General features: G+C 43.3%; 1 protein-coding gene across 1 annotated transcript; it reads left to right on the plus strand.

Moving 5' to 3' along the window:
* The first annotated feature begins 301 nt into the window (after window positions 1–301).
* CLIC5 (chloride intracellular channel 5) lies at window positions 302–80864 on the plus strand. The gene is made up of 6 exons (XM_053284089.1): window positions 302–672; window positions 28805–28914; window positions 30153–30278; window positions 33564–33670; window positions 65269–65450; window positions 68533–80864. Exons 1-6 carry the CDS (start codon window positions 610–612, stop codon window positions 68698–68700), a joined length of 756 nt encoding a protein of 251 aa, XP_053140064.1. The 5' UTR covers window positions 302–609; the 3' UTR covers window positions 68701–80864.
* The last annotated feature ends 63315 nt before the right edge of the window (window positions 80865–144179 follow it).

Genomic DNA, 144179 nt, shown 5'->3' on the forward strand with positions numbered 1-144179 from the left:
AAAATATCCATTTGCTTTTGTCTAACTCTGTGTAGGTCACCCTTATATATTTTTAACAGGATCAATAAGCTTTGGGAATAAAATGAAGATTTAAGTGGAAACTATTTTGAAAAGCCCTGAACAGAAGAAGAGGAAAGTGCAAGCAGGAGAGCTTTCTGTATGATGCTGAAAAGAAACCATTTGTTTTGAGGCTAATACAATGGTCTAGGTACCAATAGCTCTCCCCCCCCCCGCTTGAGTTAACCCCTCCTACTTCTCTTGCACAGGGCTATTTTGGGCTGGCAGTGTGAGCCAGAGCTCTGACAGGCAAAGCACTCTGTAACACAACACAGCACCGTAGCACTTGTTGCTTCTTCAGCAAACTGTATAAACCGTAACAGTTTATCCTCCCTCGTCCTTTTCTGCTTTTTGTTTTCTCAGTTCCGTAACTAGGAATTTCTCTCTCTCTCTGCTAAGTGGGAGTTTCAAAAACAGCCAAGAGATGGTTTAGAGGAGGAAAGAAAGCATTGCAAGCACCCTTTATGGAAGGAAGCATAGCTCTTGTTGAACTGGAACCTTTTCTTCCTTCACCGTGTAAGGAGAACAGCTCCTAGCTTGTGGGGCTCAAAAATGACAGACCCGTCTCCTGCTAATGGAGAAGGAAAGGATCCTGAAATTGAGCTCTTTGTCAAGGTAGGTGAGACACTAAAGTATCTCAGCTTTCTGGTCAGATGGGTTTTTATTTAATATCTCCAACTCTCTGGCTGCCTGGCAATGGCAAGTCTCACTTTGACAGCTTTCTGTTCTCTTGTTTTAAGTGTTTTGAGTCTGCACTTCTGTCCCTCCACTCCTATTAGGAACACTATCGGAACATGATGTGATAGGAAAGTGTTCTTTTTCATGCTCTTGTTTGCTTTTCCTCCTGCTGTTTGTCCTAGCCTTTGTTGCCTACAATGCCATGTCTTTGTTCTTGAGTATCAGGTATTAAACACCTTGCTTTCCTCTCTAAGTTGTGCATTGGGGAAAAGAAGCAGAGCTCTGAAGAAGAAGAAGAAGCAGAAAGCCCTAAAGTGTGTGTTTGTGCAATGAGGTCACATGCTGAAGTCTTTAGCATCACAGCTGTATGCTTGGGGAAATCATGAAGTATGAAAAGGGAAACCTCTGCTCTCTCACATGCATTCTTAGTTTAGCAAGAGGACCTACCCCATCAGTACAGAATAAAAAAACAATCTGATCAGATGTTATTGTCATGTAGGGCTAGCTAATATATGCGTGCACATCATGTGATGGAACATGCATGTGTGGAACAGCCCTCCAACAAGGGTAGATCTGGAGAATCTGAAGTGGTGTCACTCAATATTTATTATAGTGCAGAATTCTCAAGGCACCTGCTTTTTAACTGTAAATTCATTTCCTGATTAGGTTTACAACACAAAGAGGTCATTTTCACAACAGGGCAGGCAGTGGGGAAGGCTGCAGAAGCCCACCTTTCCCACAAACCATCTCCGAGGACCATCTGGGCATGTCTATCACATGCCCAGATGGTCCATTGCTGCCCCAGGGAGAGTAGAGGTGTGGGGGCCAGGACATAACAATCTGATCAGATGTTATTGTCATGTAGGGCTAGCTAATAAATGCATGCACATCACGTGATGGAACATGCATGTGTGGACCAGCCCTCCAACAAGGGTAGATCCAGAGAATCTGAAGTGGTGTCACTCAATATTTATTCTAGTGCAGCTGAGAAACGAAATGTTCTCCTTTAGAATATAAGGAAATGTCATTCTAAAGAATGTATATTTGTGTAAGGTCTGAACACACTCTGGTGAATATCAGAAGAAAATGTGTTGCTCCACTGAGTCCAGGACTGAACATGCCACTTGGTAAGCAGCAGTCATAATACGAAACATCTCCCAGGGGATGTTGAGATGACTGTTTTACCTTGTTGCCACTGCACAAATCATTGTAGGAAGTTGAGGTTCAGATGTTTCCCTCTTCCATGACAGTTGTGTTACCGCATTAGTTAAATGTGATTAAAATCCCAACATTAGTTACAAGCCTCTGAGGCATCCCACAATTGTTTGTAATGTGAATGGTTTTGTGATCAAACATCTCCAGGCTCATATGTCTTCTGGGTAATAGCACCTTCCTCTTGGTCTGTCTGGGAAAGAGAATAGTCCTCAGTGCTTTCAAGAGGTGCACAGCCCTATAAGGTCAGGATGCATCTCTCCTTCCTTAGCTGCTTCCATCTCCCTCCTTCAGCTACAATAACATATTTCATTGCCAGGGCTCAATCTTGCAACCACTGCAAACTGGGCAAAGAGGACCTTTTTTAAAAGTAGTGATTTGCATATCTTTAGCAAGGGTAGAGCAACTGACTCTGTTTGGTCCCAGCACAGCATCCCTCCAGTGGCTGGTGCTGATGTTCCCTTGTGTTTCTTTTTAGATTGTGAGTGCTTTGGGGACAGGCAACCATCTTCTCCTTATTATTCTTTTTCTATGTAAACCATCTTGAGAACCTTTTTTGGTTGAAAAAGCTGTATATAAATAAAAACAATCAAAGGGCAGTTCTTCTGCTCATGTAGAGTGTACATCCCTCACTACTGAGGGACAGGGCTACTTTTTCATCTTGGGTACCAAAATCTGTCAACAAAACACACATGCCTCATATCAGGTTAGAGATGGTACAGAACATTTTGATTATTGAGGCTGAAGATTCAGATAGTGTCTCCATGGTGGACAAAATATCACCATGAGCTGGATGCTTGACAATCTGCTGATTTTTAAGCATACCCTAAAGTCTGTCACCTGAAGGGTGATAGGGTTGTTCCTGTGTCAGGTGTGAAACACCAGATACCTTTTAGATCACTGCATTTGTTGTCAAATACCTGGAAGCATGAAACAGGAAAGGATTGAAAGACCAAACTTCTTTGTAGATTACCAAGCAAAGCAGAGGTCTATATGTATAAATGTGCCACTCAGAACAAAGGCCTAGTTCTCACTGAGGTGGCAATTCTGTGTTTTGGTTGTGCCACTTCAAGGTATAGGTGAGAGCGCACATGACTGAATGTTCCTCCATATAGCAAAACATTCACTGAATGCAGAAAGATGGCATATCAGGGAGAAAGGTTCTAGTCTAGTTTTCTCTGTGTTGTCTTAAGTTTTCTATGGGCAGGGTTTTGTCAGGAGGAGCATTCAGCCATGTGATCCTCCCACCTGCAGTCCGAAGTGCTATTGCCTAGACGCAGGTTTACCACATCAGTGAGAAGTAGGCCTGATGTGTGTATTTTGTCAAGTATTGTTCCTGAGCACAAAAAGTATTGTTAAAAGGTGGCCCTAAGATGTATACACAGGAGTGAGTCTGTGGCATAGAGACAAATTTGAGCTTTGCACCTCTCTGATTAGAAATTAATCCCAGATTTGAAAAAATATAGTACATGTGATACATATGTACTATATGTACATATGATACATCTTATCTTACTTATTTATTATTTTTCTGTGTAAACCACCCTGAGCCATTTTTGGGAGGGCAGTATAGAAATCGAACAAACAAACAAAGAAATATGAATAATCCTGAAGTAACCATCACACAGAGAATCATAGTAGGTTCTCCAGAAGGAAAAGGTTCAGACCAATGCTATAGGCTTGTTCACATAAGTGCCAGCAGGGTAGGAGAAGCACCCAGCTTGGGCTGGAGAGCTGGATGTGCTCCTGATTTTCAGTCTTGTGTGCAAACATTAAGGCAAGAGGAGGGGAGGGTGATTGTGTGTGAGGCAGCAGCAGCTGGGTAGGATGGCTTTCCCTCCTAAATTGGTACAAAGCTGGGGAGAGGATCTGGATAGAGTGCATGTACCCAGCTGCTGCCTTGCACACCATCAATCTCCTTGCCTCCCACCTTAAGTCTTGCAAGCACACAACCAACAATCAGAAGTGTGCCTGGCTCCTCTACCCAGGCTGGGTACTTCTTTGATCCTACCAGTGGCTGTGTAAACAAGCCTTAAATATCTCAGATTATCTGACCATTATTGCAAGTCATAAAGTCAATCTCCTTCTTCCATTACATTATTTCTAGGATCTAGGGAAACTTTAAGTTGATTAGTTACTTAATATATTAAATCAAATTACATTTCCCTGTCCCACAGAGACCCCCAAGGCAGCTAACAGAATTTAAAGCAACAATAAAATGTTGGCATTAACTGTGATGTATTATTGATGTTAGATGTTTAATTTTCAAGAGAAAATTAAAACAATATCGACAGCAAATCAATAAAGCAGGATAACGGAATCAACTAAAAAGTAAGGAGAGGACAATGTTACTTGTCCTTTATGCCAAAGTTGGGTCGCAGCCGACCACTTCTTTGATCGTTGGCCTTCATAGGTTATAACATATAACATCTAACAAGGTTGATGACCAGCTGGGCTTAGGATAGAGGTTCTCTACTTTGAATCCCCAGATGTTATTGGATTACAGTTCCCATCAGCCTCAGCCACAATGGCTATTGGGAGTTGTAAAGGTTGAACACACAACCATGAGAAGGGCGGGGAGGGAGGGTGGTGGGGAAGGGCAGGAATGAACCTACTTTCCTCCCAGATGACCAATGATCTCCTCTTCAGTGCACTAGTGTGTGACCACACAATCCACACTGCTCTGAGTAGTGCGGATCACTGGAGGCTGGGAAAATGAGTCGTGGCCTCTAGGAATCCCAAAATGCATTGCATGAGCACCATGGTGCATTGGGGGATTCCCCCTCTGTGACTACTTGGGCTCTGTGCAGCCCGAGATTCACACGACCCTGGAGCTGGGGTAAAGGCCCAGGGTTGATTTGATTTAAATCATTATTTAAGTTGATTTATGGAAGGACTGGATTTTAATGATTTAAATCACAATTTAAATTACTAATCAGGAAGATACTATTTAATCATCATTTTATATATAAAAGTACATTCTTCTTGTCTAATATAACCTTAATACACAGATAGATCTAGGTTTCATTTTTAGAAGGTAGGTACACACTATAATAGGTACACACTTCTCATAATGCTGTTTCATTCAGGCAACCAGGCCTTGCATTCCATTGTTGCATTGTTTGCATTTTGCAGGCATGCCAGTCTTATCCACAGGTATAGGAACTTCATTAAAATATTCCCAAATCGGGTCTCTTTTATGGCCTGCTGCCATGATACAGTAGGTGTTTCCCTTCTACAATGGAGGATACACTTGGAAAACAGTTCCTCAGGACTGCATGAAGAAAGTCTGTTCACTTTTGGTTTCTCTTTCTATTCCCCTCCCCATCCCGTGCCCCCATCACTTTTGATTCACCTCCCTCCATCCGATGCAAGGAGACTTCTCCTCCTTGCTCAGGTCGACTCCATCCCTGCAAATCCTCTATTCATTCATTGGCCTTCTTTGTCTTTGCACTTTGGGGGTAGGGTGGGGGGATGCTAGGGCTTGACTGTGTGTGTGTGTGTGTGTGTGTGTGTGTGTGTGTGTGTTGCATGTACACCACTTGCAGAATCGGACTGACTGGGTTTGTTATGTCTCATCCCCATATACCGTGGTTAACATGTTCATAGAATATAATTATGATTAATATTCATGATGATATCTTTGACTAGGTTCTTTATGAATTGTTTTTTTAAAAAATCAATTTAAATTTTAAAAATCTGATTTAAAAAAAAAAACCCAACCCATTGATTTTTTGCAACCCTGTAAAGGGCACCCTTGCACCCTTTAACCCAGGTAAAAGCCTGGGTTAAAACCTCAAGCTACTGGGGAACACAGCACCGGGTTTGGCCTCAATCCCGGTGCTTCATATTAGCAGTCCTACCCAGGTAGGGCTGCCCAAACCTGGGTAGGGCTGCTTGTATGAACAGCCTCATAGTCTAATGACATCTGGGGATTCAAGGCAGAGAACCCCTGGCCTAGGACATAATTAATACTTGCGAAAGGGGGTGATCCTGAAGTGGTTGTGAGACTGCTGCTACAGAAGCTCTCCTTGGACTCCAAGGACTGCATCAACTGATAAATGACCACAAATATCCTTTCCTTGAGCAAGATGCTTCAGGGGGTGGTTTCTATGCAACTCTCGATACATTTGGATGAAACTGGTTAAATGGATCCATTTCAGTCTTGATTAGGATTGCAGTGACATGGGAGTAGCAGCTTTAAGTCTTGATCCAGATTGCCCTTCTGCTTATGCTATTTGCTGGTGGGGGTGGGTTTCCATTGACTTCAATGGGAGTTACTTTTCCCAAGGGAAATGGCACAGGGGAGGATCTGAACCAGGAGCATGGGCGGTGGGGATAGAGTTAAAGCCCACTGTTCCTTGCTGCAGCTTCAGTCTGGACTGGGCCCCTGTGCATGCTATTGACATTAATAAAGCACTTAGATGAGGGCCAATTATATGATTAAAATTGGATCTAGTTTGGTCCTGAGTTCCAAAAATACAAAGCTGTTGGTTTGAGGGGATTTTCAAATATTGACCCTCATGATATTTAATAGGCATAGTCTAGAATATGAGTACAAAAAAAAGGCATATGCATGGCAAAGTATAGTAAATCATGAAAACAACTTCCAGGAATGTGCTGTTTTAATTAAACAAAGATATGGAGAAGACAAAGAAGAATTAGTTCTTTCCATATTGGAGTTAAAGAAATACTCTCTTAATTCCGCTTTGAGAGAGAGAGATGGTTTAAACCTTGGTTGTTTGGATTTTGAAGTTGAATATTAAATGAAATTAATGAAGTGCCAGTGACAGAATTGCAAATAAGATCATTTTCACTCATAAGGTTTTCTGCCTTCTCTGAGTTTTCTGCCTCTGAAATTTGATTGTAAATCTATATATAAAATATTCTCTCTCTCTCTCTCTCTCTCTCTCACTCACACTCTCTCTCTCTCTCTCTCTCTCTCTCTCTCACACACACACACACACACACACACACACACACACACACACACACAGAGCCCAAATGTACTTTAAAAGATTACACATTAAAACACTCGGGCAATACACTTTTTCTTTGTGTTTTGTGAGAGTGAATGATCTTTCTTCAAAAGTAATTTTTAAAAACTCTTATCTAGTTTGGGAGAAAGATCTTTGCTGCATTTTTGTTTGCATTTTTTTTCTACTGAAATTGGTATTAGACTGTCCTTATACCTTAATAGGTGTATGTTCCAAATAATGGAAGCAATGGAAGAACAAATGGATAAGAGCAAGGAAGGAGAGAGCTGGAAATAGACATTGTAGCTATGAGTTCAAAGCAAATGTAGAAACAGGCCTTTCTACATTTTGAAGTCTGGGGAGATTGCCTCATGTACTTAAAAGAGTGGTTCTTGACTGGTACACTGAAGAAAAACAGATGCTATGAATGTGTTGGATATTTATTGTGTTTTGTGTGTTTGAATATAGCCACAATGATCCTTCTGTTGGAGAAGCAAAGCTATTTGCATAAGTGGTCCCCTGATGTGGAGCTATGTTAGCTTTTCTGATGAGAGATTGACATTTACTTCTGGTGCAAAAGCAGAATTTCTGCTATTATAGCAGTACAAAATGCTGGTCTACAGGTAGCTGGCACTGAATGAAAAGTCAAGAAGAATGTTTGCAATATTTGGCTTTAAATTAGACTAAAACAGTCCTGCACAACTTGCAACCCATCAAGCTAAATGCAGATATTTATGACATCCCACCAGGCAAGTGATGAACCTGCTGTGGAGGGTAGGGTGCCCGGGTGGGTGTTGCCAAGTACCTGACAGGCCACAATACATGCCTGTTAAGCAGCATTTGGCTTTGTGTGTCATGGTTTGTACAGGCTTGGAGCAAAAAGAGCATCTTTACAGATAACACACCACAGGTTCCTTTTGTTGATAAACCTATCTCCATATGGAGCAGTCTGTCCTCACAAAATGGCAGGAGTACTGTACTGCTGAGACCTACACACATGTATGAAAGGCTCAATCCTATTGAACCATGGCTTACAGTTGCTGTTGCTTCTTACCCCCATTCTGGGTTGTATCCAGAATCTGAAGGCAGGCTCACAGTCTCTGCAGTGTAAGGTAAAGGTAAAGTTGTGCTGTTGAGTCGGTGTTGACTTCTGGCAACCACAGAGCCCTGTGATTGTCTTTGGTAGAATACAGGAGGGGTTTACCATTGCCATCTCCGGCGCAGTATGAGATGATGCCTTTCAGCATCTTCCTATATCGCTGCTGCCCCATATAGGTGTTTCCCATAGTGTAGTTGCTTACATATATTTCTGCAGTGCTACAGATCCCAATTGTCTTCGCACTCAATTCTGGATCTTTCCTAGAAGTCAGTAACACAAGGAATGGCACCAGAAACTGCACAAATTTTAGAAAGTATTTGTGGATGAGGCCAGAAACCATCTTTTGCTTGCGTCGTGGTGGTGGTGGTGGTGGTGGTGGTGGTGGTGGTGGTGGTGGTGATTATCATGATAGTAATGTATAATTATGATTAAAAGTTAGCACTCTTCATCCCTTGCCCTCACTATATATAGGCATGTGCTTGAAGCATTTCAGCACCTCTATTTTGAGGCGTCAAAACGCTTCGAGCTGCCCCAGCCAAAATGTTTCAGCAGGAGGCGACCAGGCACTTTAAAAGGAGGAAGGCAAATCTTACCTGCCCCTTCCTTGCTCCTCCTCCACGCCCCCAGCAGCACTGTTTGTATTCAGCAGCTGCTCTCCGCCTCACCAAATGTACATGAAACGCTTTGTGCACATCCCTAACTGTACGTTGGTCACCATCATAATGCCTTGATGTCCTCTGCCTAAATTGCATGAAGATGAAAAGGCTAGATTTACTTGATCCCAAGTCAGCATGTTCTGGACCACTGTAGAATAAAAATGGCTGACTTTTGAGGAATGAAGTTTGACAGCTTCATTCATGGCATCCTCTCAAAAACAGTTGAGATACATCAGTTTCTGAAACGTTTGTATTGGATTAGTGACTTGCTTGGGAAAGGGACGCTTTCTTTCTCTGTCACCAAGGAAACATTTTGTATGCTGTGGAAGGAGGAAGCCCTCAGGCCTTCGGTTATAACTAAATTGAATACTTACTGGCACTGAAAGGAACACATGTAGAAAAGAGGAAGGGCTAGGATGCTGGAGATGAAAGTAAAACAACTCGGCCCTCACTCTTCCATCAGGAAATAAGCTGGACAAGTTAGCCTCAGCCTAGGCAACCTACCCTCAGCCATGGCCCAAGGCTTCAGCTGCCCTTTCCCACATTGACCTCCGATTCTGCACATGGTGAGGGGAGTTCCACTTTCGCAGTAAGTCCAGTTTTTTAGGATGCTGAAAGCTTTCTTGCTTCTTTAGATTTTTGCTGCCTAGCCATGCGTTGTGCCATTACTCAATATATTTTCCTGTTTCCAAAAGCCATACAGGCTATGATAGATTGCTATTTACCTGTTTAGGTCTTTGTACTGTAAGGCCTGGTGCTAACCAAAGAAAGGCCAGGGACAGGAATTGCTCCTCTGCCCTCTTTGGTTCTAGTCTCCTAGAAGCCCCAGTAAAAGAAAGAGGCTGCTTTTTGTAGATTGGTCATCAGCTTCTTGCTGGTACCTCGCTTTGAACCAGGTACCACCAGGTTTCTTGGTGGTTCCTCACTTTGAAGGTTAATATAATCAGACCATTCATCCATCTAGCCCAGTATTGTCCACAGGCTGTGGATATCCAGGGTCTTGGGAAGGTCTCTCTCAGCTTTGCTACCTGGTATCATGGTGGAAAGGCCGGGGATTGAATCTGGGATCTTCTGTATACAGGGCATGTATCTACTATTGTGCTATGACCCTTTCCTTTGCCTTGTGCCCAAGTGTCATTTTTATGGGTCTGGCACAGACCTTAAACACTGCCCACCCTCTCCCTCCTGTCATTTCAGAAAAGGCCTGTTTCGAAAAACTGGAGGATTGGTTTGTGTCCTTTAGCTTCTTTTTCATTGCTTTTGTTTAAGCTTCTAATGCTTTTGGCTGTCTGATATGTTTTTATAGCTAGACATGGCATGTAAGTACGTATATTAATTATACACAAATGCACTGACAATTGCCTTTTAGACCCTATTCTCTACTCCTGGGAAATAGTATCGGTTCTTCTATGTACTCGGGAGATCAGAGGACTAAGTCATTTATTTCACTGATGTTCTGGGGCCTGTAAATCATCACATCAGCAGCACTGGAGCCACTGTCCCTGCAATTTCCATGTCCCTGATCAGTCTTGTCCCTCCCTCCTGCTGCCAGTCATCTGGCACACCCTGTTGTCTCCTCTTGCCTGGACATAGGAAATGCCAAGGGGAACTAAGGAACTCTGGGACTTTTAGCTCTTGAGAGAACATGTCCACAGAGTAGCACTGCTTCTGATTGGGTCTAGCAAATCTCACAAGATCTTACAAGATCTGGATTATTTATTTATTTATTTATTTATTTATCAAATTTGTACACCACCCCAAACTTTCATCTCTGGGCAATTAACAATTGGATGTCCTATAAATATAGGGAAATAAATTTGCATAAATGTTGACACGTATGATCTACAGTATGGCTTCAGATTTCTTCTTGTGATAATGAGAAGTCCACACTGTGGGTCCCGGGACTTCTCGTCCTAAAAAAAGTGTCCTCCCCTACTATAGCTCTGCTTGTTCTGCCCTGACCTTTCTTGGATCTATATCTGCACAGAATTCTGCCTGGTCTGTTTGTTTTCTTCCTGTTTGTGTTCTACTTTTCTGATCCTGCCTGAATATACATTTTTAGCCCCTGATCAAATTGTCCTTCCCACACCTTACTCTTCCCCTCATCACTCAGAGACTCTGCTTATCCCTTTGCATGCATCAAAAGAGGAAGCAGCTGCTGCTCCTATACCCGCATTGGTATCTTGCTCACTCACTCTGCATCTGCTGTGGGAAATTAATATTCCTGCTGGCCACAGCAGGTAAGAAATCAGGGTGTGCAAGGGGACTGGTGGAAGAATGATGCAGAAGATCCAAGTGGAGTGTTTTCTCAAGCCTCAGGCTATTTAAATATATAGGCACCCTCTCTGGGTGAGGAACTGGCAGCTTAAGTAGGAGATCTTGTAGGGTTAGCTTGGCTGCTTTAGCAAATCTCATTTGGGGACCAGTCAGGAACTCTCTAACCTGTCCTTCCATTGGTGGTTTCTATCTTATGAAAAGTAGAGGGACAGGTATCTGAGTTTGGGTCTGAAGGTTTCAAGAAGTGGGGGAGGCAGTGCCTGCTCCTGCACCCCTCTTCCACCCTACTGTCACAAGTGCTCTTAGCTACCAACAGTTGTATTTTCATACATGTTCATGTGGTTACATGCTGTCTGTACCACCAAATACCTGCCCTCTAATCTTCTGTCCTGTAGATTCTTGTGTCATGGTGTTGTTATGAAAGCAAAACTCCAGTATCTGTCCTAGGCTAAGCAGATTGTAGAAGCTATTCCAGAACAGTAAATGTCACTGGGATCATTTGACATTGCATCCCAAAAATATACTGGAGGGCCTTTCCAGAAGGTCAGCAGAAAGCACTGCAGCTCGTGGTAGGAACTGCAATATCATTATCAGCTTAGTTGGAAAAGCCAGGGTTAAAACATGAACAAAAGGTGGGGGCGGGGAGGAAATCTTTAACCAACAACTATGAATGAAATTATGGAGAGCTGAAATATCTCAATATTAAATATATACAAAAAATGATTCAGGATAAACAGTAAATATATTAAAAATCAGGCAAATAGATAAAAACCAAAAGCATACCAACTATGGTCTTCTTCAGTGCAATCATATAGTTCATCCCAGTCTGACAGATTTGTTTCACTTGGAAGTGTAAGAGGTATTCATTGCCAATGGAAATCAAATGAATATTTCAGAATCTTGCAAAAAATTAGATTTAATCAGATTTATAACACCAGCCTACAAGCAGTCTAATAAGAATGACTGCACAGTGCTCTGTATTTGTCTTTGTTTTTACAAAATCTTCCAGACTGGGAAGACCTATGTGACTGCATGCAAACTTGAATTTGAATTAAAGTTTGGAGGTCAGATTTGCATGCCAGCCATTGAAAAAGGCCATCTGTTGAAATGCATATATCCTTCACCACCTGATGGGAAGGAGTTGATGTGAACATGCAAAGTGACTCATCACCCACCCACCCCCCAAGTAAGTGTGTGTGTGTGTGTGTATTAAAGAATATTTTTTAAAAAAAACTTGGGGAAAATGATAGGCAGCTTCCAAGGAAGAGAGACTGGGTTTTGGAGAGGCTGGAATGAAACTGGAAAGAGAGCTGAAGTACCTTTTTGCTTTTGGGAAGTAATATAACCTTTCCCTGACTTTCAGGAATGCTGTGTTATTTCAAATCCATCTAATGCTCAGCTTGCATATTTATCAATAAACCAAACGTTAGACACACCAAGTGCCTTCATAGTTTTTCCTCTAGGGGAAACCAGAATCCATATGGTTCTACACCTTTGGAACTAAGTGGGGACCACATAACAGTAATTATATATAGATTTGTTATGTTATCCATAGTTATTTTAATGCAGGTTTATAGGGTTTACATTTCTCACTGGCCCTTTACAGCTTTGAAAGGCTGGTATAATTCAAGGCCTGATATTCTGCAGGATTTATACTTTGACACTATGGGGAAATTTGTAATGATCTTTGTAATGATTAGTGGGGCTGGGAGAGAGTCTGTATTTCGCAGCTACGGCAGATGGTTCCATGCATTTCTCTGTGCTGTGCACTGTAAGGAGGCATATTGCACCTTCCATAGGGTTCCGCTCAGTCCAGGCCACCATTGGAATGGGGCAGATTTTAGTCTCCAAATGCAATGCTTTTCTACTCCCCCCCCCTTTAGGCAGCCATATGAGAGAAAATAAAGGAGTATATTTAAGGTACATTGTTGGGTTGAAGAAATCCTGGTGACACTGGTTTCTTTGGCGAGATAAAACATATTTCCGAGCAGGTTTGCTGAATACAGCCTATTTATTTAGCTCTATAGAAATTAGTGGTAGCTATTAAGCCCATTCCTATCTGCAGGAAAAGGAACAAATGTCCCTTTTCATCTGATAGATAGATAGGTTTGTTTTGGTCATTGACCAACAATAATAATCAAACAACAACTCCCAACAATAACCTCTTCATCTGCATTTCCCTTTGTCATGCTGGAAGAGGGCTCTTAAATCCAGTGTGGATTTAAATCCAGCATGGAGAGCCAGCGTGGTATAGTGGTTAGAGTGCTAGACTAGGACCAGGGAGACCCGAGTTCAAATCCCCATTCAGCCATGAAACTAGCTGGGTGACTCTGGGCCAGTCACTTCTCTCTCAGCCTATCCTACTTCACAGGGTTGTTGTGAGGAGAAACTCAAGTATGTAGTACACCGCTCTGGGCTCCTTGGAGGAAGAGCGGGATATAAAATGTAATAATAAAAATAATAAATCATGTCCTCCTGAAGATGTTGGCCTGAAACTGCCATCATCCCTGGCTACTGTCCATATGACTAAGGATTATGGGAACTGTAGTCCAAAAACAGCTGGAGGGCCACAGTGTGACAAAGAATCTAAGAATAATTTGTACTTTTTGTGAACAACAGAAGTGTGTAGCCACACTTCCACATAACAACACTAGCAAAAGAGAACCACATCTAGGGGCATAGCAAGGTCAGAGCAGGCCCTGGGACAAAATGTGAAGGTGGGCCCCTGTCCCCTAACCCCCCATCATCTTCTTTGGAGAAATGGGAGGAGAAGAGTGAAAAGCAAGCTGTTGCTCAGCTGGCAGGCCTCCTTTCCCTCAGTGGCCCAGGGACATTTGTTCCTCACCCCCACTCAATTATAGCTATGCTCCTGACCACATTTGAAGTTGACATACAAAACCAACCATATATATTTTTTAGGCATCTTCTCTTTTTAGTGAATTGTGGAACTGTTGTTGAATTGGTGAAGAACCTAGAAGCTTAAAATTAGACATAATTTCTAAACAGAGCAAACATTGACCAAAACAGAGAGTAGACTTACTAGAGAGGAAGAAACCAGGGAGGCATCCAAAGATGAAAGTATTATAATAACAGGTTGTAGTGATCAGTCTCCCCTCCTGCTAAAGAGTCAACAGGGAGTGAACCCTTGCCTTGACTGACACGCTGGTGAACTCCAGGGCAGCCAATCAGTACACCAGGTGGGTGGGACATAGAGAGCAGCTGCTGGGAATTCTGGGAATAAGAAGGACAGTCTTTGTTGGAGAGAAGTGTGTGTGGAAAGGCTTAATGAAGGGCAATGGAGTTTGCTCCCTCATGATCGAAGCAAGCATGGAGGTTTTGCTCATGGAATTGCATGCTAGAAACTTATATTTCTTTGTGTCTTTTGCATATTCCTGATACTGTTCTATTATTGTTTACCTGTAACATAACTGAAATAAGAAACAATAGCCTATGCCCATCCTAGGGTGTGTTGCAAGATACTCTGTAAACATTTAAACATGCCTAAGACAACCTATTTTTGTAATCTGCTAAGTATTCTTAACTGTATCTAAGAAAGCTAGAAAGCCTCAGACGGAAGCAGTCTGAAGTACTTGAGTAAAACTGTTTTTTAAACTATTTTCTTTTTATAAGCCTCTCCAAGTTGGTTTATATCTCAGGGAAGAGGGGAGGGGGAGTGAAGGGGGATTTTCTCTGTTGCAAACCTGTCCTCAGACATCCAGCAGCTATCAGTTTTCTCATCCCATGTAAACTTACATGTGGAAGGGTTTTTTTTGTATTTGCCCAACACCCAGTTACAGAGGGACCTTGGATTATAGCACCCAATCCACTGGTCCAGTTCTCTGAAAGTTTTAGGGTGCTTGGTGGCAGCATTTTGAACCTATTACAGAATAGTTTTAGGAGAAGCCTGGTCAGGCAGCTCGGCAGGGATGATTCAGAATTTATTTCCCTCACATGAGCTTGCTCTGAGACAAAGGCTTCAATCCGCCACACAGGTGGCTTCAGCTAGCCCTACATAGCCCTACATATGGGTATGTGCATGCTTGGCTTGAGACAAGGAAACAACATTTCTAACTGTTCTAAATTACTGTGCTGTTGAAGGAACTGATCAGAGGGGAGGTGACCTTTGATGTGGTGCAAGAATGTGAGTGTCAAACCATTTGGTAACAGTGCTATGACATTCAACAAATAGGCTAGTGGGAAGTGGCCAAGAAAGTCCTGCACAACCATTTTTAGTTTCAAAAGAGCAAATTTCTAAAAATGAGAGAAATGTTTAAATGGAAGTCAAAAGGGAGAGTCAAGCGGATCAGATCTCTCCAAGGTGTTTGGAGGTTATTTAAAAGTGACAGCTAGAATGGCTATCACAGATTAGGAAAGGTACCACACAAGTTTTTAGGAGGACCCTGAAGACGTACCTGTTTTCCCAGGCTTTCAACTGAAATTGAAATTTTAATGTGTTTTTATGTATTGAGATTTTTATCTGTTCTATGAATTTTAACAGTCTTGATTTGTTTTTATATTACTTCTTAACTTGCACACTGCCTGGAGAGTTCTATATCAGGCGGTATAGAAATGCAATAAGTAAGTAAGTCTAAGGGGATGCCAGGGTCAAGGCATTTGTGAAAAACTGAGGACCACTATGCTAGAAACTCTAGGACCAGGAATAAAAATGTATTTAATTTATGTCAGAAGCAGGTAACTAAGAAGGAAGGCACTTGGACCATTAGACAACAAAGGAGTGCTAAAGAAGGATAGGAAAATTGACAAGAAACTAAATGAATTACTTGCTTCTGTGGAATTGGCAATGGAATTGACACTGCAATGTAGTGACAGCCACTGGCTGATATGATTAAAGGAAATTAGGCAAATCCATGGAGGATAGATCAATGGCTGTTAGGCATGATAGCTAAATGAAACCTTTGTATTAGTATGCCACTGAATAACAGTTTCTGGAAAGTTAGTAACAATGAGAGAGACTTACATGTTGACATCCTGGAGGAATTTGATTGGCTACCATGGCAAGCAGAATGCTGGGACAGAAATTTTTGGCTTACTCTTCTTCTTATGTTCTTAAGCAGATGAGTATCTGCCCCCTACATGTGTTTGTTTTGAATAATTATATGACAAATTGGTGCTTTAAATTGGCATTATGTCACTCTAGCCAGAGCTCTCTCTCTCTCTCTCTCTCTCTCTCACACACACACACACACACCCCAATTCTCATTATAATCTACAAGATGCAGAAGGTTGCATCTACTCTGAGATTTTTCAGCTGATCTCAGGAGAATTCTATTACCAATGCATTTGGCCCAAAACTGTGCCCCATACCAAATGACTAGCTTTTGAACCTAACAGCAGTATGAGCTTTATCTTCTTGTACCTGATGTCTAGTTCAATCGCCTTGACATTGATTAGTGTACTGTTCTCCTGTAAAACATGGGAGAATAAATATTCACATTTAATCATTGTTCTCTTTCCCCCACTCTTAAGCATCCATTGAAGGATCAAGGCCTGACCTTGTAAGTAATTCCTCTTTGTAGACAATTGCAAGGGTACGTGAGAGGAACAGCAGATCATTTCTATTTTGCTTATGTGAGCTCAACTAATCTTTAATTTCAAATCTATTTTGGGTTATTTATTTTGGGCTTGTTGGGTTTTTGACTGCTGGTGAGAATACTGATAGACATCATAATCACCACCACTTTCTCTCTCTGAGTAGCCACCCACTTGTCCTTTAGCTGGATCATATAACTGTTTACTGTGCAAAAAGGTTTGCTGTGTTGATGACCTGCTTCTTTCCACCTGTGGAAAGGTTGGCTGATTGGAATATTGTCTTTGTGCTGCTGTGATGTTCCTTTCTTCTTTCTTGTTTTGTTAGTCATGGTGATTAGCAGAACCATTGTGAGTATGCTATTAATAAGGACTGTGTGGCTCTAACTTCAAAGATGTTTGAATGGATTGCTTTCAATAGGTGCTTTCAGTTCAGGGGGAAAAAAGATGAGCCTAGAGCAGAAGCCCCCAAGCTTTTAAGATTCTGCTGTTACCTTGATCCTATTTTCCATCTGCAGCAAGTACATAAGGTTTCATTGAAATGCAGTGTGACCATTTCTTGTAATTAAATTGTTAGATTGTTAGATACTCATCAGCCAAGAAAATCACATGGAATCTATGTTGCTTTCCCCTGGAGGGGATCACACTGTGCAATTTTTGTAGGAAAATGATTAATTGATATGGTACTTCCTTAGAACAGTGATACCTTCCTGTGCTCTGTACATCTCACACATTTGAGCCTGAGGAATTTCTAGGTGTAGATCCAGTGCCAATATCGTCGTTTTATTTTAAGGTATCCTTGGATGGAGGGCAGTATAGAAATTAAACAAGCATGTTTGTTAGCTAGCTGAGGGTCTGTCATGATGGTGGGCCATATCCACATCTCCTTTGCCTGTGCCTCTGGTTTGTCTGACCTGCTTACCCCCAGTGGTTCTTATAACTGCTGAAATCTAGAGACTGGAGGCAAATGAACTTTGGTTGTAACAAAGGGATTGTTCATCATTAATCACGTGACATCAGCATAATTGCTCAGCTGGGTCAAGGAGGTGCCTGGGTCCTGAGCAGGGGCAATCCTCCCTCCACCCCGCACCCACCCATTGCTATCACCTGTACTCTTTCATCTCTGTGACTGCTAACACGCATTCCCTCCATGCTGCTCTCATAACCTCAAGGGTAAGTGCTTTAGGATTCGGAATCATGCCACCTGTCAGCTGGGAGGGGATGCGAGTGATGTGCCCTAGGAGAGGCAGGGTCTGCTGCATTGTGTACTGTACATAGAGAGGGTCCCTCCCCTCTCCTGGAGTACATTGCTTAGTTACCCAGGGACTGTTCTTCAGACCTCAGCCTTTGACCTTTATTGCTGCTGGGATCAGCACGGAGAGTTGGATAATAGCACCAGCAGAGTGGGGAACAGGGAGTGGGAGAGAGGATCTACTCTAGCAGCGGGTGGCAGGCAGCTATCTGAGACATCCAGGCAAAGGGCTCCATCCTCAGTAAGAGCCCATTGCTGGGAGAGAGCAGTTTACATGGATGGGAAGTTCAGCAAGGGGGTGCACTAGGACCTAAAACAACTACAACCAGATCTTATTGTGTCTAATCATTTGTTTACATAGAACACTTCACCAATGATCAGTGCTGCCAAACACACACACTCTCTCTCTCTCTCTCTCTTTGCTGTCCCAATTCAGTTTACATATCCGTTGAACGTATCCTGCTGACCATGCTCAGAAGTGTCATTTCAAGCTAAGGTGCTGGGCTGGCAGTCCTATCAAGTGAGACCACCCCACTCCAAGTTCGGAATCTGGTGGTGAATTGCCTCTGAAGGAACTGCATTCTTCTCCTCATGGCTATTATTCTTTCCAAGTACTAAATCCTAAAGCAAATCTAATCAGCTTCAACTCTCTTGTCTAGGGGTTGAAGCATGCCCTCTAAGTCACAGGGCCAACGTGATATGGGAGTTCTGTGACTGGAGCTCCCCATGTCTTGTTCTTTTTCAAAGAGCAGTTCCCGAATGCATGGGTGTGGGGTAATTTGGACTGGGGAGGTTTAGATAGATAGATAGATAGATAGATAGGATCTTCTCTTTGCCCCAACATTGATTCCACAACATAAAATGGTCCCCACAAAGCTACTACTAGCCATGAGGGGGGAAATGTATGGCCACAGTGGTTTTGCCTGTAAGTTCTTCACTCGTTGCTTCATGTGGGCAATCTGCATTGAGGCCATGGTGGATGGGCAGACCTGCCCTCCACCATGCTGAGGCTCCGATTCAAGTCCCCCACCCCATGGCTGCTTTTGAAAAAGAAAAAGATGTTGAGCATTTCAGTCCCTGAACTCTCGCATGACATCTAGTTTGGGCTATGGTCTGTCATTTTTATGCCCTCTGGCTGCCATTGGTTCAGCTGATGCCATGGCCTGTGATATCACAGAGAGTCTTACAATCTTTGGGCCATGCAGCTGGTGGTCTTATGGACAACGGGGAGACGTCTGGTTCAGAGGCCCATGGGCAGCTAGCTTGTGGATAAGCTCAAGAGCCGCCCTGGAGTGTGTTTATATGAAGGCCTTTGGGATAGCACCTTGCTGTTACAATCAAGCTGTCTCTGAGTCTTAACAGAAAAGGAAATCTTCCCCAGCTGCTTATAAGGTAGAATAACATAAAACAAAACAAAACCCTGCAATAAAAGTTGAATATGCTGATGAAAGGAAAAGGTCAGATGTTTGATGTGTTCTACTGATATAAAATAACTGTGCCAAAAGCACTAAAGGGGCTAATTATCATTACTTTAAAGTAAGAGTGTGTGTGTATGTATGCACGAGGGGTAGGGAGCAGTTTCTTTGCCATAAAGTGACTCATAATCACTATGGTTTTTATGGTCCACATTCCAGTTTCTAAATATTTTATTTTGTGCAGACTCTATTGGGGGGTCTTCCTCTTTCTGACCCTACCTGTGTATTTTAAGTACAGCTCCAATCTGTAGAAGCCAGCCATGGACAGATGATTGCTATTGTTCTTGCCAGTGTTTTTCTAGAGCCCCGTTCCCTTTGTGACGGTCAACAGGCATGTGGTGCTACTGTTTTCCTTTTTGCTGCTGAATGGGCAGCTTCCGTCAAACAGATGTGGATGAATATCAGGAGAGGAAATGTATTTTCTGTGACTGTTGTGATGAACCATTGTTATGGATTATTATGCAAGCCGAGTCTGTTGGGTGTTTCAGTTGAGAGTGGCTGATCATTTGACATCTGACTAGGGAAGGGTTGCTCTGTAGAAAATTCTCACAGGTTACAGGGGCACTAGAAATGGGAGTTTCACTATTATATATTAATCTCTATGGCATTTTTCTAGCATCACCCCATGGCCAGGGCAAGATCAGGCTTTCATCTCACTCTGCATTTCTGCCCTTTCTCTTTTTTGCAATGCCCTGACTCCTGGGGATGAGGCCATAGCTCAGCCTTAGGTCCCCAATTCAATCCCTGGCATCTCCAGGTAGAATTGGAGAGCTGGTCTTGTGGTAGCAAGCATGAATGGTCCCCTTAGCTAAGCAGGGTCCACCCTGCTTGCATATGAATGGGACTAGAAGTGTGAGCACTGTAAGATATTCCCCTCAGGGGGTGGAGCTGCTCTGGGAAGAGCAGAAGGTTCCAAGTTCCCTCGCTGGCATCTCCAAGATAGGGCTGAGAGAGATTCCTGCCTGCAACCTTGGAGAAGCCGCTGCCAGTCTGTGTAGAGTAGACAATACTGAGCAAGATGGACGTGTGGTCTGACTCAGTATATGGCAACTTCCTATGTTCCTAATTGGAAAGGTCCTCACCTCTGTTTGAAAACCTCTAGCGAACGAGAGCCTGCCACCGCACAAACTTTTACAGTTATGGAATTCCTCCTTCTGTCTAGTTGCATCTTGGCTCTGAAACAAGATTCCTTATGTCTGTGCACTTGATTTCTTCTTTTGAGTTTTAGGCACCAAGTAAAAGGATTCAGGAGAACAGTTGGTCTTGGGGTAGCATGCATGCACTGTCTCCTTTGCTAAGCAGGGTCTGCCTTGGTTTGCATTTGGATGGGTTACTACATGTAAGCGCTGTAAGATATTCCCTTAGGGGATGGGGCCATAGTTCAGTGGAAGAGCATCTGTATGCTTGCATGTAGAAGGTCCCTGGTTCAATTCCTGGCATCTCTAGGTAGGGCTTGGAAAGACTCCTGCCTGAAACTGAGAGCTGCTGCCAGTCAATGTAGACAACACTGAGCTAGATGGACCAAGGGTCTGACTTGGGATAACACAGCTTCCTCTGTTCCATCCAGGCTTTTTAAAAACAGAATTGTTAGATTGTTTTTATTTGTTGACTGCTTTTAGCGCTCTAATTGGTATCTGTGTGCTATCAGATTTAAACCAAATGTCTACATTACAGTGCATAATTATGTGCATTTAAGCCTCACAAAAACCAGAAACATTAGGTGTGCTTAACTCTGTGTTGAATTGTAACTAATGAATTCATCCTGAGTTGATCTGCTTAGTGATTCTAATATATTGCTATGGGCAATGATACAAGTTGCAAATAAAATACTGGGCAATGTCCCAGGGCTGGAAACACACACACCTCTAAAAAGATTGTGTGTATGCTTAACATCACTAAGAAATACTGCCCTCCTCTGACATAACTTGGATGAGGCTAATTGGAATATAAGGGCTGTTTCTTTACAGCTACAGCAGTGAAAAGTCCACTCTGTTTCTGCATAAATCAGTGAGAGTTGTGGCGGGTCTCAGAAGCTATGTACTGGTGTGGATTCCCTTCTTGTCCTGGTCGAACGCTGCGCAGGGAATTGATGGTCTGTGCTGAACTGAGCTTCAATCCTAAATTTCATTACTTGAAAGTTCATCCCACTGGAATCAGTGGGACAAATCTGAGGAAATGTTTTAGGACTGGGATGTCAGATGATGTGCTTGCTTGATCGTAAAGAAAGTACTCTTACTCTGTATTTGCAATAGCTGCAAATTCACCGGGCTGCTAATAGTGCAAGTCATGTCATGGAATTTCAATAAATAATTCAAGTTCATCTCCAGTTACATTTTCAGTGTTAACTTTCAGCACCTGGCTGCCATTAATTTTTGTTGGCCCAATATTTTGCTTAAAGGCATGGAAATTTGGCTGAGATTCATCAACATTTGTGAGGAAACACATGTAGCCTGATCACTGTCTCTCTCCAAAGATTTTAAGCACTCATTTGAATGCCAAATGTGCATTGATTTTTTCTTTTTCTTTTTTTAAACAAGTCAACTGCATGCTGGATTCCAAAGGTGCTGTAGAGGGAGAAAAGGTTTTTGCATGATCACTGTGAAACATCCTTTCCCCAGAAACCTCGTCTATATTAGTGTTTGCATGTCTATAGGAAACACTAATAATGTTATTAAGGTTTTCATTACCTATGCTCTTTTTCATCTGACAATGATATGTTTTCTGTTTTTTCATCCAAAACTGGGAACTCAAATTTTAAGTAAGCTCCTTTGTTTCCTGGATTACAAACTTGCCTGCTGCAAATAACTAAAAATGGTGTGTAATGAGTGCAAAGGTTTACTGATTTTTCTCTTTTGTTCAAGCGAAGACACAGAAACACTTGGCACAGGGTTGCCACTGAAAATTGATCCATCCCTGGGTCAAGTTCTCCTCCTTTATCCTATAAAGTATCTGTTCAGCTCAATTACCCCATCCTGTGATATTAGCACATGGTACATAATCTCTGAGCCACCTAATGGCACAGTGGGGAAATGACTTGATTAGCAAGCCAGAGGTTGCCAGTTTCGAATCCCCGCTGGTATGTTTCCCAGACTATGGGAAACACCTTTATCGGGCAGCAGTGATATAGGAAGATGCTGAAAGGCATCATCTCACACTGTGTGGGAGGAGGCAATGGTAACCCCCTCCTGTATTCTACCAAAGACAACCACAGAGCTCTGTGGTCCCCAGGAGTCGACACCGACTTAACGGCACACGTTACCTTTTTCATCATCTCCAACCTGTTTCCAGAATGTTGGCTGCCTTTTGTAGGGGGTTCTTCCGAAACTGTGAGAGGTAGTGTTTGACTAAATGTTGGTCCAGTTGAACTATTACTTCTCATAACTTGGAAATGATTGTTCTGGTAACACAGTCTAGAATTGCATTAGCCTTTTTTTGCAGCCGCATCGCATTGCTGACTCATGTTCAGCATGTGATTGATTGAAATCCCAAAATCTTTTTACATGCATTACTTCCTAGTTTTGTAACGGCATCCTGTGAGGATGCTGCCCTTCCCACACTGCTCAGTTGGTCTCCACACATGCAGAGGTGCTCTTTACCCTTCTCTGAACTTATTAAAATCAGCTTTCCTGAAATCCAAGACACATGTTTGAGTATGTTCATTTTAAGCTTTTTATAACATCAAGAATTCCAACATTATATGTGTTATGAACGGTCTATAACATATCAGAACCAGAGGTACCAACTCAGAAGTATGGTGAAATATAGGCCTGTGTCTGATTTCATTTTATATTAAGAAGTGATACCTGAACTCAAGATGAACTAGGATGTTGCTCCCCCTGCTCTGGAGCAGGAGGTGATCCAGCATTGTGTTGTTAAAATGGATATGCAAGGAAACACAATGAAGCCAGGTCTGAATGCTGAATGCTGTAATCCATATGCTAATACCACTGACTACCAAGTGTCTGTGGAAGGAGCCAGGGGGCTGATTCCCCCCATCTTCCTGTTAGTGTTAAATCCTTGTCAGTGATTAACTGTATTGTTCTCCATGGAAGTTCAACATAGCCAAATGCATACAGAGATCCGTCTGTAGATTTTAATCACACCTCACTGATGCTACAAATGTATTGAATGTCTCACGCACATATATGTTACTTTAAATATAATTACACACTAGATGAGAGATATACAAGAAATAATGGAATGACTGTCTCACACCATAATAGGATCAATTCCCTTACTAACTCTGAATTTTAACACCTATTGGGGGAAGATGCAATTTGCAGCATCTTAGATGCAGATTTCCCTGCCCCTCCCTTCTCAGCACAGAGTTTACAGAAGATGAGATTCAGAGATCTCTCTGGACTGGCCAGTATCCTGAATAATTAAGATTTTGTTCAGAAGGTAGCAGCTACTTGTCACCTTTTTGGACACCCAGGAAAAGAGGAGATTTTGAATAGATTCTATTCAAGGATCAAAGAGAAAAACACTATAAAGAATGAGGCTTTAGACAGAGAGTTCAGCAATCTTTTGCCTACAGCAAAAAGCTGCTCACCGGATCCTAGGGTTTGCTGCTAAGCCGCGGGGCAAAGCAGGAATTCTGTTCATGAACAGAAACTACAGCAATGCCTGAGTTTTGCTGCCCAAGCTGCCTGATCTGAGCAACTGCACAGCTCCTGTCTCAGCCAAGCGCCTCACTCCTTCAATTGAAGTGATCCTCTGCTTTCAAGCCTCTGATCCTGGGTAAATATGCTGCTCCTTTACAAGCCTTGGAATTCCTTCCATCCTTTCCCTGCTCCCTTCTCCTTCCCCCCTTCTTTTCCTCTACTAATCTCCTCAAAAACCATGCCAGTCCTCAGCTTCTCTCAACCCCCCCCCTTTCTGCCTGTATCTGAATTGTATTAGCCTCTAGAAAGATTTAAAAGCACACACATATGTTAGTTAGGCACACGGGTTGAATATTGGTACGGGCTAGGATGTTCTGTTTAAATACTGTTAGCAATATTGATAGAGTGCTCTGCTTTCTGCTTTGCTAGATTATGTTGTTATTCTTTTATACTCAATAAAGCCCATTGAATCTTTGAGTGGTTTGATCTCCTTTTCTTCCTTGCGTCCAGATCAAACGTGGTCACCAATATAAAAGAACTTGGTCCAGACCTATTTTATATACTAGCTAATGAGCATTAGTATATAGATCTGAAATCCAAGACACATGTTTGAGTATGTTCATTTTAAGCTTTTTATAACATCAAGAATTCCAACATTATATGGTCACTTTCTCCCAAAGTGCCCACTGGTTCAGCCTCCTCCACCTTCTGAAGAGGAAGTTGTCTGCAAGGTATGTCAAGAATTTGTGGGAGATTCTATGCTCAGTGGGATTTGTCTCCCAATGTATAGCAGAGTGGTTGAAGTCCCCCATCACTACTAATTCTTTCTTACACAAAGCATCAATTTGTTTCAGGAAAGAATCATCCACATCTTCCCCTTGGTATGGCAGTCTATAGTAGTCTCCAACCATGATTTTTTTTTGGTTGTTGTTAAAAAAACAACAATCAAAACCCTTTTAAAAAATTTTATTCAGATAACTCTCTCCATTAAGCTCACGGATTGGGCTAAGCGGCATCAAGGCATGTGGAGCATTATTGGGTACTGTGATTGTCAGGTGTTGATGGTGTTGCTAGGCCCTCTGTGGGAAGGATTGCAGTGGTTACTATGCTAGACCCATTTTCTGCTAGTGTTATTGTGCTTTTAAGGTTTCCACTGGAAGAACATAGGATAGGATTCCAATTAATTATGCTGATTTAAACTCTGGCCATAGCAGCAGCCAATTTAGGTTTTGACTATGACCAGTGCAACACCTAAGGGAAATCAGTTTTCTGCTTTCCTCTCTGTTGGTGGCACTCCAAAATATATTGCTTACTTTCACAGTTGAACAAATAACTATGAAAGAAGAGAGACTTGAAACAAGGGTGAAAAAAAAATCATCATTGAAGCATCTTTATCTGAGCACTGGCCATGTTTCACTCAAAGTCTTTTCTCTGTGATGCTGATGTCAGCTATTGTGTGTGGTATAATTATGTGTGTGAGCGTGTGTGCAGAGGTAGACCTAGGTAATTTTGGAGCCTGGACCTAAAGGCCTTTGAAGGCCCCCCCTCTGCTGCAAATTAAGCATCATCATGCTCCGCCGGGTGACCACGCCACCCGGGACAGACTAAAGAGGATTTGGGGGGACCCAGGGGCTGTGCCTAGATGAAAGACCAACGGGAACCCCATTTAAGCTGCTTTTCCATTTAAAGAAAGGGTATTTAATAATCTTAGGAGTCAAGACTCCCAATAAGGGAACATTGTAGCTTAGACCTGTGCATTTTGTGGCCAAAAAGCCAAACACAGTTCATTAGCTAAGTGTGACGTTCTGCCAGTAGCTAGATGCATGTCCTGATTTTGCTACTGTGCTGGGATTGCAAGCATATCCTATTCCAGGCTGAGCCAGGGTCTCCACAAGCACACCAGACCTCAGACAGCTCCGAGGGCTAGAGCCAGAACCTCAGTCAGAGACAAGCAGGGCAATTAGCTTCTGCCTAGCTTGTTTGAATTAGCCCCGTCCTTTCCTTGGAAAGGATCTGTTCCTTGAAGGGGCTTTGCCTGATTCCTCAAACACTGACTTTGGCAACTCTGGGGGGCTCTGCTCCAATCAGGAGGCCCTCGGAGATCCTAGATTGTTCCCAGCCTGTCTCATCCCCAGAACTCTCTGCCTCATCCCCCCAGGTCCTGGATCTGGGGTCATGACAATGCAGGGGTTGCAAAACATCTGGCAAGCCACATATTCGGCTGGTGGGCTGCATTTGACCTGGCGCTGTTTTCTTCATTGTCAGGCCTGGGGGGTCAGTGGCAGCCCCCATCAACCCTAAGTGCGGCCTCCTGACAAATTAACCATTGGGCCTGTGTGAAACTTGGGTTGAAGCAGTGCATAGTCCCCATGGCACCATGTGGAGACAACCATTCCCACCATGCAGTGCTGTACTTTACCCAGTGCCAGGAGGGGCTCCTTTAAGGGAAACGGAGCCCTCTTGATCTCCTGCACCATCATGGAAGGCATGCATGGAGTAGTGGGAAGTGTGGCTCTTCCCAGTGCTTTCCTCCGAGCACTCTTAAGAGAGGGCTCCATCTTTCTTAAAGGGCCTCTCCAGTATGGTATGGAGATAAACACAGTGGGAAATGGCTCTCATGCTGAAGGTTTTTTGCCAAAGTGGCCCCCCCTTGGAAAAATTGTGAGGTTCGCTGACCTGGAGCATCACAAGTTGTCACTCCAGGTATGTGATGTGACCAGCTGGATCATGAAGCAACTGCTGAAAGGGATTACTCCCCCGAATTCTCCTGAAATGTTTGATGTCAAATATTTTCCAGCTGTAGTCAAAAATTTACAGAACATTTGATGGGTAATGATATGTGATTTCCATATTTTAGATTTTATGGTTGACATAACTGGCCCTGATCCAATGGTGCTTCATAGCAGTGGGGCAGGGAGAGGGGGTGTTAACTCTTCATTCTTGTGCATCTAGTGACTGAAAATTATTTGCCTCCCACAATTGTTGCTATCTGCCACTGAAGTAGTTATCTGTAGCAAATACCAAATATTGAAGATGTATTCAGAGGTGCTTTCCCCCCATGTATAGCAAATGCATGAGGGTGAGATGAGAGTGCACCAGCTAGCTGTGCATCCCCACTGCTGATGTGTCCTCTGGCCATGCCCCTAGGCTGAAAGGGGCAATACTGCATGCTGGGAGGATTCCTTCACCCGATTTTGAATTTTGGCAGTTGCAGGGTTCCAAATTATGTTCAGTGTTGGAGTCCTCCTGGAGCTCAACTGTGATTTACATCACAGAAAAACCTCAAATGCCATTTGTATCTGCAGCCTAGCGTTACAGCTACTTCATAGCTCCTAGCAGAATCTGTTTAGAGCTTCAGATCCAGTCCTTTCAAATCTTAAGAATCCTCAGATCCAGATGTTGCTCTGAAAGATTGTGGGCCGGTTCAGATGAACCTCAGCCCACTGCCACGCTTACATGCAATAAGGCTGGAATCCCCGCCCCTATGTCACTCAAGGACGTGCTGATGTGTTCTTAGCATGTCTGTTACTTGCATGTAGAGAGTGATAATCCGAATCACTCTTCTACACACAATGCAAAACCCTGTTTAAACAGTGGCAGCAGGCCATCTGACCCGGCCCTCAGCCTATGAACTGGCCCTGAGCCTATGACAAACTGCTGGAAGTTAATTGCACTACTTTGTTTTATAAATCTATATCCCTCTCTTTGTGTTTGTATGTGTATTTTACTCTCTCTCTCTCTCTCTGGTGTGCACAGAACAGTTTCCGGTGGTTCAATTTGAATTCAAATTGAATTCGAACCAAATCACTGGTCTATGAACTGGTTCGGTCTGTTCAATCAAACTGGGTTGAACTTGTCCAACGGTCTGAGGGACTATGCTTCGAAAGAGGAATCTGGAGAGGATTCCCCGGCCAACCTTAGAAGACTTTTAAAGGATTCCACCACTCCTTTCATTGTAAAGGGGAATCATCACTAGATTCCCCTTTACAAGCATATCCCCTTGAATTGTCAAACTGGTCCATAACAGGCTGGCCCTGGTTCGGTTCAAACTCAGAATGGCCGCCTATTTTTGAGGCTGGTTCGGTTTGAGTTTGAACCGGTCAAACCGGGCCGGATCAAATAGAACCCAGTCCAATTCGAATGACAATCAAACATCATTAAAACCATTGTAATCAGAATGGTAAAGCCTGGCAAAATAAAAGGTATTCCACTGGGTGCTAGAAAGAAATCAAAGTAGGTTCCAGGCAATCCTTCCTTAGAATATCATGCCATATTATGGAGAACCAGCGTGGTGTAGTGGTTAGAGTGCTGGACTAGGACCGGGGAGACCCAAGTTCAAATCCCCATTCAGCCATGAAACTAGATGGGTGACTCTGGGCCAGTCACTTCTCTCTCAGCCTAACCTACGTCACAGGGTTGTAGTGAAAGAGAAACTCAAGTATGTAGTACACTGCTCTGGGCTCCTTGGAGGAAGAGCGGGATATAAAATTTAAAATAATAATAATAATAATTTTAAAATGAGGCATCAAAAAGCACACTCCCCCAGTCACCAACCACCTCACTTCAGCATCTGGAGGAGGGCCTCCAAAGATGATCTAAGTGTAAGAGCCCTGTCATAATGGGGGTTTTGCTCAGAAGGAGGGATGTTGTTTTGTTTGCAGAATGGAGCTACCCACAGGGGGAAATCCATTTTCTTTACCATGGAGATTTAAATCCACTGGCTGACATCCTGACTAATGTAGCATTGGTGCAATAGGAAAAGTACCGATGCTTCTGAAAAGTTCAACTAAGCTCCACTGCTGACTCTGCAGAGGGGACAAATTTTGACAACTCCTCTTCACCAGGAAGCATTCTGTGCCACCAAAAACATAGGTCATGAGGGTCATGCAGCCTTGTTGCACTGGTACTTTGTTAGCATGCAGTTCATAGCATCTTTGGCTAATTCTCTTGTCATTTTTTTGTTTCTTGTAGGCTGGTGTGGATGGAGAAAGTATTGGGAACTGCCCTTTCTCACAGCGTCTCTTCATGATACTTTGGCTCAAAGGGGTTGTATTCAATGTTACAACAGTTGACCTAAAAAGGTAATGGCTCTTGATTAAACTATTTGGCATTATTAAACTATTAAACATTATTATGGCCATAATGATGGTCATAATTTTGGTCTCTGTTGACACCTGAATTCTTGTAATCACGGCCATCCTTAGGGCATAGCGAGCAGGGCTGCTGCCTCAGGCCCCACTCTTTTAACCCCGGGTCCCGCTCTTTTAATCATTAGGAAGGGGATTGAAAATAAAACTGCTAATATTATAATGCCCTTATACAAAATTATAGTGCGGCCACATCTGGAGTACTGTGTACAATTCTGGTCACCACATCAAAAAAAGACATTGTAGAGCTGGAAAAGGTGCAGAAGAGGGCAACCAAGATGATCAGGGGCCTAGAGCACCTTTCGTACGAGGCAAGGCTACAACACCTGGGGCTATTTAGTTTAGAAAAAAGATGACTGTGGGGAGACATGATAGAGGTCTATAAAATCATTCATGGTGTGGAGAAAGTGGATAGAGAGAAAGTCTTCTCCCTCTCCCATAACACTAGAACCAGGGGTCACTCCTTGAAATTGATTGCCAGGAAATCTAGGACCAACAAACAGAAGTACTTTTTCACACAACGCATAATCCACTTGTGGAATTCTCTGCCACAAGGTGTGTTGACAGCCAACAACCTGGATGGCTTTAAGAGGGGTTTGGATAATTTCATGGAGGAGAGGTCTATCAGCGGTTACTAGTCGGAGGGCTAAAGGCCACCTCCAGCCTCGAAGGCAGAATGCCTCTGAGTACCAGTTGCAGGGGAGTAACAGCAGGAGGGAGGGCATGCCCTCAACTCCTGCCTGTAGGCTCCCAGTAGCATCTGGTGGGCCCCTGTGTGAAACAGGATGCCAGACTAGATGGGTCATGGGCCTGATCCAGCAGGGCTGTTCTTATGTTCTTAACCCCCATTAGAATTAATCGGAAGGGTCCCCCGCACTGGCTGATTTGCCCCAGGTTCCACACCCCACCAGGGCTCTCTAAGGACAGCGTTGCCAAAAATAAATTACTGTCTACGCTATGTGATATGTTTCTTTTGAAACTTGATTTTCTCATATTGTTAGGAAAATCCTACCTTGCCTATTATGCAGGGCTACTTCAAATGTATGCAGTAAATTAGGGCAAAGAAATTCATAAAATCATTCTTTCTAAGTATTACTCAACGTAAAGGGGCTATTGTGACCACTAAACATATATGATCAGTGATATTTTGAACTTTCTCTTTGTTTCTGCAGAAAGCCAGCTGATTTACATAATTTGGCCCCGGGGGCCCACCCACCATTCCTGACTTTTAATGGGGAAGTCAAGACAGATATCAACAAAATTGAAGAATTTTTGGAAGAAACACTTTCACCTCCAAAGTAACAAATTGAGATTTTGGAAGATTTTCTTAGCATTATGTGATATGGTGCCAAGGAAAATGTATGAAAGTAAAGACAAATTGATTCTCCAATACTTCCTCGGGATGATATGTAATGTGCTTTCCTACATATCCACCTTGCTAGGCAATCATGATAAAATGTTGATGCTTAGAAACCTCCATACACTGCTCCCCTTCCCAACCCATCTTTTAGGCTTGATTTGAACTTGAACTGACTAGCCAGGGCTCAGACTCTCAGTCATTGCACCTGTTTTCACACATCTCCAGCTCCCACCATCTGAAGCCTGCAGCACTGGGCCTCAGTCATGACGCATTGCTGGACTATATCATCTAATTGACTGCATAGTTAGACCCTGGCTCTCAGAAGTGGAGCTTGTCCAAACCAGTTCACGTAAGACCTTCAGGTTGCCAAGGGGCGGGGGGCGGGGGGGGGTTGGCCCAGCTTCCCTGACTGCCTAGCTAGGAGGCAACTCAAATGATAGTTCAGCTCATTCCTACCTTGCACTTTTGCCAGAGAGATGACCTGGGTAGGAATCCCTACTCAGCCAGGTGGTTCTCTGAGTGGCCTCGAGCAGCTCTTCATCTCTCAGCCAAACTGTCTAAATAAACCAAGGTCAGGCCAGGCAGCCTGGAGGTAGAAGAGATCTGACTGATCCTCAGCCTACAGAAAACAGCAGGAATCTGCCACAGAACCAGAACGCACTTTTCAGCAATAGGCACTGATCTGTTATTACATTCCAGGTCTATAGAATATTTTTGATCACGTGTCTCTTTAAATGTACTCTTTTGAATCCCACTCTGCTCTTTCTATTGTGATCCTGAACAGTGCTATTGTATCTTGGAGAGGGTTTCCTGATGGGGAGTGAAACACATGGCTGCCACTCATAATAGAGAGCAGCAGCTTGGTGCCAAACGCCTCCGCACCTTTTGAAAATATATGGTTTGTTCTGATTTAAGGCTGCTGTTCCTTGGTTCCTGTCACATTAAGCACCAGTGCAATTAACCTTGTCATAAACCCATTACTGTGGAACTTTGAAAATTCTTGGCTGCCCGTGGCAGCAGCAATAATACTCAGCAGGGTTTTGCCAGGCCGACCTGCTGAGCTAAGAAACAGTTTCTAGAACAGTAGCACATGGTTGGCAAGACTTTTGCTGCATGCTACAATGGCAACAGGGGTGTAACTACCATTAGGCAAGGGGAGGTGGCTGCCTGGGTGGCCCCACACCTCGAGGGGCCCCCCAGAGGCAAGTCACATGTGAAGTGAGTGTATGTGTATCAGCGAGGGGCCCATTTTAAAATTTTGTCTCTGGGCCCACTCCAGCCTCGTTACGCCCCTGAATGGCAACATGTAACATGCCGCAAACAGGAATGTGACAGGAACATGTCTTCTGCACACGTTCCTGCTTTAAGAAAGGCCCATCCAGAGCTCCTGGAACACTGTCTGTGTTAGACTTGCCATGTCCCCCAAAATTCCGGGTCTCACCCAGATGTTAAGCATCTCACCCAGATTGCTCAGCCCACCCAGATTTGCTCAGATTTCAGCTGTCATTTAAAAACAAAACCTAACCTCTAGCTTTGGAGAAGCGGAGTTATAGAGCAAAACGTGCAGTCACTATTCTGCTCAAAAATTATTTTCAAGCCGAGTTACATAATATGCAAAGTAGGCAACCAGATTTGGAAAGCCAGAATATGGCAAACCTAGTCTATGTGGGACTGTCCTTAAAAGCATCCAAAAACTTCACTTAGTACAAAATGCCTCTGCCCATGGTCATCTGGAGCACTTTACTCTCCTGCTAACTGGGCAAAGAGGCACCTTTCAAAATGGTGATTCTCTTCTGTTTAGCAGGCAGAGAGCAACTGGCCCTATTTCAGGGACTGTTGCTGGTTTGTGCTTCTTCTTACGTTGTGAGCCCTTTGGGGACAGGGAACCTCCTCCTTCTCCCCCTCCTTTTTCGTAAACTGTTGAGAGAACTTTTAGTTGCAAAGCGATATATAAAAAGCTGTAGTAGTACTGTAATGCTATGCAACTGCATAGGTTACTTGTTCATTTCCAGGCTCAGTTTCCGGTGCTGGTCCTTCGGTTTAAAGTCCTTAATGGCTGCCATGTCCCTCTTGGGGCTGGAGCTCCCTCCTTGGGAGAGTGCCGGGGCAGTCAGGCAATAAAGCCTCAGCTGGAGAAGGAGTGTCGAGGGAGTAGGGTGGTTGCTGCCACTAATTTCCCCCTGCTTCCCTCCATCGTAGCTGGGTGGGGCTTCGTTGGCCCCCCTTTGGTTCCCCCTTTCTCTTGCTCTCATGGACCAGCAAGGACTCTCTAGTCCTCCACCAACTCCATGGCTGTCTCATCATCGGCCTCTGCTTTATATGCCTCCCTGCACTTGCGGCAAGTTTCGCAAGAGTCCAAGATCCAGTCTTGTGAGATCTCGGGCTCTCGACGTGCCCTTCATGGAGTCTGCCTTCCCCCACAGTCTCCACCCGGGCCCTCTGCCAGCCCTCCTCTTGTGCTGGGACTGGGTAAGTCAGGCCGCTGCGCTTCTGCACTTGGGCTCAGCCTGCAGAGACCACGGGTGGAGCAGAGGCATGACAATGGCTTGGCATCTGAGTACCGTAAGGACCACTTTCTCACATACATACATACATACCCCTGACCCCTCCCATCCTCCATTCAGCATGTGAGGTCCTGCTCCATTAACCTGAGTATGTATGGCGGGTAGCTAGGAAGAGCAGGGCCTTTCCAACTGTGGTACCAACTTTCTGTAAGGCCTTTCTCAGGGAAGCCCCACTTCACCCCATCATTCTAGTACGTTGTGAAGGCTTGGCTTTTTCAAGAGGCCTTTGGGGTTGGCTGAGTGTTGGTTCTGTTGGTTTCTTGTGGCTGTTGATGGGATTGTGCCCTTTTTATTGCTTCCTGTTATAGCTGTTATAGCTTCCTGTTGTGGTTTTGAGGAGGCTTTGCTTTTCTGTTTGTTTTGTGATCTATTGCGTTTCCATTTTATGTCTTTTGATTTTGATAGTTTAATTGTTTTTATTATTGATATCTTCTTTGATTTCTCTTTTTTAAGATAAAGCAAGACAGAAATTTTACAAATCAATCTGTATAATAATAATAATAATAATAATAATAATAATAATAATAATAATAAATAAACAACTTTATTTGTTAGCCACCCCATAACAAATTGTTTTCTGGGCGGCTATCCACATGATTTCTTTGTTTTGCATTTTCTATGGGATATTCTTTTAAAGACCACCCTTCCTTTTTTTGTAGATATCCCAAGCTTGCTGCCAAGCATCGTGAATCAAACGCAGCAGGAATAGACATCTTCTCCAAATTCTCGGCATTTATCAAAAACACAAAGCAGCAGAACAATGCCAGTGAGTTGAAGGGCGGGGGTCAATGCTACTGTATTCTCATGCTTAAAAAATAGAAAATATGCAGTCCACTAGGCTTTGGATCTGTGTTAACCTAAGTACATTGCATCATGTACATAGATTTCATACCAGAGATCTCCATAGGGTGGATCACTTTTCCTCCCCACTCAAAGCTGTCATGCAAGGGTTAGGGGCCATGGCCAGTTCAGGCCTGCATAGGTGAGAAGCAAAAGGCCTGAGGCAGGAAGAACAGTTAGGGCAGAAGGGGCTCGTAATTTCAACTGGGAAAGAGGGTGCATTGCCCTTCTCTTTGTTAGCCCCACATCCTTGCCAGCCCCATTTTCTCTCACCAAACATATTATCTCTTCCTTCTGTCTCTCCCTCTGTGTGTCTGTCTCTCTTGCTTGAAAGTTGGTTTTACATTTTCATTACTTGCCGATAGATGGCTCAGGCTGTGGGTATTTTTTCTAAATTCTTTTGTAAAGCCATTTCCTCCCTCTTACGGAATTCAGTGGGATCCACTGCCCCCAAATGAAGTAATTACCATACTTAGTCACTACCCAAATTGCATATTTAGTGCTTACGCACCAATCAAGATGTACCTTTCTTCCCCCCCCCAAGGGTGGGCAGGGGCTGGCCCAGCCCCTAACCAATCAGAAGTCAGAATAGCTTACAGGCACCCATTCTGACTAATAGCCAGCAAACATGGCCAGCCCAGTCATCTGATTTCCCAAGCTCCTTCTAGGCAGGCTGAGCAGACTCTCTGGGGGTCTGTATGCAAAATGGGAGCACTCAGTCTGCAAGCAAATGGAGTTCAGAACAGGTAGGAGTCCTGGCTACCTTTCTCCAGCCTCTCCTTCTCCATGGGGAAGCTAGCTCTTTTTTCCTCACTCAGGATCCCAACCAAGTCCCCAGGAGGCATTGGATTACTCCAGCATTTGCTGGGAGCTATTTCCTTTTAAAAAATGCCACTAGGACATCTTGACAGAATTCAGAGATCTAGAGAATGAGGAAGAAAGTGGGGGATATGGTGGACTGGCACTACCTCTGGGTAATTATTTTACTAAAACAGGAGCAGACAAGCAAGCAGCTGCCTGCCTTCCCTCTTGTTCTGAGACTGTAAGCAAAGCATTGTGCTAGCTCCTTTATCTTTCTTTTACTCTCCCACCTCTCTTGAGGGTGAAAGGGGTGGGTGGGTTACAGCTTCCAAATAAAACAAGGAATTTCAACTGAAATTACTAATTGGATAAATTCAAATTTATCCTGTTTGAAATGTGTGTGTCTTTAATGCAGAAATATGTTTTTATTCCTTCAGAATTCTCTTCATGGGCAACCTAACAGGCACAGCTTGGAAACCAGGCTAGTCTAAAGTAGTCAGGTAGCTCCACCCCTTGGGAGACTACAGCAGTAGAGGGAAAAGTTTATGGGCACAAAATTTATGCCTGCAAGCTTGCCCCTCAGCAACAAAAAACACCTTTGAGGGTAGAGCAATTTACCAAATTTACCTGAATAGAAGGTGACTCTGAATGTAAAACTATGCCTTAAAAGAGAAGCTAAATACAAGTTATATATTTACTCTGAAGAAAGAGGACCCCCAATTTAAGATGCCCCCAACCCCATTTAACAGGAAAGCCTGGAGGAAATGTCATCTTGGAGTCGGTAAATACGGTAAAGCATTGAGGCTCTTCTTATGATTAGTGAGAAGGTTAGTGGGGAGGGTTAGCCCACTCTCCCTGCACACGAGCAGCAGTCTGCTCCGGGTGGCTGAAGTGGCCGCCCACACAACTGCCGGCTCCGTTACGGAGCTGGCAGGAGATGGGGAGTTCGGGGGCCATGTGGCCCCCTGGTAGTTCCAGCATGCCCTGCACGAGTGTGCAGGGCATGCTGGAGAGAACCCCGAGCCGGGAGGCTGCTTTTCATCCTCCTGGTTGGGGGTCTCCTTGTGAGTTGCTGCGACTCAGAGCCACACTGTGGCAACTCATGATTCTTTAACCCCGGTTAGCAGAGTGCTTGCTCCACTAACCTGGGCTAAAGGGCAGGCTACTCAAGTGGGCTAGCCACTTGAGTAGCCTCTACACAAGCGGGCGAGCCCGGTGGTTTACATGAGCAGCAAAAATCAGGCTAGGCTCTCCTAGCCCGATTTTTGCTGCTTGTGGGAATAGCCTCATTGACTTGCTGGGTGTTCTATCCCTAATTAACAAAGTTTGCTGGAGAAAAATTCCAGACTACTGATAGCTGAGCAAACTTCTCTTCGCTTTGTAATTCTATTGCGTTTTTTCTTCTTCTAAGCTTTCTTGAAGAATTCTCAGAAAAAAAGTGGGGGAAATGATTTTGTTTCTTTCTGCTGCTCATTAAGAGAATATATAAAGGGAAGAACTCCATGCAGAACAAGATTCTTAACTGCAATAGCAGGAAGCATGCTTTACACAATCTCTCTTCATGCCTCTGCTGTGCAGGTGATAACCTTATGGGGTAGCTCTGCCTATGGCAAAATGTCTCTTTCTCACTTGAGATCTCTGGGAATTTATGAAATAGTTCTTTGGGGTTTCAGTCCCTCTCTCCTTTTATTTGACTAGCTTTGGTGTCTTAGGATATATAATTTAAAAATGTTAAAGTTGAAAAGTTTGGAGCAAGCGGGCTAGGGCTGTAAGCCCAGAAGCAAACACATTTGTGCTATATCAGAGTTCCAGAACTTTTAAGCATCTTGAAAGGGAAGGAATTAGTTCCAGATTTTCAGGATGTGGCAAGCTGTGTTTAAAGAAAGTGTGCATATTTATTATTTCAAGCCACTTCAGTTACAACCAACTTGATTTCTTCCACCCCCCAACATAACCCAAATCATTTAATAGCAGTCTTTCCAAAAGCAGTGGCCTTCATCTTGTACCATCCAAGTGTGCAGCTGGTGGGATTCAGTTATTCTCTATGTTCTGACCTTTTCTACAAGACCCTAGTGCTGTGGCTGACATAATTAGAAACTCATCCCCTCACACTGGAAACAGTATTCTGAGAACCCGTTCTTAACTCCTTGATCTCCCTATCAAATGGAAGAGCTAAGGCAATGGTCTCCACACTATTTCTTGAACAAGGGCCACTGTTACCAGAACTGCCCTGAGGTGCTGGCTAGACACTTCAACAAAGTTTTTGATTTAAAGTGGGGAAATTAGCTTGGCGTGGGGAGCAGTTCAGCTCCAGTATCAATTTAAGCAAGTTTGGTGTATTTCAAAAGGATGAGAAAATGTAGGTGTAGTTTAAAAGTTTTATTAAAGGTGAAAATGGGGATACAGAAGGCAAAAGGAGAGTGCTGATTAGGCAAGGCAATTCAGTAACTTAGTGAAGGCTTGTTGCAATTTGGCTAGAGTTCCAAATCAGAGCCTTCTAAGAGGCTTACAATGCAAAGTCCCTAAAAAGCGGAGGAGAGAAGCAGAAAGAGAAGCGAAGGGAGAGCTTTGAGGGAGGCAAGAAGTTAGTATTACCAGTCCTTCCTGGGTGCATTTGGTGCGTAAGGATCAAACAAACATTCCTCTTTCTGGGGTGAAGTGTGGGGTAAAAGTGGGGAGAAAGAGCGAGAGGGGCAGCAGCAACCACAACTTGCTTGTGAGAATCTGTAGAGCCCGGGCAGGGTCCAAAGCATCCAGAATCCAAAGCCATTGTGTCTTGGCTGCGGTATTTGTATCCAAAAATGTTTCCTGAGGCAAAGATTATTTATCAAGCAATTCACCCTCCCTGCAGGATGGCTGAATCCCTGCAAGACAAAAGTGTCTATAGCGGGCTGGACTCAATCACTCTAGATGTGTCTTGCCAAACAAAGGCAAGAGCAGCTATGCAAATGTGAACATGAGCTTATAAGGTAGGCTAGTATTATTTATTTATTTATTTATTTATTTATTTATTATTATTAATAACAACATTTATTCCCACTCTTCTTCCAAGGAGCCCAGAGCGGTGTACTACATTCTTAAGTTTCTCCTCACAAGAACCCTGTAAAGTAGGTTAGGCTGAGAGAGAAGTGACTGGCCCAGAGTCACGCAGCAAGTATCATGGCTGAATGGGGATTTGAACTTGGGTCTCACCAGTCCTAGTCCAGCACTGTAACCACTACACTGGCTCTCGTTATTAAGTGGCGCAGCGGGGAAATGCTTGACTAACAAGCAGAAGGTTGCAGATTCGAATCCCCGCTGCTACTATATCGGGCAGCAGTGATCTAGGAAGGTGCTGCAAGCAAGGCATCATTTTATTAATTATATATATATATATATAACATTTTATATCCCGCTCTTCCTCCGAGCCCAGAGCGGTGTACTACATACTTAGGTTTCTCCTCACAACAACCCTGAAAAGTAGGTTAGGCTGAGAGAGAAGTGACTGGCCCAGAGTCACTCAGCAAGTATCATGGCTGAATGGGGATTTGAACTCGGGTCTCCCTGGTCCTAGTCCAGCACTCTAACCACTACACCAAGCTGGAGCGTGGTCTAGACCACACTGCCTACACCATACTGTGCTGGAGGAGGCAATAATAAACCCCTCCTGTATTCTACCAAAGAAAACCACTGGGCTCTGTGGGCGCCAGGAGTCGAAATCAACTTGACGGCACTCTTTACTTTAGTATTTGCTTACTTATTATCTCGAGCCTTCAGTGTCTCCCAGGGCAAAGATACACCCCTATGGTTGGTTAACAAGCGATTCCTTCCTGGTCTTTATCAGTCAATTCATTAATATGGATGGGTTGAGAAACTATTCCCTTTATCTGTGCTCCTTCTTGAGAGCTTTTCATGTTATCTCTTAGGTGGGAGGATTCCTCCCCTGATTGATTTACCTTCAGTGGGTCTATATAGTTTTGGCCATACCTCATTAGCGAGGAGTGTGTGTGTCCTATTTTGGTCTGTTTGGGCATGCACACTGGCCCCTTCTGGTCTGACACTGACCAGGGCGGCAAGAGGGTACGCTGCCACCCCATGATAGCAATTTTGCAGAGAACGACCTTCAAACCAGTCCATGCACATCCCTAAGAACAACAGTTCCCAGGGCTCTATGCACACCTTCCAAGATGGCACCGGGCCTTAAGAGGGCTTTGCTTCCCATAAATGATCTCCACTGGAGCTGGGCAAAGTAGTGGGAACAGGCCTAAGCTTTGCATTAATAAGGAATTGGTCAGGGAGCTGCACTTAAGGTTGATGGGAGCCACTGCTGGCTTACGGACCTTGCAATGAATAACATTGAACTAGACATATCTACACCACAGATGTAAATAGGCATCATAGTTATTCCCTTTCCAGGGAATCCTGGGGCTTGTAGCTCAGTAAATGAGGAAGGGATCTCCAACAGAATTCTCAGCACACACACTAAAACTAAATTAAATTTAAGTAAAAATGGCCCTAATAGCAGTGTAAACCTGATGTAAATAGTTAGTGTAGAAAACCTTCAACCTATGTCACAGTACTAGGTTCTCTGGGCTCAAAGCCATCATCCTTTAAGGTAGATCCACATTATGGTATGATTCAGCAAACACTACCTTGCCAAGTCCATCTCTTTGAGGGGCGATGCCTGGCTTACCAGTTGCCAGTCATGATGAAAGATGGCTGTGGAGAGAGAGAGGCAGCAACAGGATCCTGCTGGCAATTTGCTTTAGGAGTACGGATTAGGGCCTCCCTTGGCCCACAAATCCTCCACTCATTTGCTGACCAGGACTCCAGTATCACTTGGTATGCTCATGATGCCTAATCTGCAACCCAGATTAGTAAAGGAAAACAACCCCAATGAATGAATGAATGAATGAATGAATGGCACAGTAGATGCAAATAACAGCAGCTATTTATCTACCCTTGGAAGAGCAATGGCTGGATTGATCGTATTAAACACTTTGTACTCATTAGGCTTATTTATTTATTTGTTTTTTGCATGACAGTTTGCTGCTAAAGCGGATGGTGTGTAGTAACTAGCTGTTTGCAGCTGACTAATGCTTCCTAAAGTTGTACTTACCTTGGCTTGGAGAATGAGCCCTTTGATTTTGAGTACTTTAAAAAAAACAAAAAACCTGTTACTGAAATGAATATTTAATGGTACTCTGAATGCCCGGTGTGGGTGGCCGCATTCATTAAGGTGTTTCACTGTGCTGCTCTTCACTTGAAGTTGAGCTGGGAGACCACCAGCATGATTTCATTCCGTGGAATTTCCAGCTGTCTGACCAGAGGAATCCATTGGTCTGGCTTGGATTCAAATCAAGGGCCCAAAAATAAAAGAGCATTAAATCATTAATTTACATCTGATTAAATCCTTTCCCCCTCCTCATGTTGTTACATCAAATCTTGCGGTTGGGCAAATGAGGTGAAAAATGCCTGTCTGCTATATATAGCGAAGTAAGATGCTGGCAGATGTATCTCTTGGACATGATTCCTGGCACACTTACATTACTTTTACCCTAGGTTAGCTCTGCTGACTTCAGTGCATTTAAAGGAAGGTGGAAGATGGCGATCCACAATATTTGTGTGTTTTGTGTGTGTGTGTGTGGACTCATTAATTAAACAGCATATCAAAACTGATAACTTCTAAACCCATCTGTATTGCCTAGGAAGTAGTTAAGAACTCTAGAGACCTGTAGGGAGAAACTGTACTTGTAAGAGTTGTGTTAAAGGGAGAATTCTTTCAGCTGCAGTTTCTTCTGCCACCACAGCTTGTGATAGGAAGAGCTGTTCTGGGAGAATTACAGTATAGGAATCCTTCCAAGGTTTAGATTTGGCAACCTTTCTTCACTCTCCCTAGTTGAAAGGAAAGGGTTATATGGATTTGATTTCAGACTCTGTAAAATGGGAACATTTTCATTTTTCAAGACTGGGAATGTACAAACATTCTGACCACCCCCCCAAATACTTTTCAGAGGTTTTATTGTGTTGTATGGCACTGGAATGTTTCTGAATACAGCTTTAGAGGGGAAAAATATGGTTCAACCAGATGAAGAGCTGTGTCAGGCATGCTGATTCAGTGTGTAGTACCTGAAAGCCACACAAGGAATATGCATGGCCCTATGCTAATACTACTAAGCTCCAAGTGGTGGGAGCAGAAAGGACAGTACAGGCAGGGTAATCCAAAAGAGGGGACACTGTGTAAAATAAATAAAATAAACTTGGACCCTGTTTGGCTGTATACTTCACCCTCCTCCTGAAAATGTAAAGGAACAGTACATCACAAAAAAACAAATGTCAGCTGCTGAAAACAAAATATGAAGCAAAGCTACTGTTGAGAATGGTGGCAGCAGTTTCTGGTAGGGTGGCCAGCTTTTTACTAGCCCTGTTCCTGTGCCTGCTTTAACAGTAGCCTGATGTGCATACCCAGGAAAGTAAGCGTTTCCTACTACAGCTCTTGTGATGGGGCAAGACTTTGAATTGGGAGAGTTCAAAATGAGAGCTCTTTCCATTCAAAACGTGCCCCACTGCAAGTCCTTTGAGGCTGGGTCCAGCCTGGAATGGAAGTCACCCCAACACATGCTGCTGCGGCTACCAGCCATCCATCCTCTGCCAGATGATTCCCCCATTCCAAGCAAAAAACAAAACCTCCATACCTTTGTAGAGGGGAAGAGGGCAATCAAGCAGGCTACGAGTAAGGCCTTGAGGCCTCTCCCATATCTAGTGAACCTTCCCCACTGCTGGTTTCAACCCCCCCCCCCCGGGATTGGTAAAAGAAGGGACACCACACTTCACGTATCTGAGGTTTTCATCTGTTTCTGTCAAATGCTTGAAAACCCACTCAAGGTTTTTCAAGTGTTCACCAGGAACACTAAACAAACCAACAACAAGTGGTTTCCAACTGGGCAAGCTGGGGGCAGGGTATGTGTGTAAACATCTTCTTATCTGTTTGCCAGGTAAAGCCTAATATATGTGTTTCATCATGTTGTTAAAGGCACAGGAACATAACCAGCAGAAAAAGGGGGCAATCCCAGTCTCCAGAAATACGATGCGGTGATAAATCATTTTAAAAGCAAATGCTGCATTTAATTTAAACAACTATGCTGATTCTGACAAGGTGGTAGAGTGGTTTCCTTGGAGGGTAAAATAGCCATGAGGAAGGGGAAAGTTATAGTTTTCCCGTCTATAATGTTGCCATGGGGGGATAACTGGCAGCTTTGAATCATACTCTGGATGCATACACTTTCTTCCATAGCACATCAGGATAGGGCATGTGAAGAAAGTGCATAAGGTGGCTACCTGTATGCCATCTGAAACCTGATTTTATTACTATTATTTATATATTGCCTTTAAAGAAAAAGGTTCTCGAAACAGTTTACAGAGAAAGAGAATAGTAGTCTCTTGTTCCTAAAGGGCGCACAATCATAAGAGAGAATAAGGTAGTGGTTAGAGTGCCAGACTAGGACTGGGGAGACCCGAGTTCAAATCCCCATTCAGCCATGAAACTAGCTGGATGACTCTGGGCCAGTCACTTCTCTCTCAGCCTAACCTACTTCACAGGGTTGTTGTGAAAGAGAAACTCAAGTATGTAGTACACTGCTCTGGGCTCCTTGGAGGAAGAGCGGGATATAAAATGTAATAATAAAAATAAATAAATAGACACCAGCAATAGTCATTGGAGGGATGACCAGCTGCCCTCCCCTTTCTAAATATAAATGTAAATGTAAATAGAGAGAGAGAGAGAGGGAGAGAGAATGAATCACTACTTTGGAAGACTGTGTCTTTGTCCAGTTAGTAGTAGAGGCAAATTGGCCATTCACTTTCGGTGTGCATTTATTTCAGATATAAAAGACATTGTTTATAATTGCACCAATGTCCCTGTTTTAAATTCTGTTCTCTTCTGTTCAGGCCCTCATTGTCTGAGTAAGTTCCTGAGCTGCTTGTCAGTTTGCAATCCACACCACAAAGTGCAGCATATTAGTTACTTTTGAGTAAGTACTCCCAACTTGCTAAGCCAAAGTAACAGGCCACACTGCTTACAGGGAGATCTTGTGGTTAGGAATGATCCAACCTGCTGCTTCATAGAGGGCACTTTCCAGATTACATGCTACAACAGTGTCACTACATGTCTGTTAAGTGTGCTTCTGCACTGTCTGTGTTTTAACATCACAATCCCTGCACTGTTAACAAGGTGCCATTCGCATTTCCAGTCCCTTCTTTCGGGTTTTATCTTTACAATAAATATAAAGGTTTGCGCAATCAAGAAAAGACTGCTCCCCCTGCTGGTGGCTTTGCCAGCATCCTTTATTTATGCTTGCAATTCAATCCTTCCAAGCTGAAGCATTTTACTGTTGTTGTAATCTGTAATCTGAAAAGAGCCCAGGAAATTCAAACTTTTCTTAGCAACCAGAGATTATAAAACCCCAAACAGCTTAGGCCCTGAGTATTTATGAGAACTTCTTCTTCCCCATGAGCCCCAGGCCTGTAAAGATCATCTGGAGAGGTTCGTCTGCAGTTATTTTTATTTATTTTATTTATTTACATTTATATCCCTTTCTTCCTCCAAGGAGCCCAGAGCGGTGTACTACATAATTAGGTTTCTCCTCACAACAACTCTGTGAAGTAGGTTAGGCTGAGAGAGAAGTGATGGCCCAGAGTCACCCAGCAAGTATCAAGGCTGAATGGGGATTTGAACTTGGGTCTCCCCGGTCCTAGTCCAGCACTCTAACCACTACACCACGCTGGTTGCCGCAAACTTGTTTGGTGGCTAAACAGGAACGGGCCTTCTCAGTTGCTGCCCCTGGACTTTGGAATGTACTCCTTGTTGAAATATGAGCCTCCCCATCTCTGGCAACTTTTAAAAAGGCACTAAAGAGACACATTTATTCACCCAAGCTTTTAATTAGATTTATGGTTTTAAATTTTTAATACTGGGTTTTAAATGTTTTAAATGTTTTTTTAAACTATTTTAATTGATAATTGATTTGATGTTTTAAATTATTTTAATTGTAAACTGCCCAGAGACGCAACTTTTGGGTGGTATAGAAATATTATAAATATATAAAATAATAAACAAATAGATAGATAGAAAAGATGGTTCCCTGTCCCAAAAGGGCTCACAATCTAAAGGGAAATAAGGTAGACACCAGCAACATCCAATGGAAATATGCTGTACTGGGTCATTACTATCTATATATTTAATTATCTAAGGCTAATCCGTGGCTAATCCCATGTGTGGCAGCTCTCGCAAGAGTTTGGAGAGCTGCCAGATAGGCTAGCCATGGGATGGATGGGAGAAGGAAAAATGGCGGCAGCACTGGCGGCCAAAGAAAACTGCGGCAGCTGGCCAGCAGGAGGACAAAATGGTGGCGAGCTATGCACTGCGTGGGCGGGCAAAACGGCAGGGGACAAGCAGGAGGATGGGCAGGCAAAATGGTGACAGAAGCTGGGGAAGAAGGCGGTGATGGTGGCCTCGGGCGGGCCAGCGGGCAGGGAAGAAGAAGCCAGGTGGGGTGGGAGGGAGAGAAAACAATGGTGATGTTACTAGCTGACCAGGCACATAGCGTCTGTGCCCCTAGTTCAACTCTCCCCCCCCCTTCAGCCCCTTCTCCTTGTCTTCTGGCACGTGTCTCTGACGCCCGCCTGGCCTGCTTCTCTCACCTCCCGCTCACGGTTTCTCCTGCCTCCTGCCGCCTCCTCCTCTTCCTGGCGACCCAGCTGCCTCCTGACCCCGGTGGCCACCTCCTCGCTGCGGCCGCCGCCATTTCCCCCAGCAGCAGCTCAATGGGCTCCTGCTGCGCGTGAGCTCCTTCTGCCTCAGCCTATCAGGCGCCTCCGCCACCCCAGCCAAACAGCTGGGCGCTGGGACTCACATTCTAAAGGTGCACCCAGGAGGATTATATAGATAGATAGTAATGCAGGAGTCGAAATCGACTTGATGGCACACTTTACCACTTTAATAGGGACATTGTGCCACCTAATGGCACAGCAGGGAAATGACTTGATTAGTAAGCCAGAGGTTGACTGTTCGAATCCCCTCTGGCATGTTGCCAGGACAATGGGGAAGACCTATATCAGGCAGCAGCGATATAGGAAGCTGCTGAAAGGCATCACTTCGTACTTTGCGGGAGGAGGCAATGGCAAACTCCTCCTGTATCCTGTATAGGAAGATGCTGAAAGGCATCATTTCATACTGCACCCGAGATGGCAATGGGAAAACCCTCCTGTATTCTACCAAAGACAACCACAGGGCTCTGTGGTCGCCAGGAGTCAACACCGACTCGACAGCACACTTTACCTTTTCCTAGGGACATTAATATGGTTGTTAACATGGTTCCCTTCTTCCTCAGGTCTTCTTTGCCCTGCTAATTAGATTTTGAGCCCTTTGGGGACAGAAACAGAACTCTGAGGAGATTACTGCATGTCTTCCGTAACTCTGGGATAGGGATGGGTATAAATTAAATGAACAGAATAGCTTCAGTTCTAGGAAATTTCATAGCCAAATATGGGGAGAGTCCCCATAAATGATGATGATGATGTTTCTTGCAGTATTATTATTATTATTATTATTTATGGGGAGAGTCTGGGGAAACTGCAAGAAACCTAGAAACACCAAATAAAGAAGAAACAGTGCAATTCTGGGGGAAATTATGGGACAATCCAATAGATTGTAATAAAAAAGCAGGCTGGATGAAAGAGGTCCAAAAATGTAACCAACAAATGCAAGATCTAATAATAACACCAGAATTAATAAGTGAAAGAGCAAAGAAAATTAAAAATTGGACTGCTCCAGGCGACGATGAACTGCATGACTTTTGGCTTAAACACCTAACAAGCCTTCATAAGCAACTATTAAAACAGTTCAATCACATTTTGCAAGGAGGTGATATTGAACAATGGCTAACAACTGGGAAAACTCATCTCATCATGAAAGACCCAGCAAAAGGTGCAGTTCCAAGGAATTATTGACCGATAACCTCTCTGCCAACGATGTTCAAAGTATTAACTGGAATAATAGCAGATGAAGTGATGCAACACTTATTAACTAACAAACAGCTCCCAGTTGAACAAAAAGGAAATTGCCCAAACACCAGAGGCACAAAAGACCAGCTGCTGATTGACAAAATGATTTTAGAAAATTACAAGAGAAGAAAAACAAATCTGAGTGTTGCATGGATTGACTACAAGAAAGCCTTCGATTCATTGCCTCACACATGGATACTAAAATGTTTAGAAACAACGGGTGTCAGCAAAAACATTCAGATATTTATAAAAAAGAGCAATGAGCATGTGGAGTACACAGTTAACAATCAATGGCGAGACACTAGGACAGGTTAGCATTAGAAGAGGCATTTTCCAAGGGGACTCACTATCTCGTCTGTTGTTTGTAATCGCCATGACCCCACTTTCACAAATACTAAACAAAACAGGCCTCGGATACCAAACATCTAAAACATCAAGTCAAATCAACCATCTGCTGTACATGGATGATCTGAAGTTGTATGGAAAGTCCCAGTCAGAAATCGAATCACTGCTAAACACTGTCCGTATATTCAGTAGTGATATAGCAATGGAGTTTGGACTAGACAAGTGTGCTGCATTAATAATGAACAGAGGGAAAATAAGAAAAATAGAAGGAATAGAATTGCCCAATGGAAGCAAGATCAAGAACCTGGAAGAGAAAGAAATTACAAATACCTGGGCATTCTCCAGGCTGATAACATTGCACACACGGAAGTGAAAAGAAAAATGGGAAGTGAATACATCAGGAGAGTTAGAAAAATCCTCAAGTCCAAACTCAATGGCGGGAATGCCATACAAGCCATAAACACCTGGGCTATACCTGTTATCAGATACACTGCAGGAATAATAGACTGGACCCAGGCAGAGCTAGAGACGCTAGATCGTAAGACCAGGAAAATCATGACCATCAATCATGCTCTGCACCCCCGCAGTGATGTAGATAGGCTGTACCTCCCTCGCAGCTCAGGTGGAAGAGGAATGCTGCAAGTCCATCAAACAGTAGAGGAGTAGAAAAGAGGCCTTGAAGAATATATCAAGGACAGTGAAGAAGATGCACTTCAAATGGTCAATAAGGAGATACTATTCAACACCAATGAAACAAAGCAGGCCTACAAGAAAGAACAAGTCAAGAACTGAGCAGAAAAATGGAAAAAGAAGCCCCTGCATGGTCAATATTTGCACAATATAAGTGGAAAATCAGACATCACCAAGATCTGGCAATGGCTTAAGAATGACAACTTGAAGAAAGAAACAGAGGGTTTAATACTGGCTGTGCAAGAACAGGCACTAAGAACAAATGCAATAAGAGCAAAAGTCGAAAAATCAACCACAAACAGCAAGTGCCGCCTTTGTAAAGAAGCAGATGAAAAACTGGACCACCTAATCAGTTGTTGTAAAAAGATCGCACAGACTGACTACAAACAAAGGCATGACAAAGTAGCAGGGATGATACACTGGAACATCTGCAAAAAATACAAGCTACCTGTAGCCAAACATTGGTGGGACCATCAAATTGAAAAAGTGGTAGAAAATGAAGATGTAAAAATATTATGGGACTTCCCACTACAAACAGACAAACATCTGCCACACAATACACCAGATATAACTGTAGTCGAGAAGAAAGAAAAACAAGTCAAAATAATCGACATAGCAATACCAGGGGATAGCAGAATAGAAGAAAAAGAAATAGAAAAAATCACCAAATACAAAGATCTACAAATTGAAATTGAAAGGCTGTGGCAGAAAAAGACCCAAATAATCCCATTGGTAATTGGCGCCCTGGGTGCATTTCCAAAAGACCTTGAAGAGCACCTCAACACCAAAGGGGCCACAGAAATCACCATCAGCCAATTACAAAAAGCAGCTTTACTGGGAACAGCCTATATTCTGCAACGATATCTATAACCATTGACAATAAAATTCTGGCATCCCAGGTCCTTGGGAAGGACTCGATGTCTGGATAAAACAAACCAGTCAATAACACCTGTCTGACTGTGTAAACAAGGGAAAAAATAATAAATAATAATAAATTTTATTTTAAAGGTATTGACTTGTCTCATGAATAGACAGGTTGGAGTGTTTACTGTGAGCACATTTATGTCAACCATTATGAGGAACATTGCAAAGGAAGTGAATTAAGGCACTTACATCCCTGGTAAGGATGAAGGACTTTCCTGGGATATGCATAGAATTCCCCAGTAATATCCTTGAGGAAAATAGCTTAGTGAAGATGCACCACAAATTATGCATAAAAGCTTCACCTAAATCGCCATTAATCATAACCATGTTTAGAACTGGGCTGTCGTTCTCCCCTGGCACCTTTGGAAGTATCTGCTAAATGATCTACCACTGTGGACTAGTTTGAATTTAATGGTCCTGTGTTGCGCAGTGCTTAAATTACCTTGTACCAATGTCCATTGTATGTGAGGTAGACTGTGGAAGATCGCCTTTGACTTTACAGTCTTCACAGCCACCGAGTTTTATTTGCATATTTTAATACAAATCAGCAGCAGCATTGTTTAAATAGTGGCGGAGTGACCCTCACAATATTAAGGAAGAGCAATATGTTTCTTTAAATCGGCGGTGTCTTTGCTCATGCATTTGATACCCTGAAGTTTGCAGTCTTTATGCATGGTGGAGAGGACTGAGTATGCATATTAACTGTGTGTGTGTGCATATAAATTCTTAACATCCAGGAATGGGCCATCAGAAATGTTTCAATGGCATGTTAATGCATGACTTGGAATAAATTATTAAAAGCACCCCACTTGCCAAACAGTGGTTTTTCAGCATGATCAAAGCCTAAGACAGGGAGTCACTCTTAGTAGAAACTGATGCTTTATCATCTTCTGCATACAATAATCTTTTTTGTATATAAAACAGAAGAGTAGAAGATAAAGTCTAAGCACCATTCGGAACTAGCAAATCACATTTTTAAATTATCTGCTGTCAGAACACAAGGGGGCACCATCGTCTAGGCCAAGCACACCAGGAGATATTCCATTCCCCTGACTAGCCTCTAACATAGTAAAATCTGAAGTTACTTTTGGTCGCTTGGTTTCCGAGGTATCTCCTGTTGCTCTTTGATCATTTAAATTACACTGCACAGTCTGTGTAAACACACAGCAGCTTAATTTGGAATGTTGTAATGATCATCTTTCATTTATGAAATGCTGTGGCTTTACATTTAGGGCTTGATTTTTCTCTCATTGCATTAGTGCTTGAGATGTTGTATATAGACCTTAGAGAGGAGGCAGATAAAGGGCACAATCTGCTAAGCATAGTTTCTCTAAAGGGGGGGAAAAAGAGCTTTTGAGCAGAGATGGGTGATGTCCCCCCAGCTCATGTATGTCAGTATGGGACTTGAAATAAGCTGAGCTGTTTTCCCCAGACTGAGAGCACCAGTAATTCTTAGGAAAACTACATTTCCCAAGGGTCACTGTGGCCTTTCCTCCTGGAATGCTATGAGCATGCTGGAAAAGGGAGGGAGAAACTCCCTTTCTTCCCCCTCTCTGTGGCTGGAGTGCTGCTGCTCTGGCCAATTCAGTGTTCCTTAAAGAGAAGGGAGAAGGTTGGAGGATCAGGGGCTGGGTGAATTGCAGGGAGCAGTTTGGAGGCTGGCTGGTGAGGGGACTTGAAATTCTTCTCTAGTTTGGATTTCAGGCTGAGCTAGAGAATAATTTAGGGGCCCCAAATGTGCCTTCAGGGTGTGCACCTCAAGCACCCAGAGCTCAAATGTGCTCTCTGATCCTCCAGGCTTTGCTGGCATCTCTGCTTCTGAAGGTGACTACAGTAACTCCCAAAGGCTGCATAAGATGCTTTACTCACCATGTTCCTTTCTGTCTGGCCCATTTCTGCTTGGTGGCAATCTCTACACAAATGCTTTAGGCATAAACTGCTGGTTTGCCTCTGGACTGGCTCAAGTGAGGAGGCATTGTGTGATTGAAGTGTTTGAACCCAACTGGGGCTGGCCTTGTGCTTGCTACAATTTGTGCCACTGGAGCAGCTTGATGGAAGAGCAGCTACAGTGGTGGGCATCACCCTGTCCAGCAACAAGATCAGTGATGGACCCATGCACTCTCAAGGTGCTCTCTTGGGAGCTACTGAGCTGGCATGGTAGCCCTAGACCCATTGGTTTTAGTTACCTGGGTTTGTCTAATCAAGTCAGGTATAAAGTGTTGAGAGAGTATCTGAGCCTAAGGGGTGCATGAGTGAAGGATGTTAAATCCTCCTCTACCCATAGCTTACCTCTCCACAGTCTGCCCCCTACGTATCCCCCCCCCTTAGCTGCTCTGCTTATTTTCCTTAGTATTCCGGGTCTGGAAGTGAGCTTGACAGCAGGGAAAGCACAGGGGAGAGAGAGAGGCTATGAGGAGGCAAAGAATGGGTAAAGGGAGGATCCAGCTCCTCTCACCTGTATACTTTTTGTTACCACATTTGCTTAGGCACATCTTTGTTATCACGCCCAGCGACTATGATAAGTGGGGGAATTAGGGGAGAAACAGCAGCAGCACCGGTGACAACTGCTGCCACCAGGGAAGAGGAGAATCAGGGTGATGGTGGGTGGGGAGGGAGATTGGGGAGGAGGCAGGTGAAGCAATTCTGCACGAAGCACTCTGTGAAATGCAGGTGAGCAGAGGGATTGAGGAGGGTGTGAGTGGAGAGTTGGGTGCAGAGTAGGGAGTTTGTAACGCATTTACCACTGCTGAAATGTGGGCAGCTAAAGCAAATGAAAGTGAGCAGGTTGGAGAGGGAGAACAGAGAGAGGTCAGTATTTCTGCTTCCGCTCTCACACAAACACATTACCAAGATTTGCAAACTTCACAAAACATGACATGGTTGTACTTTGGTTACAGGGCTGGGAGCATTAGGATTGTTCTGGATCCTGCTGCTCCATGTCAGAAGGTTTATGAATAAGGCTGCTGGAGGCCATTTGGAAACAGACCCAGTTAGGCTACACAAAGCTTCAGTGAGGGTGATCACTGGAGCCTGTCATGGCTGCTGTTTTTAGTCCAACCATGCTGGTTTCCACCCAGGCTGCCAAGGGCTGAACTGGTGATGTGACTGCTGACTGTTGGCACCTGCTCACTCTGAGCTGAGCCCAGATCAGCTTTTTGTACTCTACAGAAACCAGTAGGAAAAACTGCGGTTGCAGCTGAATGCCATGGGATGATGAAAGAAGCTGCCAGAGTCTCAGAGGGACATGAAATGAGTCCTTACTCTTTTCACTAGTAGTAAGATCCATTAGAGCTCTTTAGGCAAGTAGCAAATGCTATTCCCTCCACTGAGCAGTGCAGTGGAAGATGGATCCAGGCAACATGAAGGTGATGGCGTGGAAGAGAATGAAGCCCCCATAACAAGCAAGGCAATTTGTATCTTCCCTATCTTCCCACGTATGGTTAGAGCCACCTAATGGTGCAGCGGGGAAATGACTTGACTAGCAAGCCAAAGGTTGCTGGTTCAAATCCCCGCTGGTATGTTTCCCAGAAACACCTATATTGGGCAGCAGCGATATAGGAAGATGCTGAAAGGAATCACTTTATACTTTGCGGGAGGAGGCAATGGTAAACCCCTCCTGTACCCTACCAAAGTAAACCAAATGGCTCTGTGGTTGCCAGGAGTCAACACTGACTCAATGGCACACTTTACTTTATGTAAGGTTAATGATAGGTTTTTAAGTAATAAGCAAAATAGATTACTTTAGATAGGCACCTAATAGAGACCGACCCTGGGATATATTATTGCAGGGCAGAGCTATAATAAGGCACATGTGTCCCAATAACCTGTGCGGCTCTGCCTCTAGGGTGCTTCACTCATCTCTGGGGCTGCTTCACTCACCCACTGACACAGTTCTTCTCCCTGTGGTACCATGCGCCATGCTGCTCATCTCACGGCATGCTCCTGCAGCTCACCACCACTTCTTGACCACCCCCAGTGGTCCTGTTCCTTCTAAGGCATGTGCACGTGCTCACAAGTTTTTGGATGTCCTCTCAGTTCATTTTTGATCCTGCCCAGGAAGGCCCCATTCTGAATGCATGTGCGCACACACTGCCTTGATACTGCTGCCCAGAACAAAATTCATTCTGCACAGAGATGAAAAAAATTAGAGGGACCACTGCCCAGTGGTGCCACATGGCTGGTAGGAGCATGCCATCACTTGGGGGGCGTGGCGGGGCAGCTGCCTACTGTCACTGGAACCATGACTGGGAGAGGGAGTGTGTCACCACCACGGTAGGGAGCGCACTGCCACCACGGGGGGAGGCTGCTAATGAAAACATGGGCCACCTAGCCTCTCCCTGCTATGCCACTGAATTATTCCAAGTGTAGGTATTAAAATAAGCAACTTTGAAAGAGCAGATAAAACTGAATATGTGATCCTTTCCTCCCCAGTTTTTATGAATCTGGCAATAAAAAATCCAAAACATTTAGTGTACCAAAATACCCAGTGCTGTAATAGCCATAGGTAAATGTTGTAACATGTTTGAGCTATTTTGTGTGTGGACAGTGGGAACACATGGTTTGCGTTGACATGGTTTCCAACAGAAGCTGTGCTGCACTGCTGCCTGCCTGGAAGCATTGTTGGCCTACAACTCCCACAATCCTGAGCTATCAGCTGCTGTGGCTGGGGATTATGGGAGTTGTAGTCCAAAAACAGCTGGGGCCCCCAAAGTTAAGCATGTCTGGTTTAAGCACTCCACAGCAACCCCATTGCTGGATCATTGGGGCTGCCTTTGAAGATGTGCAGCAGCCCCAATGCATCCTTCCCATCAACAGAGGGCTGCCCATTATGGGCACCCCCACCATTCTTCCTGAGGACATGTGAGATGAAACATAAGTTCTGTCTGCAATGGATGGGCCGTATGCAGTGGCAGTCTTGCTCATATCATGAGCTGTTCTACCTGTTGCAACAACCATATAGGGAGCAGTCACCACACAGAGGCATTTTCAAACAGCTTTTGCATGGGGACTGGGCTATGTAAATCCACCCTTGTCTCAATGACTTTTTGGTATGTTAACTTGTGTCATATTATGGAGGATACCTGAAAGATCATATACAGAATTACTGAGACCCAGTCAAGAACTTTTATCAGAATCCTCATGGCGAGTTTCCCGCCACAAGGCCATAATGTTTAGTATTCCTTGGCCAAGATCCACATCTACAGCGTTCACTAACAAGGAAATAATGACAGCCAAATTCAACAGCGGTTCTAAGCCAGGGATGGACAACTCATAGCAAAAGGCCATGTCCTACATTACTGAAGCCAGCTTTATTATGATTCAACCACTCCTTGTCCACAGACCACCACCTGGAAAATAGGGTGGTTTCTGAGACCACATAAATTGGCTATCCTAAATAATAAGGCCCAAGATTGCCTCAGAGATACCATTTGTAGTGATTAGACTCCCCTCCCCCTAAAGAGTTAACTGGAAGTGAACCCTGACTTGACTGACAACTTGGTGAACTCCAGGGCTCAGCCAATCAGCACACCAGGTGGCTAGGACCTAGAGAGCTGTTGCCAGGAAGAGGGGAGTTCTTTGTTAGAGGTGAACATGTGGACATGGAGTTTGGCTGCAGGAAAAAAACTCTACAGATCTTTGAAAGACAGGAGGTTAGGAAGCTTGAATTCTCATCTGGAGTTTGGTGAGTTCAAGGGAAAAGGGAAGTTTAGGGGAAAGTTTGTTTAGTCAGACTTTGCATTAGAATTTATATTTCCTTGGCGGGGAGTTGCATATTCCTGATACAGTTGTATTATAGTTATCTGCAACATAATTGAAATAAGAAACACAGGTCTATGCCCTTCCTACCTAGGACATTGCAAAAGACTCTACAAACATTTAAATGTGCCTAAGACAACCTATTTTTGTAATCTACTAAGTATTCTTAACTGTATCTTAGAAAGCCTCAGATGGAAGCAGTTTGCAGTACTTGAATAAAACTGTTTTAAAAAGTATTTTCTTTGTATAAGCCTCTTTGAGTTGGTTCTTAACTTAGGAAAAGGGGGCCCAAAGGGGGACAAATCTGGTGCAATCACATTCTCAAATGGCCAGAAGCTATCAGTTTTCTCACCACGTGTAGGCTTGCATGTGGAAGGGCTTTGTACTCATCTGATTGCAAAATAATAAGAGTTTTCCCTGGGATTCCTCTCCAAGCCCAGGGAGGATCAAGCTCAGTTGATAAAATGGGTGGTGGCGGTGGCAGCCTTTTAAACCTACTGATAATACAGGATAGTTTTAGGAGAAGTCTAGCAAAGCAGCTCAGCAGGGATGATTCAGCATTTCTTTCCCTCATGTGAGCTTGCTCTGAGACAAAGGCTTTAATCTGCTACACCAGTCCTTGTGGTGAGTGCTGCAACTAGGCCAGCACTTGCAGAATTTGAATGTATAAATTAAGTGGGTAGAAATTTTGATTTGTGTATTATTTGGCCAGCTTATCTCAGCTTTAACAAGAGGTGGTCTTTAAATCAGGCTAACTAGCTAAACAGAATTGTTTTCTTTTTTAATCTTAAATTTCTGTTCCCAAGTCGTCATTCCTTGCCTACCAGAAAACTGTAATTGGTCTCATGTAAGCAATATCAAATGCTATGAATCTGGAAGTGATCAAGGAAGGTGTGTGTGTTAAAGGAAAAATAAATCTCAGGTTGTTTGTGTGAGACTGTGAATATTTATGTGCAGTTTCCCCTTTTCCCTCATTGCATATTTCATCCAGTTCATTTGTGTGTGTTATGGGATAAATCTTCTGTGGGTGGAAAGGAGCAGTAAAAAAGAAAAGAAAAAACCCAGCTCTAGTCGGTGGGTGAAGGTAGCAGCAGTCATGATTCATTTAGTACACAAGTCATAGTTTGTTAAACGTGCCTGTGCATGACAATTAGCTTGCAGCTTTGCAGAGGTTGCTTTAGGGTGGCTTCACATTGCAGACCGCAAAGAAGTCCAGTTGCCTGTTTTAGACAACTTTGAAGCCTTGTTGTCATTAGGCTTTCTACTATTTTCTTATGTGGGTATGACCCATTTTCCCCACACATAGCTATAATACGGAGTAATCTACCCTCATTTGAGTTTGTTTTCATCATTGCAACCAATTGGCCTTTATCAGGTTTTGTGTAGCTGTCAACTCTGTCCATTTCTCAGAGGCTCCTGGGAGGATTCCAAAGCATGAGAACGGGACCTCCCCCTGGATGGCCAAGTTCAGACTTCTAGAGCTGGCTTCTCCAGGGGCAGGGGCCTACTTCCCCTCCCAGATCATCAGCTCTGCCTAGTGAGCTTTGGGAGGGCCTTGTTTGAATTCTACAGGCTCAGCAGTTAAGTTCTCATATTTCTTCTCCCCCTTCTTCCCCCACTACCCAACACGTCCTAGACAGATACCATGGGCTTCATGGTGGGGGGGGGGGAGGGGAAAGAGAATCCAGACTTGCATGCCTTCAGGGCATGCCAGTGTGGCTTACCAATAGTCACTGGGCAACACCTAGGTCCCTCTGCAAGACCCAGGAACAAGGGCAAGACTGATGCAGTGGTGCCAAGCTAAAACCAAGACATTCTGCTTGTTGCCTTTGTCATGCGCCACCACAGCCGTAGCAGCATGGTGCATCATGTTGCCTCAGTCATCCAGGAGGCCTAAGAACAGCATCTTGCTCACCCCAGCATAGACAAGGCACACATACGCACACACACATGCACACACTCCATCCTCTTCCTACAGGCAGGTGGGGGACAGAGTTGCAGAGATACCATGATCTTGGCCAGCCCAGCAGATACAGAGATGGCTTTACAGGCACTGCAAATGGAGGAGGAGACTAGCACCAGGAAGGCATGCTTATGCCATGTTTATGACAGGAGGACATTGTGGTACAGGGAAGCTTATCAAGAGAATGAATAGCAACTCATACATATGTTCTCCCATCCCCCTCCTAGATCTCAGTGGGGATGAAGCTCACTACATTTTATGCAATGGCTGAAAGCACTGATTACCCAAGAAAAAGGGGTCATTCTCTTGGGAGAGAGGGAGAAACTTCAGTCACTTGGGTCTAGACCTCTCAAAAAAATCCCACAAGGGAAAGAGAAAATGCAGACATCAATCCAGGAACAGATCAAGGCAAAAGCACATTGTTACAGGTTCTAATCCAGGGAATACCTCCTCTGCCTCACAGCTCCCAGGTTTCAATCTCCTCTCCCCCACCCCTCCATAAGCAACCCAAGAACAGTCCTGCTATACAGTCTCCCCGGGATTAATATTAAGGAGTGAGGTGTCCAGGTTTTCAGGTGATAGCAAGCTATTCAAGGTGGTGAAAACCAAAACAGATTGTGGAGAGCTCCAAAAGGATCTCTACATGGGTAATAAAATGGCAAATGCAGTTCCATGTAGATAAGTGTGAAGTGATGCACATTGAGGCAAAAAGTCTCAACTTCACACATATACACTGACGGGATCTGAGCCATCCGTGATTAATCGGGAAATAAATTTTGGGATTGTGGTGGACAGCTTAGTCAAAATATCAAGCCAGTATGTGACTCAAGGCATATACCCAACAATATTCTTGTTTGATCACCATTTCTGGAGAAAGGACTGAGGGATGTAGAGGTTACCTTATTTTGTTTGGTGGACCATGGATTTGCTGTGAACTGGTACAAGAGTTTCCTGCCACTGATTACACTTTGGGATGATGCTAGACATGATCCAACACAAGATATTTCTAACACAGGAGAAGCAGTATAAGTTCCTCTGTGAATGAGGTGAAGTCAATGTACCTCATGCTCTTGGTGCAAATTCTAAGCATGATGGTTCCTTGTCAAAACCCAGTAGACCGGTCACACTTCTACATGGATCAATTCCACAGTGTCATATTCTAGGAGCAGATTGCATTGCAGAACATCTTTGAGAGTCTCTACACTGGGATTGGCTCCTCTTTGGCTATCCAGGAGTTGAGCCTGTCAGATAGGATTGTTCTCACAACAGATGCCAGTCTGTTTGGATGAGAAACCCAACCCACCAGAGGCAGCAGATTGTTTAAAAGACCTGGTCATGAGTGTCATCCACAGGATATATCAAGTGATTAGAACTCTGGCAATCACACTGGCTCCTTTCAGGACTTTGTAAGTAACAAACACTTCCTCATTAGGATGAGTAATGTGTCTGTGAAAGCCTACATCAGCAGATAGGGCAACATAAACAAACAAACATGAAATCGCAGTTCCTCCACAAGGAAACCTGCAAGGTGGTGAATTGGAAGTCCATCAGAGTGGAACATCTAGAAGCCTACCACCAGTGCTCTAAACCAGCATGTAAGTGTTTGGAAAACTGCTGAGTATAAGAACCACTCCAACTTCTGGACCAAAGTGCTACTGCACATATCTGCTACATGACTGGTTGATCCTTCCAGATATTCCACTCCGATGGGAGGGCACATGATATAAGCAGAAAGTGAAAAACCAAGTGCATTATGGGAATTACTTGTAACCAGTGTTCCCTCTAAGGTGTGCGCACGTGCCTGCACTCACAAGTTTTCAACCACTCAGGTTGAATCAGGAATGCCCCGTTCTGAATGCATGTGTGCACACACTGCCTTGATACTCCCACCCAGAACAAAACTCATTCCACACACAGATGAAAAAAATTAGAGAGAACACTGCTTGCAGGGTGGATTTGATTTAAATCACTAGTCAGTAAGACTAGATTTTAAATCATGTTTTTTAATATAAAGACTCATTCTTGCTGGTATCTTAATACTTACAACCAGATGAAGGCTTCATTTTTGGTCCTCTTCTAGATAGAAAAAATTGCCCAAAATAATCTTACAGAAACCTCTGAAAGAGCATAACATTGTGAATGGATTAATGGAATTCATTCATTATTATTATTACCAAAAAATTTAAACATTGCATATATACAGTCTTGTGCTACATAATTAAAAACTAATCCTTATTTCATGATGAATAAGCTTTGGACTATAATGTATCTTAAATAAAAAAACTATCTTTAGATAGATTTTTCCCTCAAACATTTTATTTAAAAAATTTGATTTAAATTAAAAAATCTGATTTAAATCAAAACAATCCAATTTTATTTATTTATTTTTAAAAAATCATTGATTTTTATCCACCCTCACTGCTTGTAACAATTCAAAAAGAGTACAATTAATATGCATTATGACTCAGTGCATCATATTGCCCTTCTAAAAACACCTCTGGTTCGTGACTTAAAATATCAGAATGGCCAACTGGTGTCCCAGTAGGGTTGCTGGCTTTCCAGAATTGCTCTGGAATATCCAGAAATCCACCTCAGTTTCCAGATAACTATTGAAAGCAATCCTGGAGATTTTATGGCTAGATATTGTAAAAACTGTTGGAAAATATATTGGCGGGGGTGGGGGGAATTATTCAGGTATAGCTTCAGTCTCAGTTGGCAACTCTGGTTCCTGGTGAGCTATCAAATTGTAAGTAAGGTGTGGTAAATGGTTGCCCACCATTTCACTTCTAAGTAAAAAATTGCTTTTAATTAATTAACAAGATTAGCATTCTACTCATGCATACAAATACCAAACCTATAAGAGGAAGTGATAGTACATACTATACCTGTGATACTAAGAAACTAACAAAGATAAAACTTCATATTAACTACTGTCTTACTCAGCCAATATATAAGAAAATATATAGAGAGAGAGAGATGGAGGATGAATTCAGGCAGTGAGTATTATCATTAGGTCTGTGCAGTCATGTCAGAATGACAGGCACGTTGGACATTGTTGGAAGGAACCCTGCCATGACAGGAGCGACCTCTAACCATTAGAACTCCAACTAAAATTCTTCCTGTCTGGTGGCATTCCAGCATTCCTGTCAGGCCATGTTCAATGGCCAGCAAGCTGCATCTCAGCTGAGAGATGCGTGCATGAGCCATGTAAAAAATAAATGGCTTGCCTAGCACTTCTCAGCTGAGAGGCACTGTGTGGGCCATTTGAAAGCTAAACGGCCATCACGCTGCCTCTAAGCGGAGAGGTGCCAGGCTGGCCTTTCAGCTTGGTCCAACCGGAATGTTGTGAAATGTTGAATTTCTGATCCAGCACGATCCCAACCTGACAATTCGGGGGTGGGGGGCATGTTGTCCCCTGCAACAATTTTTCTATCAGATCTGACATTTTTAAGGCTGTGCAGGCCTAATTATTACTACTTTTATATTTATTAATAGCTGCAGTAACTGTAGTACTGCAATGGTTCTTGACTAATGTTAAAGGAATGAGATAACATTTCCTCTATTTAATGTCATTGTTTCTCATTTGGAGTTTGTGTGTCATGCCTGAGGGAGCGTGCTCCATTACTCGGTTGGCTTGTGCCATTTTTATGATGGAGTCAGATCACTTGCAACTGCAAAAGGGCCAGTCAGTGTGGCACAATATGCTTCCAGCCTCTGGACTGCTGTCAGGAGACTGAAGAGAGACTTCTAGGAATACAGAAGCCAGCCATTCCTGCTCTAGACCTGGAATAAAAAGTCCTGTTCTATTTCCTTCCCCCGCCCCAAGCCATTTCAAATTGGAAATATAAAGCAGATGGGCAAGCACAGACAAAGGCCTTATCAGAAGAAGGCCACCACTGGAAAATACAGAGTGTTGAGCCAGGATTTCAAAAATCCAATTGAGTTAAATTAAGTTAGATAAATAATTTGATTCTGAAAGTGAGTTCATATTATAAGAATATTATTGGTTGCTGACCACGAAAGGAAAAATGTTTTATTCAACAGGTGTTATAGGTCAAAGATTTCCCAATGTTTCCAGTGTTGCCCCATGAATGGCATTTTATGTTTCTGCTATTATTACCGTTTCAAAGTGGCTTGATAGAAAAATGCAGCTGAAGGATATTAATCTGACAGTAGAAAGTGTCAACATTAAATTTAGGAGCTGATTAAATAAGGGATGGTAACACTTCTATTTGAGAAATGGCAGCATTTCAATCGCTTAATATTCCTTGCTTTCAGAAATGAAACTTTATACCTTTCTGCCCTATTTGCCAGGGCATTTTTAGGTAAGAGTTAACAGTCATTGTTTTGTAATCCTGGTAATGGCATCCTGAGTTTCCACTGTATCCAAGGCACTGACAATTCTGCAGTCAGATGCATGCGGCAGAGGTTAAACTTTAAGTGGGGTATTGTAGCTTTTGTGGGATTCACAGGGGACTGTTTTGCACAAAACATTAGAGCTGGCCCTCTGTCAGTATGATGAGTACACACATCTTGCTCCCCCTTCCAATGCACAGTCCCATAATCATGTGTGTGTGGGTCTTTAATACGGACTGCCACTCAAAGGTTATTTAAACACAACTTAAGTAGCATTTAAATGGTTCATCCCCCATACAATTATGAGGCTGTGGGATGGTGCATCAGGAGGACTAGCAGGATGTGTGTGCTCACGCCCCATATTGTGTATGGTGTGGCCGGTTCAGATGTATTGTTCAAACTGCCCCAGGACATTATTCAAGAATGTCCTGTAGACCAAGGCATTATTTTGCAGCAAACAGGAGTGCTAATTGCATTGATGCCTCTGATGAATTCCCTTCTCTTTGGGCTGAAACACACCAGCCAAAGCATCCTGTGACATATCAGTTGCTATATGAACCGCATCAGAGTGAAAGTGAAGGACCAACTAAATGAATGCTCTCCCAAATACAACACAACACAGTACATAGAGAAAATAGCATGTCTGGGAAAAGGCTCACCTAGAACCTTCTCCCTGACATCACAGTTTTGCCTGTGTATGGAATAGTTTGTGTCAGGGAGCATTCAAACATTTGATCCCCTGACCACAGCCTAAAACGTTCATCTTCTCCTTTTGAGTCTGCCTGAATGTTAGGATCATCAAAAGAGGCCCCTCCCACCACACACCCTGTCCTACCTTCTGAAGGTAGGTTGCTGGTGATGGGAGACAGAGCCTTCTCCATTGTGGTACCCCAAATATGGAGTGGTCTCCCCAGGTGATTAATCTGAACCTAGAGTCTATTCAGCACCTTTTTGTTTCTCCCAGGCCCTCCAGTATGTTCCTGAGACTATTTTTTAATGTATGTTTTTATTGGCTGCCCTGGGTTTTAGTATTTTGCTGTGACTTTGCTGCTGCCTGCAATTCTAAGGTTTGAGTTTGTATTGTTTGTTTTATTCTTTTAATGTTGTTAACTGCTCTGGATGTGTTTTAAACTGAAAGGTGACATTCACATTAAAATAAAACAGATGGAACTCCCAGCAAAAATGTTACATTGGATCTGAACTTCCATTTGCTATATTGGTAAGGAAGGGAGAGAATACGGCATGGATGGGGACCAGGAAGGTGAAATGTAGGGTTGGGAATAGGGGTGTGCATGGACCAATTTTAATGGTTTGGTTTGAATTTGGACCAAATTTCATCTGAACTGCTGGTCCACAAACCGGTTCGATTGAACCGACCAGCCAGGCTGGTCCATTCTATCAAACTGCGGCTCTGTGGAGGCCAGGTCAGTTCAGGAACTGCGTCTCTGCTGTGTGGGCAGGCTGCTGGGGGGAGCACTGGGCCGGTAAGCACCTTACAACTACTTTTAAAGATGCCCTCCTGCTGCCCTTTAGAAGCCTTTTGAAGCCAGGATTCCCCTTTGCTTGTAAAGGGGAAACCTTACCAGATCCCCCTTTACAAGCATAGCCACTCAAACTGCAGAACCGGTTGGTCCACCGTGGACTAGGCTTGGTTCAGTTCAATTGCAGAACAGCCCTCCTCTCCTGGAGGCCGGTTCAGTTCACAACTGAATGGTTTAATTGGCCTGGTTTGCGTAGGACTGGTTCACGATCGCATGGTTCGTGCATATCGCTAGTTGGGAGGCTCTTGGGAGAATGATTTTCTGTCTTTTGGGGTTTAGTATAGTTTATTTTGTTGCTTTTGTGATTCTCGCCCCACTTTTATTTCTGTTAAGGCTTGTTGCTTTTTTTTTTTTAAGGAAGAAAATAGGAACGGTGCACTGGCATTTCATTAAAAGGTATGTCCCAATGTGCTTTGAGTGGAAATCTTCTTCAAGTGATTCATAAAGCATGATGCACAACTTTTCAGCAGCTACTAACCCCTGAAGAAGAGCTACTCAAAACACGTCGGAACCTACCTTTTAATAAACTGCCAGCGCACCGTTCCTAGTTCCTTCTTTTTGTTTTTAGGACATCCTCTCTTTGCTTTCGTATTTGGCATTTACCCCTCTTTCTTTCTGTAAATAGATTATGTCTTGTGTTACTGTTAATACCAACTATCAGTGGTTTTCCTTGCTCCCTTCTTCACCCCTACTCCCAATTCTTTCTTTCACCCCCCCACCCCAAACTCCCAGTGTTATTTGCTGTGACCTATTGATTGACTGGAGGAAAATAACCTCCTTTTGAAACCTTTGTTTGAGCATTCTGTGTCTGCAAAGTATATTGTTTTTGGTTCGGGGGCTGGGTGGGGAGTGGCGGGAGCAGATCCAAGCTTCTCTCCCCAAACTAACATTTTTGGGCATGTCTTGTGGTCCCAACACTCTCAACTGTCCTCCTTTAAAGGGAGCTTGAGGAGGGTCTGTACCTATCCACTCACTCCACTAGCAGTCAACAAAATGTTAATAGACAAAATAAAATAGTTTATCCTAGCACTGGATATCAGGTGGAGCTTCCAGCCATTTGTTAAGCTGTCAAATTTGGATGACAAGCAGGTGGGTTGTCTTCCAAATTATTGAGCTATTTGTCTTTTTTTTTTTTTTTAAGTATTTTGAGTTCCTCTCCACAATGAGAAACCTCCAGATATTTATTTAGTCAATTAAAGTGAATTTGTACATAAGTACAACTAGCTGAAGTGTTAAAGTGTACAGAGAAACTTTACCATTTCTAGTGGCTATAGGTCTGGAAAGGTATGGATACTTCAACACAGGACATTTCCCCCCCAGCTCAATGGACAACAGGTCTATTGGTATCCCTAGTACAAACTGTTCTCCTGGTTCTTCTGCATCATCACCTGCATCAAACATAGGAGCTTAAACTCTAAGGAACATGACTTTTTTTTTCCAAACCATCCTTTCCTTTAGGAAGTGTCAAAGTAAGAGAGGTGTTTTATTTCTGTACAGGGGCAGGAATATGAGCACGACTGTTTTGTAGGTTCTGCTACATGCAAGAACATCCTGTAGTTAGTCATTTTAAGCCTGAATCCCCAATGAACTAACAGTGGTTCTTCATGTGTGGTAGATCTGCCTGTAGATTTTGGCTTGTAGACAGTGTCTGAGTTAGAGGTCCAGTTGTTTCACATTCAAAATCTACTGAGTGCAGAATTTTACCCTAGTTTGTCTGTTATTGGAATGGAGATCACACAGCTGGCCATCATGACTCTTTCATGGCATGCCATAGTTGTGAAACTCTTAACAGATAAGTTGTAGGATATGGTGGTGGAATATTGCCATGGCAATGCATTGATTGCTATTTTGGCATCTAGCACCCCCCTCCAAACTGTTTTGAATGTAATGAAGTAAAAAAGAAATGCAGAACTGGGTTTCAGGGATATTATTTTTTTAAGCGAAGCAGAGCTTTTTAGAACTGCAATATTTTAAGGAGAGTGAACTGTTGGAAAAGGGAGCTGACATTCATTCTGCATTTTGGGAGATGGCCAAAAATAACACCATGATGAAGTGCAGAGGCAAAGTCCCACTCATGTGATTGCTCTGTACAAGACAAGAAGCCTAATACGATGGTCTCGGGTGTCAAAAGCGCAGGAAGGCTGTAGCCCAGGGCACTGTGTCATGGACAGAACATTGGACTGGAGCCAGGGAGACCTGGGTTTGAATTCCCACTCAGGCTGGGAACAAAAGCTGCCTGTGCTGTGGCATCAATGCACTGAAAGTTTCCTCACTGCCCTGCAAGTGAGAGCTAGGGGAATGGAGCACAGTGAGGAAATTTGCAGGGTGATGACCCCATGAGGCTATTCACACGAGCACCCCTAGCTAGTAGGGCTGCCTGTGTTGAACTGCCAGGATTGAGGCTGATCTGGATAGCCCGGGAATATTCGCTGGACTTTTACTACTGCTACTACTATGGATGTTTATATACTGCACTTCAACCAAAGTTCACAAAGCGGTTTACGAAGAAAAATACATAAATAAAATGGTCCTCTGTCCCCAAAGGGCTCACAATATAAAAAGAAACATAAGGCAGACACCAACAACCACCACTGGAAGGATGCTGTGCTGGGGCTGGAAAGGGCCAGTTGCTCTCCCCTTACGAAATATGAGAGAATCACCACTTTCAAAGGTGTCTCTTCGCTCAGTTAGCATGACCTTTTACCCAGGTACAGGGCCATGTGTATTCTCTGGCTGCATGCAGCCCAAGCAGATACAGAGCTGGGCACCTAAAGCACCTGACCCATGGGGGAATCCCTCAATGCACCATACTCATCGAGCAGTGCATTGTGGGATATCTGGAGGCCGGGACGCATCTTCCCAGCCTCCAGAATCCTGCGTGGCTTGTGGCCGTGGCAGTTTTGTGGGTGTGTGAGCTGCACCACTGGGGTTAACTCTGCTCAGCTGTAAAGCAGCCTAGATAACCTTGAGCCAGTTTCAGCATAACCCACCCCCAAAGAGCAGTTGTGAGGTTAAGAGGGGATAATTCCATTTACTGGCATTGAGCTCCCTGGAGGAAGAGCAGGGTACAAATTATATAAATACATAATAGCTGGTCAACAACAAAGAAAAGTATCAGTAGCAACCTGGGATATTTTGGTCCTAGAAGCAGGTTACCAAAAGGTGTCTTCCACCCCTAGCGCCCAGACCCATTTGCCTGGCTGTTCCTGACACATTGTCTCTGCTCTTTGCTGTTCTGTTGGCAGTGAGTGAGAGCACTGCTGTACTGTGCAGCGGGAGCAGCCACAGAGGAGGCAGAAGAAGCAGAAGAGGAAGCCTGGAGGCTTTACAGTCAGGGCTTCTACCCCGAATCTCCTTCAGAAGAGAGTGTGTGCGTTCACACACCAGCCAAACTTACCCCGAAGTCCCTTTGAGATCCTTGGACCCACTCCACACACAAGTCAGGCTTTGTCTTGCGAATTCTAGCTTGAGTTATTTCCGGGTTTTAAAAATGCTGGTTTTAAGCTACTTTTTCTGAAAACGCCGGAGCAGATGGGGAGGGGCACAGATGTCGAATCATTAGCATGATAAGAAGGATACTGTCTTTAGAAATGCAGATGTAGCTCTTTACTAATCCCCCCCCCCACTGGTTAGAAGGAAAACACGGAGGCATGCCATGTGAACATGCAAAAACAAAACCTAAGAGCAGAGGGGAGGGGCTGCTTCCCTCAATGCCGCCAGTGTGATTCGAAGTGGCTTCGCTCAACATTTACTCTGCAGCATGAAGCCATGTGTGAATAACTCCCTGGGGAAGAGAAAAAACTGTATCCTCCTGGTGCCCTCCCGTACAGTTGTGTTGGCTAGGGCTCTGTGGTGCTATTGCCACAGCAGAGGCAAATGGTGGGGTGGGGGGTGAGTCTGAATATATAAATCCCCACTACTGAAATAACTTCTAGCTTTTACATTACATGCTACCTAGGTGTGCATGTAAAGCACAGGGATGTACATTGGCTAGTGCGGTAGGCACCGTCAGTGTATTGGGTTCAGGGTTTTCTCCATGTAGCCAGCCTTAATTGGGAATGTCTGTTTTCCTTATTTCTCTTGTCTTTTTATCCACTTCTTTAAAAGGTCTAGAGAGAGGTTTAACAAAGGCTTTGAAGAAGCTAGATGACTATCTGAGACATCCTTTGCCTGAAGAGATAGATGCAGGTAGCCCAGATGAGGAAAAGACGTCAAAGCGCAAGTTCCTGGATGGGGATGAGCTGACCCTTGCTGACTGCAATCTTCTACCCAAGCTTCACGTTGTCAAGGTGAGAAGATTCCTCAGGATAGGAGTCTGATATGAAAACACAATGCTATTGTTTTGTAATGTGTTGGTATGTTGCTGCCAGTCCCATCATTTATATGATGTGCTCCTAACTTCCATGAGTAGTAAGAAGTCCAAGGGCAGCACTACAGTGCATAGTTAAGTTTCCTTTGGATGTGAGGGAGAGCACTGGAGGCAAACAGTTTCTTTGTAGTACCTGTTTAAACAAAGATATAGAGGCAGAAAATAAAGGATGGCCAAGGCCTCCTCTTCCTTTGATGCATAGGATAGCACTCAGCAGTTGGCCTAATTTGTATGAATGAACTGATATGGTTTGGGATACTCGGGGCCAGACCAAAATTGTGGTGCGTGGGACAGAAATATATGAATGGCACTGCTTTCTCACTAATTAACATGGCACACAACCCACTGGGAAATTCTCCTGAACCACCACATTGAAATGAATGGGGACTGTACAGAAACGAAGCATATATAATTTATTGAGACTCACACAGAAGAACTGTTTGGTGGATTGTGCCCATAGGTCAGCTCTGTTTGCCACCCAATCTGCTGCCATTTAAGTTGCCTATGTCACTTTGCCTCATGGTAAGGCTGCTTCTTTTTGCTTGCTGCTGTGACTGCCACATCAGCCCAGTTTAAGGGAGTTGACAACTTCTTTCTGAAACTGGGTTATCTTGGAAATAAGATGAGCTCTTTTCGGATTTACGAGAAAATAGCCTGGCGAATTTTTCAAGCCAATCAGACACGAGCACAGAGGGATTTGTCTATCTCTGTTTCCATCTCTAATTGGAATAAAATCTGTCATATGTATTCAAAGACAACATTCTGTGTTTCAAGTTGGAATACCAGCTTGATCCCCATACCTATTTTCAAAGTGGGGAAGGAAAGAAAATGAAAAATGCAACATAAGTTCTCTTTTGAACACTGAGAGATCAGACTGTACAGTTCCAGACGTTTGTGAGCAGTGAGGAGAATGTGCTGTGTTTCAAGTCCCTTGATTGACTCCTGACGTGTTGTTGTTTTTTAAAAAACCCTTGTGGGTGTGGTGTTGTTTTTTGCACCACTGGTGTGAGTGCAAAATAGACTGTAATGCAACTTCTAAAGCAAGACCTCCATAAACTGGGTTTTACTAGTATATATAGATAAGGCTTTCCCACCTCAGCATGTCAGGCCCAAAAAAGTTAGGAAATGGATGTTAGTACTGGGATTCAGAATGCTCACTAGTGCAAGAATGTAGATCATTCTGTCCTTTAAGTGCTATATTTATTTAATTTATCCAATTATATATTTCTCCAGAATAAAAACAAGTGTCTGGTAGATCTTGGCAAGTCAGAAAGTTAGAAAACTGAGCCAAGTCATGCATCTTGCTTGGCTCCTTGAGGCATAAGCTGAACCAACTGACTGTATATGTATATGAGAAAGCAAACACAGAATCTGGTGCATTAAGCAGCACTGCACAAGTCATGTAATGATATGCTTACTAGCTTTGCTCATCTGGAGAGCTCATTTTCACTGACATTGGCCAATCCAGTAACCCTTGCAAGTTAATGCCCAGTATTTTTCTCTTTATAAGATTTTCTCAGTATAGAAATTCTGCAGTATCTCCTTCGGTGGTGGTGGTTGTTGTTTGTCACTTATATGTTCATTATGCAAAATGTTTCTCATTAATTCTCAGATTGCAAGAGCAGTAGGGGTGTGCACAAAACTGGATTTGTCCGTTTGGCTCGAATCCAAATTGGATTCAAGCTGGCCTGTATCGGTTTTGGCCCGGTCAAGTCAGACCTGGTTTGAGTTCAAACCAAGCTGGCTTGACTGCCTCGAAGCTATACTATCCTCGCTGGATTCCCCTTTACCGGTATAGCTTTGAGCTGGCTCGGTTTGAACTGGGCCCAGTTTGGTTCAAACTCAGACCAGCCAAGGCCAGTCCAGTTTGACCCTGAACCCATCAAGCTGAGCTGGCTCGATGTCGAGCCCGGCTTGAACTGAGCCAGTTCACACACCCCTAAATAATGATATGATGTAGGGAACCCTTGTAATATAAGCCACTGTCCTCATTTTAAAGGTCAAATGTGTCAGAGATGCAACTAGGGATTCCATGCCTACATGTGATTTTTTTGTTGTTGCTCCTAATACAAAAAGCAGGTGCATATTCACTATTGCAGATATTGCTTAAAAAGAGGCAGTATCTGAGCAGTTTCCTACAAGATCAGAGGGGGGAAACAGCTGTTCTCAAAGCTGCATAATTACTTCTGCATGCTAGGAAGTAGAGGCACATGGGAAGCAAGGGAGAGCTGATGTTAAGGGGCATATTGCTGTTCATTGGGGAAAAGAAAATGGAGGATGCACAAACATTGCCGAAAGCTGCATGATCTTTAACCTTGTGTGGGTCTGCAGAGGGACTGTGTTTACTGTATACATGTGAAGGACCTTACCACATAACTATGGCAGAACCCACTTCAGAATATGTAAAAGTTACCCACTAATTCTAATTAGTTATACTTTAGCAACTGTAGCCCCTCCCCCAATCTCCAAATTGTGCACACAGATAAAGTATGCAAAAACAAATTTGTACACATTGATTGCATGTGTTTTCTGTTTGAAGACTTCAGATATTTTGGCAAGGAGAAGTGAAAGCATGAAGAGAGCAGACTATATTAGAGACAGTTACTACTATTAGTTAGCATGGGAAAGGTCCCGCCACCTTGAAGTCTCTTTGATTTCCATGGAAAGTTAATGACATGCTTCACTCTTTCATTGCTTAATTTTATCCCATTGAAATGAATGGGACTTTGGCTGGTTCATCCCCTTTGTTAGTCCCAGTGGTTTCAACAGAGCTAATTCTGTACAGATATTTATACATTCTAAAGTGGGGGTTTAAATGCTTTCTTGTATATAGCAGCCAATCAGCTTGGGGATAATCTAAAGGTTAACAGTACTAAGATTTTTACAGCTTCTGCTATAGAGCTTGTTGTGTATCTTTATTTCCCTTTTGCATGTAAGAAAACCTATTGATCATAAATGTGTTTTCAGAGTATTAAAAATGTATGTTTGGGTCTTCATTCTAGATTGTAACCAAAACATATCGAAACTATGAGTTCCCAGCAGAGATGACTGGACTTTGGCGATACCTGAAAAATGCTTATGCTCGGGATGAATTTATCAACACTTGTGCTGCTGACAAAGAAATTGAAATCGCTTATGCAGACGTAGCCAAACGGCTCAGCAAATCCTAATCCAGATCTGCAAGATCCACTTTCTCCAGATAATTCCTCCTTCATGCCTTCAGAAGTATACATAAAATAATTACAATGGGCAGCGCCCAGGCTGAATTAGTCATGACAAAGCCCATTGAAATTAATGGGAGGTTAGCCACTGTTTCATTGATTTCAGTGATGCTTAGTCACTATCTGAGTGGCACCTTTATCACTTCACCTTTTGACAGCGAGAAATACACCTCTCTTTGTGGAGAAAATGTAATGCCGTGGCAATGCAGAGAAGAAAATATTTCTTAAATATGTACCAGTAAGCTGGTAAAATTCATGATCAATGTTTTGAAACCGTATATCATTTTCTTTGATTAACAGCTATCTTCTAAGAGTATTCTTTAGCTGGAAATGTCAACATTAAGTTGAATATAAATATAAAGTACTATTTGGAAACACACTGTGAGTGGGACTAGGAACTTTAAATTAGTGGAAGATGTGACTGACTGAGAAATGGGGCTGGATCATAATGGGAGTATAACTTTAGGAAATAGATTTAAAAGCTTCTTTGGAAACACATCCTGTTCTCAGTTATAATAAGAGGCTTGTGCTACCGGTAAAGCCTGAATGAATGCTAGAATTGCAGGTGCGGATTAACATAGTGTTGCTCTCAGGACATAGTGCTGAAGTGTGGAAATGGTGAGTGAAATAATTTCGTATACATTCATGACTCAAGGATGTTTGGAGGAGTCATGTCGATACAAAAAACCAGACAAAAGACAAAAACAAACCACTCTTGTTTTGAGACAAGAAGGCACTGCATTAATGGAATTCAGGTATGTACCGAAAGAATCCTCACATTTAGCGGTCGTCATTCTCAGTATACTTGCCAACATATTTCTTAGCATATCAATAAACAAGAAAGGCATGAAACAGAAATTGGTGCCTCATGAATTTGGGGACAAGAACATGAGCTTGATTTCTTTCCCTAAGTTGGTCTAAAAGTCCTAACTACAGCAGTGGTGTTCTAAAATTGCAAGGTTTTCTTCCTAAAGTGGAAGCTTGGCTGGTGTTCAAGAACCATCCAAGAGACAGTGGCTTGTCTAAGTCTTTCCTGCTTTGTACCATTAGGGTTTCTTTGTGCTCACAGATTGATTTTGTGGAGCTGATTATTTTGTGTTACATCCAGCCTTTGCATAAAAAAGATGTGCTTGAAGCCAGTGGGTATTTTCCCCTGTAAATTGCTTCAAAGCCTATTTTCGTGTGTGTGTGTGAGTGAAATATAGAGATTGTAGCTTCTATGCCATGGCACTCTAAGAAACAAAAGTTTAAGTCAGAGTCGTATTTAATGGGATGCAAGTAAGTTGATTCTTTTGTTATGCTTGACTGATGACTTCGGTGAGAGTCACATTCAACATTTTTATTACTTTTTTTCAAGACACATATTAAAAAGGGAAAAAAATTAAGGCCCATGTTTGTAAAGTACAAACAAATGTCATATTTGTGAGCTATGTATCCTTTTTCACAGCAGACTTGCTTCCCACCCCCCCTCCCCCACCCCACGGCAGCAATAAACTGTGGGACATTGAAAGCTTTTGTGCAAGTTCCAAACGTAATCTTATTCTCCATGTACATGCTGCAGCAAGCTTCTGCGCTACTTCCTAGCATGATTTGCCCGTTGTACACGTGCTGAGCAGGGACCTCATGTAGTTTTCATAGCGCCACCTGCTGGCCAGCTCTTGTGTTCTGAGAAGAATTCACCCTCCCCTGCCATTGCCTCAAAAGTAGGAGTTTTGAGTTCTTTTCAGAACACAAAAGCTGGCCAGCAGGTGGTGTGGCAAAAATCGCATGAGATCCCTGCTTGATGTGTGTACAGAGGACAAGGTTGCACTAGAAAGTAGCATGGAAGCTTCCTGCAGGAGATGTATGGGAAGTATCGTGCTTAGAACTCGCACAAAAGGTTTGCGTGTGATTGCCATCTGGAAACACCCCTGGAGTCATGTAGTGGACAAAGTGTCAGACCTGGATTCAGTGTCCCCAGTCAGCTGTGGAGCTTCCTGGGTGGCATTAGACAAGTTACTTTCTCTCCACCTAACCTATCTCGCAGGATTATTGGGACAACAAAGTGGAGGTAAACCCATGTGTTGCCCTGAAATCCTTGTGAAATACAAATGTGTTAATATGTATAAATCCAGAGGGTGTCCAGGGAGCACATGCATCTTTAGGACATGGAGGTATCTCTTCTTAAGTGAAGTGTATGTGTGTTCTAGGAGTTGGGACTTATGATGTATGTCTTTAAAAACTGATTGCAGACATAGCCTCCAACTCTAGAGCTATGAAGGATGGACAAGGCAGTAGAAGTCATCTCCTCTTGCACTGATGCAATTCTGACATATTTCCATTGACTGCAGCAAAGTTTCTTTGTAATTAATGCAAACCTAAAATGAGCCAGGAAAAAAAAATCTTGGCCACAGAAAGTAAACCCTGTTTAACCCTTGTTTTATAGCCAATATTTTGTTTGCACCAGACTTTCTAATGCCTTGCAAGAAAGTCCATGAACTTCCCTGTTTTCCCTCTGAATGGACAATTTAAATATAGGCTAGACTTGAGAGCAAAGGCACACACTTTAAAATACTGCTGAGAAATCAATTGGCTCAGAAAGCACAAGTAACAGCCAGAAAAATCCAATGAGATCACAAAAGTCTGACCAGGCACACGAGGTTTGTAAAAAAAAAAAGAAGAGAAACAACTTTGCTTCATAATAAAATAACCAGATTGGAATTATTTCTATTTTAAAAGTATGAAGGTGTTTGGTTTTATTTATTTTTAATTCATGCTTTCCCCCATGTTCAGCATGCAGCACCAGCTGACTCTATAAAACTGTTATGAACAAGGCCTCTATGTTATTGCATAAAAAGCAAAGATGTCTGGTGGGGGTTATTTTTTGGCCACTTTGACTTTTTTACAGAACTAGATTCTGCTTTTGTCATTACATAAGAACAGCCCTGCTGGATCAGGCCCAAGGCCTATCTAGTCCAGCATCCTGTTTCACAAAGTGACTCACCAGATGCTTCTGAAAAGCCCACAGGCAAGAGGTGAGGGCCCATCTTCTCTCCTGCTGTTGCTCCCCTGAAACTGGTATTTAGAGGTATCTTGCCTCTGAAGCTGGAGGTGGCCTATTGCCACCAGATTATATTCATCATCAGCCAAGTTTAGTGTAACTAGATTTTGGTCCAGTTCACATAATCATTAACCACTTATTGATGGGAACAACAAATGATGACTTGCATGTGTGTTTGAGCACTCACAGACTAATCAGCATAGATTAGAAGTTCCATATCATTTGATATCAACTAAAGCGCAATACTGCTAAATTGAGATATTTCACATATTTGGCTATGAGATATCAAGTATTCAGTGATCATGGTGAGAGATCATTTACATGCATATGTGAACCAGCCCTTTGATTTGGACTAAAGAATCAAGACACAGAGAAATGTGTTATACTGTACGTAAACTTTTTTGTCTCCTGTTTTACAAAGTGATCAAAGAAGCAAGTGAAGCAGCTAAGAACATGTGGTTATTGACTTCTTTTAGCATTGCTTGGAACCAGAACTTTCTGTTCTGCTGATACAGTAAAGTAAAGTGCCCTTGAGTCAATCAATCAATTTATTATTGCGGCCGTAGGCCATACAGAAAACATACAAAAATTAAAGAGAATTAAAAACAGAATATACTAGCAGTAGTATGGTACATAATAATGAACAATAGCTCCTAAAATTTGGGTCTTAAACTGGATCTTAATCTAATAGCAACATAGAAGAATTTTGCCACCACCTTGGTAATCTCATTGTCTTGATCTTCCAGACAGAAATTCAAATAAAAGGGGTCAGCTCTTCCTGGGAAATGCTCCAATAGAGGAAATATAAGTTCTTTTCTGGTATCAGAATACAGGGAGCAATAAAGCAGCACATGCAAAACAGTTTCAGGTAGGCCTACACCACAAGGGCACAGGCCATAATCTGAAGATCCCTTATGAAATCTTTTTTCTAGAAGGGCTGAAGGCAACACATTCATACGGGCCTTAGTAAAAGCTATCCTAAACTTGGGAAAGTGTAGGGAAGCTAAATACTTGGCACCTCTATTCCCCAAAGGGGGCATGATGCCGAAAAATAGGGGAGAACAGGTCCTGTTTCCCCTGGAGACAAGATTTTGGTGGTCAATATCATGAAGGTGTTGTATAAGTGTGTGCCCTTGAGTCAGTGTCGACTCCTGGCGCCCCCAGAGCCCTGTGGTGTTCTTTGGGAGAATACAGGAGTGCTTTACCATTGCCTCCTCCCATGCAGTGTGAGATGATGCCTTTCAGCATCTTCCTATATTGCAGCTGCCCAATATAGGTGTTTCCCATATTCTGGGAAACATACCGGTGGGGACTCAAACCAGCAACCTCTTGCTTGCTAGGCAAGTCATTTCCCTGCTGCATCATTAGGTGGCTTGCTGAAACAGTAGGTTCATCAAAACTTTTTTTCATGCAATCAGCTGATGCTATTCATTTGCAGATGTGCCATCTGCACCACTTCCTGTGATTTGTCACCATGTGCTCTCTCCACTTCCTTGTTTTCTTGCACAAACCTGAATCATTTAGGTGATTCAGTGGGTTTGAATCAAAATGTCTCATTCAGCCATTGTCTGTTCCTCCTACTCTGCCATTGGCACTTTCTTTCTTGTCTGTGCATCCATTTACTTGGTCAACTTGCCAACTTTGTTCATTAGCCAAAGCTAGAATTCTGGGTACCTAATGTCCCCGGAATCCTGCTATATCCTTCTCCCACCTCAAAGTTCCCCTACACTTTCCCTTTTTTCCTTTGTATTGCATCAAATTGGGGCAGAGTAACTGTTGTATAACGGAATGAAGCACATGAATATGACCATTTTCGGAGGATGTGGTGGGAAGGCAAGATCCAGCATGCCTTCCCCTGCAGATGATCCTGTTTGTTGTGTGGAATGCACTGCTTGCATGCCCACATGATCCACACTGCTCCCAGCAGCATGGATCTCTCGAGGCCAGGAAAATGAGTCCTGGCCTTCAGGGTTCTCTAAATGTACCACAGGAGCAGTGCGGTGCATTTAGGGAATCCCCCATGAGTTGGATGTTCTAGGCGCCTGACTCTGTGTTTGTTCGGACTGCGGGCAGCTCAAGCATGCACATGACCCCAAACCTGAGAGGGCATGCTCGCATCCTCTAACCCAGGTTAAAGCCTGGGGTAAATTCCTGGGTGCTGGTATTGGCCTTGACCCAGGTTGGGCTAGCCCGGGTTCGGCTGCGCGTGTGCACAGTCTCACTGGGTTGTCTCCAAAGGAGTCAAAGGAGTGCCAGTGGAATTCCATTCCCGCAGTGGGGCTTTCCTGACCCTCCTCCCTGCTAAAACCTCCTGGGCTCCCTGAAAATCCACTCTCAAGGGTTGAGGGGCCCTTTGGAACAGGGTAGGATGGGATGCTGGGAACTGCAGCAGGAGTGGGAAAAGGGCAGGAATGGGCTGAGAGGGCTGCCTGGCATCAGTGGAAGTGTCACTCTGCTCATGCAAGGCTCCTTGGGATTTAGCTCAGCATAACAACACATAAGGAAGAAGAACCCCCAGGTGTACCATTCTTGTAGGAAGGGGATAAAACATGTGTGTAGAGGAAAGGTGTGAAGATGAGTTCTTGGGTAGCAAGGATTAAGACTGAGATTTAAATTAAATGAACAGCGACAAGAAGTTGGTATGGGTGCAACTGTATTGCTGTTAGTAGACCAGAGTGTAAAGTGCTTTATAGCCTTCATGCCAAAACCACCATCCCCACCAGTGTTCCCTGTAACAGGGATTTCCTGAGGTTGTTGACTACAACTCCCATAATCCCCAGCCAAAGGCCACTGCAGCTGTAGTCAACAACATCTGAGAATCCCTGTTACAGGGAACACTGATCCACCCTGTTTTATAGATTGGAAACTGGGAATTAATATGGTAATTTTTAAAAGGCTATGATAAGACTGACGCTAAGTAAACCATCACTGTCTGTTAGTCCACACAAGATTGTGGCATGTACTTCAGTGCTTGAATTATGATGGGGCAGATATTGCGGGGTGGGTTGTGGGGGAGGCTTGCTGAAATTCACAAGCTCTGCTGAATTTCAGCCAATTCATGCATCCCTGTAATCTTCTTAAAACACTAGCTAAGGGTGCTGTCACAAAAGGTAAAGATATTTGGGCCCCTGTAATTCAAGCACTGTATGCCAGCCTTAAATTTGTAGTGCTTTGATAGCGAACCTGATAGGATAGGATACTGAAATTCCACATTTTTCTACATCTAGAATGCAACAAAGTGATTAAAAAACTTGGTGAAAGAGAAAAGAAAAAAATGTCTTTACAATTTAATATCCTGCCTAATTTAATGAGTACCAAAGGCTTGGGTAGCAATGGGGAAAGTATGTGAACTCCAAAGGTTGTGTCCATTGTCAGTTAGCTTCAGATTGGCTTCAGAACTTTAGCTTCTTGTGGCTGTCTTTGCTGTTTGAATATGAAGTAGTATGTGCTAATCATGCTAAAGATTGTTTATCTACATTGGCAAAGCAAGATTTCTGAAAAGAATCTAAATGACAAGACAGACAGTATGGATTAACAATAACTTTGTTCATAAATTTCTCACAAGATGTAAAAAAAGATGCAGATCAGAGAGAAAAGTAGCCAACAATATGGATTTAATCATCAGTGTTTCAGAAAATGCAGACCAAATGTCTGTAAAGATGTCCATTGTAGCCAAACATTTCTTAGATATTTGTTTCAAAGACACCCGTGCTTCACGCAGTACTTCATTCCTATCTGGGATCCACATTGATCTCACTCCTAATATTAATTTTAAAACTGCTGAAGGGCACCATTTCTTGATAGGATCCTTGAGTTGTTGACAGTCTAGCAGAGCTATAAAGCTAGGCAATGAAGTTTCTAGGACATCTTGAATAGGAACTGTGGCAAACTCCTCTCCACTTTTAAGGATCTTGATTTCATATAAGTGTGTGCTCCCAAGATTTAAATATCTACCAATAAAATGTGTTTTTCTTAGAGGATATATTGTATTCAGTGTAAGAAGCTGACACTAACCCGAGAACTGCTTCAAAAATTACATAGAGGCAGGGAAAGAGGAGCATGAAAGCCTCACATTACTTTCCCCACTTCTGTTGTGACCTATACGGGGAGTAGAACTCGTGGGTCTCGAGTCTCTCTGTTTGCGAGATCCATGGATGACCCACTTCTCACATTAGCAGTGGAAGTAGGGAAAGGCATTTTGTATTTTTGGCCCTTCTTTTCCCCCATGTATTGTCAATCAATTTTATTGTTGCTCAGTGCAAGCATTATGTGGAAATTTTCAAGTCTGGAGTGAAAGAAGGAACATGCACACGAGAGAGAGAGAGAGAGAGAGAGAGAGAGAGAGAGAGACGCGCTGCCAGAGCTCTGTTTGCCTTATGCTCCTGCAGCAGTTCAGGATGCCAACCCCAAACCAGGCACTTTTTAAACAGCACAGCAGCTTGCCTCTTTGGCTGTGGGCATTGGGAACTGCTTCAGAAAAAATAGCAAGCTTCATATACATGCACAGTACTTCCTCCTCACGCGACTCTTCTTTGAATCCCTATAACTATCTTGTTGTCTTGGTCGGCCTTTATTTCCATATCCATGACAAATACCAAGTCCTTCTCCCAACTATGCTGGATTTTGAGAAGGGATATTTGCGACAACGGGGTGGGGGGAAAGGCTTTCTGTCCATCAGTGCTCACTGCCACAATCTCATATCTGTTCTATGGCACTTGTTCACTCTCCCTACCCTTTCTAATCCACCTACATTTTTTCTTTTCATTTTCAATGGGTGTGTGAGAGCTTGACATCGAACGGGCATGGTACGACTCTACTGGTGGTCATACCAATGGCTTTTGCACATGCACAGAGGTCACTAAAATGGTCCCTATGCATCCACAGAGGCCCAAAGCTGAACTAGGTCACCAGAGTGGCTACTCTGGGGCAGGCCGATGGGCAGGGGGGAGCTGCCCTGCCATCGCCTCCCCCGACAGCCACCACCGTCATAGCCACGGCTTGCACTTGTAAGTACTAAATTACTCCCCTCCCACCCCCTCTGGGTTTAGGTATGCCTCCCTGCCCCTTTACCAGTGGAGCTCCAAGCCAGTTTGAACTGGTTAGGCAGTTGAATCAGACCAGGCCCGGTTCGACTGATGCCAAAACTGAGCTGGGCTGGGTCAGTTCAAGTCCGGCCCAGATTCAAACTGAACCAGCCTGGCCGGTTTTGTGCATGTCCCTAACATTTTCCTAGTTTACTGAGTACTGGAACTAGGCAACAGAGATAGAAATGTTATACACAGGATGGTCATTATCTTAAGTCTCTTAATCTTGGTGACACCCATGAGGACCTTTTGCTCATGACAAACAGCAGCCCCCACTGTGATAGTGATCCATGGGCTGCATCTGGCGGCTATTCATTTACCAAAGAAAACTTAAAACACATCTAGGATGGTGATGCATTTAAAGTGTAGTCATGTGTAGTTTGACTATGTTGCCCAATCATTGGAGGGGATAAACCGTCCTGAGCCTTTTGGAAGGGCGGTATAAAAGTTTTAACAAATAAATACATACATACATACATACATACATACATACATACTAAGAGATTGTTCTGGAGCATTTTGATAAATGCCATCTTGTTAATGTTGGCTTCTGGTTTAAGCTTTGGCCATGTTGGTTCCCCCCGCCCTGCAAGCCTTGATAATAGTTATTCTAATCAGCATGCGTCACTAGTCCAGTGGACTACTTTCCATGGGGTTCAAGCAAAAATCTGTTCCTGCGTCTTCTATGTACCCACTTGGAAAGTAGGTTTGCAGCATAGCTTCATTCATCAGAATATTTTGATGGATGTGTAACATTTCCAGACACTCCTCTCACTGAGATGTTTGCAGTTGTTGTAAGACTACCCCTGTATGAGACACACCCAGGGAATTTAAATAAATTAGTCCTATTTGATAGTCATGCTTTTGTACAGGCTTCTAGTATAGTTCTAGTTGCCTAGTGAGACATAATTAATGGGACTCATAGATGGAAGAAGCTGTTTCTCCTGTACATTCAGGATCAGTGGCAACTCTGAATATGCAATTAAATGAAATCAATGGCTGACATGAGGAAAATTACTCAAAGTAGCCCCATTGAAATTAAAGGCGTTGAATTTCAATTACTCCAAATAGTCCCATTCCTCAATTTTCCTCACTATATCAACCAACATACATCTTCAGTGAAGTCTGGATGAGAGAGAGAGAGAGTTTAGAAATCTAATTTCCCCCCTTAATAGGCCCTTAAGCACTGGTGTATTTATTTGTTACCTGTAGACACAGCTTTAATGTGGCCTGTTGAGCAATGCGAAGCATGCTGCCCCAGGTAAATTTCCAGCCCTCCTTAATGCCAATGCATGTAAAACTTGCACTACTGTAGAATAATGTGAAGAAATGAAGTGCTGCAGATTGGCTACCAGTGAGTCAGTCCTCATATGCCTGCAGCGCAACCTCTAAATTGGTCTGACATCAGAAACCACAGGGCAGGAATGCCAGCACTGAAGTGATTTTTTTTTTTTGGGGTCACCAGTCATTTTCTATTTATAACAACAGCACAACCCCATTTTATAACAGAACAATAAGGCACAACAGGAGCATGCATTGTTCTGTTCAAATCACTTTTCTCAAGTGGGTGAATTTAAAGGACTTAGCTGTTGGCCTCCTGCCTTACACTACACACATCCAGGCGAGGCAATTAAGGAACAACAATGCAGACCCTGTTGTGTCTGAAAGCTCAAAGCCAATTGGGGTTGAGCAACAATCTGCTATGAAACAGTTTGAGAACATACTAAGTTGCTCCTTTGTCTGTGGTGTTTCGTAGTCAAGCCACTGAAACAGAAGCATTAATATTAAGAAGTGTGAGGGGGGTCACTTTTAATAGAGTGTGTGGTTGTTGCGGGGGAGAATTAACTGCGGTGACTGAAATATTCTGCTATGGCTGAAATTGCACAATACTTTATTAGCTTTCTGCAGCCTCATCTCAGTTAGCTCTCTGTTGAAAAGCTCCTTCACTTAAGTTTTAATTTTTTTAAACTGTAAAAGTAAACTTTAAAAGTGAATGTAACCGAAGGATATGAGTAGCTAGAATTCTTATTTATATGAATTATTGTAGATGTCGTGTTTCCGGGAAATAGTTTTATTAGCAATTACTCTAAGCAGTGTTTTACAAGGCGGCGAGATGTCCTTTGAATCAGGAAAGAAAAGTCTGATGCCATAGCAGTTGCCTTCTATATGATTTTTTTGCTGGACTAGAATTCTGATATTTTTCATTTTCAGGAAAACGTAGGGTTCTGATCTTGAGTGGTAACCTATTTGAAACACAATAATCTGCAGACATTTCATAAATTAATTTCCACTACTCAATTGCAGTCCTCGCTGATCAAAAATCAAATTCATAAGGCACTCTTAGTTTTATTGCTACATCACCAAGACAGTGCTGCCATTGACTGCTTTTTAACACGATTGCCCCAGAGCCCGCTGGGGACCTCTTGCCTAATGGATGGATAGTTATTGTGGCTGACACCCAGAGCAACAAACTGCTTGTGAAAGGGCATTGTGCTAGTGCAAAACAGTTGTATTACCTAGTTGTGCTCAGCTTGGGCTGCTCTGGGAAGAGCATCTGCATGCAGATGGTTCCAAGTTCCCTCCCCAGCAATTCCTAGATAGGGCTGAGAGAGAGACTCCTGCCGCTACCAGTCTGTGTTGACCAGGGTTGCTCAACTTTGGTCTTCCTGCAGATGTTGGCCTACAGCTTCAATAATCCCTGGCTATGGCTGGGAATCATGGGAGCTGTAGTCCAGAAGCAGCTGTGGGTCCTAAGTTGAGCAGGTCTGGTGTAGACAATACTGAGCTAGATGGACCAGTGGTCTGACTCTGTATAAGGCAGCTTCCTATGCTCCTATGTTGGGTCTCAGCTCCCACTTGTTCACCTAACAAATTAGCCTTGTGACACTCCTGTTCTTGGGCTGCAGTGTAGAGACACTGCTGTCAGGCAGAATGGGAGGAAGTAACAGGTGCTTGTCAGATGTCAGTGAATCTATGAACTGCCCCAAATTTATGAAATGTTTATGGGCTCCTAAAATATTGTATTGTACAGGTGATACAATACTTTTAAGTTTCTTGACCCGGTGGGCCTGTATTCCTTATCTTAAAATATGAACAAACTCTCAAGAAGATGAGGATCAAAGATGGGTAGATAATTCAGTCTGGAGCAGTTTATAACCAAAATAGGATACTGTACTTTATTATTTGCAAGTAAAGAATTGACATTCTGTCTGTGTGTCCATGATTTAATACAGACTCAGAATTTAGTCTAGTCATGGGTCTATTTTTATTTTTTGAATGCCATTTTGGGGAGGGGCTTCACTGAATGGGATTTTGCCATTGAGCAGTTTGGCTCCATCCAATTTTTAAGGACTAGAGAGTTGCCTTTAAAATTACTGCTAAATGTTTGTAATCTGTCAATGGTGGCTGATATCTAGACTAGCAAAGGTGCTAGTGCGGTAGACCGACAAGTTGCACTAATGCAAGAAGATCACATTGTTGTGCTAAAACCAGGGACTTGTGAAACTGTTCTTGCACAAAAGTTCCCTTTAAAACAAACAAGACATGCAGTTGTGTAAGCGCAAATGTTCCTGCGGGAACTCAAACTAGTCTGGAACACAAATTCAAGATTTGGCACAACGAGTGCAACAGCTTTGTGCGAACGCAATGTTCTTCCGCAAGTGCTTCTTTAATCAGGATTTTAACCAGTTTACTCTGGTTGAGTCTACCTGACAGTAGCACATAATCTAATCATTAAATGATGCTATTATTTAAAAAATAAGAGTAGCTGAGTTGATTTCATTTTTTCACTTAAAAAATAAAATCTCAGTTGGTTTTTTTTGGAAGGGCTGTGGATCAAAGATGAAGAATTATTTTTTAAAGTATTAATGTTTGTATATGTTGAAAGATACTGCAGAACTTTCCAAAGCTGAGATGTTTTGTAATGCTTTTTCCCGTTCTTGATTAGCACTTGATGATTTCAATAAAAGGAGTTTATTTTCTCATATTAATTAACCAGCTATTTGTCTTCTTTAAGCTGTCACATGTTTAGCACATTTAGTTGTACAAATGATGTTTGTTTGCAATTTTTATCACCAGACTTCATGGGCAGCCCCCCGCCCCACTCCAAATGGCACTTTAAACTGAATAACTCAAATGGGATCATTTCGAACTGTTAACCTAAACCAGGGGCGTAGCAAGGTTGGAGTGAGCCCAGAGACAAGATTTTAAAATGCCCTCCCCCACCTTCACTGAAGCTCAGCTCATGAAGTAAAGACATCTTAAATGAGACTCGATAGTGGTAACAAAAAGCATTGTAAAATATCATTCATATATATATATCTATCTCTCCTATGTGCCACAATAGAGAGATATATATCTCTCATAGGAGAGATATATATCTATCTCTCCTATGTGCCACAATAGAACATCATTCTAAATTATTTTTTAAAAGGTTTTGTAGATTGTGGACAATGCAAATCACGTAATGGTACTAGAGAAAGACATGCTGTTCTGGCAGCTCTAGGTCTTAACACTCACATCCATTTCGGAGGATGAATACAACTGAAGGAAGCCCGGGCGGGTGCATGGCTGGGGGAGTCAGTCATGTGACTTGCCTCCGGGGGTCCCCCCAAGGCAGTGGGCCCCCAGACAACTGTCTCCCCTTGCGCTATTATAGTTACGCCCCTGACCTAAACCACCCATTTTTAACAGCACCCTGTTCCTCTTCCGATCATCTAGGCATGTTCCTGCGTCCACCTGCATGCTTCAGCCACACAGTTAGCCTAGTGTTACTACTACCCTATTGCAGCTGCTTGAAAATTTGAAGGAATAAAAGGGATGGTGATGTTGGACCAGGGGCCCAATATAATCGAACAAGGGGGACAAATGACCCTGGAGCACTGAGGGAGGGGGACCCATTGAATGGGCAGCAGATGGCTCTTCCTCTCCCACCTCCCTGATTCACTGGCATGCTGTTGGCTCTGATTGGAGGACTCAGCTTCGAAAAAGGTGAGTCCTGTCCTAGAGGTATATATGTAGGGAGTAGGGGTGTGTGTGTGTGTTTTGTCTATCTATATACTTCTGAGCCAGAAGAATGTGCATGTACAAGTGTGTGTGTGTGTGTGTGTGTGTGTGTGTGTGTGTGTGTGAGAGAGAGAGAGAGAGAGAGAGAGAGAGAGAGAGAGAGAGAGAGAGAGAGAGAGAAAATGACTTGAGTGCATGAGGAATGTGAGATTTTGAGGAGATTCTCACAATCCACTAAAAGCAGGCTAAGGGAGCCTAGCCCACTTTTAGTGGATCATGCGCTTCCACGGGAGCTGTGTGGCTCCCAGCAGCAAACTCCACTAATCCCCCCTCCCCTTAGCCGAGGTTAGCGGAGCGAGCGCTCTGCTAACTGCAGCTTTTGGATCGTGTATTGCCGTGGTGCGGCTACACGCCGCAGCAACTCACGAGTAGATCCCTGACCGGGAAGCTAAAAAGCAGCCTCCCAGCTCAGGGGTCTCTCCAGCATGCCCAGCGCACTTGTGCAGGGCATGCTGGAACTACCAGGAGCCGCGCAGCCCCCGAACTCCCCAGCCCCCACCAGCTCCGTGATGGAGCCGGCAGTTGTGTGGGTGGCCACAGCAGCGGCTTAACCCACTCTCCCCGCAAACCCTCTGGAGGCGGGTCTCATTGATCATGAGACCCGCCTCATGATTTGCATAGGAGTGAGAGAAAGAGTGTGCCATGAATGGTTTCCCCCCCCACCATGTCTTTGCACTTCTTTTGCAGCAAAGACACAGTGAGGGAAGGAGAAGGAGGTGGGGATGGGGGAACAAGGGCCCCTTTTAACTTTTCTCCTAGGTCCCACTCCAACCTTGTTGTGCCTCTGCATTGGATTTACAGTAAGTATAGCCAACGGCTGTATGGCCACTCTTCATCTGAATTCACCCTTAAAATGTGAATGCACTGAACAAAATGGGATAGAAGTGGGCATACCATTTATACTGCATACTGACTTAAGGACAAAATATATGATAACTCAATAACAATCATTTGTTAGAACCAAAGATTTGAGCATCATCCATCCAATATCTTGTGCACACTTTTGCTTAGGCTCAGCAGATGCCTTCAATTGCCAGCTACTGCGGTGGGCTTTTCAAAAAAAGTAGCCAGGGAACTTTGGAGTCCTTTTGGTGAAGGATGGATCAAAGGGGCCTAGCACTGTTATGACACTTCTTGGCAGTGAGTTTAGCTTTGAGAAGAACAGAGTCTTACCTCCCTCAACTTAAGCACAGAAATCTTAAGCAGATGCTTGAGAAAGCAGCGGATGTAGTGGCATCCCATTGAAATTGTGGGGCACTCAATGTGCACATTTACTCCCAATTGTTACATTTTGCACATGAGCCCTGGTGTCACTGAAAAGACTAATAAAATTCTATTTCTTACCTTCAAGTTTTAGAAATCATCATCTGTCCTATTAATATCAGCTGAAGACCTAAGTTCTTTGAAATGGTGTCTAGTGACAGTCAGGTGAGCTACACCTGGACTCACTAGAACTTGGATAAGAGTACACAAACTCATGAGCCACAATACAGCAGTTCCTAGGGGGGCAATGACCCTGTGGGAGGCTCACATAAGAACAGCCCTGCTGGATCAGGCCCAAGGCCCATTCAGTCCAGCATCCTATTTCACACAGTGGCCCACCAAATGCCACTGGAAGCCTACAGCAGGAGTTGAGGGCATGCCCTCTCTCCTGCTGTTACTGGCCTGTAATTGGTACTCAGAGGCATCCTGCCTTTGAGGCTGGGCCTATAGCCCTCCAACTAGTAGCCGCTGATAGACCTCTCCTCCATGAAGTTATCCAAGCCCCTCTTAAAGCCATCCAGGTTGTTGGCTGTCACCACATCTTGTGGCAGAGAATTCCACAAGTGGATTATGCATTGTGTGAAAAAATAATTCCATTTGCTGGTCCTAAATTTCTCAGCAATCAATTTCATGGGATGACCCCTGGTTCTAGTGTTATGTGAGAGGGAGAAGAATTCCTCTCTATCCACTTTCACTCCATGCATTATTTTATAGATCTCTATCATGTCTCCCCGCAGTCGTCTTTTATCTAAACTAAATAGCCCCAGGTGTTGTAGCCTTGCCTCATAAGAAAGGTGCTCGAGGTTCTGATCATCTTGGTTGTCCTCTTCTGAACGTTTTCCAGTTCTACAATGCCCTTTTTTAGATGTGGTGGCCAGAATTGTACACAGTACTCCAAGTGTGGTTGCACCATCATTTTGTAGAAGGGCATTATAATAGTAGCTGTTTTATTTTCAATCCCCTTCCTAATGATCCCTAGCATGGAATTGGCCTTTTCCACAACTGCCACACATTGAGTGGACACTTTCAATGAGCTGTCCACCACGACCACAAGATCCCTCTCTTGATCAGTCACCAACAGCTCAGATCCCATCAACATATACTTGAAGTTGGGGTTTTTCGTCCCAGTGTGCATCACTTTATGCTTGCCAACACTGAACCGCATTTGCCGTTTTGTCACCCACTCCCCTAGTTTGGAGAGATCCTTTTGGAGCTCCTCACAATCCATTTTGTATTTCACTACCCCAAAGAGTTTGGTATCATCTGCAAATCTGGCCACCTCGCTGCTTTCCCCGGCTTCTAGATCATTTATGAACAAATTAAAAAGCACCGGTCCCAGTACAGACCCCTGGGGGACCCCACTTCTTACTTCCCTCCATTGTGAGAACTCTCCATTTATCCCTACCCTCTGTTTCCTGTCCTTCAACCAGTTAGCAATCTACATATGTACTTGTCCCCTTATCCCATGACTGCTAAGTTTTCTCCGGAGTCTTTGATGAGAAACTTTGTCGAAAGCTTTTTAGAAGTCCACAAATATGGGCAGATCATTGCTAACCTTTTGGACATACAACACCAAAACAGCTATAGCTGAAAAGGGGCAACCTTCAGCTACAATGTTTGAACATGGCTCCTTTCTGCAAAGCAAAGAACCATACATGGTGGTAATATTTTTTTCCACATTATGTTTTTGTCCTAGACATCTGTGGGCTTATGTGCTTGTCACATTATACATTGTGACAAAACGTTCTTTGGGAGTCTCTATTTTCTTGTTTCCTCAACATTTGTAACACATCTAAACAAGAACAACCTGCAATAGCAACCTTCCCAGTAAAGACACCAGGAAAGAACCTCTGTTTCCTGACTTTCAAAGATGATTTTTCTCACTATACTTTCACTTACCTACTCAAAGATAAAAATGAGGTGTTGCTAAAACTTAAAGAATATGTGGCTAGAGTAAGCAACAACTTTGGAAGAAAACCCAAGATGTTGTGCACTGATAATGGTAGGGAATATACTGGAAAAGATCTTGAGCAATATTTAAAAGAGCAAGGAATTAAACAGGAGTGAACAATACCTCAAACCTCAGAGTAAAATGGAGTGGCAGAGAGAAAGAACAGAACTTTGACTGGAACCCCAAAATTCAGAAAGAAATTGGGCAGATAAGAATTATTAGTTTAACTGAGACTTTGACCTGCAGAATTTCATTAGGAAATATTCTCTCAGAAAACAGGTGGTACCTGTAGATTAATTATTTTTAATGGTGTATTGCTCTTGTAAGCAACCTGCACAATCTTCTGTCACAATTGAACAAAAACAGCCATGTTTTTCACAACTGTTTCCCTACCTCTAACTATTTTAATTTTAAACAAGAAGTTCTGGTAAGAACTAATCTGCCTACTTTCCGTTCACTATAACCTTAGTTGATAATTATCATCTTCACAAGTTAGCCCACTTGCAAATGTTCACATGCCCACCATCTTGAATTGAGGTGGATGAATTTGTAGTTTGACCACTTGAATTGGTAGTTTGATCATAATCGAACTACACCATTGAGGTGTCCCTATGTATTCCTACAACTGTACCAAATTTGTTTAGGTGGTTCATAGATCAATCCACTTGCATCTCAAATGTTCACGCATCTGCTGCCATCTTGATGACTGATGACATCATCACAAACTACACCACTGAAGTGTCCCTAAAACTATTAAATTTGGTTCAAATCAGATCCACTTCTGCCTCAAATGTTCACACATTTGCCATCTTGAATTGGGGTGCTTGACATCATCACACACTACACTATTGAGGTGCCCCTATGTGTCCCCAAAACTGTACCAAATTTGGTTCAATTCAATCCAGGCATTGTGAAGTTGATAGGGACATGGGCATGGACAGTCCGTCAGACAGACAGACACAGCTGGGTGATCTCATAAGCTTACTTTCCTTAAGGAAAATGGGCTAAACAGAAGCTCTCATCCCCTCTCTTTTTTCATCATACATATCTTTAGCAGTGAAGTGCAGAACAGACAGCACAAAGAAGCTGCCTGTCAAAGTGATTTACAAGCCTGCACTTCTGATGCCATTTACAATACAGTGATGACAAAAATGTTAATCATTGCATAACTGTAAGATCTGGAAGTGATCCGTTTTAATCATGAGAAATGGGTACTGCACCTGTGCAGGGACCTCACGGATGGATTAACTTGCTCCTCTCTGGTGCCCCTCCCTGCCATGCACATGCTCCATGCCTTGCTTTTCTCAGCAGCCGGGCACCATTTTGTCTCAGTTTCTTTTCAGCCGCTGAAGCGTTGAGACCTCTGTTTCATTGCTCCTCAGTTTTAGAAAAGATAGTGTTACTTCAGACTGATTTTCTAGTGCTAACTCGGACTGTGACCTCGACTATTCTTTGTCTTTCCCTTGGACTTTGTTTTCAGATATTTGAATTTTCGGTACTTTGACTTCGGACTGTAAGTTGACTATTCTTGGGACTTTGATTCAGACTTGACGACTCCCTTCCACGGCTTTGCCATCAGAAAGGTCATGACTTTAAATACCTGTTTTAAAAGCTGCACAGGTTGTCAATACATTTCTGGGCAAATTACAAAGTGCTGGTAATTACCTTTAAAGTCCTAAATGACTTGGGACCAGGTTACCTGGGAAAGCACCTTCTTCAGTATGATCCCCAACACATTTTAAGGTCATTGGGAAAGGTCTATCTCCAGCTGCCACCAGCTCATCTGGCGGTGACTTGGGATCAGGACTGCTCTGTAGCTGCTGCTCCTAGGCTTTGGAATGCATTCCCTATGGATATTAGAAGCTTAAGAGTTTCATCAGCTTTTAAAAGACCTCGAAAACATATCTTTTTAGCCTGGCCTTAATGAGTACTGAAATGATTTTAAATTGGTTTTAATTTGGTTTTAATGAGTTATTTGTTTTTTACAACCTGTTTTTATATTCATGAACTGCCTTGAGCCATCGGGTGAGGTGGTAGAAAAAAATAATAAATAAAATAGTAAATAAATAAGATATAAAAATGTGTTGCTACTACCTTGCTACAAGGCAAGTGGGCCCCCCATTAAAAACAAACAAACAGATCCCAACAAAATATATGCCGACTGTATTCAGAAGTAATGGGAAACTGGAGTTAATGGGGCAAAGGTTGGAACTCCATTACATCTAAATTGGTGCAACCATGGTTTTAAGCTGAAAGCAACTTGTGGTTTGCCTTGCCAAACTCCAAATTGAACCTTTAGTTGGCAGTAAGGTTTGCTGCTGAGACCTGAGGTTTGGCTGCCGAAGAGTTACGTCCAAACCTGGGCACCATTTGTTTCATTCAGACCTCCATTTGTTACTGTAGCCATTCATTCTGAAATGAGTTGTACATACTACTATGACGACGAAGATGAAGAATATTTGTATACTGCTCTTCAAAAAAATTCTCAAAGCAGTTTACATAGAAAAAGAAATAATACATAAATAAGATGGTCCCCTGTTCCCAAAGGGCTCACAATCAAAGAATTGTGAAGAAAAAGGTAGAAACCAGCAACAGCCACTGGAGGGATGCTGTGCTGGGGTTGGATAGAGCCAGTTGCTCTTCCCTTGCTAAATGGAAGAGAATCACCACTTTAAAAGGTGTCTCTTTGCTCAGTTAGCAGCGGCTTCCTCTGATACCACAGAAGTCAATGGACTCGTAAAGCAACTTCTGGTTTAGTAAAATCAAACAGGTTCTGTTTGACATGGTCCTTCAAAGTCAGGGCAGCCACTGAACTAATCTGAAAGGGTAGAAGAGGACAAGCAGGGACTGGAAGCAAAAAATATGTGGGAAAATTACAGCATTACCAAAATACCCATGCACACCCCAAACAAACCATCAGTTAAGTCTTCCCATTAGTTACCTTTACCATTATGGATTCCTTTTAAGATTCATACTTCAACATACATAACTTTAAATCACTAACATCCTTCATGGCCCTATGATTTGCTGGTTCCATATGTAGCCTCTTGGCCCATTCAGCTGGCTCAGATTCAAGCCTTGTTCTGCCTTTGGTTTAGGCTTTCCTTTCTTTGACAGGAAAAGTGGGGGGAGATAAAAGAAAAAAGAAAGAAAAAGGGTGAATGAAAGGAAGAATATGCAAAATCAAAAGGAGCAAAACAAGAATCTGGCAAAAAGACCTCTCAACTCCAAGTTGTCACAAGGCTGCCATTTGGGAGCTTTTGCTTTATTTACAAAGATTTAAACCCAACAGCCATAAATATGAAAGCTGTTCAAGACAGATGTAACTGTCCGTTTTGCCTGTGAATAGATTTTCTTCCCCTTCCCGTGATAATTTTGCCCCTATCAGAATTATCAGTTGAATCCCCCTAACTATGCAGGTTGACAGCTCTGAACTCTCACCTGAAAACAACAAACAATGCTTTGCCTCTAATGATTGATTGATTGATTACGTGCCGCCGTCAAGTCGGTGTCGTCTCTTAGCGACCACATAGGTAGATTCTTGGGGCCTCCAAAATGGATGAAAATAAAGTCTAAAAGGTAGATGAATTGACAACAAGATCTGAAGTACTCCATAAGAGTGCATGCCATTCTTAGAAATATCAGCCAGGAGTAAAAAACCTGGGTCAGCTGCTGTTAGGTTTTTTTAAAATAGAGGAGGGCAATCACCCCTCTTCCATCTTTGCAATAATATATACTCATTTCTCAGGAGCCCTGCTAAACTCACCAACATCCAAAGACAGGATCTTGAATGTCTGTGTGAACCTTTTCACAAGAGAGAGAGAGAGAGAGAGAGAGAGAGAGAGAGAGAGAGATCCCCCACACACACTGAAGAAACCAAAAATGGCATCCCACTGTTTCCACCTTAGCCTTGAGCTCATTAGCCAATGCCAGAGACCCAATTCTGCAGTACATAAAATCCTTCAGCAACAACTGAAACTCCAGTCCGAAGATTGCTTCAAGTACAAACCACTGCACAGCTGAGCAGCCAAGCCTGTACCCATCTCCTGGCATGTCACTTTTATGCCACTGTTTCCGCCCCCCTCATATCATTCTAAGCTAGCTCAGTCCTTGGCTGACCTCTCTCCTCCACCCCCAGCCAACCCACCACCCCCTTAAGCTTTGCAATGCATTTGCGTAGAGTCAGGTCTGACAGCTGTCTTAAATTGGAGTTTCTTGTGTGATTTATCAGGGCTGCTGATATGCGCCCAGGTGATTTAGTGCTGCAAAAATACCCAGGAATGCAATGCAAGGCAATCTCTGTATTATTAATAATAACAATAATAAAGATAAATGTGCCTTCTCAGGGCTTTTGATGGCCATGCCACTCAATTTAGCATTTTAACAGTGGCATGTGGCCTCTACATGGCACCTGGTTAGGGCTGATGGATTTGAGCAGGCAAAGAAAAGGTTATTTGTCAAGTGTACTTCTGTCATGACTGTGTGCTGGATGGAAAATGGCAGGTCAGAGCAGCCCCAGCTGCATTCTTGTCCGCGAGACTGAACGAGACTGAACTTTGTCACATTATTAAGCTGTCAGCAGGGCCAAGGCGTTAGGCAGAGTTCTGGTGGGAACTCCATGCACATGCTCAGGGTATTCCAGTGGAATTAGCTCAACGCTATTGTAAAACAGACTGAAAAGAGAAGTGCCATGATTGCCACAGGAAAACCTTGCTCCATCAGGAAGGCAAATGGAAATACCACATAAACACCAACCAGAGGCTGCTGCCAGGATGCTCATTGCAAGGAAATGCAGTGGGCACCAAAAGGGCTTTAAAGGGGAATGTCATGGCCTGGGTAACTTCACTTCCTAGGTCAGCCGTTCTGAGAGAAGCAACCAAGTTCACCTGTTATAGATAATATATATTTGTGAAGATGTAAAGGTGCAAACAAGCCTTTGTCTCTGGAAATTTGCTTATTTCAGTTAGTGAATATTATATCTACAGCCTGATTTTCCTCAGTTGGTTTGCACTGGCGCAGATGTTACTTTCTCTAAAAAATCTCATTTGTCTTTTTGTCTGTCAGGGCCAAACTAAACACGGCATGTTTGATGCATGAATGGATCTCCCAGTGTCTTTTCCTTTGGCTAAAAACAGCCCTTTGAGGGAGGGGTCAGGGGTGTCTAGCTCTCCCCTCCCCCTGTGCCAGTTTCCCAATGTAAATATCCCCTAGAAGCTGCTATTTAGCTATGAAGGGGAATCTATGAAGGGGAATCTGCTTGTATTGTGCCTGTATGTTTCCCCCTTCATGTCTAATAGTAGCTTTGGGGGTGGGTGGGCTATTTGGATCAGGGCCACAAAATAGGCAGAAGAGTACCCCCACCACACCAAGCATATTGGGATTTCCCCCCAGAGAAGGCATGTGTAAAATACTTTTTCCAGGACTCAAGGTTTTGTATTGTTGTTTAATCATAGCCCTTCTCAAAAGTTCCATTTAATCAGATTTTTCAGTATTATCAATTTGGGATGCTGCTTTTTCTTTAATACCAGTCAAGATGGTTTAACAAAGAAAGAAAAAAGATCTACAATAGATTTCATTTTAGATAGGTTGGAGTCCTGTTTTTCATTTGTTTTTGTTTTTGTTTGGGTTGGTTTTCCTTTCCTTTCCTTTCCTTTCTTTTCCTTTCTTGCCAATATTTCTGCCTGGAAGAAAATTATAGGCTTTGCTGCCAGTGATGTACTCTATAGGTTTTGCTGATTACAGCAGTTTTTAACTAGAACCATTATGATGAAATATGATAACATTCTTGATAGCCTGGGCACAGTTATGCAAAAATAGTTGTGGGCAAGGGGGAAAAGGTGATGAGCTGATATCTCTAGATGCTGAGTGAAAATGAATAATATTATTCCATTGTGCCCTTGCAAGTGTATCTGTTTCTCTCTCTCTCTTTGCTATGGTAATTGTTATCTGTTGTGCGTTTTAAAAGAAAAATTGTTGTTTTGCCGGTTTTACTATCATGTCTTAATTGAAATGTGTTAACTACTGCCTTGAGGTTTCATTGTTGGGACAAGTGGGCGCGTTCCAGATTAGCCGCTCAAAGGCAGCAAAATGCTTCTGTTCAGGCAAATCACATTCAAAAGGTAAATAGCAAAGTGCCCAGCAGGGGGAGCAGTCTTGTGAAAATGAAGAACCTGAAAAAAACAGCAACCTTTTTATACTGGACATACATCGTTTTTATCAATAAATCGCAGTGATTAAATCCGAAACAGGGCACTGGAAATTTGAACGGTACCCTGCTGTCAGTGTAGGGACTGCAATGTCACAACACAGGAAGTATGGAAGCAGTGGCGTATCTAGGGTGGGGCAGGTAGGGCGCATGCCCTGGGCACCACTTGAAGGGGGGCGCAATTTCTTAAAATTAATTTTTTTAAAAAAGGCCACCAAAACCAAAATGGCACTGGGCATGCTCAAATGGCCTCTGTGAGGCCCTAAGGCATGCCACACCTCGCATAGGCCATTTGAGCATGCACAGTGGCCATTTTGTTTTTCAGCGGCCATTTTTTTAAAAAAAATTATTTTAAAAAATGACCACTGCACATGCTCAAATGGTGCCTGTGAGGCTGTAGAGGCCAGTGGGAGGAGGGGAAAACTTTGCAGACCCCCCACAGCCTTTAGGAAGTCCCCTGAAGGGGCTATAGGTAATTTTTTAAAAATAATAATAATATAATATGTCACTGTACACATATTCAGATTGGCACTATGTACAGAGAATCAGGGCTTGTGAATACTGAGCTGAAGTTTATGAGCTAAGATTGTATCCATTTGCTCTTACTTTGCTTCTTATGATAGGTGAGCTAAATGTGATGTCTTAATAATATGGCTATTAATGGTGAGTTTGTCTTTGAATCAATGTGAAATCCTTAGTATTAAGGCCCACTGGGAGTTTCTTGCTCTTTCTCTCATTCTTTCCGAAATACTAGAATATATTCCAAGCAGTGACACAGTTTACTCTGCATATCGTTTAATTATTTTCAGAGTATCTGGAAAAAGTCAAATTCTCCATTTATTTTTAAAACTTATGTAATCGTGATGCTACAATGCATAGCAGAGAATTAGACAGGCACTTCTATTTAGTTTTTCCAAGTACACCTCCGCATAATATTTGGGTATTTCATGAACCCCAGCATACTGAAATTCGTAGTTTTCCAGCATTTTCTTGGTTTGGCTATATCCACTGCTAAATAGTTTTTGAAATTTTAAAAGATTAACTAGCTTGACTTGTATTTTTCAGCTGACATTAAGGTAAAGTTATCTGAAAGATGGGTGTCAGATGTTTGGACAGGGGGTGCAATTTCAGTGCTTGCCCTAGGCGCTATTTTCCCTAGATACACCTCTGTATGGAAGCACACTTCAGAGATACTCCGTGACCCTGTTGCATGGTCTAATCTGGAAAGCGCCCAGGATGTAAATAAATAAATAAACTCTCTTAAAAACTACCCCCACACACACACTTTGAGTTCAGGTTATAGATAAAGGGACAAATTGGGATCTTATATAAATTGAATCTGTGGCTCTTATACAGCACAAACAATATTTTACTTGTTTCTTCTATTTTCTTTTGCATCTCACCTCTTTTACTTACCCCTCTTTCCCCCCACTTTCCTCCAAATCAAGAGTTCACATATTCAACTGCAGCAAAGGAAGCACATTTCTAACATGAAAAAACAAACCGAACTATTGCTACACCTGGGGACAGATGAGGGGTTGTGCTAATAGGAGATCTTCAGTCCCCCCCCCCCACTTGTGGCAATGGGGGGAAATGCAGTAGCACTGCTGGCATAACCCGCCCCTTCTTACCAGTGTTCCAAGTCCTCAGCAGCCCCAAGGCACAGTGTAATGGCTCCATAACCCTGCACATCATGTTAGTCAGCAGTAATAGTCAATATTATTGTGCTAGTTATGCGGCTTGGTCTTGCGATGTACTACTAAAGTAATGAAAACTAGCTGACCTGCCACAGAGCATCTGCACCCCTAGTCCTCCCCCAATGGCTAGCCATTCACCGGGCCACCACTTCTCCCCCACTGCTGGCCGGCTGTTTGCTCGGCCGCTGTTTCTCCCCCCCCCCACCCGTGGCCGGCCATTTTCTGGGCAGCTGCTTCTCCCCCCCCTCCCCCAGCAGCCGGCCATTCACCGGGCTGCCGCTTCTTCTCCCTTAGTAGCTGGCTGTCACCGTCGCTAATCATCTGCTTGTTTGCAAACTCTTGTGAGAGCTGCCACACATGCGATTAGCGACAGGTATGTCTAGGAGAATTATATATATAGATGTGGGGTTTTTTTTAAAAAGAAAAACAACAACAACAAGAAGAAAAGCACTCCACCATGTGGATTTCATTGGGACACTGATGTGGCTGAAGCATGCTCACCTTTCTCTGGACTGTGTCCATTAAGCAAATAAATGGCCCTTCCAAAGCTCTTTTCTGCCATTAACTAACCTTAGTGATTTTTTGTTGTTGTTCATTTTATAGGGACATTTCTGTAGCCTATTTACTGTGAAAGTAAGCATTTATAGTCATGCCAGTCATTAAAGGTGCCTGATGAACCAGACTGGCAACTGGGAAAATTTAGCAGGAAGCTCCAAGAACATGTGAGAGGAGCTGCTGCTGAATGGGCAGGTGGGAGCAATCAGAGAGTAGACCTCGCCTCTTACTCTCAGCTCTCCTAAAAGGCTGTCAAAGTAGCAATAGACCACAATTTGTTGTGGGTTAGCGAACAAATAAAGTTGTTTCTTCTTCTTCTTCTTCTTCTTCTTCTTCTTCTTCTTCTTCTTCTTCTTCTTCTTCTTCTTCTTCTTCTTCTTCGTCTGTCAGGTGTTATTGACTGGTTTGTTTTATCCAGACATCGAGTTCTCCCAAGGACCTGGGATGGCTGAATTTTATTATCAATCTCATTGTTGTTGTTATTATAGATATCATCGCAGAATATAGGTTGTTCCCAGTGGCAGTAAACATTTATTCAAAATTGCCTGGGAGGAAACAGTGAAATCAGTAGTGGAATGGTGGATTAACATATTACATTATCCTCACTAGAGCCTCAGAATCAGGTGATATATTGAAAGAAAGAAAGAAAGAAAGAAAGAAAGAAAGAAAGAAAGAAAGAAAGAAAGATTATTATAATTGGACTATAAAAATATTGCTGTCATTCTGTTTCCATCAGGGGGAGTGGGCAGGGAAGGACAGGCATTGCTGCGTCTTGCTTTTTGGTGTCTTTCAGTGCAACAGCAATTGAATTGTCAGGTGATAGTGATTTAAATCTAAGATATAATTATTATATCTACTGCCTAGAGCCTTTGGAGTCAGGAGGTATATTAAATCAATCAATCAATCAATCAATATAGAATAGAATTTAAAAATGGCATGTTCTGAGTCTGTATAATTGTCCATGTTTTGGTTCCATTACTAAATGGAACTAGAGGGGGCAGCGTGGTGTAGTGGTTAGAGTGCTGGACTAGGACCGGGGAGACCCGAGTTCAAATCCCCATTTAGCCATGAAACTAGCTGGGTGACTCTGGGCCAGTCACTTCTCTCTCAGCCTAACCTACTTCACAGGGTTGTTGTGAAAGAGTAACAAGTATGTAGTACTCTGGGCTCCTTGGAGGAACAGCGGGATATAAATGTAATAATAATAATAATAATAATAATAATAAACAAATAAATAAATAAATAAATAAATAAATAAATGTCAATTGGCTTGTTCTGAATGTAAGGATGGTTAAACATTTGACAGAAATAAACAGATAAATACTGGCCTGTCAGATAGATGCTAGCCTAGTAGGAGAAGGAGGAGAAGGAGAAGCAGAAGCAACAGCATCATCATAAACTGATGTAGTAATAGTAGTAGAAATAGTAGTAACTAGTGGGCCCGGGCACAGAACATCTGTGCCTCTAGCTAGAGGTGGGTCCGGACCGGTCCGGAGGCCATTGTAAAGGCCTCCGGACCAGTTCGGACCTGGCCGGTCTGGGTGGAGGGGGTCCCTTTATGGGCGGGGAGGGTTTACTTACCCCTCCCGCCACTTTGACCCCTCCAGCGCCCGTATTTTCTGTAGAAATTGGGGCGGCAGGATACCTCCCCGCCGCCCCTTCTGCCTCCTCATTGCCTCTGCCCTCCTCATTGCAATAAGCCTTCTGCACACGCGCATGCGGCACGGTGTGCGAGCTTCACGTTTACCGGCCCGGTCTACCCGTTGCGTCGGGTAAACGTGGAGCTCGCGCGCCATGCCGCGTGCGCGTGTGCAGAAGGCTTATTGCAATGAGGAGGGCAGAGGCAATGAGGAGGCAGAAGGGGTGGCGGGGAGGTATCCTGCCGCCCCAATTTCTACAGAAAATACAGGCGCTGGAGGGATCAAAGTGGCGGGAGGGGTAAGTAAAACCTCCATGCCCTTAAAGGGACCCCCTCCACAGTGCCGGACCGCAACTGTGCAGTTCCGTGCACACCCCTACCTCTAGCTGGCCCGTCGCCGTGGCCTGGCCCACCGCCTTGCCTCCATGGCCGGGCCCACCGCCTTGTCTCCACGGCCAGGCCCGCCGCCTGGCCCACCGCGGCTGGGCCCGCGGCCGCCTCCTGGCCCACCGTGGCCAGGCCTGCCGCCTTGCCTCCACAGCCGCCCAGCCAGGCAATTCTCCTGGGTGCGCTAGGACCAATCAGGCGCCCCCGAAGCCCAGCCAATCAGCTGGGCTGCCAGGATGCATTTTTCCTGGGCACACCCAGGAGAAATATATATATATAGATATCAGCAGTGGTGGATTAACAGAGAGGCAGAGCAGGCATTTGCCTACGGCAGCAAAATTTGAGGAGCAGCAAATTTTGCCCCTCCTCAAGTTTTGTTGCCCCTGTCTGTGGGCAGTGGCGGCTGCAGCAAGGGTGGAGTGGGCGAGGAGAAAATCTTCCCCCCCCTTTACCTTTTTAAAAAGACAAACCTCTTTTGTATAAGGTAAAAGGGCGGCAAAATCCTTCTTGCCTATGGGCAGCAAAAAGCTTAATCCGCCCCTGAATATTAGCATAAAATGCCCCATTGTGTTAATTAAAAATTATGGACATGGTAATATACTTAGATCTGGCACAGTCATAGCCACAAGATTTTTTTTTTAAAAAAAATGCCTGAATGCATTTTCAGATGGTGTTCCGTTTCACCTTACTAACCTGGTGACTTAACACTTCATTGCCACGTGATTTTTGCAAATGATTCAAGGAGAAAGTCTGAACTTCCTGAAGTTTAACAACTCATCCCCTCTTAGTACAGCATTTATGTGCGATACAATGAGGGCATATTTATGAGACCAAATTATCTCTTAAGCTTCCCACAAAAAAACAGAGTGAGCTAAACAAACAGTAGTTCTAGAACATGGATTATAGAAGGAACTGAAGCAGTATAGCATCCACCTCACACCCCAAATATACACCGACCTTTAAAAAACAAAACAAACACCACAATATGAGGCACATAAAATCAATACTCAACAAACTGACTTTTCGTTGGCTTGCGCATTTTCCACACAGGGCTTTTAGCTCACATCCCCTCCGGAATGGAGGGTGTCCATTTCCATACCGGCTGGAATTACCCAGAAGCCCCTGCGAGCATCGGGCAGCACTTCACACATGATTCAGGTTTTTCATTGCATGTTAGAGTGTAGCCCAATTTATATCTGGGGTTAAAAAAAAAAAATCCACTTTTTTGCGTCAATTATTGAGGCCAACTTCAAACTCGCAGTAAAGCCTCACAGCAAAGCCTGCTGTGTGAAAAATACCCTGCACTGAACAATCAGGCTGGAGTTTGAGGAGGGGACAGAAAAACACCTTGCCTAACAGGTCAAAACAAATTAAATGTAGGGCCATAACTTGTAGGGTCATAACTGCCTGCTTTTAAGAATAGCAAGGGACAAATACACAGAGACACAAAACCCCCAAGTGCAACATTCCAGGAACATTGCTTGGATCTTTATTAAGGTGACCCAACAGTGAAGCCATTACAAGATTGCTGCTTACGATGACAACGCATCTTGATGGCACAGCAAGAATATCTCCAGGCATCACAGTCAATGGCCACTTCCACACAGTATTCTATTTCAACTTCAGTGCAAGCTTCTCTGGGAGACAGAATGTTGTGTTCAGATGACATGAAAGGATATTTACGTAATCTTGTAAGCAGGTGGGTTTTTCACAGATTGTCAGCAAAGGGACAGAAGATGGCGCTGTGAACTTGCATGATGTCTTTTTATGCATTCAGAATACAGCACATATGTCCTGTAGAAATTCGCACTGAAGTTGAAACAAATTTCAGCTGTGGAAGTGGCTACTAAAACAAACAAAGCAAAGCAAAAACCCCCACAATTAAACAAGTGAAAACAGGCAAATGTCTTAAGGCTGCATGGAAATAGTATGCAATGGTACAAAATGCTCATGGAACATCATCTTCCAGAAAATTAGCCCCCCAAATCTCATAGATAGCTATCACCACGCCTAAATGTAGGTATGTAATTAATATAATATAACCTTAATACTGAAGCCTGGATAGGATTCTCAACATTATTCCAACTATAGACTGATCTGAATGTAGACAGTAAGATCTTGACAGCCATCCTGACCAACAACATTAACAAAATGCTAACCCACAATCTAGATAGACTTCTGGCTCAAATACATTGGTCACAGTGGGCAAGTATATTAATGAATCTATGGGGTAATATAGACACCTTAAAATAAATATAATACCAAGATTCAGTCTACGCACTGTGGGCTTGGACCTCTCCACTCTGCAATACCTTTCCAAAAAACCTGAAACCATCAGGAAATATTTATGGGGTTGGGTTGGGAGCAACACCACATACTGTACTTTTTAAATCATACCTGCCAGTAGACCAAATTGCTTCCACTTTACAACAATAGCAGAATACATATTTAATAATGCATGCTCAAGCAAACCTTGAGAGATCCTAACTGACACAGACTACCCAGAGTGGGCACCTGGAAGCGTCTGTTATCTTGTCACTACAAGGATGGCCCATTGTGGGATCTCCATCTCTTAAAATTCTAACATGCGGTGTTGGGTGCTGCTAGGCCTGGCCTGGAGGGCATCAGCACACTAGGAATGTGCATGACAGGTGAGCAGGTAAGGACAAGTTCACCCAGCTTCCTGCTACAGTGGTGTGTATCCCAATAACCTCCCCATGTAGTACCAGCACAGACATGGCATCTGCATGGATGCTATTTGCATGGTCAGCATGGTGTTTCTGGCACCATGGGCATGCTGGCACCACACAGGGGTTATTGGGATGTGTTGGAAGCTGCATGGGGAAAGAGCGGAGAGCAAGTAAGGACATGCTCTCCTTTTTCTTCAAGTTCCTGCCCCCCCCCAAAAAAAGTGCTCGAACCACGATTCAAACTGTGGTTCATGCACATCCATACAGCACAACAGCTCCAATGTGAAACGTTCATCCACAGTATGTTTACCTTGTAAGGGAAACCTACGCAGTTGAATGACTGCAAACCAATTATCTAAAAATCATGCACTAACACATCTTTCAAGCGGCACAACCAATTTCAGAGAACACACTTTCAAATACTTTCATATCCTTCAAGATGGGTTTAAGCTGCCATTTATTTATTTATTTATTATTTATTTTTACATTTCTATACCGCCTTTCGTTAAAAGAAAACCCCAAGGCGGTTTACAAAAATTAAAACATACAATAAAAGCAATAAAAACATCAAGCAATAAAAACAAAAAAAAGCTACCATGCTCCTAAGGATGGCAGCTTAAACTCATCCTCAAGGATATGAAAGTATTTGAAAGTGTGTTCTCTGAAATTGGTTGTGCCACTTGAAAGATGTGTCATTGCATGTTTTATATGCAGCTGAAGCACCGCATGCTGCCAGATTTGGCCCAGATGCTCTGAATGTGGTAGATTCACCACACATAATGCAGAGCCTTATATCATTACTCTAGATCAATAAATTTATTTATGCATTTGTCTGAAGGCACTTTAGTTGAAATGAAACAGGGAGCTTAAACCACAATTAAAAGCATGACACTGGAAGGCTGCTTTGACAGCAATAAAACCCTCTACTTTAGACCTTCAGCTGAGGCTTATCCAGCAAAAACAAAAACAAAAACAAAACAAACAAAACTCTGGAGGGTACACTGGCTCCTGGAATGATTTTTCCCACTTGGCATCTCTATAGGAGCTAAGTGTTCGGGATGTGGAACGTCAATGAAACTGAGGCCCAATTCAGACGACAAGCTAAACCATGGGTAGGCTTCCCTGAGGTTAACCTCAGAAGCCAGGTTTTTGGCACGAAAGAAGAAGATGAAGAAGAATATCTGGAATCTCAAGAACCTTGCGTATGTGCCTAAAGAGTGGCTGGGACTGTCTTGACTACGGTTCGCTACGGCTCGCTTGCGCTATGCCAAACACAATACCATCCTGAATGACTTTTAGAGGATGTAGGGAGCTTCTGTGTCTAGAATCTTATTATTCAATAGCCAGCGTGGTGTAGTGGTTAGAGTGCTGGACTAGGACCAGGGAGACCTGAGTTCAAATCCCCATCCAGCCATGAGACTTGCTGGGTGACTCTGGGCCAGTCACTTCAATCTCAGCCTAACCTACTTCACAGGGTGGTTGTGAGGAGAAACTCAAGTATGTAGTACACCGCTCTTGGCTCCTTGGAGGAAGAGCGGGATATAAATGTATAAATAAATGAAATGAAATGAAATGAAAAATTAAATAAATTCTACATATAACTGAGGCGGCAGCAGGGGTGGAACTGGTGTTTTGGGTTGCACTCCTGTGCACACTTATTTGGAAATATATCCTATTCGATTAGTGAGACTTTCTTCTGAGTAAATATGGTACAGACCAGGCTGTACATTCTGTAAGATACATTCCTTCGTTCCCTTGGTTATCCAAGTTCTTACCTGCATTATTATTACACTTTTTTCTGTTTGGAAATATAAAACCATTAAACTTGTTTTACAGTAAGACAACTCTCTATCGGTGGGGTGGGGGTGGGGGTGTCCATGGCACTTCTTCACATGCAATTTTATATGGTTTAGTAATTACGCTTGCTTTTGTAATTACTAGCAATGCTCATTCATTCATTGTTAAATCAGTGCCAGAAGAAATCTCCTCCTCCTCCTTTGAAACAGAGACAAAGGAGGTTTAATCAGTACAGACCAACAAAGGAGATTATTCAGGCTTCCAGAATTAAAGGCAAGTGTGCAAACTGTACTGTAGTAGGCTCTGTCTCTGATATGAATCCTGGATTTGAATCTGATTTGTATTCTACTGGATCAATTTCATGCTTTTCTGTTTACTAGAGCTATAAATCTTGGAGGAATTATGAATCTTGAAGATCTTCCACCCAAATGTTCCAACATCATGGGGACTTTCTCATCCAAAGCTCATTAAGTTGATTTTAAAATCTTGAAAGACTTTGTTTTAGTTCCCCCTCCCCCTTTTCAAAAAAATCATGGGTTGGGGGGAACTACCAATGGAAACCTACCTTTCCATTGTGTGTTTTGGTACATAATAGAAGTGTGTGAGAGCAAAGATATTAAATCTGCTAACTTGGCATCACTCCCTACTGCAAAGGGTTCCAATGAAAAATGTTTAGATTTGGGAGGAGCTTTCACCCAACAAATGCTAGGCTTACATTAGAACCCATTGCCAAAAAATAAAACAGTGTGAAGAAATTGCCAAGTCATATTTGTCTTGGAAAGACTGAAGAGTGACAGAAAGGAAGCTTATGCCAGCTTTTTAGAACAGGAACATAGGAAGCTGCCATATACTGAGTCAGACCACAGGTCCATCTAGCTCAGTATTGTCTTCACAGACTGGCAGAGGCTTCTCCAATGTTGCAGGCAGGAATCTTTCTCAGCCCTATCTTGGAGAAGCCAGAGAGGGAACTGGAACCTTCTGCTCTTCCCAGAGCATCTCCATCCGCTGAGGGGAATATCTTCCAGTGCTCACACTTCTAGTCTCCCATTCATATGCAACCAGGGCATACCCTGCTTAGCTAAGGGGACAAGTCATGTTTGCTACCATGAGACTAGCTCTCTTCTCTTACAGCATCTGAAAATTGTTGTTGTTGTTGATGATGATGATTTATTTCATTATAGAGTATTCAAAGTGTTTCATATGCATTATTTTCCTGTAATCTTTACAACAACCCTGTAAAATAAACCATTACCACTCTCTCCATACTGCAGGAGTGAGCTGAGCCTGAGAGAGTGGCGTGCCTAAGGCAGGGATAGTGAAATCTGAATGTGTGAAAGTTGAGGCATCTTTATCCATCTATTGTGCCAGGCACTCATGTTCAAAGGAAGCACCTGGATCCTGAGTGCCTCAGTCAAGTGGCAGAGAGGCAGTACATAGGCTGATAGCTGCATGGGTGAAGCCTATTGGCTTCCCTCAGGAATGAGTTGCCCAGCCAAAGGGAGAACAGCAGATATAGGAGTTCTCTAATGGGTCAGAAACAGGTAGGGGTAGATCCAGCCGAAAATTACAGAGGGTGCCACAGGAAATATGCAACGTAGTCCCTCATGTACCTGGGGTTCAGCTCAGTCAGGACATGAAGACTCACTAGCTTAGGTGGCAGAATATTTTTATTTTCAAAAGAAATTCTGAATAACATACTTCCCACTGACCTGCAGGTACCATTGCGTTGCATAGACAACCCTGCCACTTAAATTAGCTGAAAGCACTACTTTTTATTCGAGAATATGCTCAAGGAATGGTTGAAGCATTTTTAAATATATATATATTTAAAAAATAAATTCTGAATAACATACTCCCCATTGACCTGCATACCAAGTTTTGCATGGACAATTCTGCCACTTACATTAGCTGACACTAAGCCCAGGTCTCCAGTGTGGCTCTCTCACTCTCCATTGAAGTTCCAAGCAGGGAGGATCACATGGCTGGAACAAGAGGAGGGGAGCCAATTGTGTTGTTCGAAACTGCATGGCATAGGCAGCCCGCAGCAGTGCAGCTCTTCAGCTGGGGAACAGGGGGAGGGGAGTGAGCAATGAGCAGACCCACCATGATGCCTGTGCTGCTGACTGGGGTGGGGGGCAACAGTTGGGGCAGGTGAACTTCAGCAGCAGTGAGGCAGGCAGGGCCACCAGGGAAGTTGGGAAGGGAAGCTGCAGTGCGGTTGAATTACATGTTCACATGTGATGGGGGGCAGCAAGGGGTGGGTCAGCGGGTCGCCTTGGCAATCATACAGCCACTCACCTTGGGATCCAGGCTCCCAACATGGGCAATTGTTCCTTCCCCGGCGGATGCTGAAGCTGTTCTTTCTGCATGTTGTCTGGGAGAAATGCACAAACTGCAACAATTTTCACAGGCAGTGCCAAAGCACCCTGGCACCCCCCTACTGGATCTGCCCTGGCACCAAGGGCCGACATGACTGAACAGCTGCCCAAGGACCTAGATCCTTTAGAAGGGCCCACTGCTAGCCTTTAATATCACTGCTGTGCCCATAACCTTTGTGTGGTGGAGCCACTTTCTCAGGGTCCAGCACGGTAGGAGTGGCACAAAGGCAGATAGTTGGTTGAAGACCCTCTAGAACATGGAGCCCGCCATTGCTTTGTATCAGTTGGTGGCAATGGACCCAGCATTGACCCTCTGGGGTGCAGGACTTCTTGGGCCAGGAGGATTCTGGGCTACTGGGCAAGTGTTCCAGCTTGAGATGCCAAAGGGAGGAGGGACACAGCAAGTGATCTGCCGGGCTCCCAGTTCATGGACCATGACACCGGCTAGATTGATCTGCTGGATGAACTGGCAGAATTAGGCAGAGCCACTTTTGTCATAATGGTTATTCTCTAGTTAGTTTCTCTTTCTTCTTGTTCCTTCAGCGGAAGCATTCGCTATGGGCCAAGGTCAGGGACAGAGTATGGTGCGTTGCCATGCTTATAGTTCTGCTCCTGCAACTTGGCAACTACTGACATGAAGAGATCCACAGAGAAGAAATCCATAATTAATGACACATCTTTCTATCTTAGGGCTAGACACATTTGTCTAAACTATTAATATATATATATATGTAAAGAATGTCAGTCACTAGTATGTGGGGAGGGAAAGTAAACACAGACTGGCAGTCTCTAGGGCCTTTGATCGCATTTGTTACATTCTTATTTGTCTTATACAAGGACTGTACACAGATTTGTAGCAAGAGATTTCCACATATGTCTTTCATCCTCTTTGTTCTTAGGGATGTATAAACTGGGGGGTGAAATCTGATGAAACAATGCTAAGTTTCCAGATAAATCCACTTTTGAAAGCATCTGAATTCACTGAGCAAAAAAACACAACATCTAAAGTCTGCTTAATTGTGTAGTACATATTTTAAGGGCATTATTAGTAGGGGTGTGCACGGAACTGGTTTGCGTGGTTCTGTCTAAATTCGGACCAGATTTGGACCAGAGTATGGTCTGGTTTGATCGAACGGATTGGCTGGTCCGGTCTGTCTGACCAATCTGTCTCGAACTGGTTCACCGGTTTGAATGCCTGTACAGGGGAATCTGGTGAGGATTCTCCATTGCTCCCAAAGGTACTAAAAAGCAATGGGGGAACAGCGAGAGAGAGGCACCTTTAAAACTGAAAGTGAAGGCACTTACTGGCAGGCCTGTGCAGCACTCCCCCCACCCTCTCAGCAGCGGTGGCAGCACACAAATGGCTTCTGTGCATGCGCAGAGGCAATTTGTGTGGTCAGCATGTTGCTGATCATGCTGCAGATTACCTTCCTTCATGCATGGAGGCCATTTGCAGCATGATCAGCAATGCGCTGACCACACAAATGGCCTCCATGCATGTGCAGAGGCCATTTGCGTACCACCACTGCTGTGGAGAGGGTGGGGGAGGGTTGTGCAGGGTTGTGCAAGCCTGCGGGTAAGGACCTTCTCTTTCAGTTTTAAAGGCACCTCTCTCTCACCGCTCCCCTGCCACCTTTTTATTACCTTTGGAAGCAAAGGCAAATCCTCACCAGATTCTGCTTTACAGGCACTCAAACCGGTGATCCAGTCTGTGGACGAACTGGGTCCAGTCCAGTTTGATAGCAGAACAGACCCATTTTGCCAGGGCTGGCCCAGTCTGCGGTCACACTGGCCCAGTTTGTTGCACACTGGTTCAATCATGGACTAGTTTGGCACATGGCTAATTTTTAGAGTTTTCACACCAGAAGTACTGCTAATGACATTATTCAGGAAGCTAAATCTCTCCACATGAAATCACTCTCCTTATAATTGACATTCAAGTTATGTGAAGGATACAACAACTACAAAATAAAAGTTACAGGATTAAAGTTTGTAGTGATGTGATCACCAGCTGTTCCTGCTTCAGGAGCACCATTTACTGAAGAGGGGGCACCTCTAGTGAGGTCAAAGTTTTGCACACCAAGTAACTATTAGTCACTCAGTTAATTAATTACATAAGCCTACCAGATATGCATACCCCCGCCACACACACACATATCTTTTAAAAGATGTGATCTTATATTTATTTGTTTGTTTGTTTGTTTATTTATTTATTTGATTTATATACTGCCCTTCCAAAATGGCTCAGGGCAGTTCACAGATGATAAAAACAATTAAAACAAATTAGCAATTAAAATCAAACTATTAAAACACAATAAAACCAATAAAACAGCTAAAAGCCCTGAAGATTAGGGCAACAATTTAAAACAATTTAAAACAGTTGATCATTTAAAACCCTGGAAGACCAGGCCAAATAGTTAGGTTTTAAGGGCTCTCCTGAAGAACAGGACAATGATCTCAAATTATGAATTTCTGCTGGGAGTGCATTCCACAGCCCAGGAGCAGCTACAGAGAAGGCCCGCCTCTGCGTCGCCACCAAATGAACCGGTGGTAACTGGAGACAGACCCCCTCAGATGGTCTTAGCATGCAGTGGGGATCGTGTAAAAGAAGGCGCACTCTTAGATAACTCGGACCTAAGCCATTCAGGGCTTTATAGGTAATAACCAGCACTTTGTATTTCGCCCAAAAACATATCGGCAGCCAGTGTAGCTGTTTCAAAACAGGCATCATATGGTCTCTCCGGGTTGCCCCAGAGACCAACCTGGCTGCCGCATTCTGAACTAACTGAAGTTTCCGGACTATGTACAAAGGCAGCCCCACGTAGAGCGCATTGCAGTAGTCGAGCTGGGAGGTTACCAGCTGATGCACCACTGTTTTGAGGTCATCCTCTCTGAGGAATGGGCGCAGCTGTCGAATCAGCCGAAGCTGATAGAAAGCACTCCTGGCCATGGCCTCCACCTGAGATACCCGGGTGAGGCCTGGGTCCAGGAATACTCCCAAGCTGTGCACCTGCTCCTTCTGCGGGAGTGTAACCCCATCCAGCACAGGAAGATCTAACTCATCCCTCAGATTCTGAGCCCCCACAATGAGCACCTCCATCTTGCTTGGATTCAGCTTCAATTTGTTCTCCCTCATCTAGCCCATTATTGCCTGTAGGCAGGCATTTAGAGAATGAGTGCCATTTCCTGAAGATGAAAAGGAGAAGTAGATTTGGGTGTCATCAGCATACTGATAACACCCAGCACCAAATCTCCTGATGACCTCACCCAGTGGTTTCATGTAGATATTAAAAAGCATTGGTGACAGAATGGAGCCCTGGGGGACTCCATATAGCAGCTCCCATTTTGAGGAGCAACTGTCACCAAGCTCCACCATCTGGAATCTACCCAAGAGATAGGAGCGGAACCACTGCAAAGCAGTGCCCCCTATCTCCAACTCCCCCAGACGATCCAGAAGGATACCATGGTCAATGGTATTGAACGCCGCCAAGAGATGCAGAAGAACCAGCAGAGTCACACTCCCTCTGTCAATTCCCCGGTAAAGGTCATCCATCAGGCCAACCAAGGCTGTCTCGACCCCATAGCCAGCCCTAAAGCCAGTTTGAAATGGGTCTAGATAATCAGTTTCCTCCAAGACCATCTGGAGCTGGTTGGCCACCACCCTCTCAATCACCTTGCCCAACCTAGGGAGATTGGCGATTGGCCTGTAACTGTCCATCACTAAGGGATCCAGAGAAGGCTTCTTTAGGAGTGGTCTAATCAATGCCTCCTTCAAACAAGGGGGCACCCTACCCTCCCTCAGTGATGCATTTATGATATTAACTAGGCCATCTCCAACAATCTCCCTGCTAGATAGAAGCAGCCAAGTCAGGCAAGGATCCAGAAAACATGTGGTAGGCCTCACTGCCCCAAGCAGCTTGTCCACATCCTCAGGATTCACAGATTGAAACTGATCCAATCTAATATTGCAAGAGGGATTGCTGGACACCTCCTCCATAGACCCTGAAAAAACGGTGGAGTCCAAGTCAGCCCAAATACAGGAGATCTTGTTTGCAAAAAAAACCCATTAAAGGCATCACAGCAGACTGATGTGGACTGATTTGAAGTAGAAGGAGCAGAAATCAAACTCCTCACAACCCGGGATAGCTCCGCTGAGCGCGAACCTGCAGCCGCAATGTGCGCAGACCAAAAACTCTTTTTTGCTGCACACACCGCGACCGCATAACTCTTCAAATGGGTCACATGCTGTATCCTGTCAGATTCGAACCGAGTCAGATTGATACTACTACTATGGTTATTTTAATATATGTAAACAAAAATCACAGCAGATGCCCTTAAAAACTGTGAGGATTTTGTTGTTGTTTTGTTTTGAAAATTTAACTTTAAATGGTTTGAAGAGCAGAGTTTTGGAACCTATTAAATGCTCCCTTGCCTACTAAAATGTCTTCTTCCTCCTCCTCCAGACATGTAAAAAGCACCTCTGTCTTCTGTGATGGAAAGTTTCATAACCTGTCTTGCCCACACTCTGTCTCTCCCCATGTTGCTTTTCTATGCACTAAAGTCAATGACTGGGGATCATTCATTCATTCATTCGATTTCTATACTGCCCTTCCAAAAATGGCTCAGGGTGGTTTACACAGAGAAATAATAAATAAATAAATAAGGTGGATCCCTGTCCCCAAAGGGTTCACAATCTAAAAGGAAACATAAGATAGATACCAGCAACAGCCACTGGAAGGATGCCGTGCTGGGGGTGGAGAGGGCCAGTTACTCTCCCCCTGCTAAATAAAGAGAATCACCACGTTAAAAGGTGCCTCTTTGCCCAGTTAGCCAGGGGTTAATATTTAGAATATTTATTTGTCAACAAAAAGGTTCTCAAAAGGTGCCTCTTTCACCCCATTAGCAGGTATGGGAGCAAACCAATGGGATTTCAGGAAGAAATTAGGCCAATTTTCTAACAGCAATAGAGAAAATGAAACATTCCTTTTCAATGGGACTACCGGGGCTTTCCAGAGATTCGAAAGCCCCAATAGTCCCATTGAAAATGGGACGAAAATGAAAATGGGACTACTGCCTAGAGATGTACATATCAGGTGGTATAACAATATGATAAATAATAAATATAATAATAATAATTAATAATAATAAAAAAGCAATGTCCTTCAAGAATATGCTTTAGATGCTCAGGGTCTGATTACTACATCTGGGAGAGGAAAGAATTCACTCATAGCTCAGTTTGCCTTGAGACTGAGAAGGGGATATGAAATGAGACTCTTCTGTTCCCTTGGAACGAAAAGCTTGGCTCACATGTGACAGAGTCTGTTTGCAAGTGTGCAGACAGAAAGAACATTTGTACAGTTCAAAAATTTAAGTCCTGCAAAAGTTGTATTATTTTTAATGGTGTGAAAGGGGACTGATAACAATGAGAAAAGTAAAATGAATAGATCAGGATACTCCAGAATCCAGAGCCTGATCAGAGGCCATTTCTCCTTCCCCTGCCAAAGATGCTTCCCACAGACTCCACTAGTGCTCCCCACAGAGTCTCCAGCAATTAATAGAAAACTCCTCTGCAATCGTGCTGTCAAATGTCCAGTTCTGAGGATTTTCTCCCACTCTCTGTAAGCTTCTAAATGTCATGGAAAGTGTCTGACTCTAGGCAACAAAGTATGTGTGCACAGACAAGGAACACATAAACGTGTTCTGTAGTGGCGCATTCTATGTATGTGAACACTCACAAACCATTGTGCAGTTCTGAATTTTCTTTTTTTTAAAGGCACAATTTGCCCTGAATTCTGCAGACTAACTGGTGGGACACAGGAGTATGAGCATGTTCCCACCCTTAGCAGGTTGGACAGGATAGTATTTTGGACAGGTTCATCTGTGTGGTAATAGTGCACCTTGAACTGGAGCTTAAAGGTAAAATTGTGCCATCAAGTCAGTGTTGACTCCTGGTGACCACAGAGCCTTGTGGTTGTCTTTGGTAGAATACAGGAGGGGTTTACCATTGCCATCTCCCACACAGTGTGAGATAATGCCTTTCAGCATCTTCTTATATCGCTGCTGCCCAATATAGGAGTTTTCCATATTCTGGGAAACGTCAGCGGGGATTTGAACCGGCAACCTCTTGCTCCCTAGGTCTGCTGTGCTTAAAGTAAGCACAGGGTCCCACTCCTGGCACCCACAGAGCCCTGTGGTTGTCTTTGGTAGAATACAGGAGGGGTTTACCTTTGCCTCCTCCCATGCAGTATGAGATGATGCCTTTCAGCATCTTCCTATATCATTGCTGCCCGATATAGTACCAGCGGGGATTCGAACCGGCAACCTTCTGCTTGTTAGTCAAGCATTTCCCTGCTGTGCCAGTGCTTACTGTGTTCTAAACAACAGTCAGTTGGCATTTGGCATTGGAGAACACACCATTCTATAAAATATTGCAGCAACTGTTGAAAGCAATTAAAGCAGAGTGCATTAAAAGGGAAATTTGTATTTCATTGCCCAATGGGGCATTCAGAATGAAATAAGTCTAACTGATGGGGTTCTTTACAAAGGTAACAGGATAGTGATCCTATTAGTCTAAGGCAAGATATGTTCAAATAGTTACATGAAGGACATCTGAGAACAGGGATCTAAAAAGGAGAGCAAAATATTTTATTCATTGGCCACAGATTAAAGAAATATACTGTTACATCTTGTGAAATATGTTATAAATACCTAAGATATTATAGTGGACACAGCCAATGACAGTAGATGAAGGAATGGTCAAAAGGAGGACTTTATTTATTTGTATATAAAGGGAATTAGCTGCAATTATAATTATTCATATTTTCTAGAGTTTGCAATACTCAATAACACTAAAGCAACAAATGTCATAATAAGAATCAAATCATTTTTTCTAAGACTTATTATCTCTTGTTTACACAGTCAGATTGGTGTTATTGACTGGTTTGTTTTATCCAGACATCGAGTCCTTCCCAAGGACCTGGGATGGCTGAATTTTATTGTCAGTTGTTATAGATATTGTCGCAGAATATAGGCTGTTCCCAGTAGAGCTGCTTTTTGTAATTGGATGATGGTGATTTCTGTGGCCCCTATGGTGTTGAGGTGCTCTTCAAGGTCTTTTGGAACTGCACCCAGGGCGCCAATTACCACTGGGATTATTTTGGTCTTTTTCTGCCACAGCCTTTCAATTTCAATTTGTAGATCTTTGTATTTGGTGATTTTTTCTATTTCTTTTTCTTCTATTCTGCTATCCCCTGGTATTGCTATGTTGATTATTTTAACTTGTTTTTCTTTCTTCTCGACTACAGTTATATCTGGTGTATTGTGTGGCAGATGTTTGTCTGTTTGTAGTCAGAAGTCCCATAATATTTTTACATCTTCATTTTCTACCACTTTTTCAATTGTATGGTCCCACCAATCTTTGGCTACAGGTAGCTTGTATTTTTTGCAGATGTTCCAGTGTATCATCCCTGCTACCTTGTCATGCCTTTGTTTGTAGTCAGTCTGTGCGATCTTTTTACAACAGCTGATTAGGTGGTCCACGGTTTCATCTGCTTCTTTACAAAGGCGGCACTTGCTGTTTGTTGTTGACTTTTCTACTTTTGCTCTTATTGCATTTGTTCTTAGTGCCTGTTCTTGCGCAGCCAGTATTAAACCCTCTGTTTCTTTCTTCAAGTTGCCATTCTTAAGCCATTGCCAGGTCTTGGTGATTTCTGATTTTCCACTGATTTTCCACAATATAGTGCAAATATTGATCATGCAGTGGCTTATTTTTCCATTTTTCTGCTCAGTTCTTGACTTGTTCTTTCTTGTAGGCCTGCTTTCTTTCATTGGTGTTGAATAGTTTCTCGTTATTGACCATGTGAAGTGCATCTTCTTCACAGTCCTGTATATATTCTTCAAGGCCTCTTTTCTCCTCCTCTAATGTTTGATGGACTTGCAGCATTCCTCTTCCACCTGAGCTGCGAGAGAGGTATAGCCTATCGACATCACTGCGGGGGTGCAGAGCATGATTGATGGTCATGATTTTCCTGGTCTTACGATCCAGCGTCTCTAGCTCTGCCTGGGTCCAGTCTATTATTCCTGCAGTGTATCTGATAACAGGTATAGCCCAGGTGTTTATGGCTTGTATGGTGTTCCCACCATTGAGTTTGGACTTGAGGATTTTCCTAACTCTCCTGATGTATTCACTTCCTATTTTTCTTTTATCTTCAGTGTGTGCGATGCTATCAGCCTGGAGAATGCCCAAGTATTTGTAATGTTCTTTCTCTTCCAGGTTCTTGATGTGGCTTCCATTGGGCAGTTCTATTCCTTCTGCTTTTCTTATTTTCCCTCTGTTCATTATTAATGCAGCACACTTGTCTATTCCAAACTCCATTGCTATATCACTACTGAATATACGGACAGTGCTTAGCAGTGATTCGATTTCTGACTGGGACTTTCCATACAACTTCAGATCGTCCATGTACAGTAGATTTTGCTTGATGTTTTAGATGTTTGGTATCCGAGGCCTGTTTTGTTTAGTATTTGTGAAAGTGGGGTCATGGTGATTACAAACAACAGAGGGGATAGTGAGTCCCCTTGGAAAATGCCTCTTCTAATGCTAACCTGCCCAAGTGTCTAGCCATTGATTGTTTACTGTGTACTCCACATGCTCATTGCTTTTTTAAATAAATATCTGAATGTTTTTGCTGACACCCGTTGTTTCTAAACATTTTAGTATCCATGTGTGAGGCAATGAATCGAAGGCTTTCTTGTAGTCAATCCATGCAACACTTAGATTTGTTTTTCTTCTCTTGCAATTTTCTAAAATCATGTTGTCAATCAGCAGCTGGTCTTTTGTGCCTCTGGTGTTCGGGCAATTTCCTTTCTGTTCAACTGAAAGCTGTTTGTTAGTTAATAAGTGTTGCATCACTTCATCTGCTATTATTCCAGTTAATAATTTGAACATTGTTGGCAGACAGGTTATCGGTCTATAATTACTTGGAACTGCACCTTTTGCTGGGTCTTTCATGATGAGATGAGTTTTCCCAGTTGTAAGCCATTGTTCAATATCACCTCCTTGCAAAATGTGATTGAACTGTTTTGATAGTTGTTTATGAAGGCTTGTTAGGTGTTTAAGCCAAAAGCCATGCAGTTCATTGTCGCCTGGAGCAGTCCAATTTTTAATTTTCTTTGCTCTTTCACTTATTAATTCTGGTGTTATTATTAGATCTTGCATTTGTTGGTTACATTTTTGGACCTCTTTCACCCAGCCTGCTTTTTCATTAAAATCTATTGGATTGTCCCATAATTTCTGCCAGAATTGCACTGTTTCTTCTTTATTTGGTGTTTCTAGGTTTCTTGCAGTTTCTCCTTCTATGCTTTGGTAGAAACGTCTTTGATTCGACTGGAATTGGAGATTCTGCCTGTGTTGTGTAATTCCTGCTAATCTTCTTTGACACTGCTGTTATTTGCTGCTTTATTATTTCCAGGAATTCTCTAATTTTCCTTGAATCTAGGTGGTATTTTTGGATCAGATACTGTTTGGTATTTTCATTCTTCAGCTTCTTGTCTTTCATATCTTTCAATTTACTAGCATCTGATCTAAGCCTGGAGATTTTATTTTCTAATCTAATCTTCCATTTAGGTGATGTACTGCTTTCTTTTTTTACAGGTCCACTGATCTTATATCCGAGCTCTTGGTTTGTTATTGTTGCTGCAGTGTACATTAGTTGGTTTGTTTCTTGCAAATTCTTGGTTGTTATTTCTGCAAGTGCAGCATTGACATCTTTTAATGCCTGAGCAAGTTGTTTTTTGGCAACTGTTTTTAGAGCTGGAAGTTGAACCCTGGTGGTTGTTTGGTTCAGTTATTTGGCTCAGTTATTTTTTGCTTTAGTTCTTGTTGCTTTTCTGTTAAATGGCATTTGGGTTTTTGAGGTGAAGGCAAAGGGGAGGTTGCCTGGTTTTGATTTTGAAACAGTTCAGTAACAGTGGTATCCTCGATTTCCAATACCTCCTCCACCTGCGCCTGAGCAACTTCTTCAATTGGTGGTAATTCTTCTTCCATATCTTGAGCCTGTGTTGCTCTTTCCAGTTTTTCCAGCTCAACTCCTGTGAATACTTTATTTCTTATTATGTATCTTCTCTGGTCTGCTTGCCTTTGTTCTGTTATTTCTGTATCTGGATGCTTCTCTTTCCAAATTTGGTACATTCTTTTTAAATAACCTCTTCTAGTTGGACTAGACTTGTAATAGCAGATTATTATTTCCTTGGCATTTTTCGTATATTTTTTTCGGTTAAGCGACGTTTCTTCCAGTAACTTTGCTGTCTTCAGCCCTGGTTGCTCAACTGAAGATCCTGAGTCCTGTTGCCCACTTGCCACCAGATGTCCAGGGACTATAGCACCTGGCGCGGTCCTTGTTGACCCGGGCGATGACCGATCCAGTATAGATTTATTAAAGTTACGTCTCACCATATTGTTGATGGGAGAGGCACTCTTTGTCTGGCTCCTCTGGTGAGACCTGTCCAGTATGGTTGGACCTCTGGCATAGCTCTCACCTTCCTCAGAGCACACAAGCCCCACAACCACGCCAAGGTAGTGCCTCACTGGGGGATGATGATGGTGATGATGATGATGATGATGATGATTTACATTTATAAACCGCCCCATCCAGAGGCTCTGGGCGGTGCACAATAACTTTCCACTTTCTAAAGTGGTAATTGATAATGAATTTATAATGAACCGCAACTGAGATGTACTGAATTTAATAAATGTTTATTAGAGTATGACTTCTAGTATGTAACTCCAGTCTTGGATATCTCAGAATAGCAGAAAACTGAGTTGAAACAATCAAGAAACTCCTTGTAAAAGAAAAGGATTCATAGTTGCATCAGAGTCACCTGAAGTTCTTTTTGAAATATGGCAGTATATACATCTTGTCCCTCAGACCCTATTATATTCTCTAATTATCTTTTATTAAGGTTTTGATTAACATCTCAAAGTACCTATGTATACCCAATCTATCTGATGTTGCAAGTACAATAAGTATCACACACATTTCATTTCTTATTGAAATACTCATATATATATATATATAGAGAGAGAGAGAGAGAGAGAGAGAGAGAGAGAGAGAGAGAGAGAGAGAGAGCGCTTATTGAAAAAAACTCTCTCTCCCCCCCCCGCCCCCCGTGTGTGTGTGTGTGAGAGAGAGGGGGGGTGGGGGGAGAGAGAGAGAGAGAGAGATATTTCTGTAGAATTGTTATCTGGGAGCAAACTCAGAAACAGTTTCCCAAAGAATCTGAAATCAGTGAGTGAGAGTTAATTCAGTGTCACTGAAATATTGTACTATAAACAATATTGGGGGGATAAGGATATTGTAATAACATAAAATAATAATAATAATAATAATATAACTAGCCTTTGTATACTATGCCTGTGCATACTTAAAAATGTCAGATCCAACCCAATCCCTCCCCAAACTGTAGAATTGGGTCGGATCGGGTCAGAACATTGACATTTTCCTGATATTCTTCCAGATTGACCACCCTTCCTCTACCCTCTCCTCTTCTACCTCCTTTTTCTGAGATCTCATGTGAGGCAGGAGAGGGCAGGCACTCTATCCTCTATGCTCCTGGAATGCCTGGAGTAAAGTCCATTTCATGGAGCAAAGTCCATTTCATCATATATGCATGCATGAAGATTCATCTATGTATATACATATGCACATAATAGGGCCACTCACACGACCACCAGACAGGCAGGTGAGTGGGTGTGTGGGCAGGTGGGGGGGGGGAAGGCTTCCCAAACCTTTCCTCCCCGGCTCCCAGATGATTGTTTTGTTGGTGGGAGAGTGCTCCTTGCTCCCATATGTTTAGCCCTGCTCTGTGCAGTGTGGAGGAGGGTGGATTGATCTAAGGCTGGGACACATTGTCCCAGCCTCCATGAATCCTGCAATGCGCTACATTGGGGGATTCCCCCAAGAGATGGGCACTCTAGACACCCATCACTGTGTGTGGCCAGGTTGGAAGCAGCCTGTGCTCACACATGAACAATTAGCCAGGGCTAAGGGAGTGCTAGCTCCCTTAACCTCAACTAACAGCTGGGGTAAATAGTGGGGCTAGGCAGTGCTGCTCCACTGGGATCGGGCCCAATCCCAGTGGTTATTATGCACAGCCTAACGTGGGCTGGGCATCCCTAACCCAGGTTATGCTGTGTATGAGAACAACCTAAATACATGAGGGCAGAGGGGAAATTTCTACATCAAATGCCCATGAAATGCAAAGGGCTATAACCCTATTCAGATGTCTGTACACTTGTACGTGTTTGTAAAATGAACATGCATTCATTAGAAACATGATCCTGGGTACAGACCCTTTCAAACACAGGTACAGATAGCACATGTGCTGCTGTATATCCATTCAGCATAATTTGTGAATAATTGTATGAGCTCACAGATCTATAGCTATGTATAGTGATGGAACTGGCAACTGCCAGTTTGAAGGTGGGCGGGATAACTTTAAGGACCATGGAGGGTGCTCTTGCCCTCCCCTCCCACATTTCCCCTGCTGGTGCTGTCCTTTAAAACCATCCCACAGGGGGCAGCCTACCTCCTTGCCATCCCAGTACGTCATGGACCAGAAGTAGCCAGAAGTGTCCGCTGCATGTCCGCATGTTGGAGTGTGGGGCAGTAGTGTACCAGGGTGGCAAGGAGATACATTGCTGCCCCATGGGGCTGTTTTGATGGACAGCGCCAGCAGAGGGGAACATGGGGAGAGGGGAAGAGCACTGTCCCCGGCCCTTAAAGGAATCCCCCCACCTTCGAACTGGCTCAGAGGTCCGTTAAAGGGCATCCAAACCAGTTCTGTGCACATCCCTAGCTATGTACACCGTACAGATTGTGCACATGTTGAACATGGGCTGTTGTCTCTGATCATTCTATGTAAAGTGTAAATGTATATATTCCTCTCTACGTGCTACATTTTTAAAGGAAGGAGATTCACCAGATACATTAAATTTGGGAACCTTATTCTGGCATTCCAACCCCTCCTGAGGCAACAATTAGGTGAAAAGGTGTCCAGGAGACATAGACCTTGAGGTTGGTTTGACCATGATTGTGTTACAGCCAAGAAGCAGCTGGTCACCAAAATTAATCAGTATAGACTCAATTTAGATGTTGAACTGGCCCAAGAATTAATAGAGCTTAAGAAAGAATATTAAAAGCTCATTAAAGTGAAGAAATGGGAGATGGTGAGGGGAGCATGGGAACGCTTTCTCGCCGCAGCTAAACAAAAGGACTGAGGATTAGTAACATCTGGTATGAAAGAACGTCCCCTTATTTGGGATAATTATATTACTGTGGACTGCTGGGTGGCCCATTTTAAATTATTATATACAGCTCCTGTGCCAGACCCTTCCCCTTGCTTACATTATTTAGACTGCCTTCCCCCATGGCCTCCGGTCACGGAATGAGAAATTCATAATTTAATTTCTCAACTATGACCTGGTAAGGCTCCTGGCATAGACCTGATTTCCAGGGAATTATTGAAGGCAGAATCTGACTGGTTGGCTTCGGTTCTGGCCAAACTTTTTACCTACGTAGACCATGTGGGTTGTATTCCGGAGGATTGGCACATGGCCATAATTGTCCCAATATATAAAAATGGAATACAGTCAGATCCAGCCAATTATCGGCCAATTAGCCTCTTGTGCGTCATCAGCAAATTGTATGCGAGGCATTTATGTTATGAACTCAGAGACTGGGCAGAGCAAAATAATATTATAAGGGATGAACAGGCTGGCTTTCGATCAGGCCGGTCTACATTGGATCAGATTTTGACCCTTTCACATGGGGCTGGCTCTAGGGGATCTGGCGCCCTGATGCAACATTCTGTTGAGCCCCCCCCCCCGTTATAGTAAAAAAATAAAAATTTGAAATAAATATAGTTAGTGTGTATTCAAAATTTAATACACAAAATTTTTACTTAATTATGTACATAACATTGTATATAATATAGCAGGGAGTGGGGGGAGGGCTTTCCCTTTTCCCTCAAGCACAAAGTGAGAAGATAAAAAACAGTTGTGGGGGGAGAGCGAGTGAGTGAGAGAGTTGTGTATGGGGGGGAAGAGAGATCGAGAGAGTTGTGTATGGGAGGAGAGAGCGAGTGAGAGAGGTGTGTGCGTAGGGGAGACAACAAACGAGAGAGGTGTGTGTGTAGGCGCAAGGAGCGAGAGAGACAGTTGTGTATGGGGGAGAGTGAGCGAGAGAGCTGTTTGGATGAGGGGAGAGAGCGAGCGAGAGGTGTGTGTGTGTGTAGGGGGGAGAGAGTGAGTGAAAGAGTTGTATGTAGTGGGAGAGCAAGCGAGAGAATTCTGTATGGGGGAGAGAGCAAGTTAGAGAGTTGTGTGTGTGTGGGAGGGAGCAAGCGAGAGAGTTATGGGGGAGCGAGTGAGTTGTGTGCGGGGGGAGAGCAAGCGAGAGAGTTGTGTGTATGGGGGGAGAGAGCGAGTGAGAGAGTTGTGGGGGGGAGGAATGCCACAGGCTCAGTGCAGAAGCTAGTTTCTTTCTAAAGCTTTCTCTGCTGCATCAAGAAGCTCTATATCCCTCTAAAATATGAGGGTTTTTTGGAAACTGCTGAAAAAGTAACAGGCAAAAGGGATTGTCTTTCCTTCCTCCCAGTTTTCAGCTGCGGGGGGAGGAGGGCTCAACCCAGCCTTCCTTCCAACCTAACCCACCTCTCTTTCACTACATCTTTACCTGCAACAATTTGCAGGCTGCGATGGCTGGGTTGCTGCTCTGGCTGCCCTCAGGCTTCACCCAGGCCCATCGACGGTGAATTCTAGTTTGTGGAGCAGTGCGGCGACGACTCCTGGACTCAAGAGCAGCTGCTCTCTTCCTCTTGCCCACCAGAGAAACAGAGAACAGCTGGCGCTTGGGCGGGACTCATGTCCACTTCTGGTGCATAGGCACCTCAGGAAGGCACTGTTTTCTTTCCACGTGTGTGTATTTATTATTTATTATTTTTATTTTTACATTTTATATCCCACTCTTCCTCCAAGAGCCCAGAGTGGTGTACTACATACTTAGATTTCTCCTCACAACAACCCTGTGAAGTAGGTTAGGCTGAGAGAAAAGTGACTGGCCCAGAGTCACCCAGCTAGTTTTCATGGCTGAATGGGGATTTGAACTCAGCTCTCCCCGGTCCTAGTCCAGTACTCTAGCCACTACACCACACTGGCTCTCCCCACATTGCACTTCTGCCATTGGAACTTGGAGCATGCCTGCGCAGTTGCACGTTGCTCCCCACTGCCCAGCCCCTCTGCTTGTTGTCGCTCATGGGAGATTAGGGTGGGGCATCTTTGTATCTGGTGACCGTGAGCGAAATATGTTTGCAAATTGTTTTTGAGCAAAACAACACGTTGTCAAGGGCATCATCGGCTCAACGCCCCCCAGTAGACGACGCCTCGATGCGGCGCATTGTCTGCTTACCTGGATGAGCCAGCCCTGCTTTCACATCTAGTAGACAAACAGCTTAGTAGAAATGTGAAAGTAGAATTAATAGAAATTCTTTTAGCTGGCAACTTACGATCTTTTGAAGTTGTTCAGTCAAAGTTCTTATGGGACATCTTCCAACTCCCCAGCTGTGTCCCAAATGCAGCTTTGCGTTTGGAAGCAGGCGTTATTAGATTAACTGCTCGGGCCCAGATGCAAGCGGTCTTATATTGGCTTAAACTTATTAGCTGTCTCCAAGGGTTAGGCTCACTAACTTTGGTGGATGATTTCTGTTCCACTTGGAGGAGGAATATACATGACATCCCCTGCTAACTGGGCAAAGAGGCACTTTTTACCGTGGTGATTCTCTTTATTTAGCAGGGGGAGAGTAACTGGCCCTATCCACCCCCAGCACAGGACTTCCAGTGACTGTTGCTGGTGTGTGTCTTATGTTTCTTTTTAGAATGTGAGCCCTTTGGGGACAGGGAGCACCTATTTGTTTTATTTCTCTTTGTAAACCGCCCTGAGCCATTTTTGGAAGGGCGGTATAGAAATCGAATTAATAATAATAATAATAATAATAATAATAATCCTGGGTAATTGTGGCCTTTCGGAGCAATATATAAAATCGTTAAATTATGATAAGGCAAATAAATAAATAAATTACACAGAGGGTAAGAGACATAGAAAAGCAGAATGACCTTAGCCTGATTGCTTCCAGATATAATTATCTCAGCTTTTCAAATTACCCAAGGCCAGCTGCGTACCTTACACATTTGCCTATGCTCATGCTGAGAAGGGTCTTCTCTCAGGCCCGTTTTAATATCCTCCCTTCAGCTGTGTTGGAGGGCAGATTTCGAGGGATCCCCTTGGAGGAATGTTTGTGTCCATGTGGAGCTGCTGAGGTGGAAACATTTTTGGGGGGGTTTGGTTTGGTTTGGTTTTATATCCCGCTCTTCCTCCAAGGATCCCAGAGTGGTGTACTGCATACTTAAGTTTCTCAACACAACAACCCTGTGAAGAAGGTTAGGCTGAGAGAGAAGACTGGCCCAGTGTCACCCATCAAGTACCATGGCTGAATGGGCATTTGAACTCAGGTCTCCCCGGTCCTAGTTGAGCACTCTAACCACTATACCACGCAGGCTCTTCATTACATTACATTCATTCAGTACATTAACACATTCAGTACATTAACACATACTTTGTTTAATTGCCCTTTCTATGATATTGCCCGTTGCATTCAGATTGCCCCCATCAAAAGAAACATTTGGACTGGTCTGAGGAACATCTTATTGTTTATTTTTTAGGAGATAGGCATGAATAAGTTACTCATAGGATTGCTTGTTTTTGTTCGGAGGCATGTAAAATAAGGTGTCTGCAAACTGGTTTTTAAATGTTTACTTATGTTATTGTATTGTACTGTATTGCTCTTTGCTGTAGTGTTTATTTGGTCCTTGACCATAAATAAATGAGTTCTGTAAATGTATATACGATAAACCTAACACAACATTACTAAAGGATATGAGTACAGCATCCACCCCACAGGTGGTTGGGTGGGAAGGGAACTTTCCATGCGATTCATCTTTCCTCCATGGTTTCCTCATTTCATACATTACTGGAATAGTGCAGGATGCAGCCAGAGGAGAGCGGCACCCAGACACAGTCAAGATAATGCAATGCATGAATCAGGCACATTTCTTCCCCAACCTCTTGTTCCCAGTTCACATGGGGAAACATATGTTTGCATTGCCTGAAGCTGACTCTGCAGGGGATGCCCTAATGTCATCAACACTGAGGTAGAAACTGAGCCGGCTCAGCAAAACCCAAGTGACCCTTAGGAGATCTAGGAGGAAAATCTTCACCAGGGATGACAAGCAATAGCCACCCACCCCTCCTAGCGCTGCTGAGGGAAAGCCACAAACCCATGCTGTGTCACATGTCAAATGCTTTCGAATGTGAGGCTGTGGCTAGCCTGGCTCCTTGGGTTCTATAAACTGCTCAGTCCCAATTCACTGGCTACTGTTCTCTGCACTGAATTGTATTATTTTGGTATCAATAAACAGCCGCAAAGCCAAATTAGTACTGTTTACTGTCAAATTAACGTGGAAAGTGATACGTTCTGCTTTGTGTTTATAGCTTCTGCACAGCCTGCTCCAGCAGCGAAGTGACTAAATGAGAATGGACAACTTCCAGTGGTAGATGCTCTTTTAGATCAAATAGGAGACAAATGCTGTTTGTCTTATAAAATAAACAGTATCTTTTCAGGTTCATGTGCTCAGAATAACAGCTATTCTATTTCACCAGCTGTTTTTTATTTTACAACTAATTGTACGTCTCGTTCTGCAGCCGACTTGCAGACCATTGTTCCCATTCTGCTGCTGATTCAGGGAAAGAGAATGTGCTCTGTGCAAAGTGTGTGCCTATGGATGTGTGCGCACGTCTGGGGTGGGAAAGAAGAATGGCGCACACTCATCAGTCTGCGGTACGCCAAGCTGCTGAAGACATACCCTAGCTTTTCATCACTGTCTCTAAGGTGCCCCCCTCTAATTTTCTGAAAGAACTGTTTGCAGATATATTCCAACACATGTGTGAGATAAATATTTTACTATTAGCATGTTGAAGGTATTTTTAAAAAATACTTTAAAAAAAATTCCCTGGGGGAAACGGTGCCACCACTCAATAGTGCTGCTGCCTGAGAATTTGCTGCTTGAAGTAGAGTACCAGATGGCGTGCCTTCCATCCCCATTCCCGGCCCCCCCAAATAAAACCACAACTTCTAGTCCTTCCTTCTTTCAAATTCCTCTCCTTTCTTTCCTTTTCCATTGTGAAGGGAAGAGGAAAAGCAGTATGGTGTCATTCTGCCTCGCTCCCTCCACTGTTCCTTCTAAGGCGTGCGTATGTGTGTGTGCTCACACATTTTCTGATGTCCACTCAGTTTTTTGATCCCGCTCAGGTTGAATCAGGAAGGGCCCACTCTGAATGCATGGCTGCACACACACTGCCTTGATACGGCTGCCCAGAACAAAACTCATTCTGCACACAGATGAAAAAAAGTTAGCTCAAGAGGTGGGGTGGGGGGCTGGAGGCTGCTGAGCTTCTGATCCACCCCTGGGAAATCACTCACGCTCTGCCACCTGAGGTGTCCTGCTTCATGCCAAGGCCACTCAGACTACGTTTTTAGCCATTTGTGGTTTGAGTTGTCAACACCAATAGTTTGGTCATCAGAGGATCCTCCCATGAAGGCTATGGAAAAACATGTATTCTGTGGTAGTGGTGGTGATCCAGACATTGAATCAGCAGTATAAAAATGGTGTGGTAATCAGGACACCTGGGCTGTGTGCAATCTGTTCACAGGTGCAAAATGGGCATGAAAGATAATAATAGATACAAAATAATTTCAAATTACGTTGTTTCCTTCTCAGTATGAATAATTCTGTTTTCAAGACCGAAAATGGAGACCTTGAAATAATCTTGCCTTAGATATCTAACTGCAGACCAGAAAGGATGTCACAGTACCTCAGCCTAACACATTAAAGCACACTCAGTTAATTATGTTGTTGTTGTTGTTGTTGTTGTTACATTTATATCCCGCTGTTCCTCCAAGGAGCCCAGAGCGGTGTACTACATACTTGAGTTTCTCTTTCACAACAACCCTGTGAAGTAGGTTAGGCTGAGAGAGAAGTGACTGGCCCCGAGTCACCCAGCTAGTTACATGGCTGAATGGGGATTTGAACTCGGGTCTCCCCGGTGGGAGAGGAGAAAATAAGGGCAAATGTGACACAGCCTTCAGGGTTTAGGTTTTTCAATCATTTGGGGTTTTTAAAAAATTTATTTTAGGACAACCATTTCTGAGAAGGAGCAGTCTAAATTGCTTTGGTGGCAGTTTGTGGCAGTGGGAGGCACAGAATTGGGAGCTTGTCCTGAGCACAACAAGTAACAGACTAGTTACAGCACTGAGGTGGAGCATTACATTTATTTTGTGCTTAGTGCATGAATCAGCCCAGTAATCCGGACCTCTTTTATACTTGTACCACATATCCCTGGTGGAGACATCTCACAATATAGGATTGGACTGACTCACACAGTAAGCACAATACAAATCTACAATGTGGAGCTTTGCTGTGTGGGAATTCTTAAATAAAATAATATGGCAAAAACTCAAATTACATTTATTATACTGCCATAAAACAGCCAAAAGTTGACTGGATATTGACACAATAAATGTGGGATGAACGGTGGGTTGTGTTTATGGTGAAGTACTCACATTATCAATTTATTACCAGCTTAGATCCACCCAACCCACTTTCGTTCCACATATGCTTGATTGTCTGAATATAGCCAGCATTAACACCTTTACAACTTGCTCCCATTGGGTAATTGCCCAAAATAGTAATTGGAAACAGTGTTTGATGACTTCCTAATATACTACGGTTACTTCTACTATTGTTATGACAAGCACCCTCAATTTACAGTTTTCTTTACAGCACGTCATAAGCAAAAAAGATAGCCGCTGCTAGAGATGTGCGCGAATCATGATTCGAAGGGCAATTCATAACACATCCCCTGCATCTGTAAAACAGAGGAGAGCAGCTGCATACCTGCTCCCCCGCCACACACCACCACTTCCTAAATTGGCAGCGCTCCTCCCAGCTATCTTGGTATACTAATGGTGCTCCCCCTCAGCTGCCCCCATGTGGTGCCAGCATGCACATGGCCTCTGTGCATGCGCAACAGTCATTTGCATAGCCAGCAACCATTGTCAACCATGCTGAACACACAAATGGCTGCCATGTATGCATGGAGGCCACATGCATGCTGGCGTCATGCGGGGCAGCTAGGGGTGAGTGCTGCCAATTCAGGAAGTGGCGGCGAGCAGTGAGGAGCAGGTATGCACCTGCTCTCCATCATTTTAAAGGTGCAGGGGATGTGTTAAGAATCGCCCTTTGAATTGCAATTTGTGCACATCCCTAGTCACTGCTCAAGGCTTATTCTGGGCTTCCCCCCTCCCCACCAAACCACCACACAACAAGTCAGTACAGCCTTCCCATCCTCAATTCGTGAGCACCTCCCAAAACCTTTCTACCTGAAAGTAAAAGAAAAACACAACAGTGATCAATATAATATGAGAGAGAGTGTGGCACATGACACTATCTGTTGCAGAGAAATTATTCTTAATAAGTAACTGAACAGAAAGACAACTTTAACTGAGAAACAAGAGTTTGATATTTATTACTTACTAAACATAGGCTAATAGAACCATAGGCTAACAGTCTCTTATACAGATTAAGAGACCCCCAGGGAATTAAGACATTAACATTAAAGAAGCATGCCCCATATAAATAACCGAGACAATGTCTGTGGAAACTTTTTACAATGTCTGTGGATTTTATCCAATCCCAATGTTATCATGCAGACGTCTCTTTACTGCTATGTAACTGCTGTTACATATACATACTGTTTATATATAAAATTCAGTGAGTTAATAAATGCTTTGATTACTCATGTAGTTGGTCCCAATAATATATTATCAATATACAGTTATGAAGATCAAAAGGAAACAACAGTCACCTTATTTTTTTCTATTTCTTTATTTCCCCCATCTATTTCTACAGTGCTGTTCCTTATTAAATGCCCATATTCCCAACTGCACAAAAATCTAGTTCCCACTGCACAAACATTTTCCCCACTGTACAAAACATGTCCAGCTGCACATTAGAATAAATCCTGTCACTGCGTCCAAAGAACATACAATCTTAGCTTAGCTGTGAGGAAGGCAACTGAAAGAGTGAGGGCTGGGTGAGACAATGAGCCGATTCTCATGACACAAGCTGCTTGGGTAGGAGAGAGTTAACCCAAGCAGCCAGTATTATCTGGGCCACTGGGAGGCCTCCTGACCCAGCTGCCCCAGACCAGGGTCGCCCAGATCCATTACCCTGGTACAAAGTGAGGTAGGAGGAAAATAGAGCCCGTCCGACCTCACTAGATGCTCATCTGAAGCACCGTGGCTGCTAAAATGGCTGCCAGGAGTGGTGGCCATTGAGTCCGGTAGAAAGCACAGCCAGGGAGAGGAGTGCTGCTATAGTGCCATGAGTTGGCTTTTTGCTGCTCACGCAGTGCATTGTGGGATACAGGAGGACTTCATCTTCCCAATTTCTCTTCTCAAATCCTCTGTTGCACTGGTTGTGTGGGTGCATGAGCGGTGGAGTCCAGGAGAGACTCGGATGGGAGTAGGATCCTGCCTCCCCCTAGCCCTCCCCACTTTGGTTATGTGAATTACCTTAAAGGCTGCTGTTATAATGAATATTTTAATTTGTGACTGCAATCACAAATAATGATGGAATGAATCCAGAAACTAATTTCTTCCAACAGAGGTAAGCAGGTGAATGTTTGTTCTTATTCCCCTAGAATAACCCTGGGATGAGTGAGGGATCTTCTCTTCTTTTTTTACTTATGGGCATTGTTATAATACCCAAATAGCATCCCAAAATCCCAGAGGCCTGATGCTGGGTTCCTGTTCTCTTGCACAGATATTAGACAAACAATTTACTTTGAGGCTATTTTTCCATACATAAAATGGAAGTAACAGCAATTTTCTGCTTGTGTCTCCTGGGATTTTTAAGATTCCCTCAATCTCTACGTATGCAGGGAATGCTTGCCAAAGAAATATACCGGAACTCTATCTCATGGGAGATAAATCTCATTTTATCTCATGGCACATGAGATATTCTAGAAGTTGCCAGAGATATTTCACATTGGCATGGTCCTTTTGAGGTTGCCACACTGCAACACAACATGCCAGAACTGCGCTGAAATAAAGTCCCCTGTTCCTTTGAGACCAAATAGGCAATATGTCATAAGTCATTTGAGAAAGGGATCGAGTGACTGAACAGTGAAATTTGCACATGCTGTTTAAGCAGTCTCCTGTTTTAGAATGTGTTGTTTTGGTTACATACTTTCTGTTACTAATTTTGTTAAGGCTTCCTTGAAAGGAGAACTGGTGTATATAGCCCATTTGGAAGAAGGGTTCTTTCAGGATTGTTTTGATATTTTAATGAATGCCTGGAAATATTTGTACTACTTGATTATGCCAAGTTTTGATTGGAATGCTCTATTTGGCAGAAAAGGCAATTTAAGCTTTGTGTTTTCATTCTTTTTTTTAAAAAAAGAAAAATGTACTGTGGCATTCCCAATACTTTCAGTGAACATTTCAATAATTAAAAATGTGTAGGCTGTCATTGTTTTGAAAGTCATGTATGATGCACATTTAACGTTTACTTGCATTTTTGGAAATTAAGATGTGGGAGACAGAAGTCTGAATCTTATAATAACACTCAATGTACTATTTATCCCACACAGGCATGGATGGAAGAGACTGTCCCCATCACCCACTGAATATGAATACGATGAATATTTATATACCACTTTTCAACAAAAGTTCCCAAAGCAGTTTACATATAAGTGACTGTTGCTGGTGTCTATCTTATGTTTCTTTTTAGATTGTGAGCCCTTTGGGGACAGGGAGCCATTTTATTTATTTATTATTTCTCTGTGTAAACTGCCCTGAACCATTTTTGGAAGGGCGGTATAGAAATCGAATGAATGAATGAATGAATAAATAAATAAATAAATAAAATGGCTCCCTGTCCACAAAGGGCTCCCAATCTAAAAAAGAAACATAAGATAGATACCAGCAACAGCCACTGGAGGGATGCTGTGCTCTTTTTTTGACTCTTTTATTCCTGAGTGTTACCACGGTCCAAGATCTGTTCAGTCATATTTTCTGAACCTATAGAGAGGGCCCAGCTACCCAAGCTAGCCTAGCATGGAAGTTTGAAGCCTACCCTGGGAAGAGCAGGAGCAGCTTCTGGAAGTGAGCATGGTTTTCTAATCAACAACATCTAGCATTTATTTATTTATTTATTTATTTATTTATTAGATTTATATACTTCTCTTCCAAAATAGCTTTCCCCGGAAACACCAGTTGGTTCAGAATGCGGCAGCCAGGTTGGTCTCTGGGTCATCTTAGAGAGACCATGTTACTCCTTTCTGATGGAGCTACACTGGCTGCCAATAAGTTTCCGGACAAAATACGAAGTGTAGTTATAAATTATAAAGCTCTAAACGGCTTAGGCCCTGGGTATTTAAGAGACCGTGTTCTTCACTACAAGCCCCACCGCCCATTGAGGTCATCTGAGGAGGTCTGTCTCCAGTTACTGCCAACGTGTTTGGTGGCTACACAGAGATGGGCCTTCTCAGTTGCTGCCCCAAGATTGTGGAATGCGCTCCCTGCTGAGATACAATCCTCCCCATCTCTGGCAATTTTTAAAAAACACCTGAAAACCCATCTTTTCGCCCAAGCTTTCTCAGTTTCCTAATTTTTTAAAGGTTTAATCTCTTTTATTTTTAAATTGTTACATTGTTTTAAGTTTTTGTATATGTTTTTAACTTGTTTTATGCTATTGTTAACTGCCCAGAGACAAAAGTTTGGGATGGTGTACAAATTTGATAAAAATGAATCAATAAAATAAATTAATAATAATAAGGAAGCCATAAAAGTGAAGAAGACTTCCTTCCGAAACTGGAAGGCCTGCCCAAATGAGGAGAACAGAAAGGAATGCAAACTCTAGCAAAAGAAATGCAAGGTGACAATAAGGGATGCGAAAAGAGAGTTTGAGGAACATTTAGCTAAAAGCATCAAGGGGCATAACAAAAATGTCTTTAAATACATCAGAAGCAGGAAACCTCCCAGGGAGGCAGTTGGACCCTCGTTATCTGAGGGAGTGAAAGGGAATATTAAGGAAGATATGGAGGTTGCAGAGAAGCTAAATGAGTTCTTTGTGTCTGTCTTTACTGTAGAGAATACTGGGCATATACCTGTTCTTGAAAAAGGCTTTTGGGGGATGGAGACTAAAGAACTGAGTCAGATAGAAGTGACAAGAGATGATGTTCTAAACTGTCTGGAAAAAATGAAAACTAGTAAATCGCCAGGGCCAGATGGCATCCATCCAAGAGTCCTCAAAGAACTCAAATGTGAAATTGCCAACTTCCTTGCTAAAATATATAACTTATCCCCTGAAATTGGGCTCTGTACCAGAAGACCAGAGGGCTCTGTACCAGAGGACTGGAGAGTAGCAAATGTAACACCAGTTTTCAAAAAGGGATCCAGAGATGATCCAGGAAATTACAGGCCTTACATGAAATTACAGCTTAACGTTCATTCCAGGCAAATTGATGGAAAGCAACCTTATGGATAAAATTGTAAAGCACATAGAAGAACAGGCCCTGCTGGGAGAGAACCAGCATAGCTTCCGCAAAGGTAAATCTTGCCTCACCTGGAGTTCTTTGAGAGTGTCAATAATTGTGTGGATCAAGGTGATCCAGTTGACATAGTATACCTGGACTTCCAAAAAGCTTTCGACAAAGTTCCTCATCAAAGATTCCTGAGAAAACTTAGCAGTCATGGGATAAGGGGACAAGTACATATGTGGATTGCTAACTGTTTGAAGGACAGGAAACAGAGGGTAGGGATAAATGGAGAGTTTTCACAATGGAGGGAAGTAAGACGTGGGGTCCCCCAGGGATCTGTACTGGGACCGGTGCTTTTTAATTTATTCATAAATGATCTAGAATTAGGGATAAGCAGTGAGGTGGCCAAATTTGCAGATGATACCAAACTCTTTGGGGTAGTGAAATACAAAATGGATTGTGAGGAGCTCCAAAAGGATCTCTCCAAACTGGGTGAGTGGGTGACAAAATGGCAAATGCAGTTCAATGTTGTCAAGTGGAAAGTGATGCACACTGGGAGGAAAAACTCCAACTTCAAGTATACGTTGATGAGATCTGAGCTGTCCATGACTGACCAGGAAAGGGATCTTGGGGTTGTGGTGGACAGCTCGTTGAAAGTGTCGACTCAATGTGTTGCAGCTGTGAAAAAGGCCAATTCTATGTTAGGGATAATTAGGAAGGGGATTGAAAATAAAACGGCTGTTGTAATGCCCTTCTACAAAATGATGGTGCGTCCACACCTGGAGTACTGCGTACAATTCTGTTCCCCACATCTAAAAAAGGACATTGAAGAACTGGAAAAGGTGCAGAAGAGGGCAATCAAGGTGATCAGTGGCCTGGAACACTTTTCTTATGAGGCTAGGCTACAACACCTGGGGCTTTTTAGTTTAGAAAAAGGACGACTGCAGGGAGACATGATAGACGTCTATAAAATCATGCATGGTGTAGAGAAAGTGGATAGAGAGAAATTCCTCTCCCTCTCACATAACACTAGAACCAGGGGTCATCCCATGAAATTGATTGTCAGGAAATTTAGAACCAGCAAACGTAATTATTTTTTCACACAACACATAATCAACTTGTGGAATTCTCTGCCACAAGATGTGGTGACAGCCAACAACCCGGCTGACTTTAAGAAGGGTTTGGATAACTTCAAGGAGGAGATGTCTATCAACAGCTACTAGTCGGAGGGCTACAGGCCACCTCCAGCCTCAAAGGCAGGATGCCTCTGAGTACCAGTTGCAGGGGAGTAACAGCAGGAGAGATGGCATGCCCTCAACTCCTGCCTGTAGGCTTCCAGCACCATCTGGTGGGCCACTGTGTGAGACAGGATGCTGGACTAGATGGGCCTTGGGCCTGATCCAGCAGGGCTGTTCTTATGTTCTTAAAGTAATGATCATACACCAAGCCTGTTACACTTTATTAGTTTGGAAGCAGCAGCATAAGCCTATGAATGGGCTGGGAGGTGGGGGTTAGCCCCTTGGAGACAGGGAACCATCTTCTGATTCTTCCTTCTTTACTATGAAAACCACACTGAGATCACTTTTTTAAAAAAAAACAGTGACATAATACTTCCTCCTTCTCCTCCATATTTATGATAAAAGTAAAGAATGTATCATGGAATGGGAAGAACGCAACCTGCTCCTGATAAAACAGTGTACTACACTGAATCTGTATATTCTGTGACTCAGTCTATCATGCCCAGAGCCTTGAATAATGTATAGCATAGAAAATGAATTCAGTTACAGAGCATATAATATGAAGTGAACTAGTGTCTGCTCTGGAAAAACACCCTCTATTTTATATCCATTTTCTCCCCACCCCCGCCATTAAAAAAAAAAAAGTACTGAAGAGCCAAGCCTTTGAAGTAAAACCCTGTCTCTTGTTGGCTTCACACTGAGTGCAAAATCAAAGGCCGAGGGAGTTTGGTGTATTGGTTTAGGTCTACTGCTCATGCTGCATTGCTTGGAAGGTTGGTGGAGGCATTTGCCCAGTCAAAATATCACAATGCCATCCTCTATAACAGGAACATTGGCAATGCTGCAAAAGGAGCAGGCCCTAACTGTGACTGTTTAACTATTGTGGAGACATTTTGTGCTCCAAAAGTAGGAGCAGAGTGAGGAAGGGAGTCAAAGCTCTTCCTAGAGACAGGTGGGAAAATGCCCCTAGTCTGAAATCAGGATAGGTGATGGTGTGTGTGTGTGTGTGTGTGTGTGTGTAGGGAGTGGGGCATGGCGTCTCCCATTTCTTGTTATCTTGGGCCTTTATTGACTCCTTTCTTTATCGAAACCCAACACTACTATGCAATTTCTCAGACAATTCCCTTTGTTTGGTTGAAGAATTCTACACACTGTTTGATCAGTGAAGGGGGCAACCACAGAGGGCAACCACAGAGGGGCAACCACAGTTTCACCCCCAAATGGGCCTGCATCTTCCCTCCCCTAACTCCGATTTGTACCTTCAGTTTGTAGTGAGTTTCTCTACCTGTACCTCTGGTTCTGTGGTGCCAGGATTACGTCCAAATGCGGCACAGCAGTCTTACTGCCTGGCAACCAGAGTTGAGAGAGGAAGCTTCTCCCTTGCTCCGGCTGCTATTGGCTGCCGGGGTGGTCCTTCAATCAAGAAGGAAGCCCAGGCAGCCAGTTCCCCCTCCTTTCTGAAGACTCGCAGAGAGGGAACTCTCCGCAATGTCTAAATTCAGATGGGAGAGTGGAACCACGGGTCCATTGGACCCATGGTTCTGCATTGCATGTGGATGCAGCCAATGTTTTGCCCACCCCTGAAATTGCTTCTGTTTTGTTTCTCTCCCCTTCACCAAACCCTTTAATTTGACCAGCATCATTTCTATGAGAATTTTCAGATCAACTCTTTTTAAAGTCCATATTGCTAAGAACTTACTTTCCACAGAGTCCAGAGTTTATGGTGCAACCTTTCAGTATAAAGAAAATGCAATAAATGGCAGAAATGGAGAAGCCCATGGAAGGTTAAAGCTTCTTATAAGATTACCATTATTTCTGTCTCAAAACCCTGGGTTCATAAAGTAGGACAAGTCCAGAGGACAGACACTCTTTCTCCTTAGTGTCTAGTATGCTTGCATACAAGTTATATAGTTTCTTTAGAAGTTTCTTTCTTTTTTATTCTGGATGGAAAGAACTTCAGTTACGCAGATTGTTCTTTGCTCTGAGCATCCAGCTCATTCCCTTGGGTTGGCAAGCTGTGTGAGCCTGGTTTGGCTATAGCCTACTTTCATATTAGCCTAAATCTTTTACATTTAGAGCAAATAGGCAATGTTTTCATTCAAGGGTCAAAGAAGCTTTTAAAAATTAATAAATGACTCACATCTAGAACTGACAGAAGTCCTTATATTCTGAAACATTTTTTTCATTGGAAAACATTTTAAAAATTACTTTTGTGGTGAAAAAAATGGCTGATGAAAACACTTCATGCCTTATTGAACGGTTTTCATTTTTAATATTTATTTGAGCAACTGAAAGCTTAGGTACAAAAATAGGATAAAAAAAATTCTGATCCACTACCACAAGAAAAATACATCCAGTAGCCACCACCTCCCACCCTTTTCTTTGCTTCAGGATGCATATTGTCATTTTTCCAGTACACCTGTAGGTTGTGCGGTTCTTAAGACTTTTTTTTAAAATGGTTTTCAGCTTTTGTGAGGTACAGTCTTCAGTAAGCCAGCACTGTTAAGATCCTCCAGTCTAAAACTAATTGGAGCCATATTTCACTATCCGTGCTCACTTCAGAAAGGATATAATGATACCAGCCAGGATTGTTTGCTCAGTGTCAGTCTGAATTTAACTCCACACCATTTTGTTTTGCTTTAATTTAACATTATTTTTGTGTTTATTTTACCTAATAAGTGAATCATTTAACGGTAAAAGACTCATTCTGGAGGGTTAGGGATGGAATTCAGGAATGGGTGAAGCTTGGAATAACCACTGACCTGCCCAATTATATTGCAGTACGGCATGAAGAATGATGTCACATCAATAGCAGGCTAGACCTGGAGAGATAAACAGACCTACCACTCCACTACTGGTGGAACTGAAAAGGCAGTTTCAGCCATTTCATACAGGTGAGGGTGAGCAAGGCAGGCTAGAAATTGTGTTGAGTTCATTACACAGAACTTAAAGTGCACAAGAGTAAGCTTTCAGTTTTATATCAAAGGAGATTTGGCAAAGAAGTTGGAAGATTTTATTCCTTATGTAACAGCACTGTTTTAAACATAAAATACATAGGAACATAAGAACACAGGAAGCTGCTTCTATGCAGTCAGACCATTGGCCCATCTAGCGCAGTATTGTCTTCACAGACTGGTAGCTGTTTCTCCAAGGTTGCAGGCCGGAATCCCTTTCTCAGCCCTATCTTGATGATGCCAGGGAGGGAACTTGGAACCTTCTTGCTCTTCCCAGAGTGGTTCCATTCTCTATGGGGAATATCTTACAGTGCTCATGCATATAGCCTCCCATTCATATACAGCCAGAGCGGACCCTACTTAGCAAAGGAGACAAGTCATGCTTACAGTCTAAGAGGATCAATTTTTCTTCCATAAAGAGTAATGATTGAGAGAGCTTCGAGAATCTGACATCCATTGCAAGTTGAAGCAAATAAATACATCAGCCTGACGGAATTTCTCCGCAGCTAGACATTCCCTGAGGCTTGTGCCAACACAGTGGTTATTAAAGAGCACGTGCCATGGTTAAGAAAATGGGCTTTGGTTTACATACTGTGCAGCATGAGGCTGATGTTGAGGGATCTGATGATCCTTGCTGTTGTGTGGCTTTAAAACACACACCCTCGCTACTTGTAGAGGTGGAGTGTTGTGCTCCCTTGGAATGTCGCAAATTGTGCAGTGCAGTAGTGCTTCCTCCGTTATTCCCCTGGTGGCGCAGTGGTAAAACTGCCGACCTGTAACCAGAAGGTTACAAGTTCAATCCTGACCAGGGGCTCAAGGTTGACTCAGCCTTCCATCCTTCCGAGGTCGGTAAAATGAGTACCCAGAATGTTGGGGGCAATATGCTAAATCATTGTAAACCGCTTAGAGAGCTTCCAGCTATAGAGCGGTATATAAATGTAAGTGCTATTGCTATTGCTATTCCCAATGGGCAGAACACCCCTGCCTCTGCAAGCAGTGCAGATCACTCTCTGTCACTGTCATGCTGCTCAGAATTTAAGCCATTGAAACCACAATCCTAAAAAATGTTTACTCAGAAGTAAGTCCCAATATGTTCAATGCAACTTGTTTCCTACAAAGTGTGCTTATGATTTGCAGCCTCTGACTAGGGAAATCATTCCCCTTCCCTTTCAGTGCCTTCCATGTAATATACGTTACTAATAGTGGCATACCTTGCAGGATGATTGTAAGGATGTAGCCAACAGCCAGAGTAACTCCACGGATGCACCAAGGTCTTCCACTGCATGGTGGTGGGGAGAGCTAAAACGATCTCCCTGAAGGCTGGGAACCCTTGGGGAGTTTCAGGAGGCACAGGTGGCTGTGAAGAGAAGGGGAGATCTCAGAAAATTGCCTCTTACCCCTTGCACAAGAGAAGAATCTAGCATGTTGCCAGAGGATTCGACTGGATGTCAGCAAATGTATGTTAAGTTATTTGAGCATGTTGGAAAAGCCCTGTATAAATAGTGGCTGACATCCAGGATGTTTTTCACACCCGGCTTTTTCACACCCGGCACACCCAAGTCCTTTTCGGCCAAATGTACCCCCAAGTCCCTGAGAGCTATCAAGGAGTACTTCACACACAATTCAGTTTGTTTTTTTTTAAATCACTTGTTAGAGGCTTACCCGCAGTAAAGCCTGCTGTCTGGGAAAGCTCCTGACTAAGTTGCCCAATAGTATTACTTAGGAGTTACTCTAAAGGACTACTTAATTTCTGTAGGGCTTCCATTGAGTAATTAAATTTAGTCAGGATGTCAGCCATTATCTGGAGGCCACAAACTACTCAATTTGACAGCTCTCCTCCTTCTGCAGATCCCTTCTACCAGTGGAAGTCTATATGTTTAGGGATGGTGATGAGAAAACAAACAAACACAAAAGAATGCACTGAGACCCCCAAACACACACACAGACACACACACACACACACTTTACCACCTGCCCTTTTGTTGGCCTTTCCTTGTAGGTTGTTAAGAACTGTTCATAATAGTTAGTATTAATACATCATGCAATACTAAACAGCCCGACCTGAAGAGTTGCAGAACTGTGCTTGGTAGCAGCAGCACCTTTCCAGAACAGGAAATGATGACATCACACAACATTGGCATTGTAGTGATACCACATTAATACTGTAAGAAAATATGCTGGCGCAAACTCTGGGAGTAGAGTCCAGGCCTTTTCCTTCCAGTTAGCCTTCAAACAATCCTTTTACTCATACAGTAGATAACAGATTCTAAGGTAATTACTTACCTAAGGCATGCCAAGTGATTCTTCCTATGTCAGCAATTCTTCCTTGGTCAGGTGGTCACCTGACCCCCTCCTGAGTGAGTAGCTGGAATACCTGTGGCACAACAGGGAGCTTCCTCTTCTAAGAAACACGTGTGCTGGCACAGAGATTATGTTGCCTGAGACCAGCTGCTAGAGTCACCAGGTCGAGATCCCTGGTCTTTGAGCTGAAATTTGAACTCTGATTCCAAAGTTCAGCATCCTGTCCACTGGATCACAGTTCATGGAAGCACTCACACCGTGTTTATGTTATAGGCAGTGGGCATACAAGAGTGCACAGAAAATAATGGCAAAATAATTTTTAGCAGCCAAGGAGAGTATTAAGTCTAACAGTGCATAGAAATCCATAATATAATTAGTGCCAGTTTTTGCACTAATGCCAGTAGTCTCATCAAATGCATTCTTACAATTTATTCCACTAATTAGTTAACATGAAAGGGCTAAGTGGGAAAGGATTATAGTACCTTGCTGGACATGATTTATTTCTAAATATATAACTTATTTCCTTAAGAATTAAAAATTTAAATACATTGGACCAGTGGATAGCATTTCCTACTAAACACAGATGCAGACCGATTGAATTAAACAGCATTAGTCTCAAATCACTATGGCAATGGGTTCATCTTGGCTCAACACTGGAGCTGGTTTTGCTTTCACAGGCCTCATGAAATAGATTTTCGGAAAGCCAGTCCAAAACTGACTTGGACCTGGAAGGAAACATAGCGTTGCGGTGAGAGTTACTGGGCTCTAATGTTGGCTTCTGGATATGCCACAGTCTTCCGCTCTGATCATCATTAGGTAATTTAATACCTCCTAGTCTCAGTTCTTCATCTATAAAACAAGGATAATCGAGTGCCAAACTCCAGATGCCACGTGTGTGTCTTTGCCTTGGTTTTAATGTGCTAAAACCCTGCAGAGTAATACACGCATAGCACACGATTCTTTCAAATAGGATTCAGATGCAGCAGTGCTTTGAAATATCATGGCAAAAATAACTACAACTTGTAATTTAAAGTTGTAGTTTAAACGAGCAAATTTTGTGTCCTGTGGACATTCTGCTTGAAAAATCACTTAGTGAGCCATTAAGGCTATGCACACGAGCAGCTCTACTCAGATTAGGGAAGCCTTACCTGGGTAAAAATTAAGCATGAGTAGAATTTTTAAAAATGTATATGTTTCTGATAAGTAAGTAAATCTTTTATTACAGTCTTTGACCAGATGTAATATAACATAGTAGTAATGCAGTGTCGGTCACCTAATGACACAGTGGGGAAATAATTTGCCTAGGGAGCATGAGGTTGCCTGTTCAAATCCCCGCTGGTATGTTTCCTAGACTAAATATCTATATTGGGTAATAGCGATATAGGAAGATGCTGAAAGGTATTATCATCTCGTACTGTGAGGGAGATGGCAATGGCAAACCCCTCCTGTATTCTACCAAAGACAATCACAGGGCTCTGTAGTCGCCAGAAATCGACACCGACTCAACAGCACAACTTTACCTTTAATGCAATGTCAGATATGATATAGCCGTAGAAAATATAAACAATAAAGGCAATGTAAATTTCTGATTTTTCCAGTTGATGGATTCCAAATGACGTTGAATCCAAGGGAAAGAGTTGTGGTATGCAAGGACAAGTCAGTGGAGTGGAATCAGGAATATGAATGGTTTAATGAAATAGATATTGTGTACAGAGAGGCACGAAGACAGGTCATCCAGGAGAGAATCCATCTATGTGGTTGCTAAGAGTCGACATCGACTTGACAGCACTTAATCAATCAATCAATCAATCAATCAATCAATCACGGAGAGACAAGTGCAGACTGCTTTTCTTTGCTCTTGCTGCTGGCTGTTTGTTAGACCCACCTCTACTCCAGGATGGAAATACAAGTAACTAAGGCCTCATTCAAAAGCTGGCCTGGATCAAGGAATGGAATAACCAAAAACACCACAAATGACATTTTATAGTATTTATGTGTCAGAGTAGGAGTAGTTTTTGAAGTTTAATGTCAGAAAGAACAAGATTCTTTCTTCAGCAGAGAAAGGCAATGACCTTGTTGATCCTTTTGATAGTTTTTTTTTAAAAAAATTACAACATGTGGAGGCCTTTGAAAAAAACATGCCCAAATTAATTCATACACGAAGCCTATGATTCACTGCATATATATACACAAACTGGGGCCTTGTTCTCAGGGAGGTAATAAACTGCTATCTGGGTTCTACCACTGCAGGTACTCACACGGTTTTACACCACTGTGACAACCATGGCTTCCCCGAAACAGTTTTAGAAACTGTAGTTTGGTGAGAATGCCGAGAATCCTTTATTAGGCTGAAGACACTTGAATATGAAAAGGAGAACTCGCAGCAGCTGGTGAGGTGGAGTGGTGAGAAGAAGCAGTTACAAGCAGTTACTCCTTCGCAAGCCGCAACTGAGGACGGGGCTCATAGCCTTACTAGTAACTGTTGCTGGGTGGCAGGGGTGATGCAGATAGCATCTTGCAAGCACACTGCTGGTGAATGCAGTACCCACCCTGCACTGGAACAGGTAAGTGACACTATCGGATGTGCCAGATACTGCCTTCCAGCGACTGACATTACTTACTTAGTTACTTAACTCATCCAATACATTTGTTTCAGGGCAGTTAATACAACTCACACCCATATCTCAACTATTACAACAATCAAAGCAATTAAAAAACCAAACAAGCATTTTAAAAACGTTTAAAAGTATCCAAAGGCCTGGTTGTGTCCTTACATTGTTTTTAAAAAGCAGTCAGAGATGAGGCAGAGCACAGTCTCAGGGTGGCTACAGAGAAGACCCACCCCTGAGTCACCATTAGATGAGCTGATGGTGACCCCAGGTGGACGTCCTCAGATGATCTTAATAAGCAGTGGGGCTCATGAAGAAGGCAGCATTCTCTTAAATATCCCAGTCCCAAGCCATTTAGGACTTTACAGGTAATTATCAGCACTTTTTAGTGTGGCCAGAAACATAACAGCAGCCAATGTAGTTCTTTAAAGACTGGGGAAATACTGTCTCTTCCGGTTACCCCAGAGACCAATCTGGCTGCCACCACATTTTGCACCTATTGCAGTTTGTGGACTGTGTAGTACAAAGACAGCCAAACACAGAGCACACTGCAGAGGTCAGTAAGGACATGCCTGCCCTACCTTGGACACCATTCAGCAACAGCAACAGCTGTTTCTGATGCTTTCTACCTCATTGTCTGCCGCTGCCGCCTCACAGTATTCTTAATGTGCTGCCAGCGTTTAAAATATATATATTTATTTATTTTATTCGATTTCTATACCGCCCTTCCAAAAATGGCTCAGGGCGGTTTACACGGAGAAATAACAAACAAATTAGATGGAACCCTATCCCCGAAGGGCTCACAATCTAAAAAGAAACATAAACATCTCCGATTAACATCTGTCTGTCCTTAACACACTAACAAAAAGATGTCAATCTCTCATCCTTGCTCCTCCCTGCAGTCCTGCTATGTCACAACTGCTGCCATCCCTCCTGCCACATCTTTTCAACACAGGAATGGAAAAGAAACGCTGCTGCTTGTGGGTGTGGGGGTGGGTGCAGACAAACTGAATAGAGATGTATTGTGAAGCTAGGACTAGGTCATAACTCCTTGAGGTGAGTCTTTCTGTGACCCCATAATTGCTTTCCAAGATCAAACTAAGAGAATTTTGCCAACATTGCTAATTAACCCCTGGCAACTGGGCAAAGAGTTACCTTTTAAGGTGGCGGGTCTCTTATTTCTAGCAAGGGGGGAGCAACTGTTCCTATCCAACCCCAGCACAGAATCTCTCCAGTGGCTATTGATGGTGTCTAACTTGGGAACCATTATATTCCTCTTTAATTCTTAGAAAAAATTGGTTGAAAAACAGTATGTCCATTCATTCATTCATTCAATTTATAAACTGCCCTTCCTGAAGTGGCTCAGAGCAGTTTACATTAAAATAAAAAACACAGAATAAAACAATTAAAATCAAGAAACATTTAAACCAGATTAAGTCTCATTAAAATTAAAGCTAGAACTCAATATCATTAAAAGCTAGGCTGGAGAGATGGGTCTTGAAGGCTAGCCTGAAGGCCTTCAAAGAAGACAGTCCTCTTATTTTGAGCATGTTCCACAATCTGGGGGCAGCAACTAAGAAGGCCCAATCCTATATTGCCACCAGATGAACTGGTGGCACCCAAAGGTGGATCCCTCCTGATGATTTTAATGAGAGGTGGGAATCCTGTAGAGAGGGCGCTCTCTGGGTAATCCAGAACTAAGCCATTTTGGGCTTTAAACGTTATAACCAGCACTTTGTATTTTGTCCAGAAATATATTAGCAGCCAGTGCAACTGTTTAAGAAATGGCATAATGTGGTCTCTCTGGAAGTAACTCAGGGAGCAATCTGGCTGTCACATTTTGAACTAACTGAAGTTTCTGAACCACGCACAAAGGCAGCTCTACATAGAGCTCATTGCAACCTGGAAGTTACCACCTGGTGCACCACAGTTTTCAGGTCATTCTCCTCAAGGAATAGGAGAAGTTGTTGAATCAATCACAGCTGGTAAAAAACTCTCCTGTCCACAGCCTCAACTTGAGACACCAGGGTGAAACCATGATCCAAGAGCATTCCCAAGGTACAAACCTGTTCTTTCTGGGGGAGTGTAATCCCATCCAGAACAGGGACTTCTAACCCATTTTGCAGATTATGATCCCTAACAATGAGCACCTCTGTCTTATTTGGATTCAGCCTCAGTTTATTATCCCTTATCCAACCCATTACTGCCTGTAGGCAGGCAATTAATGGGCTAATGCCATTTCCTGATATTGATGACAATAAATTTATGTGTCATCAGCATATTGATAACACTCACCATTAAAATGACCTCACCCAGCGGTTTCCTGTAGATGTTAAAAAGCATTGGCGACAGAATGGAGCCCTAAAAGACTCCATATAGTCCCTCCTATTTTGAAGAGCAACTTTCACAAAGTACCACCATCTGAAATATACCCAAGATGTAGGAGCAGAATCACTGTAAAACAGGGCCTCCTATCCCCAAATCCCTCGGGTGGTCCAGGAGGTCGATGGTATTAAAAGGTGATGGGAGATTCAACCTTGATGAGGTATTAATGCTATCAACTAGGCCAGCACCAACAACCTCTTTAAATATTTTGTATTTATTTGTTTATTTAATTTGTATACCACCCAGTACCGAAGTCTCTAGGTGATTTACAGCATAAAACAAACCAAGAACAAACCAAACCAATAATTTTACCATTAAAACATATAGAAACCAGGTTAAAATGCATTAAAACACCAACTAAAAAGCTTGGCTGAAGAGATGTGTCTTAAGCTGTTTCCTAAAAGCCAACAGGGATGGAGCAGCTCTAATCTAAGCAGTGAGTGCATTCCACAGTCCTGGGGCCACTACAGAGAAGACATACAATATTATAATATAAAATTTCAAACTGAATTAAACTTGCCCTAGTAATTACATATTAGCTGCTTGGGTTTAAAAAGAGAAATGTTCATTCTCTGCACATGTGACAATACCAGTTCCTTTTGTGACTGTACCTTTTATTGACAAAGTTAGTTTTATCAACAGTTTGTTTACTGTGTCCTATGGGATTCTTAATCTAGAAAATGAAGTATTACAATATGATACTGATAGATAATGGTCTACAGAGAATAAGGATGTTACCAAATTCTTCTCTTACCAAAATTCACAGCAGAATGAATAGTTCTGGACTCTCCCACTCCCCAGTGGATCAGATTTTATAAAACATGGTGATTTCTACAGATTCTATACATTCCATACATTTGTGGGGAAATGTGTATTTAAATATGCACTGCAACATACCATGCCAAATGTTTGACATGAAATACTGTACATGAAAATACTTGGAAACATATATATTTAGATGGAAACTTTTTTAAATGACAAAAATTAAATATTTTGTTTTTTTAATAGAAAGGATCCGAACAAAAATCAAAGCAAATGGGGAAAATTCAGATGGAAGAGAACAAAGAGGTCTGTCCATCCCTAGTAGAAAACAGGTTGGTGGGACAGAGGATTAGTTCTCTAGTACTATGAACACATATTCCCATTCCTTTTATATAAGATGTATAGTGAATCAACAGTCTCCTTTGTTATAAGACAACCTGTATTCAATTAAGTAGATTTGTCTTTCACGTACTGATGTTGCCTTGAATTGTCAACAATGCTATACCACAGTAATCTGATTCATAGACATTTCAAAATTGGATTTTGGCAGTCATTCTTCTATGGCCGCATGGTCCATCTGGTGCAGTCCTAGACAATAGTGAAAAATATATCCTTTGTGGTTGCAAAGAGGGCACATTATCATAGTGGCTTCACATAATGACATTTGAAGGAAGACATTACTGTGGAGAAATTGACCATGGCTGTGTGGTGAGGACAGAGGGTTCCTCTAACTTCAAAGTCTAACATGCCAGTTAGTAAATAATAATACCCACTTCCTTATGCCTTACTAAATTTACTCTTTGGACTGTTTGGAGATTATAGTTTCTACCATGAGTGACCCCACAGACAAACTCTTTTACTGGAAGGATGTTAAGATATGGGCCTTGAAGCTGGGTGTGTTCATATTTATACTAACCTTTTAAGTGTGAGAAGAAGAGATCTGTTTCCATTTTCTAATTTCACCCTGAACCTAAAGCTGAAGGAGGAGAGCATTCCTTAGGTCAGGCGTTCTCCCCACCTTGGGTTATCAGATGTTCTTGGACTACAGCTTGCATCAGCCTCAGCCTCAATGGCCTCAGCCACAATGGCCAATTGTGGATGGGGACGATGGGAATAATAATAGTTCAACATCTGAGGACTCAAGGTAGGGTACCCTCACCTTAGGAGACAGCCTTCCCCTGCTGCCCGAACTCTGGCTTCCCATCGCTCAAGTTGGAGCAGGAAAGCAGTTGACATTGAGGCTGGTGAGTGCCACTATTCCCCCCGCCCCTCGCCATTTTTCCTGAGATCTCTACTTTCAGGTCTGAAGTAGGGGTGTGCATACAGGTTCGGTATCAAACCAGCTCAACATCAAACATGCCCAGTTTGAGGGCTAGACGTCAAGCCAGCCTCTAACTGAACTTGCCCCTGTTCAGCCCGATCCTGAGCCAAACAAACCCCAGTTTGGGTTCGGGAGTTCAATTAATTTTTTAAAAACTTTTTAAAGTCAGAAAATTCAGCATCTCCTGCTTCAGGGGCTACTCCGCGGCCGTGGGGATGTGTGTGTGTGTCTGGAAGTTCGCCCTCCTCCTGACGGCCTTCAGTGTTACAAATATGCCTGGTCACACAGAGGCCCATTGGGTATGCATGGTGACCTCCAAAATGGCCACTGCCATGGAGGACAGGCCCAGAATGGGCTGAAAAGCACACAAACCAGGCATATTTTTTTAAACAAACTGGAGACTGGGGAGGGGAGGGAGGACCTCTGGAGACACACACACCTCATGGCTGCAAGAAGTCCTGGAGCAGGAGGCAGTGAGTTTTCACACTTTAAAAAACAACTGGGGGTTGTTCAGCTCACGTCGAGCCCTTGAACTGGGCATAGGAACATAGGAATTTAGGAAGCTGCCATATACTGAGTCAGACCATTGGTCTATCTAGTTCAGTATTGTCTTCACAGACTGGCAGCGGTTTCTTCAAGGTTGCAGGCAGGAATGTCTCTCAGCTCTATCTTAGAGAAGCCAGGGAGGGAACTTGAAGCCTTCTGCTCTTCCCAGAGCGGCTCCATTCCCTGAGGGAAATATCTCACAGTGCTCACACATCAAGTCTCCCCTTCATATGCAACCAGGGCGGAATCTGCTTAGCTAAGGGGACAAGTAATGCTTGCTACCACAAGACCAGCTCTCCTACCATATATAACCACATTGAGCTGGTTCGATACCAAACCTGTATGCACACCCCTACTCCAGACCTGAAAGTGGAGAGCTCGGGGGAGAGGAAGTGGGGGGGAGAGATAGTGGCACTCACCAGCCTCAATGTCAACTGCTTTCTTGCTCCAACTTTAGCAATGGGAAGCCAGAGTTTGGGCAGCAGCGGGAGGCTGTCTCCTAAGGTGAGGGTCCCCAACCTTGAGTCCTCAGATGTTGAACTTTTATTATTCCCATCATCATATTATTATTCCCGAACCCAAACTGGACTGGGGGTTGTTCGGAGATGTTCAGGGCTGCACAAAACCGAACATGCCTGGTCTGATTTGAGTCCGGTGTGGACTCAAACTGAATGGGGCAAACTGGTTTTGTGTACACCCCTAGTCTGACTCTGAAGTGAGGAAAGGAGAACTCTGTTTCAGCAATCCATCCGTTGCTTAGCCAGACCCTATGGCCTAACCTAATTCACAGGGTTGTTGTGAGGATAAACATAACCATGTACAAAAACATAAACATAACCTCTGGGCTCCTTGGAGGAAGAGCGGGATATAAATGTAATAAATAATAATCAAATAATAATAATGGCATCCTGCAGCATTTCACCACAGGTGACCCTTCCGCTGCTGCTTCGTTGTCTTCCAAATCTCTTCAGCAGCCACAAGAAAGTGGAAAGATGGGCCTTGTGCTTGATCCAGCAGGGCTGTTCTTATGTTCTTATCAGCTTGCATGCCATAAAAATGGGCTTAGACAGATTCATGGAGGACAGATCTATCAATGACTACTATTCTAGTGGCTGTGGGCCACATCCAGCCTCAGAGGCATGATGCCTCTCAATACCAGTTGCAGGGGAGCAACAGCAGGAGAGAGGGCATGCACATACCTCTTGCCTGTGGACTCCCCAGAGGCATCTGGTGGGCCACTGTGTGGAACAGGATGCTGGACTAGATGGGCCTCCTTGGGCCTGACCCAGCAGGGCTGTTCTTAAAGTGCTGAAAGCAAAACCCTAAAAAGGTTCAACGAGGCCTCTTCTGTTTCTGCCTTTGTTACCTCAGCACTGTTACTAACGGTGTAGTTCCTCCCACCTGATTTTTCTCCTCAATACATCACTCAGCAGGCACACTGAAGAAGCTGAGTCATTGTCCTTGTTTGGATAAGCAACTGCTTCTTCTCTCCTCCTCCTCCTCCTCCTCCTCCTTCTATGCAGTGTTGCAGGATGGTAAGTGGAGACCCAGTTACCGTCAGACACAGTGGAGAGGGACTGTGGATCCCAGCCTCTTTCCTCTTCTAAGTGAGCAGCTCCCTCTTGGAGGCATGGTGCTGCAGGGTGAGAAGAGCCAAATGGCAGTACTGAAACCTAGCCTCTTAACATAGTGTGGCGTTTTTGGTTAATCCATCCCTTGATCCTGGCCAGGTTTGGAATGGGTCTTTAGTTACTTGTATTCCAGTCCTGGAGTAGAGGCGGGGCTAACAAAGAGCCAGAAGCAAGAGCAGTCTGAAAAGCAGTCTGCTCTTGCCTCTCTGTACATAATATCCATTTTATTAAACTATTCGTATTCCTGATTCCACTCCAGTCCCTTGTCCTTGCAAACCACAACTCTTTCCCTTGGATTCTACACATAGTAGAGTTGGATAACAGATCCCAGACTGACCCCTCACTCATACAAATTGTCCTCCTTCCCCTCTCCAAGAGACAAATAATAGCTGCACTGCTGTTCAGGAGCTGAAGCACATATTGGAAACAGATCAAACAACTTCATGGTTGTGACGTAAACCACTGCATGTGCCCCCTCCGCCCACCTCAATTAGGCAGCAGTGAGATGATGTGCTGGAAAGCAGGGGAGCCATGCCCTACCTATGCTGCTCTCCCATGTGTTTGAAAGGGCCAGATTGGAGTATCAGCCTGAGGGTCGTGTAATTGGTGCTTATTGCAGAACGATCCAAGAAACATATACAACTTTAAAATTATCTTCTCTTAATGTATGGAAAATGCCCCACTTACCAGTTTTCACATTTTTGAAACTAATGTATTTTTCTCTGCTTTATGTTTAGCTCTAGAAAGATCACTAAGAAATGTATTGTGCCTTTAAACACAGTGACACATACATGCACCAAGGGTATTCAGAGAAGCTGCCCAATCAACTAAATTCAGTCTTGGAGATGGCTGATCTGGCTGCCTTGAGAATGAATACTGGCTAAAGGACATGAAATAGCAACATCCTTGTAGCCACAGAGGCCGTACAGTAGCTCAGGCATTTGTAGTCAGTTTGCGGTTGTGCACAGTCCCCTGACCACAACACAAAATGGAGACAGGAATCCACAACTAAGGCTTTGATAAAGCTATATTAAGCAGCTGAGGACTGGATACATATAAAGATATATTTGTTTTGCTTCCTGAGGTTTCTCTTTGCTTAAAACTGCCAACAGGCACTTTTCATCTAGTATACCTAAACACTGAACAGTTTAGTGCCTTTGTAAACCCAGGCACAACTAAACAAAGCATGTCATACAAACTTGCCTTTTGACCCCCACT

This window comes from Hemicordylus capensis, chromosome 1 (assembly GCF_027244095.1).
Source record: "Hemicordylus capensis ecotype Gifberg chromosome 1, rHemCap1.1.pri, whole genome shotgun sequence".
Lineage (NCBI taxonomy): Eukaryota > Metazoa > Chordata > Lepidosauria > Squamata > Cordylidae > Hemicordylus > Hemicordylus capensis.

Excerpts from the sequence above, each read along its gene's own strand:
- CLIC5 (XM_053284089.1), top strand. The coding sequence starts at position 610 with ATGACAGACCCGTCTCCTGCTAATGGAGAAGGAAAGGATCCTGAAATT. Across the intron at positions 673-28,804 it reads AAATTGAGCTCTTTGTCAAG|GCTGGTGTGGATGGAGAAAG; the intron begins GTAGGTGAGACA and ends TGTTTCTTGTAG. Across the intron at positions 65,451-68,532 it reads CCAAGCTTCACGTTGTCAAG|ATTGTAACCAAAACATATCG; the intron begins GTGAGAAGATTC and ends TCTTCATTCTAG.